General features: G+C 44.6%; 2 protein-coding genes across 4 annotated transcripts; both read right to left on the bottom strand.

Annotated features, from left to right (window-relative positions):
- Nucleotides 1-28,015: 28,015 nt before the first annotated feature.
- Nucleotides 28,016-39,928, bottom strand: Prokr1 (prokineticin receptor 1). Its single transcript, XM_075982017.1, has 3 exons — nucleotides 39,773-39,928; nucleotides 37,583-38,171; nucleotides 28,016-31,213 (listed from the first exon to the last, which is right to left on the bottom strand). The coding sequence occupies exons 2-3, from the start codon at nucleotides 38,086-38,088 to the stop codon at nucleotides 30,517-30,519; spliced, it is 1,203 nt and encodes a 400-aa protein (XP_075838132.1). The 5' UTR covers nucleotides 38,089-38,171; nucleotides 39,773-39,928; the 3' UTR covers nucleotides 28,016-30,516.
- Nucleotides 39,929-69,848: 29,920 nt separating this feature from the next.
- On the bottom strand, nucleotides 69,849-142,594 carry Aplf (aprataxin and PNKP like factor). Of its 3 annotated transcripts, none has more exons than XM_075983577.1 (10): nucleotides 142,293-142,591; nucleotides 139,494-139,565; nucleotides 130,067-130,239; nucleotides 127,026-127,173; nucleotides 126,604-126,736; nucleotides 122,982-123,169; nucleotides 114,226-114,578; nucleotides 109,348-109,473; nucleotides 104,790-104,836; nucleotides 69,849-69,979 (listed from the first exon to the last, which is right to left on the bottom strand). In XM_075983577.1, exons 1-10 carry the CDS (start codon nucleotides 142,386-142,388, stop codon nucleotides 69,933-69,935), a joined length of 1,383 nt encoding a protein of 460 aa, XP_075839692.1. In that variant the 5' UTR covers nucleotides 142,389-142,591; the 3' UTR covers nucleotides 69,849-69,932. The 3 variants fall into 3 exon arrangements, with proteins under 3 accessions (XP_075839692.1, XP_075839690.1, XP_075839691.1); XM_075983575.1 differs by lacking the exon at nucleotides 69,849-69,979 and adding an exon at nucleotides 88,457-89,729 and having other exon boundaries at nucleotides 142,293-142,594; XM_075983576.1 differs by lacking the exons at nucleotides 69,849-69,979; nucleotides 139,494-139,565 and adding an exon at nucleotides 88,457-89,729 and having other exon boundaries at nucleotides 142,293-142,594.
- Between the last annotated feature and the right edge of the window lie 1,585 nt (nucleotides 142,595-144,179).

The following is a 144,179-nucleotide window of genomic DNA, read 5'->3' as shown; positions in this document are numbered from 1 at the left end:
AAATGCCATAGACTGTGGAGTGGGCAGGATGCATATATGTGGTTTAGCTATGATCAAAAAGGAAAGTAGGCGGGGCCCGAATCTTACCAGATTGAAGGAAGTTAGGGTCCAAGGCTCTATAAAATAAAATGTGTGTGCCTATTTGCATGTCCCTAGAGACTATGCCAGTTCCACCAGTGGAAGTGCCGCCTAAAGCTGCCATCGCACGGTGAGGGTTTGCCTGATGCTCTCTACTCCTGTGTCTCGCACACGTGTTCTTCCTCAATCCGTGCCAGACAACTGAAACCACAAATTTAAAACAAAATTGTGAAAGTAAAGAGATCCACATTCCGCATCTTCTGAGGGGTCTCTGAGAGAGAAGGTTGCTCACTCCAGTTCCAGAGGAGGGTGAAAGACACTCACTACAGACAGCGGAGTCTGGGGGCCATCCTTTATCCACGTGACACATTACTCACTACAGACAGGGGAGTCTGGGGGCCATCCTTTATCCACGTGACACATTACTCACTACAGACAGGGGAGTCTGGGGGCCATCCCTTATCCACGTGACACACTACAATGTCCTTATCTATCTTGAAGTTTCTTAATGGATTGCAAGAGCTAAGAATAATTATTGTTAATAATTATCAGTTCACGGCACAAGTATACTCAGTGAAGGCTCTTTTCTTTGCCGGTGATGGCATTGTTCCTTCCTCCAAAATAAGTTATCAGGGGCAGTAAATGCCATCTCTCAATAAAAGCAAACAACAAACTAGGCCAACTTGACTAGCAAGCCATGCTCCATTATCTAGTTTCCCTAGTGCTCTTCTGAATGAGGATAAAGAAAGGCAAGGGGGAACTGAGGGCTTTAAAGAACGAGTATGTGAATTTGGGGGGAACTGAACGGAAGAATGAAGACCAGTGGAACGACAATGATCAAAATATGGCTCAGAAAAGGCTTCAACGGCCTTGGTGAGTTCCCGATAGAACATCCCCATTATCTCAGTGTGTGGGTGCACCCATCGCGGTTTTGAGTTCCTTGCTCGTGCTCTCTCTCCTTCTGCTCCTGATTTGGACCTTGAGATTTCTGTCCGGTGCTCCAATGTGGGTCTCTGTCTCTGTCTCCTTTCATCTCCTGATGAAGGTTAATATTCAGGAGGATGTCTATATGTTTTTCTTTGGGTTCTCCTTCTTATTTAGCTTCTCTAGGATCACTAATTATAGGCTCAATGTCCTTTATTTATGGCTAGAAACCAAATATGAGTGAGTACATCCATGTTCCTATTTTTGGGTCTGGCTTGGGTCTGAAAAAGCCTGGGATAAAACCGGACTTGCTGAACATAGCGGACAATGAGGACTACTGAGAACTCAAGAACAATGGCAATGGGTTTTTGATCCTACTGCACGTACTGGCTTTGTGGGAGCCTAGGTAGTTTGGATGCTCACCTTACTAGACCTGGATGGAGGTGGGTGGTCCTTGGACTTCCCAAAGGGCAGGGAACCCTGATTGCTCTTTGGGCTGACAAGGGAGGGGGACTTGATTGGGGGAGGGGGAGGGAAATGGGAGGCAGTGGCGGGGAGGAGGCAGAAATCTTTAATAAATAAATAAAATTAAATTAAAAAAAAGGCTTCAACGCAGAGAAGAGTCACAAACGGCCCGGACCTCGAAATGGGAGGTATGAACGACTGAGCCAGAAGGCGTTCTTTCTCCTTGCTGCCTCTCCCCACTCATTCATGTGAGTATATGAATATGTTTACTGTTAAATCTATCTAAACTGGGGCAAGTATGTCTACCACACCTCAACAGTCACTCTACACACCCGAGTCTGCAACAAAGAATCCTGTGGCCTTATTCAGCTGCTAAGAGTCTATGTAGAGACACATCACATGGGCTTTAGGGAGCCCAGTCCTATTCTGCGGAAGCCCTGGGCTGTAAAAATAGTAAGTTTATGCTCCTACATAGAGTTAGGGAGCAGTGTTGGCAGCCACTTATCCATATACCCAGAGGCAATGAAGCTCCAGAAGATAATTTTATCATAGGCTTTATGTCAAACGCGACTCAACTATCTTACCCATACAGCGATAACACAAGAAATCCCCAAATTGTTTCACTACAGCATCACCAACTTGAGAGGCCCTCAGACGCCATTTCAGCTGGACTAGTTCAATATGCTAGCCCCCCATGGTGCAGGAAGACAACAGTTCTGTCCTCATCCAGACAGGAAACCAGCTGGACTGAGGCAGAGCAGTCCTGCATCAACCCCCCCATCACCCCTTCCAAAAGCAAGAACTCTTTGCCCAGAAGCCCCCACAACAACGCTTCTACAGAGCCTCCGTGACCAGAATAAGGTCATCTGCCCCCCAGAAATCAAGTGTTGGCAAGAGAAATGAGCTGCTTGCAGGCTGAAGGAGACTGTCTGTAAGCAGTCCTTCTCAATGGAGAGGGCCTCAGAAGCAGAAGCACCCCGACCTCGACTCTTCCCTCACCTAGCATGTCCCAGGCCCTTAGTGCAATCCCCAGGACGCAAAACCAAAGCTGGCACCATTGGCTTCATCCCAGAAGTTTTGCTACGTCTGGGACAGGCCAGTGAACTGCCAGTTCTCCAGAGCATTTGCATGGTGCTGATGGCACTGGCTTGAGAAGTGTGTGTGGAGGGACCAGCAGTGACAGGGCCTGCTCTCTTCGCCAGACTTCAAAACACGGATTTCCTGCGGCAGGCTTTAGGTTGTGCTCTGCGGGTGTACACTTCCGGCTCTCGTGCTCAGAGCTTAGTCATCGCTCTTGGTCGGGGGAGCTGTGGAACCAGAAGAACAGCTGAAGTACCCAAAAATGGCCCTCTGTGGGAAAGGAAGGAAAGCCGAGCAACGCTGCTATCTACCGCTCTGTGCCCATCCGAGTGGATGAGCTTACTTTTGTCTGTCTGGCTAGAAATGCTTTAATAGAGCATACTTTCCTATTAAAGAACTTTCTCTACTTGCTTCTTTTCTTTGTGTTTTTCTTTACATCAAGACCAATGATATGAGTTGAGCTTTTTATAATATAGTTAAATTCCTCACAAAAAAAAATTGAGAAAATATTGACTTAAGACTTGCACCAAAATCCATGTTGGGAAGACATGCGTCCTCACTAGGAAAATACTTTAAGAAGGTGTAAGAGAAAAGTTGACCTCTGCTCCTCCCTACGTCATCACAACAACCATGAAGGCTAGTGTCAGGCCTTGAGGAGGAGCTGAGTAACCTGCAAACGAGAGTGGCATTGGGCTCCCTGTAACACCAAGAACAGGCAAGGAAAGGGGAGAAACAGGAGTGTCTTCAAGGGGCACAGGGAAGGCTGCAGCTTGTACAAGTCATTTGCTGTGGTTGAAACTAAGAAACTAAGTTTCAAGTGTGACGTTATCCTGACAGCCAAGAGGAAGCAGGAGAGCAAGAAGGCAGAGGAAACCCTGCCTCCACTGGGCTGGTCCTAGGCTGTGGGGCACATAGCAGAAGTCTGGGTGTTTATGCATCGAGTACCAGTTACTAGAGAGTGAAAAGCATTTCCACCCTGGCTCACTCCTACTTACATAACATGTCAGTGGCAGGGAAGACATGCTACAAACATGTTGTCTGGTGAGGTCACCCATCCACTGAGGAGGAGTCTGACCCGAACAGCCCTGCTGCAGAGTCACCTGTCTGGAGGCCTGCAGGGTGGGGCATCCTCTGTGTCCAAAGCCACCTGGCCTAGAGGTCACTGATGGCCTACAGTTGACTGTGCACTCAGAGGGACAACTCCAAGAGCTCCTAGGCTGGAGCTCACCCAGAGAAGTATCCAGAAAAGCTGTGTCCTAGGGAAGAGTCCTCAGTGGGGAAATAGAAACTCCGTAGAGGTTTCCAGGTGTGCTCCGTAGTCATTCTTCCCCCGCCGTCTGAGGAGCAGACTGAGTCACACACTACTTATGCCCATTAGGCTCTGGGTATCATCCACTTACTACCCAGAAATGAATCTGTAGACCCTCCATTAGTACAAAACTATCATTATTAGTCCATCCGCTCAGGAACTGAATGTATTGTGTTCAATTTCTTTTTTTCTAACATTTTTAAAAAATAATTCAAGCCCACGCCTTTTCTTTTAGAGTGTTGCTTTTCTCTGTACAGCCATAATACTTGGTTACGTTAATATTTTTTTCCATCTTTTCTGTCACTAATTCTCCTTTTTCATTTCTCAATTACTGGTTTGACCATTTGTGCCCAAACATAAAATCAGGCTCATACAATGCATTCTGGGTAATTAGCTTCCTCCTTTGCGGATCTGATGGCCGGGCTTGTCACAGGACTTACACTGACGCATCTCTCAGAACTCATAATGCTATTACCTTAAAGAAAGTCATTTTTAAACTTACTACGGGGAGAGCATGATGAAAAATGCATTGGCCATTTAGCTTCATAATCCAAAGTTCAATTGAATTCTATTCTTTTTGTCTCCAAGGAGGATCACGAGGCAGGGCAGATGTCCCCATCTGCTGGGGATGTTGCATTTGTCTTCCTGACCCTCAGGGAAGAGGACCTGGCATAGCCAGACAGAAGGACCATGAGAGTACTGACCAAATTACAGGACTTCTGAACTTGACTTAAACCTGTTCCCAATTATAACCCTGCAGAGAAAAGTTTTTTTGTCGTTTTTTTGTTTTGTTTTGTTTTTGTATCCAGAACTGCTGAGACTATTTGGCAGAAGGAAAACCTCTTGCTTCTTAGCTCCCTCTGCTGGACTTCTAGCCCCCTGAGCTCTCTCTGTGGGATTTCAGGTTTGGGCTTCACAGGAATCAGGTCCACAGCAAACAGGAAAATCAGTATTTACTTCTCAGGAACTTTAGGGCTCCAGGTTAGGAAACGGAGGAGATGTTTTCCCATCAGTGAGTGCAAAGCAAGGGCAGGGTCTCATCCATCACACAAGGGAGCCTGCCAGTGACCCACAGAAGAGTGAAGGAGAATGGTGCCTTCCTAGATGAGGGATCGCGAACTGGATTACTGGAGGCTACAGAATCACTCGCCTGTTGGCCTTCAGTTCTGATCTTCCGCAGTCGTGTGGGCATCTTAGTGGACTGTGTTTGTTCAATTCCTACCTCCGGGGAAACACACCCTTGTACCAACTGAGTCCTTCCACGATTCCTTCCCTGAGGCAACTCGCCACAGTAGGCTCCTCTCAGACAGTCCCTCCAGTTCACTGGAAACACCCAAGTGCGTCTGGTCTCCACCCTCACCCCATACACACCTCACCCCCACTCCGGCAGGACATTCATCGCCAGTAGGAAGACCCCTCTCTCCACACTCACATCCCTCGGGTGTTGTCACTAGCTGGCCAGATGCATCTGACCTGTTCTCAGACCGGCTGCACCTCCCTGGCTCTACCTGTTCTGACAACAGTTTACATCAGCTCTGTGTGATGCTTTACTCCAAAGTGTCTTAGAAAATGCTGAGAAGCACCAGATGCTTCCAGTGCAATTGAGATCACCATATTTAAATCCATTTTATATGAGTTGAAATACTGGAGGAATACATACATATCCAGTGTCAAGAACAGGTCAGGCCAAAGGATTTATCCAGAACTGAGATGCTGGAGGCATACATATCCAGTATCATGAACAGGTCAGGCCAAAGGATTTATCCAGGAAATTAGTTTTGGAAGCAATTGAGGGAAACTTAAAAAGAAAATTTGAAAATTTTACAAGAAAAAAATTACATTTTTAAGGGATGAAAATCATGAAAAATAGGGAAATAAAAACGAGAATTAACTTTAGGGTGTACATGCTGTTGGTCACAAGTTCTCAAAGTCTCAAGTTCTCATATCTAATTTTTTAACATTTTTTTAAATTTTATGTGTGTGGAAGCCAGAAAATGGCATTGGATGTCTAGGAACTGGAGTTTCAGACAGTTGAGATCCACCATGTGGGTGCTGGTAATTTAATCTGGATCCTTTGGGGGAAACAGTCAGTGCTTTTAACTGCAGAGCCAGCCCTTTTAAGTCTTTTTTTTTAATTGATTTTTATTGAGCTCTACATTTTTCTCTGCTCCCCTCCCTGCCTCTCCCCTCCTCCCCTTCAACCCTCCCTCAAGGTCCCCATGCTCCCAATTTACTCAGGAGATCTTGTCTTTTTCTACTTTCTACTTCCCATGTAGATTAGATCTATGTAAGTCTCTCTTAGTGTCCTCATTGTTGTCTAAGTTCTCTGGGATTGTGGTTTGTAGGCTGGATTTCTTTGCTTTATGTTTAAAAACCACCTATGAGTGAGTACATGTGATATTTGTCTTTCTGTGTCTGAGTTACCTCACTCAAAATAATGTTTTCTAGCTCCATTCATTTTCCTGCAAAATTCAAGATGTCATTATTTTTTCTGCTGTGTAGTACTCCATTGTGTAAATGTACCACATTTTCCTTATCCATTCTTCGGTTGAGGGGCATTTAGGTTGTTTCCAGGTTCTGGCTATGACAAACAATGCTGCTATGAACATAGTTGAGTACATGTCCTTGTGGCACGATTGAGCATCCTTTGGATATATACCCAAAAAGTGGTATTACTGGGTCTTAAGGAAGGTTGTTTTCTAATTTTCTGAGAAATCACCACACTGACATCCAAAGGGGTTGTACCAGCTTGCATTTCCACCAGCCATGCAGAAGTGTTCCCTTTTCCCCACTACCTCTCCAGCATAAGTTGTCATCAGTGTTTTTGACTTGGCCATTCTTACAGGTGTAATATGGAATCTCCAAGTTATTTTGATTTGCATTTTTCTGATGACTAAAGATGTTGAATATTTCCTTAATGTTCTTAAGGATCTACTTTCTTAATCCTTCATGTAATATCCAAAACATCCTCTCAGTAACTTCCAGGTAGCTGAAGTTATTTTCTAGAAGCAATTTCTTTCCCACCCTCAACTCCCAATGTAATACTGCAACCTCTTTAACCTGTCTATAGCCATTCTGTGACTGACACACACACAAATATAGATGTGACTCCTAGTTGCATGTAATACTTGATCTCAGAGTTAATATCAGTATTTAAGATAGGAATGACAGAACCCCTATTTGCCAGCAGCTACCCATCAAGAGAAATCATGACTGCTTAGAAAATTGCAGCCAATAAAATCAATGTAGTATGTGAAGTTATTGTTATTCATTAAAATCTGATGTTGTAGAAAGACACCCCCCCACACACACACACACACACGATGATGTGCTCACAATGAGTATACTATATTTTGCTTCCTCGGGCCAGTGCCACAGTCCTGAGAGCCAATCCACAGTCCCTGCTTTTTTGTTAAGCACGTGTTACGTTTCTTCACATGAACGGCCGGCAGCCCTCTCTCTCCTGACTCGCAGTACTAAGGACTGTTTCCAGCCTGGAAATAGACTCAGGAGAAATTACAAAGCCCCCCAGGCTTTGATCTCATCCAGTGGGGATGTATTTCTCACACTGAAAGCTCATCACAGTCATCCAGTGTAAGTGAAATTCTGCTTCATCGGCGTGAGTGGAAAGACCTTTCAGTGAAGGACTTCCAAAGGAGCCACACAGAGAGAAACAGGTGAGCCGTGGCGTGACCTTGTTTCCCATCCACATTTGTTCATTGCCCAAACCACTTTCTGTTTACCTGACTCACCAGTCAGTGAAACCATAACCCCATGGCAATCGGGAACAGCCCAGAGACCATTAAACGCAATATTCAAAATCAGTTGCCATAGACCTGAGCTCTCATAGGGTTTACAGAAAGTGTAGACTGTTGTGTCCGGCCTGACATATTCGTCCGATATTTGTCCATTCATGGGGGAAAAAGTAAGGACTGAGAAAGAGATACACAAGAGACAACAGATAGAGTTGGGAGAGCATCTAGGAAATACTGAGATTTGCTCCGTGTCTATTTTTCATAGCCTTTATATACCCAATCCAAAAAGCAGGGGGGAAAGCAAAATACTTATTTACCAAGATACAAAGAACAAAGTAATTACCTTCTTCATACCCAAAACATCAAGTAGCCACACACTAGGTCAAAACATCCTGTTAGGAGCCACAGAGTAGGTCAAACCTCCTGTCATATGACCTTGAAGGAGCAAGAATACGCCTGAACTCTCTGGCCTTTAGTCAAGATGGACCGGATCCACTTCCGCAGCCTCCCACAGTAGACCCCTTGACTAAGAAGGTTACAAGTGCAAGCCTCCTCTGGCAGCTCCTTACAGCTTCTGTGCAATCCTGGTTGAACTGAGTTTTCTCTGGGCTCATAGTCTCCAGTCCCCTCCCCACATCTCTGACCCAAACCAGCACAAGGGGCCGTGGTTGGCACAGGCGGGAGGAAGGCACAGGGTTTGGTTCCTGAGGGTTGATGTGTCTGTGATTAACCAGCTCTCCCTAAAACTGACACTCTGCCCCTCTAGGACCCTGACAATAAGACACGCCATGATTTTCCCTCTTGTAGTAACAGAAAGGTTGACGAGCTGCAAGAGAAGTGTCTTCTTTCAAACCTTAGCTAGTTGGGTCTTCTTTCAAACCTTAGCTAGTTGGGTCTTCTTTCAAACCTTAGCTAGTTGGGTCTTCTTTCAAACCTTAGCTAGTTGGGTCTTCTTTCAAACCTTAGCTAGTTGGGTCTTCTTTCAAATCTTAGCTAGTTGGGTCTTCTTTCTAACCTTAGCTAGTTGGGTCTTCTTTCAAACCTTAGCTAGTTGGATCTTCTTTCAAACCTTAGCTAGTTGGGTCTTCTTTCAAACCTTAGCTAGTTGGGTCTTCTTTCAAATCTTAGCTAGTTGGGTCTTCTTTCAAACCTTAGCTAATTGTGTCTTCTTTCAAACCTTAGCTAGTTGGGTCTTCTTTCAAACCTTAGCTAGTGCCCTGACCTCAGTGGCGAGCCTCTCTAATGTACTCCTCAACTGAAAAGCAAGTGGGCTGTATGACAAGGTCTCCAAGATGCCTTCCTGGGTAGTGTGAGTTATTTGGAATAAGATAATTCTCATAATCTAACGTTCCCAAAATTTGAACCCAATAGCAACCCAGCATGCAAAGCAAATGGCTTGTTGGCTAGAATGACTTCCTGTGAGCATAGCAGATTAGCTTATTGTTTTCATGGCAGGCATATTTCCTCACAAGAATTCCCTCCCCTTAGTTAGAATGTGATGCTGTTTCGACTGCAGCTACAACATCGGTTTGACTATAAACCCTCACGTAAAACACAAGTCTAGTTTCTGGTTTCCATTCTGCCATGTAGCTAACCAGTAAATGGACTTGTGATATATCTTCTGACTCGCTCGGTTAATAAGTAAGAAAATAACAGCTCAAATTTGTCTTGGCAGGCCAGCACAATGGTTCAGAGAAGGGATAGAGGGACTTGCCACCAAGCCTGATAACCTAAGTTAAATCCCCAGGACCCACATGGTAGAAAAAGAGGACTCCAGCAAGTTATACTCTGACCTCCGCACACACACCATGGCAAAAGTCCACATGTATATATACATGTATGTGTGTGTGCATGTACACATAAAAAATATTTAAAAATTTAATTTCCTTCGGATATATGAACAATGTAGTATTTTCTAACCAAGCCATTTCTTCCCATTTATGTGAGTGTCACACTAAAGTGACCAAACCTCCTCTGCCTCACTGTCGTGCACACAGCATCGACTGGGCTCCAGACACACAGAAAGGGTTGATGGCCTGAGATGAGAGCAAAGGGCACAGAACACATGATGGAAGATACTAGAGTTGTTCTCGGTCTTATTTCTAAGTGGCTGCCGCAAATCTGGCTGTGCGCGGATGCTTTCTCTAGCAAGCACACAGCAGCTGAGTCCATGCTGTGGGATGGGGTCCTAGTTCGCTTTTCTGTTACTATGGAGAAACATTCTGATCCAAAGCAATGGGGGAGGGGGGCATGTTTGGCTTCCACTTCCAGGCCGTTCATCACTGAGGGAAGCTAGGGAAGGAGCTCGAGGCAGGAACTGAAGCAGAGGCTGTGGAGGAACACTGCATACTGGCTCATGCACTGTCTCTTGAGAAAATAGCTTTCTTTCCTCTTTATTCCCTCTCTCCCTCTTCTTCCCTCTTTCCCACTTCTTCCCTCCCTCCTTCCCTTTTTCCTTTCTTCCCTCCCTCTCCCTCTCTCCCTTCCTCGCTTCCTTCCTTCCTGTCTTCTTCTTCCCTTCCTTCTTCCCTTCCTTCCTTACTTTTTTTTGGTTTTTGAAGACAGGGTTTCTCTGAAAACAGCCCTGGCTGCTATGAAACTCTCTCTGTAGACCAGACTGGCCTCATATTCACAGAGACCGCTGCCTCAGAGTGCTGGGATTGAAAGTGTGCAGCACCAAGTCTAGCACAGCTAGTGCTGTGGGATGACCTTCTATACACTGTGACTTATGCTGCATTCATTGGTCTCACTCCTACCTCTGGAGCGAGTCCTTCAGTTCAACGCCCTGCGATCAGTACCACGATGGCTGTTGACAATCACTCTGCACTGAGCTATCCCCTCAGCCCACTGCTGGTTTGAGGGTTGTTGCCGACAGCCTTTATTATAACCCCACAAGTCCAGTTTCTTCAGGGGCTGGCACAAGTTTGGTCAGTTTCTTCAGATGACTTTTCTGTTGAACAGATCCTGTAACTTTCCTCCTCCGTCTGATTTATTGCTGTATTACAGTTATTGATTTTGGACTTATTGAAATAGTCATTCATCCTGGAATGAAGTCAAACTGCTCACGGGGTTCGATTTTTTTTAATGTACTGTTAAATTTAGTATGCAAGATTTTTGTAGAGAATTTTCGCATCTATGATTATTGAGAAAACCAGTCTGTATTTTCTGGTCATTCAAGTCCTCATCTGGTTCGGGAATCCTGGCTTTGGAGAATGGGTTCCGGAGAATTTCTTTCTTTTCACTTTATGGACAGGTTTCCAGAGAATTTGTGTTTTGGCTGAGTTAATACCAGCAGCCAAACCCTCTCTTCTTGCAGCGTTCTGTGTTGGAAGAATTCTTGTTATTCTGCTTATCTCTTTAAGTTTAAGATATACTTTCACGAGGCATTCATGGTGCACATCTTTAGTCCCAAGCTCTCAGGAAGAAGAGGCAGGCGGATCTCTGTGAGTTCAAGGCCAGCCTGATCTACAAGAGCTAGTTCCAGGACAGGTTCTAAAGCTACAGAGAAACCCTGCCTCAAAAAACCAAAAATTAAAAAAAAAAAGAAATACTTTCTTGGTTCAATTTTTAAAGATTAGCTGAGTCTAAATTTTTATCTAGTTTTAAACTTGCCAGTTTATTGAAGTATAAGTTCTCCAAATATCCTCACAATCCATTGATCTAAGTGGTATCTGCTATCTTACCAATTTTTCCATCTCTAGTTCTGTAGAATCTTTTCTTTCCTTTCCTGATCTTTTCTAACTTGGTTCTGGGCATGTCAATCTTGTTAATCTTTCCTTTCCCCCTCCCAAGCCAAAATGTATTAGTTCACCAGTCCTTTGTACTTTGTATTGTCCTATAGTCTCCTTCATTAAATTTAGTTTTTATCTTTATTATTCTTATTCTTACCTTCCACTTGTTTGGGGTTCGGCTTATTCTACTTCTCTAAGATCTTGAGATGCACTATTGAAGTATTTATTTGTACTATATTTTCTTTTCTTTTTTCCTAGACGGGGCTTCTCTGTGTATCCCTGACTGTCCTGGAACCCACTTTGTAGATCAGACTGGACTCGAACTCCGATATCCATCTGCCTCTGCCTCCTGAGTGCTGGGATTAAAGGTGTGCGCCACCACCACCCTGGCTGTATTCTGTTTTCATTTGTGATGTATCCAAGTCTTTTGTCGTTTTTCTTTGATTGTTTATCTTTTTGTTGTTTGGTTTTCATTTTTAATTATTATTAAAATATTTGGATTTAAATCCTGTCAGAGATACATATTACAAATGTTTTCTCCTGGTTCGTGGCTTTGCTGTGTGTTTTCTCAGTATCTCAAGTGAACATAGAACTTTAATTTCAGGGAGTTCTAATATGTCAAAATTACGCTTTATGTTATGCTTTTTATGTTTTCTGTTTGATGAGTTTGATTCTTGCACCCAAGGTTCTGAAGACACTCCCTGATATTTTTATTGCAGTTCTTGCCTATATTTTAAATCTTTGATTCCTCTACAATAATTTTTGTTGAATCTATAGAGAGAAGATTTGAAATCTATTTCTTCAGCCACATTTGCTGAAGCGCCAGTAAACAAAAAGCTCTTTCTACATCTTAAGTTGTCTTTTCAAGAATGAATTGCCTACGCGGCTTGTGTGGGTATCGTTCCAGACTCCTCGCTTCCCTGGTTGTGTTGCCTGTCTTTGTCAACACCATTGTGTACCCCTTAGATTGGTGGTGTGCTGTCTGAAGTGGAGTGGTGTGGCATGTGCCTTTTAACTTTGTTTTAACCCTTTTATCTTTCTAATTCTCCTAATATGTAGAGATTTATCAATTCGTATGAATCTTAGAACACACCTGTGGGAAATGGGGAGACAGCTCTGGGGTTAAGAGTGTGTGCTGATCTTGCAAAGGACTTGGACTTGGTTCTTAACACCCACATCAGACAGCACACAACTGCCTCTAACTTCAGCTCCAAGGAATCCTCTATTTTTTTCTGGACTCCACGGGCACCTACACTCGGTGCACATACCCACACATAGGTAAAAATCTCATAAAAAGTAAACCTTGAGACAGAGCATGAAATTTTCAATAGAAAAGCGTTATTGGGACTTTGAAGTGGCACTTAATTGAAGTTACGAAAGTGGGAAGAGGAAATCTTCACAGAACCAAGTCTTCTAAGCCATGCACATCAACAAGTTGACTGAATGGACCTATTTGAACTGTTTTTAGTTAATTCGATTTTATTCCCCCTTTAACAATTACAGAATTTTGTACTTGTAAGTGTAGCGAGGTCCACAACATTTTTTCCTTAGTGTTCAATGAGACCAGTGCTGTTGTGGACGGTAGTGCTGAGACATTTACTCTCCAGTTGCTTGCTGCTGTCATGTTCTTAAGCGCTGGGCTTTCTGTTCAGACGGACTGATCTGCAAAGTCACCAACTGAATTGCTGACTATAGTGGGTTGCTTATAGGTTACCTGAGGCTTCTGCATGCAAAACTCACTCCATCGTGTAAACGATAGGGTCCCCCCCCCAAATCTTGATGCCTTTTGTAAAATTGTCCTGATTCGGTGAAGCCAGTGGGGTGTGTACCAGTGTTGAGTATAACAAGTCAGAGCAGGTGATCGCGTCATGACCCTGGTCTAAGGAGAAAGGGTGTTCATGACGATGCCCTTCCGCAGGTCTAGGTTAAGCCTGTTTGGTTTCCAACTTGCAAACTTTGTGTGATTGTTCATCCCAGCGTCTCCATTGCTTAAAGCACTGTCTGCTGCAGAGCAGATGTGGAGTAGATGCATTTGGAAAGAGCGTGTGACTTGATATTCCTTAAACTCTGTATGAAAGGCAATAATATTTTTCTACAAAAAAACATAATAATTGTTTGCGCAACCTTAAGGAAATGTATAGGTTCAAACCACCTCTTCCTAGAAAATAGGGCCTTTAGATGAAGTAATTGTTAACGTCTCTTTCTGGTTGTGTAATACGTGTGTGGGCCTACAAGTTTCCATAGAGATGTGGAGCAATCCTGGAAGTCCTGACATGTTAGGAGTGGATGAAGTCCTGAGTGAGTAGGTACTGTCTGACAAATGCACTGCCAGCCAAGGACCAAGGTCTCGGAGCTGTGAGAAACTGGTAAAGCTTTTCCCTCGGGTCAGGCTCAGAGGGACGGCAAAGCCTTTGCATGGTCCAAGAGCAAACTCTGATAATGTGTGTGAACCCTAGTGACCACAGCTTCCTCCTCCCAGGGCCCACAGCCTGAGCCTGCTCACCTAAGGATCCTCCTGCCAAGGCTAGTCAACTCCTCCCGCTGTACAGTAGGCACTTAAAGCACTGAGGTTCCCGGCTGATGGTGCAGTTCCGTCAGAACACGTGACACCTGACCCCAGCTTTTCCGTACGCGTGTCCGTAGTCATTTCTTCATTTCTTTGTCACCTCTGCCGGCTCAAGTTCCAGCCACAGTAGAAATGCTTTTTAGCTGAAGTGTTAAATGAAGACGAGTATCCACACAGCCCAGTAAGCAGGGTGCACTCTGATCTCAAGCTGTCTCTGCAGCAGCTGTTGAAGCGGAGTTCAGATCCCCTGGAGAACCTATTCCTTGCAGTTAACCACATACCAGGGTGGCCCACGCTTTTCTTGAGTGGAGATATCCGTCATGTTACTCAAGCATCACGAGAAATCATCTCTATGTATGAAAACTAACTTAATAAATTGAAGAGCCCCAGTCAGGGATTAGAGCTATGAGACACTTTGTTGTTCTGCAGGTACAGCCAGCAGCTTCACGGGTGAGGACTGGGGGAAGAAAGGAAGAGCCAAGCTCTCATGAGTTTCTGGGACTCTGGGGCCCATCTGGAGGCAAGAGTGAGGTCATGAAGAAAATATGTCTAGTGTTACTACATCACGGCTCCCATGCTGAGGTTTTGAGAATACATTTGGCCACAAATCAGAGAAACTTATCTCCCCTCTATGTTGGCTCCAACCATCGGTGTGGCTATGGTGGGCTCCAGGTCTCCACTATGTGATAAAAAGCTGTCCCCAGTTAGACATAACACGTTGGTACATGTGGCTCAGATCCTTTCTAAACCCATGAGAATAACTGTGCTGGGACTTTTTAACAAAGGAGTCAAGAGAGGAAAATTGGCAATAAAAGTTTGCAAGTTGGAAACCAAACAGGTTTAACTGTCCAAAAAAGCTACATCTCAACACTCAGTGTAGACAGATGAGAAGCTGTTTGCACCATGGAATCCTCAAAGCTCCGAGCATCTCTTAAGTCCTGGATCCTTGGATGTAACCCTAGAGATGAGGCTGAGCGCTGGAAGACGGGAAGAGCCTGTTAGAACAATATTGATTCCAGATCCCCCATCTCTAATGAGCCGATGCCTGTTCTGGCCTTGGGAGAGAACTAGAAGGCTGGTCTGGGTGAAAGACTAAGCTGAAGGGTTCTCCATATGGGACAGAAAACATACTTAATGGAGGGGGGATCACTGTAAAACAGGGGGTGCTGGGGAATATTATTTTAAGATGTGTTCTTTTGTTTATGCTGCATTTGTCTAACTCTGTGAAGTTGTGATTCTATGCTTGTCTAAAACACCTGATAGTTCTAATAAAGAGCTGAATGGCCAATAGTGAGGCAGGAGCAAGGATGGGTGGGGTTGACAGGCAGAGAGGCTAAATAGAAGGGGAAACGAGAAAGAAGGAGCAAGAGAGAGCAGAGAGAAGAGGACATCAGGGGCCAGCCACCCAATCAGCCACAGAGTAAGAAGGAAAGTAAGACATACAGAAGTAAGAAAGATAAAAGCCCAGAGATAAAAGGAAGATGGGAGAATATAAGTTAAGAAAAGCTGCCTAGCAACAAACCAAGCTAAGGCTGGGCACTTATAAGTAATAATAAGCCTCCGTGTATGTGATGTATTTGGGAGATGGGTGGTGGGCCCCCAAAAGAGTCTAAAACGCCAGAAGAGTAGAACAATACACAACAGGGGCTTACATGAAAGCTCTTGTGATGTAGGATTCCCTCTGTATGCTGTGAATACAATTGGTTAATAAAGAAACTGGCTTGGCCTGTGATAGAGCAAAAGAATAGATAGAGCCAGGTGAGGAAAACTAAACTGAATGCTGGGAGAAGGAAGATGGACCCCATGGAGCCACTGCCTGAGACAGACATGCTAAAACCTTGTAGGTAGGCCATGAGCCTCATGGTAAAATATAAAACAATGGAAATGGGTTAAATTAAGGTGTAAAAGCTAGCCAATAAGAAGTTAGAGCTAATAGGCCAAGCAGTGATTTAATTAACTCAGTTTCTGTGTGGTTATTTCTAGTCTGGGCAGCTGGGAACAAACAAGTGGCCTCCTACTACACTCTTGAGCTAAAGGCTGAAAACACAGAGGGGGAAGGAGGGCACCTCCTCTGAACATTTGACCAGCACTGGTGAGAACACTGGAGGAAGATGTCACCCTCAAAGGATGCAGCCCGGCTAAGGACCCTAGAGCCACCCCCAGAGCAGTTGCCTCCAAGATAACCTCAGGATGCCCTTTCTTAAGCACGAGCATCAATCAAAAAGTCCCGGCATCTGAGAAAAGCCTGTACTGCCATAAACAGACCAAGGAACACAGAGAAGATGAGCAAAACTGCATTCCCAGTGCACATCTCGGGCCAGGCAACGTGCGTGTGTTTGCACAACTAGTCCTCACAAATGCCACTTCGGTTAAACCTCCCGGGGTAGCCAGGCAGCTGTCTGCCCACTGGCTTGTTTGAGACAAGATCTCACTCACTGTGTAGTGCAGGTTGGCTTTTAATTCACAATCCCCCTACCTTAGCCTTCAGAGCGCTGGACTAACAGGACTGGGCCACCGTGTCTGCAGAAATTAATGCTGTCATCGTCCCCATTGCAAAGGAGGACGCAATTGTCACACAGCCACTAAGGAACGTGCCTAAAGTCACTTGGCCTAACAAAGCAAAGAAGCTTTTATTCTAACCGGGCACTCTGGCTTGTAACCATTGAGCCTGTCTTCGTTTGGGTTACTATTGCTGTGATAGACACCATGACCGCAGTCAAGATGGGGAGGAAAGGGTTTATTTGGCTTCTGCCTCCTCATCAGTCTATTAGGGAAGGAAGTAAAGACAGGAACTCAAACAGGGCGGGAAACTGGAGACGGTAGCTGATGCAGAGGCCATGAAGGGGTGCTGCTTCTGGCTTCCTTCTTGTGGCTTGTTCAGCCTGCTTTCTCATAGAACCCAATATGGCATCAGCCATGATGGGCAGGGCCCGACCCTATCAATCATTAGTTAAGGAAATGCTCTATAGCTTGACTGTAGCCGATTCCGGTCAACCTCCAGGGTATGGTTCTCACTCCACAGATGGCTCTAGCTTGTATCAAGTTGACAGAAAATCATTCAGAGCACAGCCTAAAATATAGTGGCCAATAAATTAAATAAAGCATATCAGATAGCAACAAAATACCATTAAGAAAAAAAGAAAACCTCAAAAGCTAAAAGATGACGCTATATCTAAAGAAACAAGAAAATTGCTATTAAATGGAACCCTTAATGAAACACCAGGATCTTAGCAACCAAAGCCCGGGACCAGCAGTAAAAAGCTCAAAGGAATGGAAGCTTTCCAGAAATGGAGTCTGAGCTTCAGCGCTCATCCAAAGGTTGACACCTGTGTTGATGCGCTTGGCCCGCTCTCACCCGCAAACACATAGCTCTCAGTGCGGCGGATGGAACACGTAATGTCAAACCTAATTCAGAGCCACAGCAACCCTCAAAGTTTGAAGGACAAATCATTCCCTTTCCTGGGGCCTGTAGGACCCTGGCTGGTCAGTAATGGAGCTCTCGACCCCTCTCTTCCTTGCTCCTTGCGACCACATAGCTCCTTGTTCTTCACTTCAGTTCCTTGGTCCTCTGTGAATTTGCTCTTGCAAGCTCCAACAATGAGAACGGCTGCCAGGGCCTTTGCAGGGCTGGTTTCTTCATCTTCACCTCCATGAAGCCAAGTTGACTAGGAACCCAAACCACTCCCAATTCCTTCTGGGCCTCTTCCCTCTAATTGCCACATGCTAGCCCTTCAGCCAACACTTTATAACACTTACCACTATGAGGATTTCTGTCTATGCTCTTCCTTATATTGTCTGATTGATGTAGAATCTGTGGAGCTACACGAGGACAATAGCTTTGCCTTGTTGGTTGCTGAATTCCCAGCATGCCCTATTGTACAGAAAACACCGAACAGACATTTGTTAACTAATGATTAACGCTGGGTGGTTAACAATAATGAGACAAACAGCAATGACCATTTAGATAGGATTTCTAAATGTTTTAATTTGCAAAATAATAAAGTAGCAGTTTGTGCAAAGTGAAGGAAATTGGTTTCATGCTGCTTGCTCGGCCCACGACCCCTGGAGTGAGTGACAGACGTAAGATCTGGGCTGAGCAGGTTGTGCTAGCAGCTCTCTGAGCCCCAGAGCTCCCTCCCTCCTGGCAGATCCTCAAGTGCAGGCAGGAATAACACAGCCCTGATCTTAGTTGAGTGTGTAAACAAAGCCAATGCTTGAAGGCTTGAAGTCTGCTTGAACATGATCCTCCCACCAGGACAGCAGGGAGGGAAAGCCCTGCTCGCCAACAAATGAACCACATCCACCCCTGCGAAGGGAGTCATGACCAGGGGCTTAGGGAAACGCTTTGGAGGAAGAGCAGTCCCGGAGCTGATCCACCTCTCCAAATCCTGAGAACCACAGTTGGGGGCAGGGGTTTTTAAGCCCTGAAAGAGGGTTTTCTGAGAAAAGCGATTTGCCCGTGGCCCCTATGGAGTATCTCCACTCAATGAGGGATGTAGCGAGAACAAGGAGAAATCCAGTGGAGATCCAAATAACTCATCTCAGCACAAATACTCATTGCACTCCTCAGAAATGCCTGGCCCCAGGGAAGGACCCTTGTTCCTCAGCACAACAGAGCAAGACAAGTCACTGGAGTCCAACTGTTAGCCCAAAGCAGAGAGGAGCTAAAATTGAGCAGCAAAACCTATCAGCCGTCTGGAAGCAGAGCCGAGGCTTCGGAAACTTGGCCTTTCAGAGTGATGCCAAAGCAACAGGCCTGAGGGAGTTCAATGTCCTTAGCATGGGAGGTTGGAAGTCCAGAGCCACCACCCTGCAGCCGGCTGGAGAGAGAGCTAGACGCTCCCGAAGGCTGGGCAGGGGAAACCGTTTGTCTGACATCTTGAGCACCAGGTGCCTTGTTTCTGATGCCTTCCCTCCAACCTCTGATTGCAGAATCACACCACAGCCACCTGAAATCACACATAACGGCCTTCGAGTCGCAAGGATGCTTCTGATGCTCACAGGTGACCCCATGATCACTAATACAACCATACTGATAACACGAGGCAGCATTCACAGGTTCCTGGAGTTAAGAACTAAATAGCCCAAGGTCAGTGTTTCACCCATCACAAGGTAAAGAGTAGCGTGTGTGTGTGTGTGTGTGTGTGTGTGTGTGTGTGTGTGTGCACGCGCGCATGTACACATGGGTAAATACCCTCATAGAGAAGACACTAACACCTGACTGCTGGTTCTGCAGACCAAATGAGCTTGCATTTCTCAGGGCAACCCTTGCTTCTTAGTCAGGCTGTGTGCTTGTACCCACCCTATATACAGACTGAGAAATATTAGACAATAGATGCTAATTTTTAGTAGATATTCATGTATACATTTGCCCAAGCATTAACTGAAGTTCACATTATCAAGGTCATGCGCTAGGGTCAGCTAGGTTCATGCTCCATGAAGCCTTGGGCTTCCTGGGCACAGACCCCTAAGGTAGAATGCGCTCCACTGTAAAGGACAGACACTACTCAGATTGGAGAAGCTTCAGTAAAGCGCTGTGGATGAAGAGGAGATGAGGGATCCTGCCAAGCACACCATATGTGAGCTGGTTCTAGAGGACGTTCTAGAAGAAACTCCTGTGGAGCGTCACACCTCACAGGATACAGTAAAGCTGACTTAGCCCAGGGATGGGGCTGGGGGTCAGAGACAATGAGTCAAGACCGAGGACGCATTTATGAAGCCCAGACCCCTCTGGGAAGGCTCAGTAACTTGTGGAAGGTGGAAGGGGTATCCGGACTTCCTGTTAGGTCACAGAGCTGTGAGAGCTAAGCACCTGTGGTAGTGGTGCTCACCTTGGAGGGGAAGTGGGGGGACCGCTTACGCCTCCAGGCTTTTGTGATGCAATGACTGATTCCTGAGGCATTTGTCTGGATATACACCAGTCTTTTAGCCGCTTTTAACATGGAGTGGGGTTTGTTTTGCAAACTTCCATTTAGAAGGTCTTTAGACACCTTTTTTTTCTCTTGATGATTCCAAAAGTACTGAATGTCACTGAAACTCACATGGTTGTTCTCATTCAAGGCTTCTGGAAGTTGCTGTGTATGTCCACATGAGATGGCCTTCGTCGTTCCTTATTTCTCCTTTGCTGTTCATAAATAAAATGTACTTTTTGGGTCATCTTTGATTTACTGATGTTCAAACTGTTCTTGTTAGAAACCCATGGGAGACTTTTCTTGGCTACGTCTTAAATTAAAAATCAGAGAACCATACACATAGCTCCCAGACAGGAAACAGTTCTAAACCTGGGTTTCAGCAAACCTGTACTCAACACATTGCCTGTGTAGTTTAGTGGTATAAGCATCTCAAAAAGCAGTTGTGGAAACAGTATCTGGAATCCAGAGCCTCGGAGCTCCCACCTCAGTGGCCAGCTTGTGTCTCTCTGGTCATCAGTGTGTGGAAGCTCTCAACACCATTCCCGCATCTGTCCTCCCTTCCTGCGACCTCAGAAAAGTAGGGAAGCCCCAGTAAACTATGACACCTAGATTCAATCCGTATCGTGGAGGCATTCACACCCTCAACCCTTTTCTGAGCATTAGCAAACATTGGATTAAGGAAGAAGGAACAAAAGACTTGGCAGGGGCATTCCATCTCTACAATGCCCCTTCTTTCCTAACACTGGCCTCTTCATGTGCAAAAAGGAAGATATCTTAGGCACTGGCAGATACTACTGCTTACTGAGATCACACCCCAAAGCAACGCAAGTCCAGTTTTCACCTGTTAGCTGACCACCCCCTCCAGACCAGCAGTGCTTGGGAGCTCCATTACCACTGCTCTTAATAGCACCATGCTTGTGAAGTAAGCATACAGCTTGCAGAGAGAGTAGGGTGGTCGGAGCCAATAATGCTTTGGTTATGTGTTATGTTTGGTATAATGTTATACTCCAAGTCGCAAGCAAAATGAGGCATTTAGGCAATTTTAAAGGAAGAAAGCCCTTTTTGCACGACAGCATGCAGCTGTCAGGAAGATCTTGAGTTCAAAGCCAGCCTGGGCTGCATGCATTGAAGGCCAACCTCAGTGTTGCCGCAAAATCCTGCCTGGAGACATCAAAACTAAAACAAACAAATAAACAAAAGTAAAATGGAAGAGAGAGAGAGAGAGAGAGAGAGAGAGAGAGAGAGAGAGAGAGAGAGAGAGAGGATGATAAGAAGATGCACTTTGAAGTCAGGTTTAAAAAAACGTCTTTATTAAACTGGAATTCTTCTCATCAGATTTTCATGGCTGCACACATCCTGGAGAGTGTGGATATCCCAGTCACGTGGTTTGACCATATAACTTTTGTTGAATACAAATGAAAGTTTCTGTGGAAGGCAAAATGCCATTCTAAATAGCTAAAGCAGTTACTCTGGGTGTCAGTCAGGATTCCTTCAGGAAGACACTAGAAAAAGCAATCTTTGAAAGTACCTTAAACCAAAGGGAAGTTCATTTCTGTCTGAGGCGGTCAGGTCAGGGTGGTGTGCACACCACAGAATTTCAGTAGGCCCATTTTCTCCCCACAGTCGAGCACAAGCCTCACTTTAATTATCAGAGATGGCTGCTGGAGCTCCAGCCATCACGACTGTATTCCTTACACAGCACGATGTTGGAAAGAGAAGCTTAAACAGGTTCCTTCCTTTTCAGGGAAGAAAGGAATACTGCACTAAGCCTCCTCCTAGACTTTACTGGCAGATGACTTGTAATCACCCTTACCAACAAGGGAACCTGGGAAATACAATATCTACAGTGATATATAAAGTTGATTTATTTTTACCGAGAAAAAATAGAATACAGGATATGGAAGGAAGTTTAACTTCCCAGTCATTCTAAAATTTTTTAAAGTATTCTTTTTCTTTCCCATCTCTGGTTCCCCTATCTCCTCGTTTCTCAAACAGTTATTAAGAGTTTCTATAAACTCAACTCTTTCTCATTACACAGAGAGAAGGACACCCAGGCAGCTAGTGTGTGGCTGTCCTGGATAATTTTGTGACAAAAACAAGAGTCATCTGAAAGGAGGGACCCTCAACTGAGAAAACTCGTGTAGGATATTTTCTTAATTAATGATTGATGGGAGAGGGTCCAGCACTGTGGGTGGTGCTATGGCCAGCAGGTGGTCCTGGGTGCTGTAAGAAAGCAGGCTGAGCAAGCCATGGGGAACAAACCAGTAAGCAGCGCTGTCGTGGACCCTGTATCAGCTCCCTGGTCTCCAGTTTCTTCCCTGGTTGAGTTCCTGCCCTGACTTCCATAGATGATGCAGAGGGAATTGGAAGTGTAAGCCAAATAAGCTCTTTCCACCCCAAGTTTCTTTGGTTATGGTGCTTTGTCACAATGGTAACCCTAGCTACAACAGCAGACCACTACGGAAGTGTGCTTCATCACAATAGCAACCCTAGCAATGACAATGGACCACTACAGACGTGAGCTCCATCACAATAGTAACCCTAGCTATGACACTGGACACTATGGAAGTGAGCTTCGTCACAATAGCAACCCCAGCTACGATAGCAGACCACTACAGAAGTGTACTTCGTCACAATAGCAACCGTAGATACAACAGTGGACCACTATGGAAGTGTGCTTCATCACTATAGCAACCCTAGCTATGATGACAGTGGACCACTATGGAAGTGTGCTTCATCACTATAGCAACCCTAGCTATGATGACAGTGGACTACTACGGAAGTGTATCCAGGGATAGAGAGATGTGGTCAGAGGGAGTCTGTCTGGGTAGAAAGGCAGCTGATTCAGTCTCATTTCCTTGGAAACTTGTGGGTCCTTGAATCTTCTGGAATTTTCTAATAGTTTGCCAAAAGGGTCGTTATCTATGGATTTCTCTTAGCAAGATAGCTCTTCTCGGGATTACTTACGTCAGTCTCCCCGGCATTAGTGAAGCTCACCTCTGGTCATGCTGCTGATGGCCTTGAATGTGGGCAGTACCATATGAACCATAGTCGTAGACTGAAAAATTGAGGAGAGAAGAAAGCCATCTTAACATCTGCATTCATCTCGCTCTGCTTCCTGGCTTCCGGTACACATGGTCAGCTGCTCCACACATACATGACCTGCTGCTCGACACAGACATGACCCGCTGCTCCACACATACATGACCTGCTGCTCCACACAGACATGACCCGCTGCTCCACACAGACATGACCTGCTGCTCCACACAGACATGACTCGCACACATACATGACCTGCTGCTCCACACAGACATGACCTGCTGCTCCACATGTACATGACCTGCTGCTCCACACACACATGACCCACTGCTCCACACAGACATGACCTGCTGCTCCACATGTACATGACCTGCTGCTCCACACACACATGACCCACTGCTCCACACAGACATGACCTGCTGCTCCACATGTACATGACCTGCTGCTCCACACATACATGACCCACTGCTCCACACAGACATGACCTGCTGCTCCACACGTACATGACCTGCTGCTCCACACATACATGACCCACTGCTCCACATGTACATGACCTGCTGCTCCACACATACATGACCCCGCTGCTCCACACAGACATAACCAGCTGCTCCACACAGACATGACCTGCTGCTCCACACGTACATGACCTGCTGCTCCTCACATACATGACCCACTGCTCCACATGTACATGACCTGCTGCTCCACACAGACATGACCTGCTGCTCCACACATACATGACCCGCTGCTCCACACATACATGACCTGCTGCTCCACACATACATGACCCGTTGCTCCACACATACATGACCTGCTGCTCCACACATACATGACCCGCTGCTCCACACATACATGACCCGCTGCTCCACACATACATGACCTGCTGCTCCACACAGACATGACCCGCACACATACATGACCCACTGCTCCACGCAAACATGACCAGCTGCTCCACACAGACATGACCTGCTGCTCCACACAGACATGACCCCGCTGCTCCACACATACATGACCCGCTGCTCCACACGTACATGACCCGCTGCTCCACACAGACATGACACGCTGCTCCACGCATACATGACCTGCTGCTCCACACATACATGACCCGCTGCTCCACACATACATGACCCACTGCTCCACACGTACATAACCTGCTGCTCCACACATACATGACCTGCTGCTCCACACATACATGACCTGATGCTCCACACATACATGACCTGCTGCTCCTCACATAAATGACCTGCTGCTCCACACAGACATGACCCGCTGCTCCACACATACATGACCAGCTGCTCCACACATACATGACCTGCTGCTCCACACAGACATGACCCGCTGCTCCACACATACATGACCCGCTGCTCCACACATACATGACCTGCTGCTCCACACATACATGACCAGCTTCTCCACACAGACATGAGCTGCTGCTCCACATGTACATGACCTGCTGCTCCACACATGCATGACCTGCTGCTCCACACATACATGACCCGCTGCTCCACACATACATGACCTGCTGCTCCACACATACATGACCAGCTGCTCCACACAGACATGACCCGCTGCTCCACATGTACATGACCTGCTGCTCCACACATACATGACCTGCTGCTCCACATGTACATGACCTGCTGCTCCACACATACATGACCCGCTGCTCCACATGTACATGACCCGCTGCTCCACACAGACATGACCCGCTGCTCCACATGTACATGACCCGCTGCTCCACACAGACATGACCTGCTGCTCCACATGTACATGACCTGCTGCTCCACACAGACATGACCCGCTGCTCCACACAGACATGACCTGCTGCTCCACACAGACATGACCCGCTGCTCCACACGTACATGACCCGCTGCTCCACACAGCCACCACAACAGCTCCTCCCTCCAGTTGCTGCTTCAAGGTATTTGGCCTCTACGTGAAGAACAGGGACTATCTTAGGTAAATTCCTGAGATGATCTACTTTTTAAAAAATGATGTTTCCTGCCTGACATATTTTTAATACATTTACATTTACTCATCTTTTATTTTGGAGCAAAGATTGTGTCTGATATGAGAAGACCCGGGAGCCTTTGGATTGTACCAGCTGACCTCTGCTTTATCATGTCTGAGCTTAGATGTGATCAGCTTGATGCTTTGTGAGTGTTCTAATCTGTGAGTCTAATTGATATTGTGACCCCTGCATGAGTTCACAGTGAAAACTCTCTGACTTACGATTTGCTCTGAGCTCTGTTCTTTCTAGCTACTTAATGGAACTGCAGTCTAAATATTTTATCAATACCTCCAATCAATATATCAAGTAATAAATGTTCAGTATACCTCCTAAATCAGCTCCTGTCCCAAGTTCCAGTTACCCAGACATAAAGTCATAATCCTTTCCTTCTTCCTACTTAGGCTTACTTGAGGGTCATGGCCCATATGTGCCCCAGGATAGCACAGAATGAGCCCAACACATTTGTGGGTGATACCGTCCTGCTGCCATGTCAAAAAGCTAGACACTCCCACAAGATTCACTCCATCCGTCTCTTTTATTATTGTGCTTCCAAATCAGTCTCTCTGCTTCCTATTTGACCATTAACCCATGTGGTGATTTGAGTAAGAACAGGCCCCATAGGCTCATACATTTGAATGCTTGGTCATCAGGGAGTGGTACTACTTGCAAAGGATTAGGAGGTGTGGCCTTGCTGGTATAGATGTGGTCTTGTTGGAAGAAGTGTGTCACTGGGGTAGGCTTTGAAGTTTCAAATGCCCGAGCCAGGCCCGGTGTCTCTTTCTTTTCCTGCTGCCTTTGGATCCAGTTGTAAAACTCAGTTGGTCTTCCAGCACTGTGTGCCTGGAGAGCTGCCCGTGTGCTACCATGCTTCCTGCCGTGGTGAAAATGGTCCAAACCTCTGGAAGTGCAAGCCCCAGTTCAGTGCGTCCTTTATAGGAGTTGCCTCAGTCATGGTGTCTCTTGGCAGCAAAAGAACACTGATTAAGACACCTTCCAAGATATATATAGCACATGAACACTTACACTTCTATTAGGGAGATATGGCAAAGAATATAACTAGATAAAAAATGATGAGATAGAGACTAGCAGATGCAGGTGTGATAGATGAAAGCCATGAGCTCTTTCAGACTGTACTCGTCACCTGGCCTGTTGTTGTGACTAAATACCCACAGAGCAACAAGAATGAAAGGCTTTATTCTCATCACAGCTTGGAAGGACCAAACCCACGGGGGTTCAATAGTCTAGAAGGGAGGCAGCTAGGTGTGTGTGTCAGGGAGAGTGTGAACCTGAGTCTCCATGGGCAGAGAAGCAAGGAGAGGCAGGAGCTGGTGTTCGGCTGGTTTTCTGTTTTCCCATTTAGTCCAGGCCCCCAAGTCATTAAATGGTGCACCCACATTCCAGAAGGCCTTCCCTTCTTAATAAATCCTCTCTGGGAATCTGTCACAGACACATCACAGTGTGTCTTCTCCGTGTTTATTAATACAGTCAATTCAGACTTAAACTTGACTGTCATACAAACTCCAAAAAGAACAGAGTCTCCTACACATATTCTGAAGTGGTTCTCACTCCAGCCTGGGAAGCATTGTGAGGGAAAAGGGAAGACTGTGATAGCCCTTAATTATATTTATATGCTTTTAAGGTTTTAATTTCTTTCTCAAAGAGACCACAGTTTCAATACTATGGGGACAACCTTTGCTTACCAGAAGTAGAAAATGCTTCTGGTTCTGTGACATTGTGTTCTCTTGCTTCGATCCTCAAGTTCAAATCCTGCCTCATTTGCAAACTTCACGGTTTTGGCCTCCCAAAGGATATGAGTTGGCTCTGTGCAGTCTCTAAATCTTAGAGAAGGGAAGCCAAGTTTTGTTCTGTTGCATTCCAGAGCCTCAGGCTAGGCTAGGTAAATAGAGCCATCAGAAGCAGCCTAAGCCATTCTTCCCAAGTCTTGGAGTCGCTGTGGCTGACTGTGAGGTCAGGAGGTAGAATGAGCTAAAACTTGGCTTGCAAAGGAGCCAGGAATGTCTCTGCTAAACTCCTTAAGGATCTCCAGAGAAGATCATGCAGGTTGAATAGACATCTCAAGGATTCCTGGACAGAAGCCCACCTCTCTAAGATGTTATGAACCCTGCACCAAGGAATTCTGTGATACAAGAATGCTGGACTCAGCTTCCGGAACCTTGAGTCTAACTGGCTCTCAGTGTCCAGCTGGCTGACATTGAACTCCATCATGTCCAACCTTCTCACCCCCACCCTCCCCTACCTCTACCTCACCCCCAGCCTCCCTCTCTCACCGGCCTGATGCACTTCAGTTTCTACAGCTGTAGAATCTGAGTTTTGAACCTGATGTTCTCATACTCTGGGAAGGAGAACAGGACAAGCAGGCTACTCAAGATCATGTTTTTCCAGAACAGGAGTCATAAATATAACCTGTCCATCTCACAGGTATTGCAGCATCCTTGCCCATAACAAACATGGATCTTGCTTCATCCTTCGGAGCGTGCAGTGGTGGCCACCACCACATCATCGGTTTCAATGTCTTTGATTTAAAAATGTATGTTTCATTTCCTCTCTTAGTTATGGAAAGGGTATGATTTTGAAAAATCATATCTATATCCTTCTGCATAGGATATCTGCGTATCTCTTTAAATGCTAAAAGTATTTAGAAAACACAAAAGAAATACCTGTCATGAGTGTCATCTTTTGGGATTAACCAGTAGTCTTTTCTGTGATGTAAGGTTGTTTGTTTGGTTGTTTGGTTGATTTGGTTTGGTTTTGAGAAGCCCATTATCTGAGCTGCTAGCCCCGGGAATTTGTATGCAGCACCAAATCATCAGTCTCTCCCTCATCCTCCCTGTGTGTGTGGACACTGGGCCTGCTCAGGGGTTAATCCTAGAGTCAGCATAAACAGGCCCACAGACATCAAATCCTAGTACTCGGGTGCTGAAGAGCTTTCTTGGCTCCATCGCCCAGACTCAAGGAAGAAGAAACAGCCATCAGCTGCAGCTCTTGATGGAGATGGGGAGCTCTCGACAAGAGCAGAGCGAGGCTTCACAGCTCCTGTGATCATGGAATCTTCCCGATGTTATCTCAAAGACCCTCACATTAGAGCTGAGAAGAGCATGGGCGCGGGACGAGGAATGACAGGCACAGTGTGGTCGGTGAGCATATGCGTATATCTATTGGTACTCCATTTGACAACAGCCACCCACCATGAAATCACAAGCAAGCGCTGACACCTGGACCATCACAGACAGGTAGGTAAGGGACATTTTGAGAGGCAGAAGAGTTCGCATGCCATGCATTACAAACAACTATTTAACAGAGTCAACTCGTGTTTAACCTTGGTAGTAGGGACAAGGAACAAATCCCAATAAATTATACCATCTAAGCATTTCTAAATGCCAAAATTAACTTAGTCATTTTATAATGTAATATGTGGTTTTAATAAAAAAAAGAGTCTTTGGGTCTGGCTAATTTTGATATATAGTTTTCTTTTCTTTCGTTTTTTGGATTTTTGTAATAAAGTTTGAAATATAAATAGTTTTTTCCCCTCTGTATGTGGTTTAGGTTTGTACTTTAATGGATTTTCATCCTATGAGAGAATTCTGATTTAAAGTAAGGTAAATTTGCTGGGTAGAGAATGAGAATAAGTAAATGGGCCATTGAAATGTATTTTCTGGGGAACTAGACAATTAAATGAAGTTTTGTGGTCAAAAATAGAGTTGCCTATATTTGGAGAGCAAACACACACAGGTGCCCTACCCTATACTGAAATCTGCCGAAGAGGACGTGGCCACTCTATGGCTCTGCACACTCATAAGCACAAAATCAGTCTGAGAGATGCTGTTCATGCTGACTGGGAACATGTGGGGTGACGGTCTATGAGGATGCTCTGATTCAGGGAGCACGTGTGGGCAGTCTACTTGACAACAAGGATGCTCTGACCTGGTGTCTACAAAACCTGGTGCTTCTCTCCTGACTGGGGACCGTGCACCACTCCCTTTGTGTATCCGCCTCGAAAGCTCATGGTCTTGTTTGCGTCACTGGTTAGGATGGCATGATGCACTGTCAAGAAGCCTAAGAAAATAATTCACATAAAGAACATTGAGGGGAGATGTTGGTGAGGCTTATGGATCTATAAACAAGATATATATACAAGTTTTCCTTTGTCCAGGCACCACACAGTTGCTAAGTTCACTGCGGTGGTGGTGGCGGCGGTGGTGATGGCGGTGGTGGTGGTGGTGATGTGGCGGCAGTGACGGCGGCAATGGCAGCTGTTATTTTCTATTCAAACAGTTAAAAGCACATCGTCCACATTTTATTTGATTGATCTCCAAACACTTCGAAAAAGTTTCTCAAGTATTTCCCTTGTCTTCAGAAGGCTCATCTCAGGCCTGCGGAGACAGCGCAATCAAAGCTGGGCCTCAGGTCTTCTCAAGCCAGAAATCTAAACGTCAAACTAAGGAGACGAGTTACCAAATGGGTAAAACTTTCCTAAGTCTAGAGCCCCCGTTGGGCCGACCTCTTTTTCCTGCGCGTTCAGGCTGTGCCACTGACATGCAAGCCTTCATTCGCACCGAAGAGTAGAGAGGTGGTTGATTTCTCCCAAGTTACCTTTGTTTTAAAATAGAACAAATCTTAATCCCCAGAATCATGTCCAGGCCAAGAGTCAGGCACCAGTGGCTAAGAAATCTTTCTCCCAGTCATACCACTGCGACAGTCTCATCAAACAGGCTTGTTGGACTGAAACCCCTCGCGTTTGAGAGCTGGAGAGAATGGGAAAGTAGGTGCTATGCTGACCTTCAAGCTCTCTATGCTCCATAAGCCCAGAGACATGAGGACTCAAGGGGAAGCATTAGTGGTCCAGGCCACAGTAGCTGAGAGATGGAGCCGTAGCATCTTTTAGCCTGCGCACACTGTCAGAGGCCCCAGCTGACTCCCTCTCTTCACCTCCCTTTTCCCCCTACGGTGAGTAGACCATGACATCAGGGAACCACGTTCTCGTGAGCCCAGACTTCCTCCTCTCCATGTGACTCAGAACTCCAAATGGCACCCAGAGTCCATGTGGCTTCTCCCCCAAGTCCATTCTCCAGAGAAGACCCCACTGTCTGATGCAGAGCCATAGGCCTAAGAAGTGGCCATCAGTTGGTCGTCAGAACTTGGCCATGGGTCCTGGCGAATCCACACGTACATTGGATTCCCAGTGGCGATTGGGCTCTGGGGTGGACAGAGAATGACTCCAGGAAGAGCTGAGAACCTCTGCGGCTGCTCTTGCTCCAGGCTTGCCAATGCTGGACGGGAAGGAAAGCCCAAGAGTTCTGCTAGAGGTGAGCAAGGCCCAGTGTGGCCCAGGGGAGCTCTACAGAGCCTGTTCTGCCTTCTATGTGGAAACTCTCTCTTCCAGACACTCTGTGCCACATTTCCTTGCTATAATCCCCACGGCATTTCATCAAATAAATGGTTTTCGCTGGTGTCTACTCTTTGCAAAAATTAGGTATTCCATGAACGCTGACCACTGGGGACAGTGTCTCAAATATCCACTTCAGAAATTCTACACTTCAGGCTTCCTTGAACAGTGTGTCGCTTTCCTCTGTGTTTGCAGAAAAACCAGTTCATCGTTGCTGTGTGCATTCAGGCACTGTGGGGCCATTTTGCTTATTTCAGTCTGATGCAGTCCACCTCCTCAGTGGCAGGCATCCCTGTGGTCCTGAGGTCCAGGTCAGCGCTGGCCTTGCCCCCGCTGGGAGAAGCCCTCCACCGGAGCCGCAGGATCCTCTTGAGGTACTTACTGGTGTTGTTCCTGACCGTCACGAAGCACAGCGTGTTGATCATGCTGTTGCTCATGGCAATGCACTCCACCACATAGAAGGCAGTGAGGTAGTGCTTCTCTTTCACAAACACGGAGGGGAAGAAGTCACGCACAATAGTGAAGCCGTAGAAGGGTGCCCAGCATAGGACATAGGCTGAGAGGACACACACGAGCCCTAGTACGGTCCTGCGGCGGCAGCGCAGCCTCCGGCGGATCTGCTCCGTCTGAAAGCCGGGCATCGCCTTGAACCAGAGCTCCCGGGACACCCTGGCATAGCACAGGGTCATGGCGACCACAGGGCCCACAAACTCGAGGCCGAAGATTAAGAGGAAGTAGGACCTGTAATAGAGCTGCTGGTCTACTGGCCAGATCTGGCCACAGAAGATCTTCTCCTGGCTCTCCACGATGACCAGCACCGTTTCCGTGGTGAAGTAGGCGGCAGGGATGGCGATGAGGATGGACACGGACCACACCAGGAAGATGAGGCCCGCAGCTGTTTGACACTTCATTCGCGGTCTCAACGGGTGCACTATGGCCAGGTACCTGGGCAGGAAAAGAAGAGGAGTCAGCCGCGCGGAAGGAGCCTGCTTGTGATACTAATGTCACCTGAGGGAGACGCTCAGGGCCGGCCCTGTAGCAAGCCTCAGTTTCACCTCTAACTACTTCCCTCAGCTCAGCCTTCTCACCTGCCCAAGTATTTGGGTGGTTTAAAGATTAAATGAGATAATGAATACAATGTTCCTAGCTAAGTTTTAAATCTGACATATACTGGGGGAAAATTACTTCTAAATGTAGTAATTATAGTTCCCATGGGTCTCTGGCTAGGCCCTGGCCCATCGTATCTCCTAACGCCTGCAAAGTTCAAAGTTGAGTAGCCCTGATGACTCCAACTTGAATTAGTTGATAGGAAAAACCACCCTTTCCAACCAAAGCATGGGCCAAGGTTTTGTTTTCATTCCAAGTTTTAGAAAGCATTGTTCCGTATGCAGAGGGGAAAAGTGTATTCACCTCATTTTCCACCTGCTGAAAGATGAGGAACTTTCTCAGGGTTATATAACACAAGACCCTTGACAGAAAACATTTAGACCCCATCTTACAGGGCTGATGTGAAAATCAATTAGCGTATGCATGGCTTTTCTTTTTTAACCACAAAGCATCAGGCAGTAAAAGACGCTGCTTTTGTTCTCTCCTGAAGAGGCTACACAGTTACCACAGAGGTCCAGGAAGCAGAGAGCACTTCATGAGGCCATGAGTCACTCCGGTAGCCTGAAAGAAGCCTTCCCAGAGTGCACTCTTGTGCAGAGAACTCCGGCTTACCGGAAGTCTTTGCGCAGCTGGCACGGTTAGAAGGACGGGAGTGGAGTGGAAAGGACTGACCAACACTGGAAACAAACTCTTTTATGTCCCTAGCTGATCCCAGGCAGAGTCGCTAGCAATGTGACAGGGCCCTGAAGGAGAGCCAGGTCAATTCTGTTCCCTTGCAGACTACCCCTTTGAAGTCATCTTTCTTGGGACTTTGGTCTGAAGAAAGAACCCTTCTTGTGCTTTTCTGGTTGAATTTCACAAGTAATCATCCCATGCTGGGCGAACCTGGAGGATCCTGAAGTGAGATTCCTGTGCTCTTCCCGCTCCCAGGAGTCTGAAGAAGCTGGATAGAGCATGAGTACCCTCTGGACACCCCAGATGGCTGCTGCTGGCCACTAACCTGCCTCCCTGGGACTCTAGGCAGTTCCTTAGTGCTGGAAAACGAACAGAATCCAGTGCACTGTTGGCACTGTGCATACATGGGCTCTTCATCGCAGCCATCATGTTGGCTGAAGTGCGGCTCGGTGGTAGAGTCCTTGTCTAGCATGTAGAGGCTCTTAGGGTCACATCACACACACGCACACACACACGCACACACACACGCACACACGCGCACACACGCACACATGCACACATACACACACACACCATCTCTTAGTTACAGAGTTGTGATTAAAATACTCTGACAAAAGCATCTTAAGAAAGAAAGCACTCATTTTGCCTCACAGTTTGAGGCAAATACATTTTGCCTCAGTCCATCCTGGCAGGGAAGTCATGGCAGGAGCTTGAAGCAGCTGGTCACACACATCACATCCACAGTCAGTAGTGAAGGCCAGCGCTCTCCTGGTGTTAGCCATTTTATACAGTTGATCCTCGCCCAGTTAACACTGCCATCACTGATACACAAACCAACAGGAAACGTGCAGAAAACTATTCCAGAGATTTCCATCAGCCTTGGCTCTGGAACTCTATATCAGAATGAAGTTTACCATAGCAAGCCCATACTTTCATTTAGGTCATCTCCACCCTGCTGAAGGAAAGAGAGAGCAAAGATGCCCGTGTGCTAGAGCGGCCAGCTGAAGCACACAGAAGGGCAAGGACTTGTCAAAAGCTGCACAGCTCGCTGGCCCACATCTTTCCATATGCCCCATGTTCTCTCTACGATACCATTTGCTACCTCCCTTCCAGCATTGTGGGGCAAGCTCCCTTCTCCCTGGCCTTTACCAAATCCTAGCAGCCTCTCTCTTTTCTCTCGACCGCAGACTTGTTTTCTACCTACACTGTTCCTTGAGGCAGTCAGACCCCTAGCAGCAGGTTTTCCCTCTCTATGAGCATGGTTTCACTTGCTCTGTGTCCCTAGCTCCAGTGGTTTAGGTTCAGATCCTCTCAAAGCCAGCAGTTCCCAGAGAATAACAAATAAAGGTTGCCAGGGTGCAGGGTGGCGTGATAACCATGGGCTGGATGTTTCAGCAGAGTCTGGGACCCGTGTCTAAGGTCTAAGGCCCCCATCTAAGGTCTCACATGAGAATGGCGGTTGTAGCAGCTACCAGGCTGGCCATGACATGGGTAATGCACCCCCAGCTGATGAACTAACTCATCAGGGGCATCTGTGCTTTCTGACCATGGGCTACACAACTCAACACCAGGGGACACATACCCTGGTTTCCTCAGCCCTCCACGCCAGGGGAAGAGGAGTTTCACAGCATTTCATAAGCAGCAGACCAGAATGTTACAGACACCTCAACACACATCAAAGTGGAGGCCCAGAGGCCCTGCCCAAGGGTTGGGGTGGGGATGGGGACTTCTTGCAGGATCTTGCCAACTCCTTCAGGTTGTCATCGTCTGGTAGATTTTTATATCTTCTGAAATATAACCCCATCTTTTTTGATCATGACTCTGAAGACTCAGTCCCTGGTCCATATGCTTCCCCAAGGCTCCACAGTCACCGGGAGGACCCACCACCTGGCTTCCTTGAGCACCGTCCTGGCCTTCAGAAGACCTGCTGTTGATCATCTGTTGACGACCACATTAAAGTCTGCCTCCTCTGCACCACCTCTTTTGCCCACTGCACCCTGCTCTTCTCCAAACGTCATTGTAAATGCCACCCCGACTTATTACTTAGCCGTTTCACCAGTATCCACTCCTGACCCTGGATTATTATTTAACCGTTTTGTCAGTATCCGGATGTTCCTTGCCTCGAGTGATCTGTCTACATCTTTTCTCACTTTTGCCGTCTGTGGTTTTGGGGCACCTAGTTTAACTTTAATAAAACTTTACCCCCTGTCAGTGGTTTGGTACTAGGTGAAAAGAAACTTGTCAAAAGGACAACAATCATTTTTGGAAAAGGGACAAAGATGTGTTTACTTCACCTGAGCAGTGTGGGACCAAGCAATAAAATGCTGGAAACGCAGTGAGGGAGCTGGGGCTGGACTCTGCGGAAAGGTGTGGCCCAGCTATGCTGCTTTGGACAAGGCATTTCACTCCAGTCCTCAGCTTGCAAGGTTCAGAATATGTATCAGTTATTTCAGGAAGAAGCCAGGGTTGCGTTCAAGATTTGGTGGGCTTCAGCCTTGCTTACCAGCCTTAAACCCCAAAGCCATCTCTCTATTCCTGGAACCATCAAGTCTGTCCCTGCCTCGAGGCTTTTTGGGCTTACAAGTCCCTTTATCTGAGACACGGTCTCTTAGTCCTCAGAACCTTCCGTGTCACTCTTGGGTCATGCGACTGTCATCTCAGAGACACCTCTCCTGACTCGTCCACGTCACCCTCGATTACTCTGCTGGCGGGTCTCTTTGTTGTTGTCATTGTGTTGTTTTGTGTTGCTCATTTCTGAAATCACCTTCCATATTTCTTTGCCTGACAGAGAGCTCTCTTCACTCCTTTGGTGTAGCTTTGTCAGGGGCCAGTGCTTTTTTCTGTTTTCCACCATTATCCCCAGCCCTTGGAACAGGATCCGGCACTGAGCAATCACTCGACGGAGATGCTCTTTTTGAAAGAATGCGTGCAATAGTTTGGAAACTAGGGTGGATCTAACGGGACAGCTGGGCAGAGCCAAGAGACACTATATGCAGAAGACTAAAGGCAGAGGAAGGCTGGACCACCCAGCCAAGTGAGCTTCTGAAGGGCCAAGTGTGACCACGACAACTGGCCAAATGCTCTAGAACAGCGAGACTGGCCAGGAGGAGAGAGACTTTTCGGCCTCAGTGCCTAGGAAGAGGGTGGAAGCCAGAACAGAAGCACTAAGCCCAGGCTGGCAGAAGGCAAGCTGTGCTGTGAGCAGCGCTTTGCAGCCCGCTTCTAAGCCTTATACTGGAAACAGTCGGTTTATTCAGTTTTGCTATCACTTGCGGTCTTCTTAATATTGACTTGAGAACCATGATATCCACTCCTTATTCCATGCTAGTGCTGACTCCATATTATTCTGTCCCGGCACGGCAGCACACCCCCATAGTCCAAGCATTCTGATGCATGAGGCAGAAGGATTGTGAGTTCAAAACCATCCTGAACATTACAGTGAGACCTAGTCTCAAAATACCAAGACAGAAAAAGAAAATGCCTTGTATTTTAGCTATTATTTCATTCTATCATCAAAACAACCAAGAACATGAGATTCCCTTACTGTCCTCAAAGACAGAGGCAGGAAGAGGGCAGATAACCGAAAGCCAGGGAAAGCCCCACCGTGCAGGGAAGGGCATCCACCAACAGACTCAAGTCAAGTACACACTATCGGTTCCTGCAGAAATTTCACTAAATAAAGGCATCCTAGCAGCAGGGTGTCTTCTGCTATAAGAGATGAGAATGTAGTTGGCCCAAGCTCGGAAGATCAAACCTGAAAAAATCACTGGATTTTGAACAGCTCATAAGGAAAAAAATTAATGACGACTGAACCACAAAATTGAAATTAGATGATAGCAACATAATAAAATAAAAAACAAAACCGTCTGGGGCAAAGACCACAAATGTCAGCTTAAACAACAAAAACTTAACGTGTTGGGGCAGTGAGTCACCTAAGACTGAGGGAGGCCTAGGCCAGCACCTGGGGCTTTCTCCCACATGTGTGTGTGTGAATTTCCAGTCAGAAGCCCACTCCTAGCACCAGCAGCCCTCCCCAGAGCAGAGCATGATGGGATTCATCCGTCTTCGTGTGTCTGGTTTGCACTGCGCAGGAGAGAGATGCCATCTTTCAAAGCAGCTGATGGTGGGAAAATGGGAACAGTATTGAGGATACTGTTCCTATACCATGGTTGATCAATATCCCTGTTAGTAGTAGCTCCACACTCCTGGCTTCTTTCCCGCACAGTTGTTAGCCCCCTCTGAGGTGCACATATCTCAGGCAGAAGCAGGACTCTGTCATAGCAGGCTCCCATCTATCCTCCTTCTAGAGGTCAAGAGCATCTCCTGGGTAAAGCCGTGTCACTAATGTGAACATCCAGGAAATGATCCCGTATGTTTTGTCCTGTGCTAAGAGACAAGGCAGCGTTTCCATATTCAGGAGATGCTAGAGACAAAGCTGCAGGAGCCTGACCTGGGCAGCCCTGAAAGTCACTGGGGAAGCAGAAAGCCTGGTTGATGCTATCTATCCTCAGCTAGGGTTATTTGGATTCCTTAAGTAAGTGGGCAAATGTCCCAAGGTTGGTGACTTGTATTGAGAACCACAACATACCTGTTATGGGCTGCAGACCAACCCTCCTTAGAAACTAACCTTTCACACGCCATCCTATCTCCAGCTGATTGCCAGAAAACTTGCTCAGTTGCTCTGACTTAGAGCCCAAGTCAAACACCTCAGAGCCCTGAGGCCATGGAACAAGGAGAGCCTGTGCTTCAGGCTCCCTGGATGAGGAGGATAGCAAGCTGTGTCAAGGAACATGGAAACCTGACCAGCCCCTCAGGGTAGCTGTCCGGAGACCATAGCAAGGTGCTGTGTACTTCGAGGCAAATGCACTAAGAGGCTTGCAAAGACTCCCTGAAACCAAGGTGATCCTGGCTCAGTAGCACCAGTTTACAGCAAGTAAAACACCCCAGAATAAGAAAGACAAGCAGAGGTTGCTCCCACTGAGCTCACACCCCATCACTAGAGACGGTCTTGTACTGTAGCATGATGGGCAGGAAGTGAGGTGGGGTCAAGACGAACACTAACAAAAAAAGTAAGCAACCACCTGCTCTTTTTCTGGTCACCCCCCCACACACACACAGCTTTTTTATCCAAAACAATTCCCTTGATCTTATTTAAAAACCAGTTAGTGCTGGGAGATCATAGTTTAATAGAGGCAATCTAGATGAGATGGGGAAGTCTCTCCAGATTTTCATGTTCACATAAGAAGTAACTCCTTATAACTTAGCCCCATCCCTCCACGCGTCCTCCTACCACCTAGATTGGGCTTATCTAGGAGAACGTCCACAGACAGTGAGCAAAGACTTTCCTACTGCCCAGCCCCTGGCTTAGCTGCCTCCAGCCCTGACTAAGGTGAGATGTTCAGCCAATGGGCTTTTGAGTCCCCATGGGTGCCATCTACGGGGACGACAGATGCATGTCATCAGCACGCAACTACAGGAAAGAAAGGGACCAAGGCAACAGCCTTGCTCAGTGTCCATCTTTGTGACACTCACCTGTCAATGGCAATGGCCAGCAGGGCGTTAGTGGACACATAGAGGGAGACAGTACGCAGGTAGTTGACAGAGGCACACAGGACATGACCGTGCTCCCAGGAGAGCTGACGCACCACATAGTAGTCCATCTCAAAGGGGCAGCACACGATGGCCACTAGGAAGTCCGAGATGGCCAGGTTGGCAATTAGCAGGTTGGTGAGATTGCGCAGCTTTTTGTAGCGGGCCAGGGTAATGATAAAGATGAAGTTGCCAATGCCACACACCAGCATGATACCCACCAAAGCCATGCCAATGACAATCTTGGCAGCAAAGAAAGTCCGAGACTTGGTCACATCCTCCTCTTCATCCGAGGGCATGTCATAGTCACCATAGCTGAAAGTGAACGGAAAGGAAGCAGCTTGGGCTCCTCCATGGGCATCAAATGTAGGAAGGAAGTTGGTGGAAGTGTCTGTGGTATTCTCACCCAGAGCACCCACGGTGGTCTCCATCCAGGCAGGTGGTGCCATGAATAGCACTGGGAGCTGTCCCAGAGCGGTGTCTCCAAGGCTCTTGGTTCTTCCTGGGTGAGTCAGATCTTTCTAACCAGCATCTGAGGAACACAGTATTGGAGTTCCAGTTTAAACATTTGAAAGACACGCACATGGTCGGGGACGTGTTGGAGAGAACGTGGGTAAGTTTAAAATCATCCTGAAACCTATGCAGGTCCATTAGCCACCTGCTCACCGAACACACAGATAATGGAGTGGAAGAAAGGGGCCAGGGAGAGAACACGAGAGAATGGAAACCACATTTCCACTCAGCTGGGGGAGGCGGGGGGACTGGGGAGACAGACTGTAACTCCATTTATTTCCACTCCAATGGAGACCGAAAACCTGTGCTCTTCCTCAAAGACCAAAGCCGTGAGTGTGGAAAGGCAGAACAGAGAGGTGGCCGGCTCCAAACCCCAATCCCTAGCTGACAGCCTGAACTCTAGCCTTGTGGAACAGTCCCATTCTGCAGCAACAATAGCTGCTCCCCACATCTGGGGAAAAAATGACATGCCATGGGGTTCTGCAAAACACACCTGCAAAATCAGAGCCCTGAACATGGAACCCTCTACAGGGAACTGAGCATGGAGCCCACCAGTAGCCACTTCTCCTCACCAAGATTCCTGTGCCCAGGCCAAAATCTGCTGGGACTCTAGAAGGTTGGCACACTGCGTGCCAAGGCTTGCCCTAGGCAGTGGTCGCAGGGGCACAATCACAGGCTGTCACTCAACCTAGGGGGTTAGAACGAAAACCTGAGGGCAAAATCCCTGAGTGAGCGGAGTGTCCTCCAGTTAATAGCTTAAACACGCTAGGTTTTTAACATCCTTCAGGCAGATCAATACTGTCTGTAAAGCTCAGAGCTGTTGGAGAGGCAGAGTTAGGTCCCAGAACCACGGGAGTCAGAGCTCAGGCCTTTAGGCCAGCTCTAAGGAGAGGAGGGAACCATGAATCAGAGACCAGCATCCCATAGAGCAGGACAGGGGAGACTGCCTATCAGTAGCGAATCTCTTATCTCCTCCCACCCCCACCCCACCCCCGGCCCACTTTTCCTTTACACCCCCTCCCAAGACATGAAGACATCAGATCAGGGAACTGAATCTGGGAGAAGACTGGGGTCTGGAAAATACCCTAAATGTCAGAAGGGAAGAAAATAGCCAAATCTGAGATCCTGAAAAAGGGAAAAAGTAAATTGTTCCCAAGACAGACCCCCACACACACCCCCGACAGGAATCTTCTCCAGGAGCAAGAGGACACCGCTAAATTCCCTCAGCACCCCAGGAGGCTCGTCCCACTTGCTCTATTTCACAGCTTTTCACGGGGTTTTGCCCTTCTTTCTTGGCCAGCTCAGTCCTCAGCTTTGCTCTTATCAGATAAGAGACAGAACCCGGAGCTGAGAGGACACAGCACTGCTCCAAGTCAGGATGTAAAGAAAGGGTCCAGAAACACCTAAGGGAGAGATAGACGGTTGGAGGATTTGTCCCGTGGTCTTTCCTGGAATTGTCCTTAGCTTGTGGAGAAGCCTACTAACCACTGTTCTTGGCTGCTGGGGCTTCAGTCCTGACGGACCCTTTCCTGTTTCACCTAAGTCTGTGAGTCGGGGGCAATCTGGGCTCTGTCCACTCCCTATGCATGGTTCTCTGAGCGTCTCCGGGGTTGTCGGTACCTGAGGACCAGGGCGAAGACCAGACACTCCTTGGGAGCTCTGCAGCAGGGAAAGGAGCTCCTCTGTCTTCTGAGGGTCTTTGCAGGTTCCGGAGGCAGCTGGGTTCCTGCAACCCCTGCGGACACACAAGAGCAGCGGCTGAGACTAGCCAGCCCCGCCCACAGCGCGCTGCCCCGCCCCAGCCGATGTTTCTGCCCATAGTCAGTGATTTCCCTCCCATGCCCGCTGTCCCCACCGTGTGCTCACCTTCTTGTCCTCTCTGTCCCCACCCCTCACTCACGACCCCCACCCCCACCCTGGAGAGCCCTGAGCTCCGAGATAAGCCCCTGGAGTTGAGCCTGCAGAAGTGTCTGGACACAGAGGGGGTGACTCTGTGTCTCCTGAGCTCCAACTCTATGGCTATCTCGCACAGGGAGAGCAGGTTGTGCCTGCCTTGAGCACTGAGCACCTCGGGGTCACCTGTCTGGCTCATTGCCCCCCAAGTGGGTGGGCGGGCTGGTCACGGGAGCTTAGCACCTTCAAAGGACAGAAAATCTCTTCCCCAGTTTCTCTGCCTGAGGATCCGGGACCGCTCAGACTTCACCCCTGGGCTCTCCTCTGAGGCCCTCAGCTGAGCACATTGTCAGCTGCCTGCCCTCTGTGCTGGCCTCTAAAGGCTTTATGGAGAGTGGATGCAGGAAGGAAGGCTTCAGATCCATACTGGTTCAGAATGACCTGGTCCCCAAATGTTAAATATGAATCACTACACAGTCAGCAATCCCATCTAAAATTCAAGACTGCAGAAACGACTGAAAGCAGGAATTTAGGTATCGGTACCCCAATAGCCACAGCAGCAGGATTCACTGTTACCAAAGGGCAGAAGCAACCCAAATGTTCATCAATTGATATAAGAAAAACAAAGGAGGATGTATTTTGTTGGATACTACTAAACTTTCAATTCGAGTGAACTGTAACAGGTTTAACCCTCCTGGGCACAGGTGAAGGTGTAGAATGAAGTAACAGTCATGGGAAACAGTGATAGATAGATAGATAGATAGATAGATAGATAGATAGATAGATAGATAGATAGATAGACTTTTCTTAATATCCAGCATTTCCACTCCTAGGCATTACCTTAAAATCAGATAAATGCAAGGTCTCAAAGAGATGTTTGCATACCGTGTTCATAGCAGTGGGTCACACTGGAGACACCTGTATTAACTGTTTTCCTCATTGCTGTAGCCAACACTGGGTAAAACCAGCTTGACAAAGCAAGGGTTAGTTTGGCTCCAGATGTAGGAAGGGATACAGTTCATCACAGCAGGGAAGGCATGGCAATGGGAGCACAAGGTGACTGGCTGAACTGTGCCTGCAGTTGGGAAGCAGAGAAAGACTAAATGTCCTACTAGCCTGCTCCTTTACAGCCTGTGGAATGATGCTACCTACGTTCAGGCTTGGTCTGCCCTCCTCAGTTAAACTTATCTGAAAATATCCTCACAGATGTGCCCAGCTTTGTCTCTGAGGTAATTCTAAGTTCTATCAGGATTAATAATCAAGAGTAACCCCCAGGAGACCACCCTTTGTCAACTTGATGCCCAATATATCACCTTAAAATTATAGGACTCCATGCTTGGTTCTCAGAGGCTCATGGCCGTCTCAGATTATAGGATGTTCCATTATACGGTGCATTACTCCAGCTCCCGCAGTCCTCACAGTCCTTAACATCCCAGTAGCGAGTCTCTCCCAAGACTCAGGCAGCCCCCCCCTTTTTTTAAAAAAAAATATTTATTTTATTTATTTATTATGTATACAATATTCTGTCTGTGTGTATGCCTGCAGGCCGGAAGAGGGCACCAGACCTCTTTACAGATGGTTGTGAGCCACCATGTGGTTGCCGGGAATTGAACTCAGGACCTCTGGAAGAGCAGGCAATGCTCTTAACCACTGAGCCATCTCTCCAGCCCCTCAGGCAGCCCCTTTATTGTGAGCTCCTGTCTTTGCTTTTTAAGTTGTATGTTTATAATTTCCATTGGCATAGGATAAACATATCTATTCCCAAAGAGAAGAACAGTAACAGTAAAGAATGATAGGCTAACACTCAGAAGAGCAAACACCAAACTTTGCAGACCCATGTCCAGTCTCTGGACTTGTGTCCGTTACCAATGGGCATAGGCAGCTGTGGTAGCTGTTCTTGGTTGTCAGCTTGACTACATCTGGAATTAACTAAAAACTCGAGTCACTGGACACACCTTTGATGGATAATGGATTTTAAGTTAATCGGATAATTTAGCCAGGAAGACCCACCTTAAATCCAGACCAACTTAGGTGGAAAGGGCCACCCCACTCCTGGTAACAAGCTGTATTAGTCAGGTTTCTCTAGCGCTGTGGTTCTTACCTTCCTAAAGCCATAACCCTTTAATATATCCTGCGGGGATGCCCAACCATAAAATTGTGCTTCTGCGACGTAACTGTAATTTCGTTACTGCTATGAACCATAGTAAATATTTCTGAAGATATAGAGGTTTGTCAAAGGGATCGCAACCTACAGGTTGAGAACCACTGCTCTAAAGGTCTAGAACAGATAGAATAAACCTCTCTATCCATATGGGGAGGGGGCATTGTCCGAGTGACTTACAGACTGTGGTCCAGCTGTTCAACAACGGCTGTCTCCTAACAGAAAGTCCAAGAATCCAGTAATTGTTCAGTCCATGAGGCTGGATGTCTCAGCTGGCCTTCAGTGTACGCCAGTCCTGAAGAAGCAGGCTCTAATACCAATATGGATAGAGCAAGGGCAAACAAGCAAAGAGCAAAAGCCCCTTCCTTCCTTGTCCTTTATATAAGCTGCCACAAGAAGGTGGGTCTTCTGATCTCAGACGGTCCATATTTAAGGTGAGTCTTCCCGCCTCAAGTGATCTGGAATTGAGGGCGATCTTCCTAGCTCAAGTGACCCAATTAACTAAAAATCTCTCACAGGTGTGACCAGAAACTTAGGTTTTCAGTTAATTCCAAATGTAGGCAAGTTGACAAACAGCAGCCCTACTTCTCCAGTTCTGCCACCTGTAATATATGTAGACTCTCTTGGTCCAGCTCCGCTCAGTTCCAAAGCTTTTCTTAGTGATAGTTCATGGATCAGGCATCTCAAGCATCCTGGAGTCACTCTTGAAACTTGAACTTGATATTCATATCTGCACATAGGCTACAATGAGTTCTGTACACATTAGCTGCCAATCCTGGAACAGCCCCTCCCTAGACAGCTGGTGGTTGTTTGCAAACGGAGCATCTCTGGTGGCCTTTTCAGGCTCTCTTCTTGCAAGTGAATTAACATCTCCCCAAGTTTGAGACTTTGATGGTTGGGGTCTTGTCTTTATGGCACCTTTCCTATTGTTCAAACATAGAGCACAAGGTCTAGGTTTATCTCTAACAATTGCAGATACTTTTACTGCACCCTCCTGTTGTGGAATATTAGTTGAAGAAGGGTATATTTGTTTATGCTGGGGAATATTTATTTGATGTAAAGATGTGTTTCATTCTTTTATGATGCGTTTGTTTAACTCTGTGAAACTATGTTACTCTGCCTCTCTAAAAAACACCTGATTGGTCTAATAAAGAGCTGGACATCCAATAGATAGGTAGGAGAAAGGATAGGTGGGGCTGGCAGGCAGAGAGAAAAAATAAGAGGAGAAATCTGGGAGGTAAGATGGAGAGCAAGAAGAGGAGAATATCAGGAACCAGCCACCCAGCTACACAACCAGCAATGGAGGAAGGAAGGAAGGAAGGAAGGAAGGAAGGAAGGAAGGAAGGAAGGAAGGAAGGAAGGGAGGGAGGGAGGGGAGGTAGAAAGAGGGGGGGAAGAAAGAAAGGTATATAGAATAGAGAAAGATAAAAGCCATGAGGCAAAGTGCAGAAGGGTAATTTAAGAAAGGCTGGCAAGAAACAAGCCAAGCTAAGTCTGGGCTTTCTTAAGTAAGAATTAAGTCTCCATGTATGTGATTATTTGGGAGTTGGGTGGCAGGTTCCCAAAAGAGACAAAGACTGTAGGACTCCATTTGCATGAGTTACCAAGAGGAGTCAACTCATGGAGGAAGAAGTAAAATGGTAGAGACAGAAACGTGGAAAAGTGGGGAGCTGGAGTTTGTTAAGGCTGGAAGTTAAATGTCTTCTCCCTCAGCCCCCCCCCAAATAAAAGTCTGGGGAAAGCTTGGCAGCAGCCTGTGTTACTATGAAAACAAGGTGTGGTCTTTAAGAGGTATGGCTTCCTTATAAGAAGGTAAGTTATTGGGCTGAGCTTGAGGTAGATTTTGGGACCCCTTCTCTTGCTTTGTTTCCTAGCTGTCATGAATGAGCAGCTTTGCCTGACCAAGCTTCCCCCATGATGTTCTGGCCTTACCACAGGCCCCAAAGCAGAAGAGCCAGTTGGTCTCTGGCTGAACCTGAGAAATAGTGAATCATGGTGAATTTTTCTTTTTAAAGTTAATGAGACTACTACAGTGACAGATAATAGAAGGTGTTATTGATGAATGGGTACGGAATTTTAACTTCACAGAATGAGCTCTGAAGATGAGTGGTGGGAAAGGGGAAGGCAGCAGTGAGAATTGCTTAATATCACCAACTGCTCAACTTAGAATGATTATAACAGTATATGTGTGTGCCCCACAATTTGAGTGTTTAAAGACATGGTCTCTCCTTGTATCGCTGGTGGTCCTGGAACTCACTGTGTAGGCCAGGCTGACACCAAACTCACAGAGATCTGCCTGCCTCCCCCTCTCATGTGCTGAGATTAAAGGTGGGCGCTACCAGACCTGAGTCTCTCTCTCTCTCTCTCTCTCTCTCTCTCTCTCTCTCTCTCTCTCTCTCTCTCATTTTTCCACATTTTAAAACTGTCATCTATTTATTTATTTATTTTATGTGCATGTGTACCTGAGTACATGTATTGCAGTGTGTGTAAGCAGGTGACTACAGTGGCCATAAGAGAATTTATGGGTGGTTATGAATCACCTGACGTGGATGCTAGGAATTGAACTCAGGTCCTCTGCAAAAGCAGCCAGCGCTCCCCAAATGATCTCTCTCTCTCTCTCTCTCTCTCTCTCTCTCTCTCTCTCTCTCTCTCTCTCTCTCTCTCTCTCTCTCTCGTGTGTCCCACTATGGAGTCTTGTCTTAATGCCTGGCCTGAAACAACACCATATGCAGATTAGGCTGGTTTCAAACTCACAGAGATTCCCCCTGCCTCTGCCTCCTGAGGGCTAGGATTAAATGTGTGTGCACCACCATGGCCTGCAATTTTTCCATACTTATTGAATAGGAAGGAGGAAATGAATTACTGTCTTAAGCTATTACATGTGTGAAAATATCACTGTGTGAAATCATTTGGTCACAAAGCCTCAAAGCACTATATCATTCCACATGTGTGAAGACGAACCAAGTATCAGGAAGGGGAAGGTAGAGAAGAGAACGATGATGTTGTTGACTTTCTCTTGGATAAGATGGAAAGGTTCTGGAAATAAATAGTGACAATGGCTAAACATTGTCAATGTATTTAATGCACCACAGTGGGTACTTGAGACAGCAAACTGTCTTCTGACAAGTTTTTAAAAGTGCTTCTCAGCTGGGCAGTGGTGGCGCATGCCTTTAATCCCAGCACTCAGGAGGCAGAGGCAGGCAGATCTCTGTGAGTTTGAGGCCAGCCTGGTCTACAAGAGCTAGTTCGAGGACAGGCTTCAAAACTACAGAAAAACCCTGCCTCAAAAAGAAAAAAACAAAACAAACAAACAAACAAAAAAGTGCTTCTCCTGTGGACTCTTTTTGGGCCCTGTTAACAAGTCCCGCCCCAATCCAGTGCTGGCCAATGATTGGCCTCTCCTGTCTGCCCAGCCTGCTCTGTCTCCACCTGCTCTGTTGGCCCGTCCCTCCACCGTCCCTGGCTCCAGGGGCCGCCTGCGTTCTTTCTGTCTGGCAAATGTACTAAATCAGCTCCTTTTCTGCTTTCATTAGATTTGTGCTCAGCACACCCTTGTCCAGAGCTGGCTCAGAGCTCATCCTGCCTCCAGTTCCAATTACCTCTCTAGAATGCGAGCCAGCGAGCCAGCTAGTCTTGAGTGCCTCCCTAAAGCCCACTCAGCAGGTTCTTTGGACTGCAGGCTTTCCCCACTCCCTGAGCCTAGCTGGAGGGGGTGTGGAAGGAGATGCAGATGGATGAAGAGACAGGCCCTGGCACAGAAGCCCGGACATGCAAAGAACAGCGATGCTTTTATTAATCTCACTCTAATATCTTCAGATTCTTCGAGGGACTCTTTCAGAAGGTGGAGAAACTATTTCTACAGTTATTTGGAAGAATAAACAGAAATAGCAAGCAAATACTTTCTAAAGTGCAACAAAAAGAAATTTGTCTTTTTAATATCAGAATATTATGGCTGTTTAAGCAACAGTGGGGTGACCTTGAGCTGGAACACAGGGGCTCAGCACATACCTGTGTGTGAAGGCCGAAGTCCCACTACACTCAATTTTGTGAAATAACTTCTTGCACGGATCAGTGGAGGGGGAAGGAGAACGGCGGGGACGGAGTCCTCATGTGGACTCTGCCTGTGACTCCCCCTGGGAAAAGGAGGACAGGGGACGCTGTTTGGGGGCCTCTGGTGCGGAACAGCGAAGAAAGTTCTCTCTGGGAGAGATCTGCAGCCTGAGGCAGGGCACCCCAAACATTTTTTTAGGGAGATGTGTTGACAGGTGGAGTGGATAGAGGATATGAGAAATCAGTCCCTTTCGAGCTCAGACTTGAGGCGCCGATTTTCTGCCTGAGTTAGACGGAGGCGGCTGGATCGCCACGGGCAGGGGAACAGGACAGCTGCAGTCAGCTGAGACGGCATAGGCTCAGCATCTGCGCCTCGAATGTGGACCTGGGAGGTGAGGTGTGGTGGCCCACACTAGTTGTCTTTATGTAAGAATTCACACCTACGCTGTCTTCTGAGAAAAAAAAAGTGAAAGAAATATTCATACATAACCCTATAAAGGCTGACAGAATGATAGGGAAAAACCTGGTGTCTTTGGAAATCAGATTGCTGCAGTTTCCTAGGGCTGTCTTAACAAGGAAGTGTCACAAACAACAGAGATTTATTCTCTTGGTTTAGAGGCTGAAGTCCCAAAGCAAGTCGGGAGTCTCAGTCACACTCCCTTGAGCTGGGGACTGAACCCTTTCTGGCTTACTTGTGGCGGCCATTGCTCATGCTAACTCGGGGCTTGCAGCTGCTTGGCTCCTCTGTTGCCACCTGGTCACTCCGTGTCTCTGGGTTGACATCGGTCACATTAGGTCAAAGTCCACTCTAAGGGCTTCATCTCCACCTCACTGTCAGATCCCAAAGAAACTCAGGACAGATGGCCGTGGTGGCTAGTAACATCCCAAAATGGACACTGGCCCCCAGGCTCACCCAGTCTCTGTGATTCCTCTCAGCTCTTCTCAAGTCCCCACCACCCTAAACCTCTCCAGCCAGTGAGTTTTGCTTCTCCGCTTCTGATTCCTAGAGAACCCTGCCATTTTGGCTGTATGCTCTCTTGGCACAACCTCTTCAGACCCCTCTCCCTTAGCTCGCTCTCTCTCTCTCTCTCTCTCTCTCTCTCTCTCTCTCTCTCTCTCTCTCTCTCTCTTTCCCTCCCTCCTCCTCCCATGGCTCACTTCAGTCTACCACCATGTTTAGTCTACTACTTTCTCTCCTTGCTCTGGACTCTTCCGGATGCCTCTGGCTGTGCTTTCCCTCACATCTGCAATAAAATCCTCCTCAGCCACACCTTGGAGAGGTCATGAGGTCATGTCCTCATTTCACTTGCTGCCCACATGGGTGAATGCTTGATTTCCAAAGCTTACATTCGCAGGCCCGGGCTTGGGACTTCAGCAGGTCTTCCGGGAGGGTAAAACACAACAGAATGAAAAAATCAAAAAGGAAAGGAAAAGGCAACCAGGGCTGCTCCTGGGTGTGGTGGAGGGGAAAGTTTATTACAGATATGTGGGAGAGGATAGCCAGAGATGGACATCTGGAGAGATCAGAGTGGACATGACCAGACTCAGCTGTACTGTGTGGGGAGAGGGCGGAGGGAAGAGAGGGGAACCAGGTGCAGCAGCCAGGAGGCCCAAAGGTACAAAGAGAACATAACTAGAATGTCTGAATCATCCAGGGAAGGGCAGCCCAGCTTCCTGGACTAGAGAGTTCAGGGTAGGGGATGGGGTTGCCACCAGGAAGGCCTAGTAACAGGTAGGGGCTGAGGAGTGCAGGGAGAACCTGGGGGTCAACTGCACTTTGATATGTTAAATAGGCCCCTCAGCCACCAGTCCAGGGTGTGAAACCTCACAGTAACCTGAAGCAAGTGATGCTTATGATGGGAAGTGAATCGGCAGCTGCTACACACAGGCTAGAAGGACAGTGGCCGAGGAAACGGAGTCGGGTGGGGGCTCCAGGGCCTTGGCGGGACAGGCCATGCCCCATTTCTGGATGGTAGCGCCCGAGATGAGCTCTTTGGTTTGCAAGAGTTTATCCAGCTGTGGCCTTATGAAGGGGCACTTATCGGAATATCCAGTGTATCTCCATAAACAGGATTCGATGCTGGAAAGTAGTGGTCGACATGGAAAGCAGTCAGAACACAATACTATGTGGAAAACATCAGGTTATAAAAACACACTGCAATCTGATTCTTTTTGGAGGGGAAATACACACAGCCTACATTCAAGGCAGGAAATATCTGGAGAACAGAGGCAAGCGGCCTGCACAGGTCAAAGGAGAGAAACTACCAATGTTTCCCCTTCCGTTATCCACATTCTCGGAGGTTTAATGAACTCCTGTTCTTGTGCGGTGGCTTAAATTTCATAAACGAGTAAAGTAATAGAAAGACGATGAGAGGGAAAACAGCCCTCCAAATTGCAACATGGGAGGATTAAAAGGGTTTAAGGCAAAAAAATCAAAGCTATAAAGAACATTAATAAAACTATATTTGATTTCAGAGTGGTAAAATATTTACTAAGCAATAACAACAAGGAGGTAATATCCCAAAGGAAAAAATGGATAGACTTCTCCACATTAAAATTTAAATACTTGCCATGAAGCAGTGGTGCACGCCTTTAATTTCAGCACTCAGAGGCAGGGGCAAGTGGATTTCTGTGAGTTCAAAGCCAGCCTGGCCTACAAAACAAGTTCCAGGATGGCTAGGGTTATTTTACAGAGAAACGCTGCCTCAAAAAAAGACAGTAAACAAATAAATAAAATTTAAACACTTGAAACATAGATCAAACTAAAGGATAACTGTCTAAGAAAGAAAAATAGCTAATGAAAAATATAGCAAACAAAAGAGCAAGATCTTTAGAACATGTAATGCTATTACACTTTAATAAAGAAAATGCTAGTGCCATAATAGAAAAATTGGAAAATATTCAAATAGGTAATTAAAAAAAACACAAATGTTGAATAACAAAAATGCTTATCCTCAACAGTAACCAAAACTGTGCCATTAAAAACAGCAAGAAACAGGCATGGTGGTGCCCATGTGTAATCCCAGCAGTGGGATTCTGGATTGCCACTGGCTGAAGACTAGCGTGAGTCACAGAATGAGTTCCAGGCCAGACTAAGATGTAGGGGACTGCCTCAAAACAAATCAAAACAGGATAAAACAAAACTACCAGTAAACATAAGCTACTATTTGTTTATATCAGTTCTCAACCTGTGGTTCACAAACCCTTTGGGTCATATGCCAGCTATAGATATCCTCCATATCAGTTGTCTATATTATGATTCATAACAGTAGCAAAATTACAAAAATGTTATGAAGTAGCATGAAGATAACGCTATGATTGGGGATCATCACAATATGAGGAACTGCATTAAAGGGCCACAGCATTAGGAAAGCTGAGAGCCACTGGTCTAGACCATACAGCAACATAAACTAGAAATGAACACTGAACTCCCCCAGATGCTCCAGTCTGAACTGAATGCTGCCCAGGTGGCCCTGCAATGCGTCCAGGCTGTTCACTGCTTTCCACACAGCCTTTCCCGTCCCCTGGGTCTTGGTCTGCCTGACATTTGTTTCAACTGCTGCCAGTAGCCAAACGGCCAGGGGCACCAGGCCAGAAAGATGACATCATTCAAAGCGCTTGGGAGTGTCGGAGAACCCGCACAGGTCTAGAGAAATGCACCGGAGGAGATGAACTCCAAGGACACTCAGGGGGAGTCTTAAAGTGTGGAGTTAATCTTCTGCATAGCTTATATGTATGCAGTGTTCAAGTTTCACAAGTGCACCCAAGTGTATGTGTGTTGGGGGACGGGTAGAGATGAAAGTGGGAAAGCCCCAGGAACACATGTTGAAAAACTTATTAATGCCCTTTTTATTCCAGGATAAGACAACATAGATTAATAACCAAAAGCCAGAGAAGGGCAACAGATTTGACCCAACGAAACCCCGTTCAATGTTAATTAACCAGCAATTAAAGCATTGCGGGGAAATGGAATGGCTAGAAATAGCAACATGAAAGACTAAATCTGTTTACAAAGAAGGTAAGAAATAAAAGCCCTGTTTATTAGAAAAAAATGTTTGAAAAGAATCAAAGTTGCTAATGCAGGCCACACTGCAGAGTGGACTTGTCTGACTCAACCTCCTCACCAGGTACTTCCTGTGATGACATCACTGGCCCATGCTCACGGGGACCAGAGCTTCTGCTTGGAAATGCATCTGTCTCTGCCTCCCAAGTTCTGGGATTAAAGGTGTGCACCACCACGCCAGCAACTAGTTAATTTAAATGTTTTCTGTCTGTGAGTGGTCTGCCTTTGTGCTTGTGTGTGCCCTATGTGCACACAGCGTCTAAGGAGGCCAGATGAGAGCATGGGGTCACCTGGAACATGGTTAAAAGCCCCAGTGTGGGTGTTAGAAGCTGAACCCCAGTCCTCTACAAGAGCAGGGAGTGTTGTTGATCACTGTCCGTTTCTCCAGCCCTTGCTAGGCTCACTGAACGTGCGGCTTGGGAGAAGCTGTCCATAGACCACATCCTCACCCAAGTCAGCCACCTTTACCTTGTACCTGTGCTAAAGTTGTCCCTCAGTTTCCACAGTTCCCATCCTACCTTGCTCCCCGAATTTTCCACTGGTACTGTTCAAGTTCATTTGTTGCTAAAAGAGTTTGGGCGGATTTCTCGTTCTTTTCAAAGACTTATTGGGTGTGGTAGCCTGGCCTGCTGGCAAGCTTCAAGTACTTGCCGCCATCATCGTGTGGGCTGTTTGTCCAATCTTGATCTGCTCTGTGGCTTCAAGATTTGGGGATTAGGGAAGAGCAGCCATTGCTCCTCAGATGCCTGGCGCTGTACCCATCTTAGAGTCTGTGGATGGTGCTGCCAGGGCTGGGGCCCTGCCTGTAGGCCTGCAGGAGGCCATTTTCTTCCAATCATCTGCTCTATGCACACTGCAGTTGCTTCCTTTTCTGAAGGAAGCATGAAGTAGTCAAGTAAGCGTTACTGTCACAGCAGAGGTGGAGACCTGGGCTGTCTCAGCCCCTGGAGGACCCCCTCTGGCATCTCTTCCTCAAGAAAACTCGCTCCTTCCGTCACCGAGGGCGCTGTTTAGCTGGACTGTGGCGCTGACATGGGGTAATGGCGTGGATGAGCGGCTGCCAATCTCCGTCTCCTAGTCTGGCTTTCCAGATTTCTGCAGCTCTAGGTCACGCCTTTTGGAGGCACTGTTGACCTCCTTCCAAGGCCCTGGAAGAGATGCTTCAAGTCTTGTTCATTTTTATTATTGCTTTCTAAAGTGTATGGGCCATTTTTATTTATTTATTTGTTTGTTTATTTATTTATTTATTTATTTACTTTTTTTTTTCGAGACAGGGTTTCTCTGTAGCTTTGGAGTCTGTCCTAGAACTAGCTCTTGTAGACCAGGCTGGCCTTGAACTCACAAAGATCTGCCCGCCTCTACCTCCCGAGTGCTGAGATTAAAGGCATTCGCCACCACCGCTCAGCCTTAATTTTTTCATATACTATATTTTGATCATATTCTTTCCCCTCCCTCAACTCCTTCCTCTTTCCTACCTATCCAACTTCATGTTTTTCTCTCTCTCTAAAAATAATCCCAAAACAAAACCAAACAATCCGATAAGAAAAAGGGTACCAAACAAGACAACACACACATAAATAAATAAACAAACAAACAAATGTGAAGTGTGTTCCGCATTGGCCAGCTGCTCCTGGGCATAGGGCTTTCCCTGGAGTGCGGTGGACATGCCACTGAAGAACATCAGTTTCCCTTTCCCAGCAGGTATCAGTTACGAATAGCTCCTCGGTTAAGGGTGGAGCTGTGCACCTATGTCCCCTTCTCAGGGCTGGGGCTTTGTCTCCTCTGAACCTGTGTAGCCTTGTGTGTGCTGTCACTATCTCTATGAGCGCATGTGTATTACTCCTGCTGTATCTGCTGTTTCCTTGGAATCCTCCACCGCCTCTTGAGCTAACAATCTTTCTGCCCCTCGTCGGCATAGATCCCTGAGCCTTGAGGGGAGGGGTTTCATAAAGACCCCCGTTTAGAGATGAGTGCTCAGAAGTCTCTCACTCCCCGTACACTGTCCAGTTGCGGGTCTTTGTATTAATTACCATCTACTGCTTCTCTGATGAGTTTTGGGTGATGCTCTGATCTACGGGTATAGAGATATGTCATCAGGAGCCACCTTATTGCTATGTTACTTTAGCAGAATAGTAAAAAGTTTCCCCTATGACCATGACCTATCTAGTCCTGGTTCTTGGCCACTTTAGCTGTGTCAGGTCTGGGTTCCATGACAGAGTGGGCATTAAATCTAACCGAACAGTGGTTGGTTACTTCTGTAACACCGTGCCACCATTTCACCGGTATAGCCTGCAGGCAATTCTCTGTTGAGAACAGTAGCTCTCAACCTTCCTCAGGCCTCAACCTTTGAATACAGTTCCGCATGTTGTGGTGACCCCCAACCATAAAACTATTTTTGTTACTACTTCATAGCTGTAATTTTGCTACTGTTGTGATGCTGTTATGAATTGTAATGTGAATATCTGTGCTTTCCAATAGTCTTAGGAGACAGCTGTGAAAGGGTTATTCAACCCCCCAAAGGGGTGGCGACCCATAAGTTGAGAGCCACTGGTTTGGGTCACAGGGATTGCGGCTGGGTGGAATTGGTGATTACTTCTCCCATCTCTGTTTTTCTCATCTCATCTCTAAACGGGGGTCTTTAAGAAACTCCTCCCCTCAAGGCTCAGGGATCTATACCGACGAGGGGCAGAAAGATTGTTAGAGCAAGAGGCGGTGGAGGATTCCAAGGAAACAGCAGATACAGCAGGAGTAATACACATGCGCTCATTGAGACCGAGACAGCACACTCAAGACTACATTGGTTCAAATGAGACAAAGCGCCAGCCCTAAGAAGGGGACATACACATATAGTTCCACCCCTAACTAGAAGCATGCAAGGCACCTTCTAGAACCATGAACACTAGTCGATAGAGTGAAGCTTTCTAGTTGGGCACCAGCTCGATTTCTCCATGTTTGATGACTTAAGTAAGTTATGTCTTCAACAATAGGGACTTACCATCAGGTTATGGACAGTAACCAATAACCTTGGCAATAGCCCATTGGGGCCCTGTTAGCCAACAACTCTAAAAGATGTAACCTATTCCTGCCACTGGAAGCTTACCTGTGGCATAAGATGTCTAGTCGGAGCACAGTCTGTTTCCCCCTTTGTATAATGACTCCGTTTAAATTCCTTTCATATGTGTGTGTGTTTTAGGAAGCTTCTATAGTATTAGGTTTCCAAGTAACTTTTAAAAAGGCCTTTAGTATTAGTTGTTCCCATAGTTTCTCATTTAATCTGTCCAATTCTGCCCCTCCACTTAGTCCCCCTATTGTATTTCCCCTTTATCCCTTCATAAATCTCTATTCTAATTCCCCTTCCTCAGAAGATCCCCCTTTTCCCTGGTCCCTCACTAGCTACCTAACGTCTATGGTTACTTAGACTGAAACTCACAAACCTAAAGCTAAAAAGCTAATTTGCACACATAAGAGAAACCAGACAATATTCGTCTTTGGGGGTCTGGGATCCCGCACTCAGGATGATTGTTTCCAGTGCCATCCAGTTAGCTGCACACCTCATTTTTCTTAACAGCTGAATAATGTCTCATTGTGTAAATGTACCCCATTTTCATTATTCATCTCTCAGCTGAGGGACACCTGGGATGTTTCTCATTTCTGGCTTCTATGGTGGATACAGCAGTAATGAACACGGATGAGCAAGTGTCTCTGCAGGGAGATGCAAAGTCCTTTGGATATATACCCAAAAGTGGTATTACTGGGTCTTGAGGATTGTTGTTTCTTAATTTTCTGAGAAATTACCACACTGACATCCAAAGGGGCTGTACCAGCTTGCACTCCCACCAGCAATGCAGAAGTGTTCCCTTTACCCCACAACCTCTCCAGCATAAGTTGTCATCAGTGTTTATGATCTTGGCCATTCTTTCAGGTGTAAGATGGAATCTCAGAGTTGTTTTGATTTGCCTTTCTCTGATGACTAAGGATGTTGAGCATTTCCTTAAGTGTCTTTCAGACATTTTAAATTCCTCTGTTAAGAGTTCTCTGTTTAGGTCTGTACTCTATTTTTTATTGGATTACTTGTTCTTTTGATGGCCAATTTCTTGAGTTCTTTGTATATTTTGGAGATCAGACCGCTGTCTGATGCTGGGTTGGTAAAGATCTTTTTCCATTCTTTAGGCTGCCGTTTTGTCTTATTGACCATGACCTTTGCTTTACAGAAGCTTTTCAGTTTCAGGAGGTCCCATTAATTAATTGTTTCTCTCAGTGTCTGTGCTACTGGGGTTATATTTAGGAAGTGCTCTCCTGTGCCAGTGCTTTCAAGTGTACTTCCCACTTTCTCTTCTGTGAGGTCCATTGTGGCTGACATTATGTTGAGGTCTTTGATCCATTTGGACTTGAGTTTTGTGCATGGTGATAGATATGGATCTATTTTCATTCATCTACATGTTGATATTTAGTTGTGCCAGCACCATTTGTTAAATATGCTTTGTTTTTTTCCATTTGGTATTTTTGCTTCTTTGTCAAAAATCAGATGTTCAAAAGTGTGTGGATTAATATCTGGGTCTTTGATTCGGTTCCATTGGTCCTCTTGTCTGTTTTTATACCAATACAAGGCTATTTTCAGTACTGTAGCTCTGTAGTAGAGTTTGAAGTCAAGGATTGTGATGCCTCCAGAAGTTCTTTTACTGTAGAGCATTGTTTTGGCTATCCTGGGTATTTTGCTTTTCCATATGAAGTTGAGTACCATTCTTTTGAGGTTTGTGAATAATTTTGCTGGGATTTTGATGGGCAGTGCATTGAATCTGTAGATTGCTTTTGCTAAGATTGCCATTTTTACTATGTTAATTCTACCTATCCAAGAGCACAAGAGATCTTTCCACTTTTTAGTGTCTTCTTCAATTTCTTTCTTCAAAGATTTAAATTTCATGTCATACAGATCTTCCACTTGTTTGGTTAGAGTTACTCTGAGATATTTTATGATATTTGTGGCAATTATGAAGGGTGATGTTTCTCTGATTTCTTTCTCAGCCCATTTATCATTCTCTGCCCATTTATCATTTGTGTACAAGAGGATTACTGATTTTTTTTTAGTTTATATCCTGCTATATTACTGAAAGTGTTTATGAGTTGTAGAAGTTCCTCAGTAGAATTTTTGGGGTAGCTTATGTAAACTATCATATTATCAGCAATTAGTAAGAGTTTGACTTCTCCTTTTTCAATTTGTATCCCCTTGATCTCCCTTTGATGTCTTACTGCTCTAGCTAGGACCTCAAGAACTACATTGAATAGATATGGAGAGAGTGGACAACTTTGTCTTATTCCTGATTTCAGTGGAATTGCTTGGAGTTTCTCTTCATTTAGTTTGATGTTGGCTGTTGGCTTGCTGTATATTGCCTTAATTATGTTTAGGTATGTTCCTTGTATCCCTGCTCTCTCCAAGACCTTTACATGAAGGGATGTTGTATTTTGTCAAAAGCTCTTTCGGCATCTAATGAGATGATCATGTGGTTTTAATTTTTCAGTTTGTTTATATGGTGGATTCAGTTGACAGATTTTCGTATGTTGAACTATCCCTGCATCTCTGGAATGAAACCGACTTGATCATGGTGGATGATGGTTCTGATGTGTTCTTGGATTCGATTTGCCAGGATTTAATTTAGTATTTTTGCATCAATGTTCATTAGTGAGATTGGTCTGTAATTCTCTTTCTTAATAATGTCTTTATGTGGTTTGGGTATCAGGGTAATTGTAGCCTCATAGAAAGAGTTTGGCAAGGATCCTTCTGTTTCTATCGTGTGGGACAATTTAAGGAGTATTGGTATTAGTTCTTCTTTGAAAACCTTGTAGAATTCTGAGCTGAACCCATCTGGTCCTGGGGTTTCTTTGGTTGGGAGACTTTTGATGACTGTTTCTATTTCTTCAGCAGTTATAGGTCTGTTTAATTTGCTTATCTGGTCCTGATTTAATTTTGGTAAGTGATATTTATCCAGAAAGTTTTCCATTTCCTTTAAGTTTTCCAATTTTGTGGAGTACAGGTTTTCAAAATATGACCTGATGTGTCTCTGAATTTCCTTCATTTCTATTGTTATGTCCCTCTTTTCATTTCTGATTTTGTTAATTTGGATATTCCCTCTCTGTGTTTTGGTTAATTTCGATAAAAGTTTCTCTATTTTGTTGATTTTCTCAAAGAACCAACTCTTTTCCGGGCGGTGGTGGCGCACGCCTTTAATTCCAGCACTTGGGAGGCAGAGGCAGGCAGATCTCTGTGAGTTCAAGACCAGCCTGGTCTACAAGAGCTAGTTCCAGGACAGGCTCCAAAACCATAGAGAAACCCTGTCTCGAAAAAGCAAAAAAAAAAAAAAAAAAAAAAAAAGAACCAACTCTTTGTCTCATTAATTTTTTGTATTGTTTCCTTTGTTTCTATTTTGTTGATTTCAGCTCTCAATTTGATTATTTACTGCCTTCTAGTTCTCTTGGGTGAGTTTGTTTCTTTTTATTCTAAAGTTTTCAAATGTTCCGTTAATTCACTAGTGTGGGATTTTCCCAGTTCCCTTTTGTAAGCATTTAGTGCTATGTATGAACTTTCCTCTTAACACTGCTTTCATTGTGTCCCATAAATTTGGCTATGTTATGTGGTCATTTTCACTGAATTTTAGGAAGTCTTTAATTTCTTCCTTTATTTCTTCCTTGACCTGTTGATGATTCATGTGAGCATTGCTTAATTTCCATGCGTTTGTGGGCTTTCTGGAATTAGTAGTGCTGTTGATTTCTAGTTTTAAGCCATGGTGATCTGATAAGATACATTGGGTTATTCCATTTTTTTGTATCTGTTGAGGTTTGTTTTGTTACCAAGTATGTGGTCAATTTTTGAGAAGGTTCCATGAGGTGCTGAGAAGAAGGTATGTTCTTTTATGTTTGGATGGAATAGTCTATAGATGTCTATTAAGTCCATTTGAGTCATAACATCTGTTAGTTCCCCTATTTCTCTATTAATTTTTTGTATGACTGACCTGTCCAGTGGTGAGAGGGGGCTGTCGAAGTCTCCCACTATTAATGTGTGGGTTTTAATGTATGATTTAAGCTTTAGAAGTGTTTCTTTTACATATGAGGGTGCCCTTGTATTTGAGCATTGAGATTTCCCCTTGATGGATTTTTTTTCTGTGACTAATATGAAATGTCCTTCTTTTTCTCTTTTGAATGATTTTAGTTTGAAGTCTATTTTTTTTTAGATATTAGAATAGCTACACCAGCTTGTTTCTTAGGTCCATTTGATTGGAAATTTTTTCCCCAACCCTTTACTCTGATGCGATGTCTGTCTTTGAGGTTAAAGTGTGTTTCTTGTATGCAGCAGAAGGATGCATTCTGTTTTCATATCCAATCTGTTAGCCTGTGTCTTTTTATAGGTGAGTTGAGTCCATTTATATTAAGGGATATTAATGACCAGTAATTGGTATCTCCTGTTAATTTAGTTTTTGTTGGTGGTGATATTATTCTATGTGTTTTGGGGATTTGCTATTGTGAGATCAATTGCCTGTGGTTTTTTTTTGTTTGTTTGTTTGGTTGGTTGGTTGTTTGGATTGGTTTGGGGTTTTTTTTTGTTTTTTGTTTGTTTGTTTGTTTGTTTTGATGTAGTCAACTTCCTTAGGTTGGAGTTTTCCTTATAATACTTTGTGTAGGGTTGGGTTTGTGGCTAGGTATTGGTTAAGCCTGGTTTTGTCATGGAATATCTTGTTTTGTCCTTCTATGGTGTTTAAAAGTTTTGCTTGGTATAGTAGTCTGGGCATCTGTGGTCTCTTAATGGCTGCATAATACATGACCACAACCTTCTGGCTTTCATTGTCTCCAGTGAGAAGTCAGGTGTAATTCTGATAGGTCTGCCTTTATATGTTACTTGGCCTTTTTCCTTTGCAGTTCTTAATATTCTTTCTTTATTCTATATGTTTAGTGTTTTGATTATTATGTGGTAAGAGGACATTTTTTTAAATCCAATCTATTATGATAGTCTGTAAGTTTCTTGTATCTTCATAGGCATATATTTCTTTAGGTTGGGAAAGTTTTCTTCTATGATTTTGTTAAATATATTTTCTGCGCTTTTGAGTTGAACTTCTTCTCCTTCTATACCTTTTATTCTCTGGTTTGGTCTTTTCTTGGTGTCCCGTATTTCGTGGATATTTTGTGTTAAGCTTTTGTTAGATTTAATGTTTTCTTTGGCCAATGAGTTTATTTCCTTTATTGTATCTTCAGCACTTGAAGATTCTCTCTTCCATCTCTTGTATTCTGCTGTTTATGTTTGTATTTGTGGTTCCTGATCATTTTCTCATGATTTCTCTTTCTATAATTCCCTTGGCTTGTGTTTTCTTTATTGTATATGTTTCAGTTTTCAAGCCTTAGATATTTTCTTTCATATATTTGATTGCTTTTTCTTGGTTTTCTTTAAGGGATTAAGTGATGTCTTCCAATTTTTTGTCTTTTTCTCCATTTCTTTAAGGGAATTTCTCATTTCCTCTTTAAGGTCCTCAAACATTCTCCTGAAGTTATTTTTTAGGTCATTTTCTTCTGCTTCCCCTATATTTGGTTGTTCAAGTCTTGCTGTTGTAGGATCTCTAGATTTTGCTGGTGTCATGTTGCTCCTTGTGGTGTTGTGTGTGTTCTTACCTTGTCTACCCATCTTTTCCTCTAATTGGTGTGATTGGGGCTGTCTGTGACTCTGATGATTAATCTTCTAGGGTCCAGTGTCCAAGGCTCAGATGGTTGTTCCTAGTGGTACAGACAGTGCCACGGTTCTAGTTACCCCATTGGTAACTCTGTGCTCCTGGAGGTCGCTCAGTTCTCCTGGGGTTTGCTCAGCTCCCATGAAGTTCTCTGTCTCAGGCCTGCTCTGGTCTTGGTTGCTGTTTCAGACCTGTTTCTGTACATGTCCCTGGTCTGGATCTGCTCTTGCAGAGGTCTCTGGCTCGGGGTGGGTCCTGCAAAGGTCTCTGGCTCTGATCTCCCTCAGAAGTCCCAGACTCAGGTGTGACCGGACTTTCAGAGGACATGGCTCAGGCCTACTCCCTCAGACGTACCAGACTCATGCCTGCACCCACAGAGGTTTCTGGTTCCTGCATACTCCCTTGGAGTTCCCAGACTCATGCCCAGACCTGCAGGGGTTTTTTCTCAGGTCTACTCCCTTGAAGGTCCCAGATTCATGCCCCAATCCACAGCGGTCTCTGGCTCTGTTCCACTCACTCAGCAGTTGCTCTCCTACACCTGCTCCTGCAGAGTTCACTGTCTCAGGTCTGCTCTGGCCCAGGTCACTGGCTCAGTCCTGCCTCCGCAAATGTCCCTAATCTGGATCCAATCCTGCTCCCATATGAATTCACTGTCCAGGCCTTCTCCAGACCAGGTCGTTGGCTCAGTCCTGCTATTGTGGAGTTTGCTGCCTCAGACCTGCTCCTGTCTGATTGAATTTTTTATTGAAACTCTTCCAATATCTTAAAATCATAGGCAAGGATTTGTTTGTTTGTTTGTTTGTTTTATTTTGAGAAGGGTCTCACTACGTAGTCTTGGCTGACTTGGAACTCATTATGAAGACCCGAGGCTGACCTCAAACTCTGCAGTTAAGTTTTGTACAGGATCGTAAGTATGGATCTATTTGCATTCTTCTACACATAGCTGTTTACTTGACCAGTCCCATTTTAAGACACTGTCTTTAAGTGTGTATTTTTGGCTTCTTTGTCAAAAATCAGCTGTCTGTAGATGTATGGAATTGTATCGGGGTCTTTATTCCATTAATCAACATACCTGTTTTCATACCAATGCCTGGCTGATTTCACTACTACAGCTATGTCTTGCAGCTTGAGATCAGGGATGATGATAACTCCAGAAATCTTTTTCCTTATTCAAGGTTGTTTTTAACCTATCCTGGTTTTTGGTATTTCCACATGAATTTGAAAATTGCCTTTTCACTTGCTGTGAAGAATTGTGTTGAAATTTAGGTGAGGATTGCAGTGAATCTGTAAATTGCATTTGGTAGGGTGGGTGTTTTCACAGTATTAATTCTATGATTCATGGCCATGGTGATCTTTCCATCTTCTGTTGTCATCTTCGATCTCTTTCTTCAATGTTTTAAAGTTTTTATTATACAAGTTTTTCACTTGTTTTATCCAAAGATATTTTATTTTGTGAAAGATAGTTTCCCTGGTATTTTCCCAGTATGTTTTCCATTTGCATATATGAATGCTACTGATTTGGGGTGTCGATTTTATATCTTGTTTTTTTTTGGTTTTTTTTGTTTTTTTTGTTTTTTTTGTTTTTTTTTGTTTTTTTTTTTTTTTTTTTTTTTTTTTGCTGAAAGGCCTTCTCAGCCGTAGAAGCTTCCCAGTGAAGTCTTTGGGATCTTTTGTGCATAGCATTATATCATCTGTAAATAAAGGACTCCTTCCTTTCCTGTTTGCAGTCATCTTATTACTCTAGCTATAATAATTAAACTCAAGGCTGAAATAAGTGAACTAGAAACAGCAACAAAAGAAAACAATACAAAGAAAATTATTGAAATAAAGAGTTAGTTCTTTGAGAATAACAGAAATATTGACAAAGCTTTCGCCAAATTAACCAAAAGACATGAAGAAAAGATCCAAATAAATAAAATTAGAAACAAAAAGGAAGGCTTTATAATAGATACCAAAGAAATTTAAAGAATCATAAGGACATGATTTAAAAATCTGTATTCCACCAAACTGGAAAAACCTAAAAGAAATGGATGAATTACTTGGTATATATGTCAATCAAAATGAAATACAGATGAACTAAACAATTTTTAAAAAGATACATACTTCCTAGTAAAATAGAAACAGCCATTAAAAATCTTGCACCCGAGCCATGTATGGTGGTACACATCTTTTTCCCAGCAGTTGGGAGGCAGAGGAAGGCAATATCTGAGACTGAAGTCAGCCTGATCTACAGAGTAACATCTGTAGTCAAGATATCCAAGGCTACACAGAGAAAACCTGTCTCAATTTTTTTTAAAATCTTGCAACTAAAAAGAGCCCATAACAGATGAATTTGATGCAAAATTCTACCAGACATTTTAAGACAAATTAATACTAACACTCCTCAAATTATTCTACAAAATATAAACTAAAGGAACATTTCCTGATTATTTTTTTATGAAATCCACTATTACTCTGCTACAAAACCACAAAAGACCCAAGACAAAAAGGAAGTTATAGACCAATATCCCTTATGAACAGAGATATTGAAATTCTCAATAAGATACTTGCAAACCAAATTCAAGAAAACATAGCAAAGATTATCCACCTGGTCAAGTTGCCTCCATCCCAGAGATTCATGGACGGTTCCACATGTGTAAATCAATAAATGTGATCCACCATATGAGCAGACTGAAAGACAAAGGCACATAATCCTATGAGCAGAGGTTAAAAATCTGTAATAAAAGTCCTCTTAAAAAGGTGCAGGGGAAACTAGGCATGTAAGGAACATACCTCAGCATAACAAAGGTGATGTACAGGAAATCGGCAGCCAGCATCATCCTAAACAGAGGAACCTGAAGGAAACATTTCCACTAACATCAGGAACAAGACAAAGATGTCCGCTCTCTCCAAACCATTCAATATATGGGTCTTTCTTAATTGCCTGTGTTCTGGTTCCGGCTGCTTTCGGGCCTCTAGAAATGCTACATAGTTTTGCTTTAACAATATTTCCTAGTTCCTCTTGCCATTTACCTCTTCTTTAATGAGAAGTTGCACTCAAGACTGTCTCTGTCCAACCCTACCAAAGGTCTAGTCCCCCCATTCTTACCAGCACGCCCTCTGAGTCTTTACAAAACTGTACACCTTTGAGGCTCACAGCCACCCCCAAACCAGCCTTCTTAGCTCAGTGAACCGGCAGCCGCTTTCCGATGATGGTGATCGCCCTTCTGCTCACGGCCTGTGAGCCTGGGTGACTGTGTGACTCTGGACTATGTTCACAGTCAGTGACAGGAAATAAGCCACGTGCACTAATTATAAAGTTCTTCGGATCTGCTTTTGATATTCATGTGCCTGACGTGGTAAACGAGCAGAAGCAAACTGAAAATAGATCTGGCTTCGGCTCCTACCACCAAATACTCACACGACCTTGAAAATGTTATTCAGTCTTTCTGGGTCTTAGTTTTCCCCCTCACTCAAAGAAATGTGTGTGTGTGCGTGTGTGAATGTGTGTGTGTGTGTGTGTGTGTGTGTGTGTGTGTGTGTGTGTGAGAATGGGTGTGTGTGTGTGAGTGTGTGTGTGTGTGTGTGAATGGGGGTGTGTGTGTGTGTGTGTGTGTGTGTGTGTGTGTGTGTGTGTGAATGGGTGGGTGTGTGCCTTCACGTGTCAGTCACTATGTCAATCTTAGATAAGGAACATGGCCCAACCTCTGTTGGCAGAGAAAAAAAAGAAAAAAAAGTCAGGGGAGAAAAGAGGAACAAAGGGGGGAGAAATTGGAAGGGAGGATGAAAGCAGCCAGCGAATACATTTTCACAGGTTTTAGAGTGGAACAGGTGTCTCTCAAGTGCATCCTTGAGCCTCAGCAGCAGCCGCAAAGAGCTGCACACACTCCGTTGGTTTCCATGGTCCTCTTGCATGGTGCACTGTCCTTGTGCTCTCGGCCCCAACTCTATGGTCTACCCTTCCTCCTGAATCCTGTCAGCCCATGCCCCGCTCAGAGGCTTGCACTTGTTGCCCTCCCCCCATCCTTGGAACAACCCCATGTCCCCAGATGCCCTGGCTTCCATTTCATCCATACTTTTGCTCAGGTCTCTCTGTCGGAACAACTCTGTCAGAAACAGCTGTCTCCGGACGCATATCTTTCTTTCCCTTGCCTTCTTCTTTCTTAACATTTACTTTCTCCTGAAATTTGTCTTTTCCTTCATTTGTTATCAGTGTTGTTAATGTAAATTTCATGACAAAGATGTGTCTACATCCACAGCTGCTGAGGCCAGGCCTAAAGGGAGGCCCCGTGATCCTTCAGACCTAAGCTGCTGAGCACAGGATTGGGAGACGCAACACAGAGCAGCTTTGTGACTGTACCACCTCTGCGCTGCTGGGCCTCAGTGTTGAGGCAGTCTTGGGCAGAATGTAAATTTTGGTTCACATTCCCGTGCCTCCTTCTACTAGCTAAACTTCCAATGAGTCTGCCTGCCACAGGAAGCTGAGAACATAAGTTAGTGCATATTGAGATCTTTGAAATTGTCCAGAGAAAACGAAGAATTAGAAACAAAATTCTGCTTTTGCAAGGCTAGAGAACAAAGCATTGTAGAACCAGGGTCGCATACTCAGATGCCTAGGTGGAAGGTCACACATAAGTAGGTGAATCTGTGAAGAACAGTGCAGACAGACTCAGGGGACATCTCTCCCCTTCAGCTCTTCCAGTGGAGACTGAAAAGCGCCCCGTGTGGGCCTTTGTGCTGACTGCTTGGCAAGCCAGCCAGCAATGGCCCTCAAAACACTTCACACAGCTGCGGGAAGCTGATGGTCATCCAGCAGAACAGTAAGACATCTGGGAGTACATGAAGCCAGAAGACACAAATCTGTCACAATAGCATTAACGTGTGTGCCACCAACAGGAGCAATTTTAAAAGGGTTGCACCCAAAGTGCCATGACACGGGACCTTTTGGTGGCAGAGGGATCCAAGAGTTGCACCTCAGATGTGCTGGGATGGGATACAGTCTAACACATGACTCTAAATGATATCAGATGGCCAGTCTTCCAGACTAAAGGACTTAATTCACCATTGGTTGATGTGGGCAATCAACTGAAGCAGTAATTATTGATGTGTTGGCTCCATTTGTAAAATAAAAATTTTGGAAGCACTTTATATAGATATTAGAATATTCTAACACAATACACATATGTATTGCATTAGAATCAGATGATCCTAACAGAATGTCTGTCAAGCTGATGCTAACAAAGAATTAACTGCTTTTGGTCTGTCTGTCATGGTGAAGCTTCTGGAGGTTGATTTTAACAAAATTTGATATCTTTGTAACTATTATTAAAGCATAAGTAATAAGTTCAAAACTGAAGGCAGTTACTTACTTCATGGTCTCTATTATTAATCAGATTTTAGGAGTTTTTACATCTTGGAAGAAATATTTTTCAATTAATGTACCTTACAATTATATTAAAAGTTAAGTTTTTCTAAATTTTGGCTTCTCCTTGAGTATAAACAGTTTAAAATTTTCAGTCAAATCACTCAATGACTACAAAAGATTACTTAAATTTTGTAGCTTTAGAGGAATTGCAAGTTATTAAAAATAAAGGCCCTAAATAGAAACATTCATTTACCTGTTGGAAAAAGCCAAAGAACTGGAAAAAAATCAAACAGCACAGTGTTAACTCTGATGGTGCTTTGGAATATCTCTACCGTGAAAAGAGTCTTTTTCTGAAATGTGGTTAAAAAAAACAAACAAACATCACTGTCACCATTTTTGAGTGCGCTGCTTAGTGATGTGACCTCTTTTTGTGTTGTTTAGTAACTGGCCTCCAGACTTTCTCCTTATGCAAAACTGCAACTCTATACTCATTGTTAACCAATTTCCACCCCTTACATAGCCTCTGGCAACCACCATTCTATTTCTCAACCTCTGTGAATTTGTTTTCTACAGCTCCTTTGTGGAATTCTACTTGTCTTTTTGTGACTAGATTGTTTCTCTTAGCACAGTGTCCTCAAATTTCGCCCGTGATGCAGCCTGTGTCCAAGCTTCCTTTTGCTGGGCCTCCACTGAATGCATGGACCCCATTGCCTTTCCAACATCTGTTGGTAGACATGAAGGCTGCCTCTATATTTTGGATATTTGAATAATGCTTTCTATGAACATGAACTTGAGATGTACCTTTCCATTCTCCTGGCTGTGTACCAAAGTGGTATTGTGAATCAAGGAGAAAGCCTTCTTCTTCTAGCTCAGGCCAGTGGCTGCACCACTTAGGTTCCAGTTTTTCCACATCTTTCCCAACACTTGTCAGCTTCAGTTTTGTTTTTTATTCTAACCTCACCCCCGCATAAGTGTGAGGGGATATCATATCTTTAACAATACCGCTGGAATTTTGATAGGATTTCTGTTCAATCTGTGGATCCTTTGGCACGTAATGAAATCTGTGTAATACTAGATCTTCCAATGTCTTTTCGTGAACTCTTGTTCTCTTTCATTTCATTCAGCATGTCTTATAGCTTTCATTGCATATGCCACGTGTGTGTATATATAAGTACTTTATTACTTTGTATACTATGTTAAGTTGAATTATTTTCTTAGTTTCCTTCTCAGATTTTTCTATCTTGATAAAGAGGAAATGAATTTTGTGTATTTGTTTTATATCTTTTAACTTTGCTAAGCTTCTTTATGGGTTAAAACAGGATGTATACATCCCTATATTCATGTGAGTACGTGTTTCATGAATTATGATTTACATATGCTTTCAGCAAATTGAAATGATTCCTCCTTTTTAACTTTTTCTGCCTTTTCTCTATCTTTCTTGTCTGATTCCTCTGTCTGGGACTTTCAGTTGAACCGAAGTGATGAGAATAGGGGCTCTTGTCATTGTCCTCTTTGGCTGTGATGGTAGCTGTCTGCTTTTCTATGTATGCTATATCATGTTCATGTAATTTCCTTCTATTTCTTCTGCTATTTCTTTTTCCTAAAATGGCATGGAGCTTTGCCAAATGTTTTCTTCTGTCTGCGTCTACATTGAGGACATTGAAGAAAAATATTTTATTCCTGTGATTGTCTGTTTTGGTATCAGGAGGAGTTTACAATTGGGGAAACTTTGAACTTTTTATAGTGTGGAATCTTCATGATTGGCTCCACCCACTTGCTAGTTACATGTGGTATTAGTTTAAAAAGCTTATGATTTTTACCTATTCACTTTTGTTATGTTGAAGATCAAACCTAGGCCCTTTCACATGCTAGGCAAGTGTTCTGCCACTAAGCAATCTCGTCACTTTAATGTCTTAGGCATAAAGTGAATTTTGATGAGGGGTTTGTTTTTTTTATTGGTTCTTTGCAAATTTCATATAGTATATTTTAACCACAGTCACTTCCCCCTCCCCATTATTCCCAGTCCCCTTTCCCCTTCCCTACCCTCCTGAATTTCTGTCCTTTGTCTAATCCACCAGTACAGTTTGTGCTGTCCACATACCCTGGGAGGTATGGCTTTTGCTGAAGCATGATCAGCAATGAGGGGTCACACCCTTAAAGAAAACTGTCCCATCCTTCACTCTGCAGCTATCAATTGCCAGCAGCTCCTTATCTCCGGATGGGACTTTGCACCCACCTCCACTTTCCATGCTAGAATTGCCAGCCTTGAGCCGTGTGAGTCTTAAATGCATGGATCCCATTGCCTTTCTGTCTCAGTCACTATAGGATCCTATGTATGACTGCCCTGTCTTGGTCTTACTGTCTTCTGCTCCCTCTTCCTCAGTGACTTCTGTTCCTGGGGGAGGGCAGTGATGCAGATGTCCCATCAGGGTTGAACATCCCACAGTCTAAGATTCTCTGGGCCTTGACCAGTACTATGTCTCCATGTTAATTGTTGACTACTGATAAAAAGAAGCTTCTCTGATGAGGGTCAAAATATGCGCTAATCTATGGGTGTAATGATGCCACTAGGGGTGATTTGTTACGATCCCTATGTAGCTGAGTAGTAGTGGCAGCCCCTCCCCTGGGGCCTATGATCTGTACAGGCTACTGGCTCTGAGAATGGTGCCGGGTGTGGATACATCTTGCGGAGCAGGCTTTAAGTGCCATCAGGAAGTGGCTGGTTACTCCCATGATGATGGTGCCGCTGGTGCACCAGGGGGCATGCATTGCTAGGCAGGACATTTTTGAAGCTCACTGGGTTTATACCTGGGTAAGGTTAATGATGACTTTGTTCCTCTACTATCATGGGTAGCGCCTTCGAGCTAACCAGTAGGAATGAAGCCTCCAAGTCAGTACCAACTTCATTTCTCCATGTTCTATGACCCAAGTATTGTGCTGAGTTCATCAATACAGTGTTACTGTTGAGTAACACATGGCCTTAGCAACAGTCTTCAATGTTTGGAAACCTATGGGACTTCACTTGCCAACAACTCCAGATGAGATAACCCATTCCAGGCACCGGGTTTTTTATTTGATGTTCTACGGTGTCTAGTAGAGACACTGTTGCCTTATAGGGTAACGACATCTAAACTCTTTTTTATCTTTTAGGAAGATTCTATAACAGTAGGTTTTATGTGACTTTTTTGAAGTGCCTTTTATTCAAATAGCATTTTGAAATGCTATTCATCCCTTCCTGTATCGCCCCTCTCCCTTGCCTTCCCACCTCCCTCCCCATTTACACCTCACGATCCACTGTTCTCTGTTAGCCCTTCCTATCATCTCCTTCTAACTCCTCTTCTCTGAAACCCACCCAAACCTCTTTACTAATTCCCTGACCTTTCTGGGTATTCCAAGTGGAATATACATATCTGGAGATTCAAAGCTAACAGCCGCCAATGAGAGAAAGCTTATGATATTCATATGTCTGGGTTGCCTCACTCAGAATGACTGTTTCCAGCATGATCCACTAACCTGCAAACTTCCTAATTTCACTTTTATTAACAGCTGAATAATGCTCTGCTGTGTAAATGCAGCACATTTCCATTTTCCATTCGCAGCTGATGGACAGTCAGGCTGTTCGTATCCTAGGTACTGTAAACAGAGGGGAACTCTTGCTCGTTGCTGGTCAGAGTGCAAACTGGTTCCATCACTGTGGAGATCTGGGTAGAGCCTCTTCAAAAAGCTAGAAATAAATCTATCATGTGATCCAGCTACAGCACTGTAGGCAAACACCCAAAGGACTCTATATCCCAAAAAAGAGATACCTGTGAATCCACATTTATAGAGGACTTTAATCTTGTTTATAGTTGATGTAATTGTAGGCAAGGAAAATCAATCCTGTCCTTTTTTTTTTTTTTACTTTCTTTATGTCCTGCAACTCTTTGGACCTTCCAAGAAGAGAAATATATATATATATATATATATATATATATATATATATATATATATATATTCCTACTTATAATTACATAAGATAGTGGCTCTAAAAAATTTGGATTGACATAGCTCCCTATCAATGTAAAACTAAATATATTTGGGGACAGCTCTATTTAGCAAAGTTTATCTAAGCTCGCTTGATACTTCAGCATCTATAGCATGTGCTTCACCTACTAACAATTGTGTATTTTTCAAAGGAAAGTAAAGTGATTTGGGGTTGATTTCCCAGACATGGTAACTATGAAGATGTAAAACTGAGGCCATATTTTTTAAAATGTATTCTTCAGTAGAATACTGTCACAGAATAAAAAACAGATATGGCTAACGAACTGACTAAAGTACAAGAATTTGTACAAAAAAATAAATATTATACTAATGTTGAAACTCAGAATATGCAATTTTGATAAACTGTGCATATCTATATACTTAAGCTTTAACTTTTTATTTTTGAAAACTTTGAATGCACAGTTTTACAGATTGTTAAAAGACTATAATTAATTTTTGGTCATTGAATACATATTTTCAAAATCATTTGCTTCTAAAACATTAGTCTGGCTGCACACAAATCACGCGCACACCTGTGCTCCGAACACAAGCTTCGGAACCCGTGATTACTTTTCCTGGACTCTGTTCCCAGAGGAGGCTGCCACCCACAGACTGAGCTCACCAGTGCCAGGAGAGGACTGAGGAGATGTCAAAATAGATGATAACCAGGAAGAGAAAATGCCCCAGCTGGTTCTGGAATAGCCAAACTAATCCCGACGTGGAAAAGAAATTTTCTCCCAGGCAATTTTCTATGAAGGATTTTAGAAAATATGTCGGAAAGTATGTAAGTGAAAGAAATGTCATATGGACGACTTTGGAGATACAGGAAAAAGCTGCAGAGTGCCATGTCCGCCACAGCAGGGACGAAGAAGATGCTGGACACATGGAAGGTCCTTGCAACGCTCCATGCGAAGTGACCTGCAGTCCACACCTCAGAGGGGATGGCGAATCAGCTGCTGCACTACTCAGTCTGCCCAGGAGAGGGCGTGGAGAGCACACATGGAAGCAGAAAAAAAAAAACTCAAAAGGTAACAATTTTGTTCAACTCAACCAGCGCAAAGAAAACTGTAACCAACCGGAATGTTTCAAATAAATGGACTTGGGAGCCGTGGTTAGCTAGAAGCCTCCTTAACTCAACCGGAAACCAGCATGCCCTAGCTTGGATGAGACCACTCACTCTGGAGTGGGATATAAGATGGCACAGCTAATTGGGTCCCCTTGTTGCCAAGAGTGATGTACACATTATCTTCCCCACATTAAACGCCCCATTTATGTCCAGCGCTCAAAAATTGTTTCTCGGTAAAGGTCAAGAAGAGCGAACAGCGCTTGAGTTTGATTGAGTTAGCCGTCCGTCACTCTCTGCCAGGAACAGAAGCAGGAAGTCATTTGAAGCAGGAAATCCGTTACAATTGGCAAAATGTGGTCTTCGTGTCTCTAATTAGAATTTCTTCTTTCAAAATACCTCCTCTGTAGTTAGGGATGATGCCAAGTGGGCACCCATCTGGCCATTCTATGGCGATTTACTCTTCTCAGTAGCAAATCTAGCAAACAAGATGCCAGTTCTGCATGACGGTGATTTCAGTGGGGCCTAAAAGCAAAATCAAAGCACAAGATAAAAACGAGACCTCACAAACTTTGTAAGTTCAGGCGGGAGGAGGCTGTAGCCTATGTGAGAGTACCAACTCCATTCCTGACCGCATCGCTAACCGGGCCCCCATTCAGAAGCTGAAAAGGACGTGTGAGAGTTGTCCAGGGTGGCAGGTAAGTCATGAGGGCTGCTATGGAGCCTGTGAGAAAGCAAGTCATGGTCACGTGACTCCCTTCTTAGCCAATCACTGCTAGTACTTTTCCTTGTGTCTTTGGTGAGTTCATTTCACACTAATCTAACTTGCCTGCTGTGAAACAGGACTAGGCTACCCAAAGAGGAGCTGCCCGGGGTGGGTTGGCAGTGGCAGGAGCTGTACGTGGTCTGCATGCTGTTTGTTCCCCTTCCCTGTTATTTCTGATTTTATGAAAAAGAAATCGTTACTTTATTATAAAATTCAAATGTCCTTTCACTATTACGTGTTAGAGTTTCCTTGGTATTCTGCTGTATGATTCTGTAACAAATATCCTTCTGTACTTTTCACAGTTTTTAATTTATTCATTTGTGTGTGTGTGTGTGTGTGTGTGTGTGTGTGTGTGTGTGTGATGTATATTCCACATGCAACAGTCAGAGGACAACTTTCGGGAGTTGGTCCTCTCCTTCTACCGTGTGGGGCTGAAGAAGCAAACTCAAGCTGGTTGGGTTTGGTGAGTGACATAGTTTCTGAAGGACATCAAGACATCATTAGAGGGACCGCCCATCACAGTCTTTCCGTCAAGGCGAAGCTCAGCAGAGATGTCCTTACCACTCTTCCCAACACATCTTCCGTCACCACAGGGGAACAGAAATACCTTCTGCGGCTGATGTCTCACTGACAGCTACTGAGTTATACAGGAAAGTCCAGGAAAATGAGCTAGCCTTTAGTGGACTTAATAAATCACTTATGGCATGACCAATCACATTTTCAACTGCTTTTCATATACAGTTTTAATAACATCAGATACAGTGATGAGGATTGAGAAGAAACTGACTTTTCCAAATTAGCTTGAATTACATAAACACAATAATACTTTGCAAATAAAAGCGAAAAGCTTTGAAACCTAAATAAAAGAAGCCAAGCACACACCTAACACCTAACACCTCGGAAGGGCTCCTGTTCTCCTCCATACTGCAGGCATACCTGAAAACACGTCCTATCACCGTGCATGCAAGCTATTCAGCATCTCCAATGGAGTTTGTTTTTAACATTGCATAATTCGGGTATCACAGGTAGTTATGATGGAAACGTTTACAGTGTTCCATAACCTACCACTTAGTTAAGAGGGAACTGGATTTTGTTGGCTGTGAATAGGCTCTGTACACATCACAGGGCTAAGCATTGGGTGAGCATAAAGACAGACTTCACCCTCGGGAAAACTAGACCTTCCCCTGTGGGTCAGGCCCCTCTGGAAATCAGGACTCCCAAAGGTCAGCCCACGTCCTCGGTGGTTCTCACTCTTCCTTGGTGTCAAAGATTCACACTACACACTCATTACTAGTAGTCGATGGCATGCCTCAGAATGAGAACCCAGCGAAATCGTGCATTTTGCAAAGTTCTACCTTTGCATACACTTCTAAATATCCTAGAGAATGACGATTCCTTGAACAAGTCCACAGTTAGACATGGCAATCTGCTGGGCATATTTAGGAGAGGAGTGGCCTCCAGGCAGCTCCCTGCACCCCGTTCCTTCTCACTTCTGCCATTTGTATTCACATTTCTAGACCAGGAACAGACCCCCACTCTCGGCAGTCTAGGCTCTCTGAGAAAAGAGAAACACGACATCCTGGTAGTCTCTTGGTTTTTGTTGCTAACAGGGCCACAAGGAGGCAGTCAGTCTGACACCAGGCCTGACTCCCACAAGTGGCAGGAATCTTTCTACAGCACTATTGTTTTACTCTGAGTTGTCCCTCCAAAACTATGTCCCCCACCCCGGTTATTTTGTAAGTTATTACAATAAAATATCCTATTAAAACAACTTGGGAAGAAAGGGTTCGCTTTGGCTCCACTTGATAGGGCTCAGTCCATCAGAGCAGAGGAGCCCTGGTGCAGGAGCCCGAGGCAGGTCACAGAGCCTTCACAGCCAGGAGGCAGAGAGCTGGAGATGTGCTTAGCTAGCTGGTGTGTGTGTGTGTGTGTGTGTGTGTGTGTGTGTGTGTGTGTGTGTGCAGCACAGACTTCCAGCCATGGGAACGGTACCTCTCATCTTCACAGTGGGTCTTCCCACCTTCATTACCCTGTCAATATAATACCTCAAGAGTATGCCTGCCTCCTAGAGATTCCAGACCCTGTCCAGTTGATGCTGACCACCACAGGCACATCTCTTGTCAACCTGACACCCCAAATTATCACTTTTAAGTCAAAACTGTTCACCCCTTGTCTTCACAAGCTCATGGGCATCTCATAAAAAGCAGAATGCATTCAGTCTAATTCCAAAAGTCCTGGTAACCTTTAAGAACTGCAGCTGTGATTAACAACCCAAAGTCTCTTCCGAGACCCAAAGCCATCTCTTAACATGTTTAACATCAACGGGAAGTCGCATGGTTCCAATACACAAGAGCGCCCAGTAAACATCGTCATTCCAAGAGGGAGAATAGGCGCAGCAAGGAATGGTTACACCAAATCAAGACTAAACCACAGTGGGAAAGCAACAAACCCTGCAGCTCCGAGACAGCCATAGGCAAGGGCTCAGTAAGCTGGGACTCTAGCCCAGTTCCTGATAGGCTCCTGATTGCCCCTGAAGCCCATGAACCTGGCTTCTCCTTTTCCTGTCTTCTGGTTTTCCAAGCCCCTCCAGAATGACCCATTAAGTTCTGCCTAAGGCATCAAGGAACTGTTCTAACCCAAAGCTGCAAACACTTCCACCTTTTTCCCACAAAGCAGTTCCGAGGGCCTAAGAACCACATCGTCTGGTTAATCCCAGCGGTGTCCCCAGTTCTCAGCACCAACATTCACTCTGTTACTTAACACAAAATCGTCCAAGGTAGCTTAAGGAAGGAAAGGTTTGTTTCCGTTCACACTTAAGGGTCTTGCAAACCAATTTTCTCTATGCTGAGGTAAAGGAGACTCATTAAGAAGAGAATAACTCTGGTCTAAGGAAATTCTGGAATCTTCCCTGGCTCACAGGCTTCTCCTCCTCCTCCTCCTCCTCCAAGGATATATAAGCAGCAGGGCTGTTAAAGAGACTCTTGGGTTCTAGGTAAGCTAAGTGAGCACTCCTGCTAACGTGTGCTCCTGGTGAGCCAGAATTGTCCAGATCCTACGAGAAACCCTCACCCACACTACTGTAACCTCAGTGAGCTCATGGTTTGCCAGGCTGGACTTCGGGCCACTGTGGATTCCCTGTGGGGCGGGGGGGAGGGGTTGTTCATGTCTCCCTAGAACAGTATCACATAGCACAGAGTTCAGTCTGCTAGGCCAGAGAAGTCATAGCATCAAGAAGATGAGTTATTGGGCCACCCTGCATCTTCAGTCAAGAAGCAGAGCACTCCTGGTGTTCAGTACGATTTTTCCTTCTATCTGATCTAGAACACTAGCCGAGGTGATGCTGCTGCCCATGTTTAGGGTGAGTCTTCTCACATCAGCTACTCTAGTTGGGACAATCGCTCACAGGCATACTTAGAGGCTGACCTCCTAGGCAATGCTAGACCCTGTCAAGTGGACAGCAAATATTAAGCCATCACACCCTGGTCTGTCTCCTTCCTAGTCTATGCATCATCCAAACTGGATGTCATAAAGCCGCATGCCATGCTGGGTGATGGAATGCTGGCTCCCTGCATTTGATGGTAAGCTGCATTGCATGTCTGTGTTGCCATCAGAGAGAGCAGACAAGGCTGCTTTTGCTTTTGTTTTGAATGTATCTCTTTTCTTTTCTTTTTTTTTTTTGTTTTTTTGAGACAGGGTTTCTCTGTGTAGCCCTGGCTGTCCTAGAACATACTCTATAGACCAAATTGGTCTCCAACTCACAGAAGATCCGCCTGCCCCTGCCTCCCATGTGCTAGGATTAAAGGTGTGTGCCACCACTGCCTAGATAAAAACCCGAATTCCCCCATATATACCATACACACAAACTACTCTTAGAGACATTCCTCTCCACTGCTTGGAACTTCCCTTGACCCTACCTCTGAGTTGTCTACCCTGAGAAATTTCAGCATCAGGGTTTGAATCTTGCTCTGGGCCCGAGATATTGGTCACTTGATGTAGGTGGGTCTTCTGTCTATGTGTTAATTTCATTGGTTAATAACGAAACTGCCTTGGCTTTTTGATAGGGCAGAACTTAGATAGGCTGAACAGAATGCTGGGAGAAAGAAGCAGAGTCAGGCAGACACCATGAGCTTTGGCCCAAGATGGATGTAGGTTAGAATCTTCCTGGTAAGCCACCACCTCGTGGTGCTACACACATTAATAGAAATGGGTTAATCAAGATGCGAGAGTTAGCCAGTAAGAGACTGGAGATAATGGGCCAGGCAGTATTTAAATGAATACAGTTTCTGTGTAATTATTCTGGGGCTAAGCTAGCCGTGCGGGAACCGGGCGGGAAGAAAAGCAGGCCTGCTCACCTCATCTCTACAGTCACTGCATCTTTACAGACAACATGATTGAGAAGCAGCAGTTCCCAGGCTGGTGAGAGACAGCGACACCCCCGTCCAGACATGAGTTTAGGTCCATTTAGAACAAACCCAGGAGTGGGCTTGTGCAAAGCCAAGCAGCAGGTACCGGAAGCGATGGGAACAGCAGGGACACTGTCCTGTCGCCAGCGTGTGCTGCCGTAGCCTGTCCCACGTGTGCCTTTTTGGAGGTATCAAGGCCATCTCCTGAGAAAAGGCTCAGCCAGCCAAGAAGCGTAACTTGTGTGGCCTCTGCTCCGCTTCCTACCTTCAGAGCCAAGCTTTCCTTTACTTGCAAAACATGCTTAGTCTAAAACTCCCCTCCAACAACTTCAGCTTCCAGCTGTGCAGGACTCTGTAACAAGCTGAACACATTGGGCGGCATGCTGAGAAGAGGGCTCTGGAGAGCCAAGGAACTTCTCCTTACAAAGTTCCTGTGTGTCTGGAATTCAGGCAGAATATTGACAAAGTGCCTGGATGATCATATAAATTCCCAGACATTGTTTCAGTAAATAGCCAGACCATGACATAGACTTAGTCAGATCCATGTTAACTTTACCTCAGCAACAAGCATGTACCCTGGCTAGGGAATCCGGATCGCCAATACCCAGATGCTGGATTATACAGAATGGAGACCAGCTAAGCCATGAGAGTACCATCTCTTCCAGGTGGCACAGCTCATGTTTAGACATAGTGATTAGCAGCATCTTGAGATGTCAGCTGCTATTTAGGAACAAGAACTGGATTTATGAAGACTATCAGGCATGATCTGGGGCTCCTAATTAGACCTACTGAGCAACTGAGTTATATCTCCTGTCAATTAGCACATACCTTTCAAAACAGGTGAAAGAGGTAAATTTCTCCAACAGGTAATCAAGAATGCTTGGTATATGTTTTGCTTAATCTCCATTTTGGAACAAATAACTTGTCTTTTAAAGCTGAAGAGATGAGTTCCAAAGATAACCTTTCATTAAACCAGCGTTGAGACAATTAGAGGCGATTCTGCACTACCACCTGAGCACAGGGTGAGGCTGTAGTGTGGGGTCCGCACCAGTCTGGGCTCTTCAGCTTGGATATCTCCTGTTTGCCCTCTTCCCAGCCATCCTCCACAGAAGAGCAGCACTCCATGCCCACTGCCAACCCAGCGACATAAACTCTGGGGCAGAGTCCTTACCCCAGACATCCAGGAGAAGCCTGATCGTCAGTGTCATCATGGGGACGGATCAGCACAGAATGTCAGCAAATCTCCAGAAGGTGCAGTGCCTTCTGGGTAAAGATGTCATAACTCAATGCACTCACCCTTTCACCTCATCTTTCTCCACCCCTAGATCCCACCAACTCCCTACCCCCATTGCCTTACAAGGGGAATATGAGGAAGGTCCAGGTATCAGATGTGGGCCGGGGCATTCATTGTTTAACCTGTAACAAGGAAAATGCCTGGAATCCGTGGTCTCCTCAAATCCTAGCAGCTAAGCAGTTTTTGTTTTATATTTTAGCAGAACTCCACAGGCAATGGCTGGGACTTAAGGGTGAAGGTTACCACTTAGCAAAACAGTTTGTTAGAACATCTCTGTGGAGCTGGCACTAACAGTTCTCTGGCCTCCAGGGGCTTCATCTTGAGATCACATGCTGTCTTTTTCACTCCCAGAATCAAATGCAATGGCCAGAAACATGTATTTGTGGCACAGATGTTACTCAAACCCATCTTTGATATTATTCAGGCAGGATACTAGATGTACACTGAATTTGATAGCCCACCTCTACGACCCTGTCCTCCCTACGGTCACGGTCATTCTTATTTGGAGGATAGTACTACAGCAGTTACTTAGGCCGTCTTTCATTTTCTATTTATATGTAAAAATACATATGTACATAACTATTCTGCACATAATTATGCTGGACTCATTATTCACCTTAGAGCCATGAGTTGGCACTATCATTTTATACATAACTGATCCCACCCTGACTGAAGGACGCTGTAGGTTGACCCCACCCCCACTGAAAAACACTGTAGGTTAACCCCACCCCCACTGAAGGACGCTGTAGGTTGATCTCACCCCCACTGAAGGATGCTGTAGGTTAACCCCACCCCCACTGAAGGATGCTGTAGGTTTGTTTCCTTGTGTATTACTTCATTGCTTGCTTTCTTTCCTTTCCTTGTTTTAAAAAAACTTACTTATATTTTATGTGTAAGAGCTCTGCATGCACACCTACAGGTCAAAAGGGGGCATCAGATCCTATTACTGATGGTTGTGAGCTACCTCGTGGCTGCTGGGAATTGAACTCAAGAGCTTTGGAAGAGCAGCCAGAGCAGCCATCTCTCAATCCCTCCTTTCCTCTTGGTACAGGTACGTCCTGATGTATCTACCTTCATAGTGAGGTTCAAATGTGTCTGGAGGACCGTTTCCTAAAGTAGGAATAGCTGAGTCAAAGATTTTTGATAGGCAGGCGCGGGCTGTGGCGCAGCAGACACAAACTTATATTTTCTGATGGTCCAAGCTTGAAACAGTGAAGCCCACACTGAGAGCAGATTGTCCCACTACAACTAATTCAAGTAGATGTTTTCGTGGCTGGCCTGCAGAGTGGGAGGTCCTTTGTTGGTGAGGTCCCTGGCGAACAGGGAGCCTGGACCTGTCCCTGAAGACCCTCCCAAGTGGTGAGAATGTTCTTGACCCACGGCAGGACCCAGGAAACGGCATTCCCCGACCCCCTTGACTCTCCGGTCAGCCTGCTAGGGCTGCTCCTCCTGTGCTGCAACCACTCTCTCCCTGGTCCATCCCAGCTTGCCCCCAGAGGCCTCCTTCCTTCACCCTCTCTTCTGTGGGGCCACGGGATCACCCAGTTCAGCCTGTTTGGGTGCTGGGTCGGGTGCTCGAGGCAGAGGGCAGTGGGAGTGTCTTTGTTTGGGTGGCTGGCCTACAGAGTGGTAGACCTTTTGTTGACGAGGTCCCTGGCGAACAGGGAGCCTGTTCCTGTTCCTGTAGACCCTCCTGAATGGTGTGAGGGATCTTGGCCTGTGGCGGGACCCAGGAAACGGAGCCGGAGCATTTTGTAAGCGGGGCCCCTGGCCAGCAGAGAAACCTGATCTTGTTTTAGAAGACCTACTAGATAGCATCGGTAGGAGGAGATAGGCAGGCGCCAAGGCAAGAATTCACCCAACAATCAGAAAAACAACATGAAAACACCAGACCCAATGATTTTACAACAGAAGGACTTGAACACCTTAGCACAGAAGAAGTGGAAAAAATTGACTTTATGAAAGCAATAGAGTCGCTCAAACAACATGTAAAAAATGCCCTTTTAGAAATGGATGAGAAGTATAACAAAAAGTTTGAAGAAATGAGTAAATATGTAAATGATACCCTGGAAAACCAAGAAAAAACAATCAAACAGGTATTGGAAACAGTTCAAGAATTGAAAACTGAAATGGAAGCAAGGAAACAGACACAAACTTAAGACCGGCTGGGTACAGAAAATCTAGGTCAACGAGCAGAAACTACAGAAACAAGCATAATCAATAGAATATAAGAAATAGAAGAAAGAATCTCAGATTCTGAGGACACCATAGAGAAAATAAACGCACTGATCAAAGAAAACAGCAAAGCCAACAAATTCTCATCACAAAACATTCAGGAAATATGGGACACAATAAAAAGACCAAACCTAAGAATAATAGGGATAGAAAAAGGAGAAGAGTCACAGCTCAAAGGCCCAGAAAATATTTTTAACAAAATTATGGAAGAACGGGCGGTGGTGGTGCACGCCTTTAATCCCAGCACTTGGGAGGCAGAGGCAGGCAGATCTCTGTGTGTTTGAGGCCAGCCTGGTCTACAAGAGCTAGTTCCAGGACAGGCTCCAAAGCTAGAGAAACCCTGTCTCGAAAAAACCAAAAAAAAAAACCAAAAAAAAAAAGAAACAAAATTATGGAAGAAAACTTACCCAACATTAAGAAAGATATTCCTTTGAATATTCAAGAAGCATACAGAACACCAAATAGACTGGATCAAAAAAAAATCCCCTCGCCATATAATAATCAAAACACAAAACATACAGATTAAAGAAAGAATATTAAGAGCTACAAAGGAAAAAGGTCAAGTAACTTATAAAGGTAAACCGATCAGACTTACACCTGACTTCTCTATGGAAACCTAGAAAGCCAGAAGGTCCTGGATAGAGGTACTGCAGAAACTAAGAAACCATGGATGCAAGCCCAAGCTACTATACCCAGCCAAGCTATCGTTCACTATCAATGGAGAAAACAAAACATTCCAGGATAAGAACAAATTCAAACAATACGTAGCCACAAATCCAGCTTACAGAAAGTAATAGAAGGAAAATCACAACCCAAGGAATCCAACATTGCCAATACTGCCTACAATAACTCAGGCATCTAGTGACCCTTCACCAGCACAACTCAAAGAAGGGAGACACACAAACTCTACTACCAAAAACAATAAGAATAACTGGAGTAAACAACTACTGGTCATTAATATCACTTAATATTAATGGACTCAATTCACCTATAAAAAGGCACAGGCTAAGAGATTGGATATGAAAACAGGATCCAACATTCTGCTGCTTACAAGAAACACATCTCAACCACAAAGACAAGCATCTACTCTGAGTAAAGGGTTGGGAAAAGGTTTTTCAAACAAACGGGACTAAGAAACAAGCAGGAGTGGCCATATTAATTTCCAACAAAACTGACTTCAAATTAAATTCAATCAGAAGAGATCGAGATGGACATTTTATACTCATAACAGGAACAATTCATCAGGACAAAGTCTCAGTCCTGAATATCTATGTCCCTAATAAAAAGCACCCACTTATGTAAAAGAAATATTACTAAAACTCACAGCAGACATCAAACCACACACACTAGTAGTAGGAGACTTCAACACATCTCTCTCACCATAGGACAGGTCAACCAGACAGAAACCTAATAGAGAACTAAGAGAATTATTGGAGGTAATGAAGCAAATGGACTTAACAGACATCTATAGAACACTCCACCCAAATAGGAAAGAATATACCTTCTTCTCTGCAGCTCATGGAACCTTCTCAAAAATTGATCATATACTTGGAAACAAAGGAAACCTCCACAGATACAAAAAATATCAGTGTCCACCTGTGTCTTATCAGATCACCATGTATTAAAGTTAGAAGGCAACAACAACGCTACCCCCAGAAAGCCGACAAACTCATGGAAACTGAACAGTCAACTACTGAACCACACCTGGGTCAAGGAAGAAATTAAAGTCTTCCTTGAATTTAATAAAAATAAAGAGACAACATACTCAAACCTATGGGACACATTGAAAGCAGTGCTAAGAGGAAAGTTCATAGCACTAAGTGCCCACTTAAAGAAAACGGAGAAAGCATACATTGGAGACTTAACACCACACCTGAAAGCTCTAGGAAAAAAAGAAGCAGATGTGCCCAGGAGGAGTAGAAGACTGGAAATAATCAAACTGAGGGCGGAAATCAACAAAATAGAAACACAGAAAATAGTCCAAAGAATCAATGAAACAAAAAGTTGGTTCTTGGAGAAAATCAACAAGATCGACAAACCCCTATCCAAACTAATAAAATGACAGAGAAAGAACACGCAAATAAATAAGATCAGAAATGAAAAGGGGGACATAACCACAGACACAGAGGAAATTCAGAGAATCACTAGATCTTACTACAAAAGCCTGTATACCACAAAACTGGAAAACGCAAAATAAATGGACATTTTTTTAGGTAAGTACCATATACCAAAGTTAAACCAAGACCAGGTGAACAATCTAAATAGACCTGTTAGTCACAAAGAATTAGAAGCTGTTATCAAGAACCTCCCTTCCAAAAAAAGCCCAGGACCAGATGGTTTCAATGCAGAATTCTACCAGAACTTCCAAGAAGAGCTAATACCTATACTCCTTAAGGCATTTCACAATATAGAAACAGAAGAGTCATTGCCAAATTCCTTTTATGAAGCTACAGTCACCCTGATACCAAAACCTCACAAAGACTTAACCAAGAAAGAGAATTACAGGCCAATCTCACTCATGAACATCGACGCAAAAATCCTCAATAAAATACTGGCAAACCGAATCCAAGAACACATCTAAAAAATTATACATTATGATCAAGTAGGCTTTATCCTAGAGATGCAGGGCTGGTTCAACATACGAAAATCTATTAATGTAATCCATCGTATAAATAAACTAAAAAAAAACCATATGATCATTGCATTAGATGCTGAAAAAACATTCAACAAAATCCAATACCCCTTTATGATAAAGGTCTTGGAGAGATTAGAGATACAAGGGTCATACCTAAATATAATAAAAGCTATTTACAGCAAGACGACAGCTAACATTAAATTAAACGGAGAAAAACTCAAAGCCCTCCCACTAAAATCAGGAACACAACAAGGCTGTCCACTCTCTCCATACCTCTTCAATATAGTACTTGAAGTTCTAGCAATAGCAATAAGACAACATAAGGGGATCAAAGGGATTTGTATTGGAAAGGAAGAAGTTAAACTTTCATTATTTGCAGATGATATGATAATATACATAAGTGACCCCAAAAACTCTACCAAAGAACTCCTACAGCTGATAAACACCTTTAGTAATGTGGCAGGATACAAGATCAACTCCAAAAAATCAGTCGCCCTCTTATACACAAAGGATATGGAAGCAGAGAGGGAAATCAGAGAAGCTTCTCCATTCACGATAGCCACAAACAGCATAAAATATCTTGGGGTAAATCTAACCAAGGAAGTGAAAGATCTATTTGACAAGAACTTTAAGGCATTGAAGAAAGAAATTGAGGAGGATACCAAAAAATGGATGGACATCCCTTGCTCTTGGATTGGGAGGATCAACATAGTAAAAATGGCAATTCTACCAAAGGCAATTTATAGATTCAATGCAATCCCCATCAAGATCCCATCAAAATTCTTCACAGATCTGGAGAGGACAATAATCAACTTTATATGGAAAAACAAAAAACCCAGGATAGCCAAAACAATCTTATACAATAAAGGATCGTCTGGAGGCATTACCATCCCTGACTTCAAACTCTATTACAGAGCTACAGTATTGAAAACAGCTTGGTATTGGCATAAAAACAGAGAAGTTGACCAATGGAATTGAATAGAAGACCCTGACATTAACCCACAAACCTATGAACACCTGATTTTCGATAAAGGAGCTAAAAGTATACAATGGAAAAAAGAGAGCATCTTCAACAAATTGTGCTGGCAAAACTGGATGTCAACCTGTAGAAGAATGAAAATAGATCCATATCTATCACCATGCACAAAACTCAAGTCCAAATGAATTAAAGACCTCAATATCAGTCCAAACACACTGAACCTGATAGAAGAGAAAGTGGGAAGTACTCTGCAACACATGGGCACAGGAGACCACTTCCTACGTATAACCCCAGCAGCAGACATTAAGGGCATCATTGAATAAATGAGACCTCCTGAGACTGAGAAGCTTCTGTAAAGCAAAGGACACTGTCACTAAGACAAAAAGGCAACCCACTGACTGGGAGAAGATCTTCACCAACCCCGCAACTGACAAAGGTCTGATCTCCAAAATATATAAAGAACTCAAGAAACTAGCCTGTAAAAGGCTAATCAACCCAATTATAAAATGGGGCACTGAGCTGAACAGAGAATTCTCAACAGAAGAAGTTCAAATGGCCAAAAGACACTTAAGGTCATGCTCAACTTCCTTAGCGATCAGGGAAATGCAAATCAAGACAACTTTAAGATACCATCTTACACCTGTCAAAATGGCTAAAATAGAAAACACCAATGATAGCCTTTGCTGGAGAGGTTGTAGAGAAAGGGGTACACCCGTCCATTGCTGGTGGAAATGTAAACTTGTGCAACCACTTTGGAAAGCAGTGTGGCGGTTTCTCAGAAAATTCGGGATCAACCTACCCCTGGACCCAGCAATACCACTCTTGGGAAAATACCCAAGCGAGGCCCTATCACACAACAAAAGTATATGCTCAACTATGTTCATAGCAGCATTGTTCCAGAACCTGGAAACAACTTAGATGCCCTTCAATGGATGAAGAAAGTATGGAATATATACATATTAGAGTACTACTCAGCAGTAAAAAACAAGGACTTCTTGAATTTTGCATACAAATGGACGGAAATAGAAAACACTATCCTGAGTGAGGTAAGCCAGACCCAAAAAGAGGAACATGGTATGTACTCACTCATATTTGGTTTCTAGCCATAAATAAAGGACATTGAACCTATAATTCGTGATCCTAGAGAAGCTAAATAAGAAGGTGAATCCAAAGACAAACATATATACATCCTCCTGAATATTAACCTTCATCAGGCGATGAAAGGAGACAGAGTCCCACATTGGAGCACCGGACTGAAATCCCAAGGTCCAAATCAGGAGCAGAAGGAGAGAGAGCACGAGCAAAGAACTCAGGACCGCGAAGGGTGCGCCCACACACTTTGACAATGGGGATATTCTTTCGGGAACTCACCAAGGCCAGCTGGCCTGGGTCTGAAAAAGCCTGGGATAAAACCGGACTTGCTGAACATAGCGGACAATGAGGACTACTGAGAAGTCAAGAACAATGGCAATGGGTTTTGATCCTACTGCATGTGCTGGCTTTGTGGGAGCCTAGGCTGTTTGGATGCTCACCTTACTAGACTTGGAAGGAGGTGGGAGGTCCTTGGACTCCCCACAGGGCAGGGAACCTGGTCTGCTCTTTGGGCTGATGAGAGAGGGGGAGTTGATTGGGGGAGGGGGAGGGATATGGGAGGCGGTAGCGGGGAAGAGACAGAAATCTTTAATAAATAAATAAATGAATAATTTTTTTAAAAAAAAGAAACAAAAAAAGATTTTTGATATTAATAGCTAGGACTAAATTGACTTCTAGAAAGACCTGGCCAATTAGCACTTATCAGGGAAAATTCTAAGTGCCTATATCTAAAAGGTTTCCCTTACTTCTGCACTTGGTGCTACTGGATCCCTTTGTCCCTCTCCCCAGTGTGGCCACACTGAATAAATCTTTTCCTGGTATTTGCTGGAATTCTGTAATCGGATAAAGGGACAGGTACCTAAGCATGGCTTGTTGGCGCTGCTGGAATCTGGCATCATCTAAAACCCGTCGTTACATGATGGGGTACAGGGATCCATCCCTGGCACTGAAGTCCCTTGAATCTGCAGGTCCGGGGTCTCCCTGCAGTGCAGGGTAACCGGCCAGCCATTAGGACTCACTATGCTCACACTGAGATCAGCTTTGAAGTTATTCAGCGCTGTCTTCAGATGACTTAAAGAACTGTAAGGCCTCATGTTTTCCCACATCCTGAGATTTCCAACAGGAAGCTATTTCATGAATTAAGGTTTGGTGGACTTTACATGTAAAGTCAGGGATTTGGTGAGCTAGGAGTTGGCCTCTGAATACTTTCTGTTCTTCAGATCTATTAAGATTTAAAAATCTCTCTAGAAGTAAATTTTAATAAATTGTATTTTTCTTAAAGTCATATTCATGCAGATCTGCACATTGACAGAAAATTATGCATACCCCTTTATAAAATGTAAAATGTCCATACTTGCAGTGGGAACATTTCCCATCTCTAATTCCTGTCTTTCTCTGGGGAAGAGTTTCAGTTTTATTGATCATTTCAGACTATTTTTTGCTTTATTAATCAAGTCTACTGCTTTTTTAGTCCTTCATCTTAAGATTTTTACTTTATTATGTCCTCCTTTTCCTCTGTCTGGATTTGAGGGTAAAACACCTAGTTCATCTATTTTTAATCTTTTATCCTACACATTTAAAACAAAATATTCACCAAGCATATATCTGTACATCATAAAATGTTATCATTGTTTATTTCTAATTTCCAGTCTCCATCTGATATTTTTTCCACAAAGACAATTTTATTCAGATTAAAACTTCACATTTGTTAGTGTGGTGGTGGTTAATGTTACCACTTTAAGAGAAACTGGTGCCATGGAGAAACGGAGAGATTAAGACAAGCATCCATCACTTTCTGCTTCTTGAGTCCCTGTGGATACAATGAGATCAGCTCTTGCTGCCCCAGTTTCTCTGCAGTGATAGACTGTGTGCTCCGGAACTGCGAGCCAGAGCAAACCTTCCTCTTTTCAAGTAGCTTGTGTCCTTAGGACTTTATCACAGCAACAAGAGATGGTGTTAAGGCAGTTGGGTTTATTTTTCTCGTCTTCTAGGTGTTTGTTACTACAGGTCTTCTTCATGGCTCCATGGATCTGATTCTCCCCACGTCTGAGCTCTCTGGCCATACTAGCTGGTAGTGTGAGAAGCTGAGCTCACACTTAGTGGATTTAAAATATAAAAATTAATATAGGATGCTGACAGAAGCCTTGAACTTGTAGTTTGATTTCAAAGAGTATTTGCTACTGTTCCTATCTTTATCATGAAAATGAATGTCTCACAGGCTAGTCCTCAGCTTTGCTATCATCTTCCTTTGGGGTGTCTGGTCCTCGCTGCTGGAGCTGGGCTGCTCACTGGGGACCCACAGAAGAGGCTCACACTGGCTGCCCTCTCCCCTTCAACAGCATCTCATCCTTGCTGCCAGACGACAGTGGGAAGTTCTATTTGTCTGATACTAGTATTACCACTCAGCTCGGAAATTCTGACCCAGCAGGTCTGTGATGCAGCCCAGCACTTATCTTTTAAAAGATTTTCAGAATGAATTCTAAGGTACAATCAAGTTGAAAATCAGTTTCAATAAATGTAAATTAAAATATATACGTAATAACAATTTAAAAAGTCATGAATTTGAGAGAGCAGGGGCACAGTACATAGAGCTGCAGGGGGGAAGGGAAAAGGGAATCATTATATTAGGAATTTTTCTCTTGCTATGATAAAAACACCATGACTATCTTAGTTAAGGTTCTATTGCTGTGAAGAGACACAATGACCATGGCAACTCTTATAAAGGAAAACATTTAATTGAGGCTGGCTCAGAGTTTCAGAGGTTTAGTCCATTAAGATGCTGGAGAAGGAGCTGAGAGTTCTACATCACCATCCTCAGGCAGTGAAAGGAGACTGCCCACTAGGCCTAGCTTGAGCATGAGATCCCAAAGCCCTCCTCCACAGTGACACACTCCCTCCACAGTGACACACTTCCTCCAACAAGGCCATACCTCCTAACAGTGCCACTCCCTATGGATCAAGCATTCAAACCCATGAGTGGGGGGTGGGGGGAGCATTCCTAGTCAAACCACCACAATGACCAAGGCAACTTATGGAAGGAAGGGTTTATTTGAACTTATGGTCCAGAGGGTAAGAGTCCATCACCACCATAGGAGGGAACAGGGGAGCAGGCACCTGACCACTCACCTCAAGACCCACTAACAGGAAACAGGAAGCACCCTGGAGATGGCAGGAGGCTTTGGAAGTCTCAAAGCCCACCCCTAGCAACAGATCTCCTCCAATAAGACCACACCTTCTCATCCGTCCCAAACAGTTCTGCCAACTAAGGACCAAGTATTCAAACATGTGAGCCTATGGGGGCCATCCTCATTCAAATCATCACAATTATGTAATTATATTTTAATTTTAAGAGAAAATTAAATTTAAATAAATACTAACTACTGTACAAATATTCGTTCCTTGACAATCACATCTTTTAAAATCCTCCTTTCCCCCAGTCCCTGTTCCTCATTATCACAATGCAACAAGACAAACACCCCCCCCCCCGACTTTCATTTTCTCTGAGCTTCTCAGTACACAATCAACGCCTCGGTTTTCTCTCCACCACTGGATCCTGGACTCTCTGCACTCCTGCTTCAGTCCACACTGCACTACTTTCTGACACGACCCTTAATGTCTCAATAACTTCAAGTCCGTTCAAAAAATAGCACATCATACGCCATTGTCTTTCAGGTTCTTAAATACTGGTAGCAGTGGAAGACATGGATAAAAACCTCTGTCTAATGGAGCTTACATCCTAACGGAGAAAAGAAAACATAAATTACACACTGAGGAAAGAATCAGTGTTACAGAAAAACTGAGTGTAAGGAGGGGATCAGGAGAGTCAGGTAGTGGGTGCGGAATACTTAGACTGGGTGGCTCGTGAGGGCATCAGGTGTTCAGGAAAATTTGAGGAGGTGAATGAATATCCCAGGAAGCTTGTACACACATCACAACCAGCACCGCTGCATTCTTACTGTACTGTTAGCATCGGAGACAAGGTCTAGAACACAGCACAGCACAAATTAAATAGGATATTTATTACGCACATTACATCAGCAAGGCAAATGTTAGCATCACCATCACAATCATTATCCCCTTTCTTTCTACATGTTTAGAAGTGGAACTTCACAAGTTTGGTGGAGTAGCAGAAAAACTCACTCCCCCATGAGATTCCTAACCAACAAGGAGAACTTCATCGAGAAGGGCTGGATGCAGCCTGCAGGTGTGCGGCTCCCCCTTCATGGTGTAGACTGCACTCTGCAGACTAATGAAAACAAAGGCGCCATCCACTTGTTCTTAGCTTTGCATGGCATTCTGTGCTCACAACCTGTATGTTTCTGTTACAGTAAATGTTTGAAATCACTATCTTTAGAAAAACATCTTGTATGAAGAAAGCCATCTCAAACCCAGAGACAATGTTCTAATACCCAAGTATCCCCCGTATTCTCATCTCCAGCTTCCCCAGGTCCTACAAAAGTTAAACCTAAGTGACATGCACAGCAAACAACTCTTACTGTGATCAAGGCTGGGACACAGTTTATTACTAATTATTATATCACATAGTGTTATCATTAACACTGTTGGAGAGCATTGGTTCTCAACTGGCACTTTGGACAACTATTTTTTCTTTCTTTTTAGTTTTTTGAGTTCTTGTTTTTAAGAATTAATTGTCTTAGCCTTTCAGTAGTGGTGCACGCCTTTAATTTCAGCACTTAGAAGACAAAGGCAGGGGGATCTCTATGAGTTCAAGATCAGCCTGGTATACAGAGCGAGTTCTGAGACAGCCAGGGTCATATAGAAAGATTCAGTCTCAGATAGATAGATAGATAGATAGATAGATAGATAGATAGATAGATAGATAGATAGATAGATAGATAGATAGATGATAGATAGATAAGTAGGTAGGTAGGCAGGAAGATAAGCCAAGTTTTAAAATATTGCTTTTGAGCTAGGGATGTGGCTCAGCTGGTAGAATATCTGCATAGGACCCAGGATTTAATTCCCAACACCGCATAAATCAGGTATGATGGGACGTACCTATAAACCCAATACCCATGAAATGAAAAGAAAAAATGCTATATCCAAGACCCTCAAGAACAAAGAGCCAATGGAAGGTGTGAGTGTTAATCTTAGTTTGTCAACTTGATTGGATCTGGGGTTAGCTAAGGCGTGCAAGGGTATCTGGGAGAGGAACAGAGACCCTCCCCTCAGGGGGCTGCCACCAAGTTACCCACATGGGGAAAGTGATGCTGCTCTGGCACCCACCCATCCCCTGCTGGTGAGCAGGTCAGCCCCTCCTGCCTCTGCAGCAGGCATCCTTTCCCAACACTAGAGCCCTCTTTAGCCTCCCAAAGTGCAATGAGGATCAACGGCTCTCCCGAGTCCTCTAGGCCATGGGTGCCAGATTCGGACTGCTGAGGACCTCACCCAGCCTGTGGACTGGGCAGCTTCTGGTCCTCTGTCTCTCCAGGGTGAAGACAGCCATGTGGACTATTCAACCCTCACCGTGACAGCCAATGTAATAAATCCCCCTGCAGCATATTCCTATCCGTTCTGTTCTTCTAAAGAACCAAACACAAAAGGAGAAAACAACTTTGCAAAGAAGTCAAAGGAACTGATAATAGTATAGAGAAATATTTATTTTGTCTTTCTTCAGTTTAAGTAAAATTTCACACTGTACAATTACATGGAGAGAATAAGAAAACATAGTCAACACCTTTTGCTCTAAGATAAATCAGGTAATACCCTTGCATCCCTTCTTTGCTCTTACGAAATGCCAAGGCGCTGCCAGCTTGCTACTTCATGATCGGATGCACCCAGCTCAGTGCTCAGAATGCACACAGTGAACACTGAGCTCCTAGAAACTCTAAGCTGCCTAAAACAGAGAGTTACTGAGAGCCTGGTTCAAGAACAGGAGTGAGGAGATGAACCTCTTTAACTCAGAGCAGGGGCTTCTTCAGAGGCCAGAACCCTAGCCAGGGGAGAGAATTTTACCCGCCTCTCACTGAGGAGACCCTCTGAGAAAACTATGGCTGGAAGCTTCTCTGCATGCTAAGTGTAAAACTACACAGTGCATGTGAGGTAATCAAGGAAATGCATGACGTGAAGACAACCATAGTTGTGGGATGTGCAAAACAATTCTCTTGCAAGGAGAGCGTCCCTTCTCTATACACCAACAGGACCTTTTGCAGTGTCTGTTTCTTAATAATTTCCCCAGGATTCGAAGGACAAAGGCAGTAAATGGAATCACAAAGCCACATCTAATGCATTAGAAAAATAACAGACACTGCTCTGGCTGTCATTTTGTAGCTTCGGGAGGGGCTCTTCAAACAGCGGTGTAGGCGACTTTCTCCCAGCATCCTGTAATCACCTAAGCTTGCACAGCGCACTACAAAGAGCAAAAGTCTGTACGACCTATGGCTTTTCTTAGCAGTATGAAAGTACATGAACAATTTCGGGCCCTACCTAAGCTCTTTGCCTGCTTCTTCTGACAGTTGAATTAAATAGCACCATAACGGGCAATAACACAGAGTCCGCCTATTTCGCTGAAGGCTGGCGCTTCAGTGTCGCACGTGCAAAGAACTACGGAAAGGAGAGACCAAGGACTGGAGTGCCACTCAGTTTCTGGACGTTTCCCGTAAGGAAAGCGCAAGCAGGAGTTTTACATTATTGCAGAAAAGCTATTTTTTCCTCCTCATAAACCTTTTTGCTTCTTTCAAAAGCTCTTCCACGTCTTCCTTCTCTTCCTCATCCTTTCCTGGCTGCCAGTCAGAATCCTCATCTGTCGGCTCATACTCTTCCTCATCCTCATCCTCTGGGAAGCTGTCGTTCAGGTTGTTCTCACCGGGGTGCCCAGCATCACCACTATCTTCATCCGGAGCAACTCTGACTGCGAAACAGAACATTGCCAACAACACATCAATCGCTGTCCGACCCGGGGTTAGGGAAATCTGTGTAAAATGTCTCCACTGACATACAGCTTACTACTTTAAGTTTCAGAAGGGCACTAAAGTGATCGTTTGCTTATTGTTATTCTCCCCACACTGGAGAGCCCTGGACTAACCTGGTCCATGACATCAAAGCAATGGTCCATTGTAACACCATGCTCTCCAGCCCTTCACCCCAGCTACGCTATGCCCCGCCCCGTCCTGATAGGACTGCTCTTCCATCCCCGCTACCTGGTCAAAGACAGCACGTGCCACTTGTAAGTAGATGCTTGTAAACCAAAAGCCAGCTGGGAAGCTTTGTCTCTGGAAACCTAGGTGGCAGTGGGAGCCCAGGAAAGTCCTGTCAGACCTGGGTTCCGTCCAGACTGTCCCAGGTCCCATCTACCTTTCCCCTGATCCCAGACCCCAACCTGCTATAGGGAAGGTTTTTCTGCCAGATCCACCAAGTGTGTTCTCACTCTTTCTGACTGATCTAACAAAGAAGAGACTAATTTTCTAGAGCAGATCACACTCTCTGGAGAGGATGGCTCAGGGCTTCTGCTGTCTAGATCTTGACTTCTCTTTGCTTGTCAGCTCTTCACTACTCTCCAACCTCTCTGATGTCGGTTATTCTGATCTCAGTGCACACCACTCTGCTCTCTATCCTAAGGCAAGGTCTCACCATGGAAGCCCGCGCTGGCTGAACTTGCTGTACAAGTGCTAAGTCGCAGGCGTGCATCTAGTTATTCCACACACAGCGAGCTAGCCTCTGTTCAGTTCTCCAGTCGTGGGGTCCTAGAGGAGTCCAAGCACGGCCGCTGGTAGGCCTTTGAACTCACTTGGTTTTCTCCCCGTTGCAGACCTGACATTAGAGCACGACTTGCATTGTCCTATTGGAAGGGTACCCTCGCCCAGGCCCATTATGTGTTCTTAGACAGACTGACTTTTCTTGTCTTTCCATTAGTGCTATAAGCATATGACATCATATAATTCACGTACGTTCAGACACACACTAGCCATCATTGGAAAACCCCACAAGCGCAGGGCTTTATTTCAGGTATACTGAGGCAGTGAGTCCTAGTCGTCAAAAGGATTTTATTTTCTTTCTCAAAAAGACTGCTTACATCACTCACATTCTACATTCATATTTTTGTGCTTCTTTACCGGGAGGCCTGGAACCTACCAGAACATCTCCCAGGCACGGTGTGTTACTAATGCTCTGACTGAGGAGCTGTCGCTGCACCACACGAGTGCCCTGTGCTCTGGAGCTCAACACTAAGGGTTTGCTAACAGTGCCCCGCAGACACTTTGTTTTCCCCTTGGGAGACAGGATTTTGCTGTGTAGCCCAGGCTGGCTTCAAAAGTGTAATTCTTCTGCTTCAGCCTCCAGAGTGCTTAGGTTACAGACTGGCTAGAAGTGTGTTAACATGGTTTTAAATGGTTTTATGTATTTGTTTGTTTGTTGTGTATGTGTGTGTGTGTGTGTGTGTGCGTGTGTGCAATAGGTACAATGGTGTACATGAGAAGGTCAGAGGTCATTGAACAATCGTGGGAGCTGGTGTTCTCCCTTACCTCTCTCATCAGGCCCGCCAGCAAGCAGCTGTATGTGCTAAACCATCTTGCTGATCCTGACATGTAACTATTGCTATAGAACCAATTAATAAACACTCTAACAATAGATTCAATTAGCAAATTTAAGTATTAAATAATGTAAACATCATTTAGATTGGAGTTTCCTTCGTTTCCATTGTTCTTCAGTGGTTTCTAAAGGTGTTTTCAGAAATGCCAGTTTCTGTCTTTCTGTGTAAATGGGCCTCAGAGGTATTGAAACTTCACACATAACCCAGGAATAAGTTATCTCTGCCCATAAAAGTCAAAGTTTATAAGCAAAGAGAACTTAGAGAACACGGCAAGAAGCCCTCTGCTGCACATGTGATTCGAGGTGAACTGCGGTGTCTCCATTTAAATGATGAACCAGGAAACTTTCCATACAGCTTGGGATAAAACTCGCTGCTTGTGAACTGTAGAGAAACTTTCTTATACAAGGGAATTTTCAATTGGAGAATTTGGAAAGCTGTCTGGGTCGAAGCACAGACTCCATGGCCAGACTCCGCATGGTGCAGAGAATACCCCACCAGTGAAAAGCTCGCATGACACCAAGGTGACAGGGGCCCAGCAGTGGATGTCCTGTTTGTAAAATCAGTAATTCACACGATTCAATAACCTTCAGTGTTCATAGTTATGACCCCCAGCAGGTGTGCACGGGATTCAAGCGCATAACATACTTTAAATTAAGAGCTCACAGTGTTTTCTTGTATTAGATTCAGTTTATTTAAAATATAATTTCTAAGTATACCTGTAAAATCAAAGTGAGCTTGTTTACTACAAAGTAAGGTGAATATAAAAGTTATTATTTTTCTTTTGCAGCTTTCCCCAATAATGCTTACAGGTTTGGGGCGTTTTTTTTCCACTAGTTACTCTAATTCTTATGGTTGGTCATTCACTCGGTCCCAAAAAAGTCTTGCAAAAATCGGCATGGTTTATGAGAAACAGCAAGTATCGGAGTCGAGACACCTGTGCTGTAAGCAAGTCAATGCTTTCTACTGCTGTGATAAACAGTGACCAAAGCAACCGAGGGAGGGCAGGGTTGATTTCATTTGACCGTACAATCTATGGTTGATGAAGTCAGGGCAGGAGCTCAGGATGTTTACTGACCTGCTCCCTGCTTCACACTTAGCTACCGTTTTGTTTTTCCAGTCCAGACCTACATGTCTAGGGATGTTACCACCCACACTGGGCTAGGCCCCGCTACATCAATTAACAATCAGGAAAACGCCCCACAAACATGCCCACTGCAGGCTGATTTGGATAATTCCTTAATTATGGATTCCTCTTCCCTGGGGACTCAGTTTGTGTCAAGCTGACAATACAACTAACCAAGACAATGATGAATTTTATCTAATGGAATTAAATATTTTTAATCTATAAAGCAATTAAGTTGTCTCAAAGATCCTCTGTAACTCTAAAATATTCATTTTAAAGTCAAAATAGGGCTCGTCAACATCTCTACGGATCAGTGTAACTATGTGAAACTGTGAAAACAGCCTGACAGCTTCGCTGCCTAAAGACAGAACTGGAGAAATAGCTGGCATTTACTTTTACAAACTGATGGGAAACACTTATCTACCGTAGTGGTGAAAACAGCTTTTAGAAAAAGCAATAAACTAGAGGTTTGACCTCACCTACTATCCACAGTATTAAGATGTGGCCATGCTGGCCTTCTCTAACTCTGCAGAGGAAGCTGTAAGACCAACACAACATAAGAATTATACAACAGCAGAGTAACAGTTCTGGGGCTGGGACACAGCTCTGTGGCAGAGCTCTTGCCTAGCACAAACTACTGCTATATGTGCCTCAGAGCTGATTAGTAGCTTAGCTCTTCAGGTTTAATTTTCCTTTTTCTTTCCATAAATATTATTTGGTATAATATCTCTAGAGAAAGAAAATTTATTATACACTATAATATTTTTAATAATGTTTCATTTTACAACCAAAGTCTAGTTTTTTTTCTTTTCTTTTTTGTTTGATTGTTTGTTAGTTTTTGTTTTTTGAGATAGGGTTTCTCTGTGTAACAGTTCTGGCTATCCTGGAACTCGCTGTGTAGACAAGGCTGGTCTCAAACTCACAGAGGTCTTCCTGCCTTTGCCTCCCAAGTGCTGGGATTAAAGGCATGCACCACTACTGCCCAGGTTAGTTTGTTTTGTTTTCTTTTGCTTTTTAATGTACCAAGATGGTAATAGGTTTTCACATGAAGTAAAGCAGCTTGTAAATAAATGTCTGCTGTACTGTATCCCACCACTGCATCAGGTCTCCGACAGCCCACACTCCTACATCAGGTCTTCGTCAGCCCACACTCCTGCATCATCAGGTCTTCGACAGCCCACACTCCTGCACCATCAGGGTTCTGACAGCCCACACTCCTGCATCATCAGGTCTCGGACAGCTCACACTCCTGCACCATCAGGGTTCTGACAGCCCACACTCCTGCATCATCAGGTCTCGGACAGCCCACACTCCTGCATCATCAGGTCTCCGACAGCTCACACTCCTGCACCATCAGGGTTCTGACAGCCCACACTCCTGCATCATCAGGTCTCCGACAGCTCACACTCCTGCACCATCAGGGTTCTGACAGCCCACACTCCTACATCAGGTCTCCGACAGCTCACACTCCTGCACCATCAGGGTTCTGACAGCCCACACTCCTGCATCAGGTCCCCGACAGCCCACACTCCTGCATCATCAGGTCTCTGACAGCCCACACTCCTGCATTCTCTCAGCTCTTCCCAGCTAAGTAGCAGCTTGAATCTCAGGTAAGCCGTGTTACTCACTTTCTTATCTAGATAAGAAAGAAAGTGGGTTCTGTTTCTTGGGGGAAAGGGAGGGTATATCAGTATGTATACACCACTGCAGAAATTTAGAGGCTTTAAAGCAGTTCTCAATGATCCCTCTGAGTTCTTGCAACAGCATCAGTTGCCTGGAAGGATAAATACCACATAGACGGGATGCATAGCTCATAGTAAGGATGATACTGCACAGCAAGGGGCTTGAGAGAACAGCTCCACTAGTCAGAGTGAATGCTGGCGATAGCTGCCTTTAGATGCCATCAAGAGGGCAGACAGCAAGCAAAGCATACGACAAAATATTCCTGGCACTGATTTCTCTTGCATCCACTATCTTGTGCCAAAGCTCTAGCACTGTGAAAATGTGTGGAAAGCTAGCAAGAGCTCATGCTAGCAAGAGAGAGAAGAAACGTGGCAAATGGCAAGAGAACAAGCAATGCAACCCCTTAGCAGTGACATGTAGAGAACTCTGTGGAGCCTGCATTTCAGGAGGGGCTAAGTGAGAAGTTACACCCAGAGTCCAGTGTGACTGCTTCCTTACTGATGCTGTGCTGTACTGTATTACCTTATGTGGACACGAGTGTCCACCTCAAATGCAACATGTTTACAAAGAAACCGACAAGGGCCTGGTTTTCTCCTTGCCTCTCCTATGTGGGATGTCACCTCCATTCTCCACCGTCCAAGGCATTGCTGCTTCCTAGCCCTCCTGCTGGCCTCCGTCCCATGCACATCAGTTGGCAAGCCTATCAATTCTCTCAAGATCTCTTAACTTTGGGGCACTTCTCACATCCCTGTGGCCCTTCCCACACAGAAGACACATGACACAGGAAAAAATGAGTATGTGAGGAAATGGATCTATACATATACAAGGATTTGGGGTGATGGAGGAAGGTCATTGGTTAAATAAAGAAACTGCCTTGACCCTGATAGGACAGAAAATTAGATAAGCGGAGTAAACAGAACAGAATGCTGGGAAGAAGGGAAGTGAGCTCAGACGCCATTTCTTCTCCTCTCTGGGGCAGACGCGATGAAGCAAGCCACCAGGTCAGACATGCTGAATCTTTCCCGGTAAGACTGGTGCTACACAGATTATTAGAGATGGGTTGATTGGGATATGAGAATTAGCCTGTAAGGGCTAGAGCTAATGGGCCAAGCAGTGTTTAAATGAATAGTTTGTGTGTTGTTATTTCGGGGCATAAGCTAGCCAGGCAGCCAGGAGCCAGGTGGCAGGAATGCAGCCCACAGCTCCTTCAACACTGGGGAATGATAAACATTAAACATTTGGGAGATGAGAAAAACAACTGTCAGAATTCTGTCTTAGATATCCCTAAATTAGGAAATATGAGACCCTAACATTTAATTTAACATTTAAAGTATCCAGACCTACAAGTTTTAGAGGAGGAAAGATGTTCTGATTACATCAGCACACAGAGCGACCCCAGAGCTCACAGAGCTGCTCCTACTACACCGCTCTAGGAGCTCCACTGGGAGCCTGAAGCCAGCTCTCTCTCTCTCTCTCTCTCTCTCTCTCTCTCTCTCTCTCTCTCTCTCTCACACACACACACACACACACACACACACACACACACACACACACACACACACACCAGGATAAACCCTGTTTGTGACTCGGCACAGTAGGGGTTAATAGCAACAATAATGAAATAAACGGCAGTAGTTAAAGCTCATGAGCTACCTATTTGGGGACTTTTCTGTTTGCTGTAACTGAACAGTGGGAAGCAGTACTGAGACACTGAAGCTACCTGGTTAAAAATGCTCCATGTATGTGATATCGTGCTGCTAATAAGAAAATGTGATGCCCGTATAAAAAAATTTCTTTAAACATTCACTGTTGAATGTTGTAATTATATTGTAATCTCAAAAAATATTTTTAGTTCACAGTTCTAAAGTATATCCTTCATTTAGAAAACATTTCAACAAATCCCAACAAACTTTGTAAAGACTATCCAGATGTTTTAAACTATGCTATATGATGCATATTGACAGCTTTTGGGTAAATAGCTCCTATTTCTATAAAGATAAACAATGTCTTTATATGGGATAATATGCCTGTATAATTTCCCAATAAAATACATTTAAATAAAACATTGCATTATTGCTAGAAAATCATTAAATCCAACCCAGTAAAAAATTCTGTCAAGTAACAGCCCCGAGACCTGGCCAGTCAAGACAAAGGGGTCCATTAATGCCTAGAGTACTAAGGCACCCAAGCGGTCAGTAAGAAAGCAATTCTTGCTGATCTCTGATTGTGAGTTTTCTTCATGGCTTTGTCTCAGCTTGTTTACACATGCAGATATGGGTACTAGAGAGCACAGCCCAGACAGCCAGTGCCTTATTCTCTCTCTCCTCGGGGCAGGGGTGGTATTTACTGATGTGGTCTTTGATTAAATACACAACCAAAGAAGCTGAGCTTTACTGAAAGGAAAATTCTTCTTTTTCCTAGGAAAATTCTTAAAGAGCTCAAAAACAGGTAAGAGAAAGATCAACTGGGCAGTTAAAGGTTTACACTAATGGGATGCCCACAGTCCCGGTGGTACTGGATGGTTTACTCTATAGGGATGCCCACAGTCCCGGTGGTACTGGATGGCTTACACTATAGGGATGCCCACAGTCCCGGTGGTACTGGATGGCTTACACTATAGGGATGCCCACAGTCCCTGTGGTACTGGATGGCTTACACTATAGGGATGCCCACAGTCCCGGTGGTACTGGATGGTTTACTCTATAGGGATGCCCACAGTCCCGGTGGTACTGGATGGTTTACACTCTATAGGGATGCCCAGAGTCCCGGTGGTACTGGATGGCTTACACTATAGGGATGCCCACAGTCCCGGTGGTACTGTATGGTTTACACTCTATAGGGATGCCCACAGTCCCGGTGGTACTGGATGATTTACACTATAGGGATGCCCACAGTCCCAGTGGTACTGGATGGCTTACACTATAGGGATGCCCACAGTCCCAGTGGTACTGTATGGTTTACACTCTATAGGGATGCCCACAGTCCCGGTGGTACTGGATGGCTTACACTATAGGGATGCCCACAGTCCCAGTGGTACTGGATGGTTTACACTCTATAGGGATGCCCACAGTCCCGGTGGTACTGGATGGTTTACACTCTATAGGGATGCCCACAGTCCCGGTGGTACTGGATGGTTTACACTCTATAGGGATGCCCACAGTCCCAGTGGTACTGGATGGTTTACACTATAGGGATGCCCACAGTCCCAGTGGTACTGGATGGCTTACACTATAGGGATGCCCACAGTCCCGGTGGTACTGGATGGTTTACACTATAGGGATGCCCACAGTCCTGGTGGTACTGGATGGTTTACACTCTATAAGGATGCCCACAGTCCCGGTGGTACTGGATGGTTTACACTATAGGGATGCCCACAGTCCCAGTGGTACTGGATGGCTTACACTATAGGGATGCCCACAGTCCCGGTGGTACTGGATGGTTTACACTATAGGGATGCCCACAGTCCCAGTGGTACTGGATGGCTTACACTATAGGGATGCCCACAGTCCCGGTGGTACTGGATGGTTTACACTATAGGGATGCCCACAGTCCTGGTGGTACTGGATGGTTTACACTCTATAGGGATGCCCACAGTCCCGGTGGTACTGGATGGCTTACACTATAGGGATGCCCACAGTCCTGGTGGTACTGGATGGTTTACTCTATAGGGATGCCCACAGTCCCGGTGGTACTGGATGGTTTACTCTATAGGGATGCCCACAGTCCCTGTGGTACTGGATGGTTTACTCTATAGGGATGCCCACAGTCCCTGTGGTACTGGATGGTTTACACTATAGGGATGCCCACAGTCCCGGTGGTACTGGATGGTTTACACTCTATAGGGATGCCCACAGTCCCAGTGGTACTGGATGGTTTACACTATAGGGATGCCCACAGTCCCGGTGGTACTGGATGGTTTACACTCTATAGGGATGCCCACAGTCCCGGTGGTACTGTATGGTTTACACTCTATAGGGATGCCCACAGTCCCGGTGGTACTGGATGGTTTACACTATAGGGATGCCCACAGTCCCGGTGGTACTGGATGGTTTACACTCTATAGGGATGCCCACAGTCCCGGTGGTACTGGATGGTTTACACTATAGAGATGCCCACAGTCCCGGTGGTACTGGATGGTTTACACTATAGGGATGCCCACAGTCCCGGTGGTACTGGATGGTTTACACTCTATAGGGATGCCCACAGTCCCGGTGGTACTGGATGGTTTACACTCTATAGAGATGCCCACAGTCCCGGTGGTACTGGATGGTTTACACTCTATAGGGATGCCCACAGTCCCGGTGGTACTGGATGGTTTACACTCTATAGGGATGCCCACAGTCCCGGTGGTATTGGATGGTTTACACTATAGGGATGCCCACAGTCCCGGTGGTACTGGATGGTTTACACTATAGGGATGCCCACAGTCCCGGTGGTACTGGATGGTTTACTCTATAGGGATGCCCACAGTCCCAGTGGTACTAGATGGTTTACACTATAGGGATGCCCACAGTCCCGGTGGTATTGGATGGTTTACACTCTATAGGGATGCCCACAGTCCCGGTGGTACTGTATGGTTTACACTATAGGGATGCCCACAGTCCCGGTGGTACTGGATGGTTTACACTATAGGGATGCCCACAGTCCCGGTGGTACTGGATGGTTTACACTCTATAGGGATGCCCACAGTCCCAGTGGTACTGTATGGTTTACACTCTATAGGGATGCCCACAGTCCCGGTGGTACTGGATGGTTTACTCTATAGGGATGCCCACATTCCCGGTGGTACTGGATGGCTTACACTATAGGGATGCCCACAGTCCCGGTGGTACTGTATGGTTTACACTCTATAGGGATGCCCACAGTCCCGGTGGTACTGGATGGTTTACACTCTATAGGGATGCCCACAGTCCCAGTGGTACTGGATGGTTTACACTCTATAGGGATGCCCACAGTCCCGGTGGTACTGGATGGTTTACTCTATAGGGATGCCCACAGTCCCGGTGGTACTGTATGGTTTACACTCTATAGGGATGCCCACAGTCCCGGTGGTACTGGATGGTTTACACTCTATAGGGATGCCCACAGTCCCGGTGGTACTGGATGGTTTACACTCTATAGGGATGCCCACAGTCCCAGTGGTACTGGATGGCTTACACTATAGGGATGCCCACAGTCCCAGTGGTACTGGATGGCTTACACTATAGGGATGCCCACAGTCCCAGTGGTACTGGATGGCTTACACTATAGGGATGCCCACAGTCCCGGTGGTACTGGATGGTTTACTCTATAGGGATGCCCACAGTCCCGGTGGTACTGGATGGTTTACACTCTATAGGGATGCCCACAGTCCCAGTGGTACTGGATGGTTTACACTCTATAGGGATGCCCACAGTCCTGGTGGTACTGGATGGCTTACACTATAGGGATGCCCACAGTCCCGGTGGTACTGGATGGCTTACACTATAGGGATGCCCACAGTCCCGGTGGTACTGGATGGCTTACACTATAGGGATGCCCACAGTCCCAGTGGTACTGGATGGTTTACACTAATGGGATGCCCACAGTCCCGGTGGTACTGGATGGTTTACACTCTATAGGGATGCCCACAGTCCCTGTGGTACTGGATGGCTTACACTATAGGGATGCCCACAGTCCCAGTGGTACTGGATGGTTTACACTAATGGGATGCCCACAGTCCCGGTGGTACTGGATGGTTTACACTCTATAGGGATGCCCACAGTCCCGGTGGTACTGGATGGTTTACACTCTATAGGGATGCCCACAGTCCCGGTGGTACTGTATGGTTTACACTCTATAAGGATGCCCACAGTCCCGGTGGTACTGGATGGCTTACACTATAGGGATGCCCACAGTCCCAGTGGTACTGGATGGCTTACACTATAGGGATGCCCACAGTCCCGGTGGTACTGTATGGTTTACACTCTATAGGGATGCCCACAGTCCCGGTGGTACTGGATGGTTTACACTATAGGGATGCCCACAGTCCCAGTGGTACTGGATGGCTTACACTATAGGGATGCCCACAGTCCCAGTGGTACTGGATGGTTTACACTCTATAGGGATGCCCACAGTCCCGGTGGTATTGGATGGTTTACACTCTATAGGGATGCCCACAGTCCCGGTGGTACTGGATGGTTTACACTCTATAGGGATGCCCACAGTCCCGGTGGTACTGTATGGTTTACACTCTATAGGGATGCCCACAGTCCCGGTGGTACTGGATGGTTTACACTCTATAGGGATGTCCACAGTCCCGGTGGTACTGGATGGTTTACACTCTATAGGGATGCCCACAGTCCCGGTGGTACTGGATGGTTTACACTCTATAGGGATGCCCACAGTCCCGGTGGTACTGGATGGTTTACACTCTATAGGGATGCCCACAGTCCCGGTGGTACTGGATGGCTTACACTATAGGGATGCCCACAGTCCCGGTGGTACTGGATGGTTTACACTCTATAGGGATGCCCACAGTCCCGGTGGTACTGGATGGTTTACACTATAGGGATGCCCACAGTCCCAGTGGTACTGGATGGTTTACACTCTATAGGGATGCCCACAGTCCCGGTGGTACTGGATGGTTTACACTCTATAGGGATGCCCACAGTCCCGGTGGTACTGGATGGTTTACACTATAGGGATGCCCACAGTCCCAGTGGTACTGGATGGTTTACACTCTATAGGGATGCCCACAGTCCCGGTGGTATTGGATGGCTTACACTATAGGGATGCCCACAGTCCCAGTGGTACTGGATGGTTTACTCTATAGGGATGCCCACAGTCCCGGTGGTACTGGATGGTTTACTCTATAGGGATGCCCACAGTCCCGGTGGTACTGGATGGTTTACACTATAGGGATGCCCACAGTCCCGGTGGTACTGTATGGTTTACACTCTATAGGGATGCCCACAGTCCCGGTGGTACTGGATGGTTTACACTATAGGGATGCCCACAGTCCCGGTGGTACTGTATGGTTTACACTCTATAGGGATGCCCACAGTCCCGGTGGTACTGGATGGTTTACACTAATGGGATGCCCACAGTCCCAGTGGTACTAGATGGTTTACACTCTATAGGGATGCCCACAGTCCCGGTGGTACTGGATGATTTACACTATAGGGATGCCCACAGTCCCGGTGGTACTGGATGGTTTACACTATAGGGATGCCCACAGTCCCGGTGGTACTGGATGGTTTACACTATAGGGATGCCCACAGTCCCGGTGGTACTGTATGGTTTACACTCTATAGGGATGCCCACAGTCCCGGTGGTACTGGATGGCTTACACTATAGGGATGCCCACAGTCCCAGTGGTACTGGATGGCTTACACTATAGGGATGCCCACAGTCCCGGTGGTACTGGATGGCTTACACTATAGGGATGCCCACAGTCCCGGTGGTACTGGATGGTTTACACTCTATAGGGATGCCCACAGTCCCGGTGGTACTGGATGGCTTACACTATAGGGATGCCCACAGTCCCGGTGGTACTGGATGGTTTACACTATAGGGATGCCCACAGTCCCAGTGGTACTGGATGGTTTACACTCTATAGGGATGCCCACAGTCCCGGTGGTACTGGATGGCTTACACTATAGGGATGCCCACAGTCCCAGTGGTACTGGATGGCTTACACTATAGGGATGCCCACAGTCTCGGTGGTACTGGATGGTTTACACTCTATAGGGATGCCAACAGTCCCGGTGGTACTGTATTGTTTACACTCTATAGGGATGCCCACAGTCCCGGTGGTACTGGATGGTTTACACTCTATAGGGATGCCCACAGTCCCGGTGGTACTGGATGGCTTACACTATAGGGATGCCCACAGTCCCGGTGGTACTGGATGGTTTACACTCTATAGGGATGCCCACAGTCCCGGTGGTACTGGATGGTTTACACTATAGGGATGCCCACAGACCCAGTGGTACTGGATGGTTTACACTCTATAGGGATGCCCACAGTCCCGGTGGTATTGGATGGTTTACACTCTATAGGGATGCCCACAGTCCCGGTGGTACTGGATGGCTTACACTATAGGGATGCCCACAGTCCCAGTGGTACTGGATGGTTTACTCTATAGGGATGCCCACAGTCCCGGTGGTACTGGATGGTTTACTCTATAGGGATGCCCACAGTCCCGGTGGTACTGGATGGTTTACACTATAGGGATGCCCACAGTCCCGGTGGTACTGTATGGTTTACACTCTATAGGGATGCCCACAGTCCCGGTGGTACTGGATGGTTTACACTCTATAGGGATGCCCACAGTCCCGGTGGTACTGTATGGTTTACACTCTATAGAGATGCCCACAGTCCCGGTGGTACTGGATGGTTTACACTCTATAGGGATGCCCACAGTCCCGGTGGTACTGGATGGCTTACACTATAGGGATGCCCACAGTCCCAGTGGTACTGGATGGTTTACACTCTATAGGGATGCCCACAGTCCCGGTGGTACTGGATGATTTACACTATAGGGATGCCCACAGTCCCAGTGGTACTGGATGGTTTACACTCTATAGGGATGCCCACAGTCCCGGTGGTACTGTATGGTTTACACTCTATAGGGATGCCCACAGTCCCGGTGGTACTGGATGATTTACACTATAGGGATGCCCACAGTCCCGGTGGTACTGGATGGTTTACACTATAGGGATGCCCACAGTCCCGGTGGTACTGGATGGTTTACACTATAGGGATGCCCACAGTCCCGGTGGTACTGTATGGTTTACACTCTATAGGGATGCCCACAGTCCCGGTGGTACTGGATGGCTTACACTATAGGGATGCCCACAGTCCCAGTGGTACTGGATGGCTTACACTATAGGGATGCCCACAGTCCCGGTGGTACTGGATGGCTTACACTATAGGGATGCCCACAGTCCCGGTGGTACTGGATGGTTTACACTCTATAGGGATGCCCACAGTCCCGGTGGTACTGGATGGCTTACACTATAGGGATGCCCACAGTCCCGGTGGTACTGGATGGTTTACACTATAGGGATGCCCACAGTCCCAGTGGTACTGGATGGTTTACACTCTATAGGGATGCCCACAGTCCCGGTGTTACTGGATGGTTTACACTATAGGGATGCCCACAGTCCCGGTGGTACTGGATGGTTTACACTCTATAGGGATGCCCACAGTCCCAGTGGTACTGGATGGTTTACACTCTATAGGGATGCCCACAGTCCCGGTGGTATTGGATGGTTTACACTATAGGGATGCCCACAGTCCCGGTGGTACTGGATGGTTTACACTATAGGGATGCCCACAGTCCCAGTGGTACTGGATGGTTTACACTCTATAGGGATGCCCACAGTCCCAGTGGTATTGGATGGTTTACACTATAGGGATGCCCACAGTCCCGGTGGTATTGGATGGTTTACACTATAGGGATGCCCACAGTCCCGGTGGTACTGGATGGTTTACACTCTATAGGGATGCCCACAGTCCCGGTGGTACTGGATGGTTTACACTATAGGGATGCCCACAGTCCCGGTGGTACTGGATGGTTTACACTCTATAGGGATGCCCACAGTCCCGGTGGTACTGGATGGTTTACACTCTATAGGGATGCCCACAGTCCCGGTGGTATTGGATGGTTTACACTATAGGGATGCCCACAGTCCCGGTGGTACTGGATGGTTTACACTCTATAGGGATGCCCACAGTCCCGGTGGTATTGGATGGTTTACACTATAGGGATGCCCACAGTCCCGGTGGTACTGTATGGTTTACACTCTATAGGGATGCCCACAGTCCCGGTGGTACTGTATGGTTTACACTCTATAGGGATGCCCACAGTCCCGGTGGTACTGGATGGCTTACACTATAGGGATGCCCACAGTCCCGGTGGTACTGGAAAAGATTTGTTCTCTGGTTCAGAATAATCACAAGCTACAGTGATTGGTCCAAAGGGGAGAATCTGGTCTAGGCTAGGTGAAGGAGGGAAATTCATCCTTTCTAAGAATCGTGAGTCAAAAGTTATTCATTCTTTCCTCAGATGTCAGCACTGATTCTGTCCCAGCTTAATAAGGAAGAGCCCTCTAAGACAGAATGGTGACAGGAAACGGCAAACACTACTCACAGTAATAAGGAGCCAACACAGTAGGCACTGTCCACAGCCAGCCCCCGCTCACGCTTTCCCACTGTAGTCAATACGCTTTCATCCCTGCTTAGCCCACTGCGCCCTTCTGCCCTCACATGCTTAAAAACAAAAGACGCCTGGCAGATGCGGGAAGCCAATGGGCTATGATCGGGAAAGGCATTTGCTATATATATGCTTGTAATTCTTTCATTTATTTGGGATTGGGAATTGCTGTGCTGCCCAGGCTGGCCTCAGACTTGAGGCAATTCTCCTGCCTCAGCCTCCCAAGTGTTGGGATTCCAGGTATGAGTTAACAAACTCAGCTTCTAAAAGTTCATTTTTAAAAAACCAACTAAAAACTCATAAAAAAAATAAATAACTTAAGATAAATTATCCAAAGCAGCAACAATCAGAATTACGCACAGGTCTCTATGGAGTTTGCTGAAGCACAGTTACTCACCCGGAAGTGCACTGTGTCTGTATTCCATCTTGTGCTGGGGGTTCTTCCTGAAACAGAAAAGGAGGCAAAGATAGGACAGAGCTCTCCAGAGACAGGGAAGTGCTATGAGAATAAAGCAGCATGCCCAGTACCCTACAGATAGAGTTAGGGCCCAAGAGCATCTTACGAAAGGATGTGTCGCCATCCCCTGCTCCCGCCTCCCTTCTTCCCTCTCCTCTGCTTCCTCCCTCTCCTTCAGTATCAGGCGCGTGCTACTCCGCCCAGCAGGATTTGCCTTTCGTTACAGTATTTACTGTGTGCATCCCATGCCAGGTTAGCACCTCTGGACTCAAGAAACGACAGTGTAGAGAGAGGGCAGACAAAGTAATAAACTACATTTAAGAGCTCCCTAATAATCAGATAATTAAATCTTTTACCTATAAGATATAGCACCAGTGTAAAAATGTTCTTTTCTATCAGCTAAAACCTGTACACTTTGTAAAAATGTTCCATAATAAAGTTATATCTTTAAAGGACTATGATTTTTCTCTTCTGTGCCTCTGAAATTACTAAATAAAATAAATAATTTCTAATTATGTGGAACCATCTGATTTACAAACAGTTGTTTCCTGGTTTTTAGCATTACCTAATATTTTACGTTTGTTCCAAGCATTTTCCTTATTCCACACAATTGGAAGTCATTATTAAGTAATGAGATTTAGAAAACTACAATGTCATTGCATGTAAGTTATAATGAGTTCTATTTGATTTTAGGTCACTTAGTTAAATTATAGCTAACTTGACTAGCATATTGAACAACACAAATTAAAAAAAGAAAAAAAACACAGTACCCTGCCCACTCAAGAGCAATTTAAACTCCCACCATAAGACATCCTTAAGAAAAGTAAAAACTCTGTAGACAGGAATGTCACTGTTGAAAGGAGGGTAGGGATTACCACGAGGAACACCCGCTCAGAATCCTGGCCCACACACCCTCTGACCAACTAAGCCTCAGTTTCCCTGTTGAAGAAGACTGACAACAGAGCCCACACCAGTGAGGCTGAGCTTGGTGGGCGGAGAGGCACTGCCGGGATCAGTTCCAGCATCAGGCAGAAGCGTATTCTTCTGCAGGCCAGCCCCGGGCCAGGTGTCTGTGCCATTTCATTGATGCTAATGCTCCTTTCCACAACCGTTCCTGCAGGCGAGCATTACACAGTGTAAGTGCGTGACTGTACAGCTAATTAGGGTCGAAACTGCACAGGCTTGAGGGCTGGAAACAAGTCTCCCCAAGACTGTAGTTGGGGTAATTACCCTAAAGCTGACCTTCTGCTGGGTTGGAAAGTTCAAGCTTGATGAAAGAAGAATGAGACCACTGCCCTGTGCTCCAGGAGCTACACACGCAAAGCTTCAGCGGGTCTTCCCCGCTGAGCACGCTGGTGCACGTGACCAACTTGTAGACTCAGTTCAGTGCCGAGCGTCAGGGAAGAGGAAACAAGGAACGAAAACAAGGGAAACAAGGCACTGACACCAAAGAGCTTCCTCCTTCATCAGGGAAAGAGATTCTGGCAGCTCAGGAGTTCTTTCGGTTTTTATTTTAAAAAAATTCAATCCCACAAAAATAAGAATAAGCCACCGACAAATATTCCTCTCCTCTTTCCTCTCTTATCACCCCCTTCTGTCCCCCCTCTCTCTCCCTCCCTCCCTTCCTTTCTTCTTTTTTAGAAGTACTAGGGATCGAGCCCAGGGACTTGAGCATGCCAGACAAGTACTCTAACCACTGAACTACAACCTGACTGGTAAGTATTATTTTCTACACGGATCACTTATTATTTTATTATTTTCTGGAGTCACTTGAAACCTAAAGGTTTTTTTTTTCTTTTTCCATGAACATGTCCAGTCTTTCTCCCCTCTTAATAACAGTTGAGCAAGATCACTGGAAAGTTCAATATGGTCTTCGTTGTTTATCATTTGAGTGTCCTTCAGCGTTCGGCTTAGAAATTCCAGGTATGTAACTGTTCGGCTTTACAACAAATGGTGCAGGTGAACCAAAAGCTACAGGCTGCCTGACACTGGCTGGCAGGCCAAGAGGTGAAGAGGACTGCCACTTTCAAATAGAAGGCGAAGATGCAGTGACCAGCACTGTGGCTCCGCAATCTCTCCTGCATCTGGTCACTTCCCCCATCCTCCCTTCCCTGGGCCTCTCTACTGATGGCTCTGAGGAGCAGCTTCCGTTTCCTCTCCAGCCTGGCTATCTTCAGAGGGCTCTCTGCAGTTATAAGACAAACTCCTTTTCTGGTAGCTTGACCAATGCTGCAGGCCAACACCCAGGGGTTCTGCACTGATTTTTCTAGTGGGTTCCTGGAGACAGGACAGCATAGGGATCCACGACTCCTAAAGCCACAGACTCAAACAGAAACTTTCCAATGACCCTACCCCTCTAAGCACTGGGACATGAGCCACTACCAGGGAGACAGTTTCCCCGGCACCTGCATGCTGCATGGGCTCCAAGACCTATGTCTGGTTAAATGAAGGCCGCTCAGTATTGAGTCCTCTGTGACCCAAGGATAACATCAAGGTGACTGAGGAAACAAGAAAGGCTGCTCACTCTCAACTCTCTTGTCCATTTCGTTTGTAACATCTCGGAGCAGTAAAGCAAAGAAATAAATGGGACACACATAGGGGAGAAGAAGAAGTCAAACTAGCCCTCTTTGTAAGTGACACGGTCCTGTCTTTAAGAAGCCCTGCACCTCCAGCAGACCCACAGTGGGCAGTTTCAGCAAAGTGGCAGACGTAAGAAGAGCCGCTTTTCTACACACCAAAGCTACCCTGCAGAGAAAGAAGTCGGGAGATAACCCACGCACAGCAGCGGTGAAAAGTGAGAAACAGCCCCAGTGTGGAGAGGCAGACAGCTCTCACTTAAATGGACATTTCTAGGGCTTTTCCAGTGAGGAAAGACTTAAGGTTTTAAGACAGAAAAAAACTGACAGGATTAAAGAAAAGCATGGGATAAAACTGAACTCTCTGATCATGACGAACAATGAGGGCTGATGAGACGCCAAGGACAATGGCACGCAGTTTTGATCCTACGCAATCTGCTGGCTTGGTGGGAGCCTAGCCAGTTTGGATGTTCACCTTCCTAGATATGGACGGAGGGGGGAGGACCTAGGACTTACCACAGGGCAGGAAACCCTGACTGCTCTTTGGACTGGAGAGAGAGGGGGAGAGGAGTGGGGGGAAGGGGAGAGGGGTGGGAGGAGGGGGAGAAGAGTGGGAGGAGGGGGAGAAGAGTGGGAGGAGGGGGAGGGAAAGGGGAGGCTGGGAGGAGGTGGAAATTTGTTTTTTTTTCTTTATTCTTCTTTTATCAATAAAAAAAAAGAAAAAAAAGAAAAAAGACAAACATACAAGTTAAGAGGTTTAAAAATTCGGAAGAATTTTTGTTACTGAGACAATCTGGACAGCACATCACATGATCAGACAACAGAAGAACTAGCTGGAGCACCTGCAGATGCAAACGAGCCCTGGTGTGTTCAGTAACAATGGGCACAGGCGGCAACTCCAGGGGCCGTGCATTCAGTCAGCAGTCTGCACTAAAGCTCGTGGGCTCGGGATTACTTTCTTCTGTAGTTTGGTTAAATTCAAGTCTACTCACTCATTAAACCAGGTTTTAAAATACCAACAATCTTTTCTGTCAATGTAATATGCTTGCTGCCTGGTTGGGGAGACATTCTGATAAAGACAGACTGTGGTATGGACAGGTCTGCTCTGGCTGACACGGGGGAGAAAGACAGTGTGGACATGCAGGGGGAGGCTCTGCCTGACAAGGGGGAGGGCGACAGTGTGGACATGCAGGGGGGAGGCTCTGTCTGACACAGGGGGAGAAAGACAGTGTGGACATGCAGGGGGGAGGCTCTGTCTGACACAGGGGGAGAAAGACAGTGTGGACATGCAGGGGGGAGGCTCTGCCTGACATGGGGGAGAAAGACAGTGTGGACGTGCAGGGGGAGGCTCTGCCTGACAAGGGGGAGGGCGACAGTGTGGACGTGCAGGGGGGAGGCTCTGCCTGACAAGGGGGAGGGCGACAGTGTGGACGTGCAGGGGGAGGCTCTGCCTGACAAGGGGGAGGGCAACAGTGTGGACGTGCAGGGGGGAGGCTCTGCCTGACATGGGGAGGGGAAACAGCAATGTGGATGTGCAGAGAGAGGCTCTCATGTTCTTCAGCTGCCACTGAGTTCTGGGCATTGCCAAGAGGGGTGGATTAGTGGGAGTTGAGGAAGCAGACAGAAGCAGAGATAACATCCCCAATCCACTTATATATCACATCTCAGAGTCTTCATAGAGTATGTATTCGAGTATCTTATAAATTAATCTGTGTATTTTAGACAGAAATACAGAAAAGCTTCAGGTACCTATAAAATTGATAACAATTTAGAATTATTGGAAAGAAAATCTGTGTTCTACATAAATTAATGAAAATTATGCTGCAGGCTTAAGACAGAGAGCCGTTCCAGTCACTCGGTCTCACCTGGCTGAGAAGCGCTGAGGGAGGAGGGAGGAGGGCGACCACAGGCTGTCTCCTTACCTGTAACAAGATGCCCCATAGGGACACTCAGGCCTGTCACCAGCTACACCTCCATCTGTGCCTTGGACGTCTCCATAATCACTATCACCAGGGTGGCTGAAGTGTTGAAAATGGAGAGGGTTCTTCCTGTGAGGGGATAAACACACTGTCAGAAGAAAATCACAGAAGTTATGGGTCTGTAGTCACTGTAGTGAAACCAAGCAATGCCGGATTATTCCAGAAGGGAACCAAAGCCTATGCCGCTGATGTAAACACAGAAGACACCTCCATGCCATGTGGGTGAGCAACTTGACAGAGTTGTTGGAAAATGATCCAGGAATGAAGTCCTGTGAAGAGAATTCTGGGTGCTTGTGAAAAAACCCCAAGAAAACAAGACAAGAGTCTTGTGACTTCTGTTTCTTCAAACACAGAATTGTTCTTGGAATGTGTTTTCACGTTCCTCCCAGGGGAACAGACCAGAGCGAGTCTACTTCAATTTACTCACTATTGCTGCTGCCATTTAATTAGATGTTTACTCTATCCTTTCTATGCCTCTATGAAAACCTGTTTCCATGTGTGGCTTGTCCTTGTATCTGTACACAGCTTGAACGCATGAGAACTTTATTCAGGGACCTTTCTTAACTCCCAGAGTACAGACTGTCTGGGGCTCTGAATAAGGCTGGCTATTGCACGAGACTTTAGGTCACCTCATTTATTGGCTCCGTTCTCCCAGGTCCCACGGCCTCTAGAGTGGTAACAGCTAGTCAGCACAGGATTCCCAGGGAAACATCAGTTCCTAGTGTCACATGACAAGTCGTGTACAACGGCATTTTATGAACATTACATCATTCACATAGGTATACAACAAATACAAATATCTATGGCCTTTGAAGGTTTCTGTATCCTCTGCTAAGATAAACGCATTACCGACACTCCAGAGGGACCTGTGTTTCCTTTCTAATCATTAATCTCATTTGACTACATGAAGTATTCTGTTCTGTCTTCTAAGCCGATCTCTTTAGTTCAGGCTTCTCCTCTGCTCTTAGATGTATTACCAGAGTAGGAGAGCCATCTCTTCACGTGTGTTCACCCTGGTAGAAATGTATTTCTAGAGTAGGAGAGCCATCTCTTCACGTGTGTTCTCCCTGGTAGAAATGTATTTCTAGAGTAGGAGAGCCATCTCTTCACGTGTGTTCACCCTGGTAGAAATGTATTTCTAGAGTAGGAGAGCCATCTCTTCACGTGTGTTCACCCTGGTAGAAATGTATTTCTAGAGTAGGAGAGCCATCTCTTCACGTGTGTTCACCCTGGTAGAAATGTATTTCTAGAGTAGGAGAGCCATCTCTTCACGTGTGTTCACCCTGGTAGAAATGTATTTCTAGAGTAGGAGAGCCATCTCTTCACGTGTGTTCTCCCTGGTAGAAATGTATTTCTAGAGTAGGAGAGCCATCTCTTCATGTGTGTTCACCCTGGTAGAAATGTATTTCTAGAGTAGGAGAGCCATCTCTTCACGTGTGTTCACCCTGGTAGAAATGTATTTCTAGAGTAGGAGAGCCATCTCTTCATGCGTGTTCTCCCTGGTAGAAATGTAAAGTGAGAAACCAGAAAAGTACGTTTGTTTATTTAAAATAATAGTAATATACCTTTTCACGTTTTACAAATAACATAGTTTAACAGCTTTTAAAAACCCACCTTTATATTTTTATTTGTGTGGTGTGTGTGTGTGTGTGTGTGTGTGTGTGTGTGTGTGTGTGTGTAAACCACGGCACACATGTGGAGCTCAGAGGACGACTTTTGGGAGTTCCTTCTTTCCTTTGACTATGTGTGTTTTAGGGCTTGGTGGCAAGAGCCTGTGCCCACTGTCTTGGTTAGCTTTCTGTTGCTGTGGCCAACCACTATGATGAAAAGCAACCTGGGGAAAAACAGGGTTTGTTCCCACCCACAACACAGGTTACACTCCATCGCTGAGTGAAGCTGGGACAGGGACCTGGAAGCAGAACCTGGATTAGAGGCCATGGAGGATGCTCTTGCTGGCTTGCTCACTCCTCAAGGCTTGCTCAGCCTGCTTTCTTGTACAACTCAAGACCACCTACTCAGGGTTGACACTGCCCACAATGTGCTGGGCCTCCCCACATCAGTCAATCAAGAAAATGGCCCACAGGCCTGCCTACAGTCCAACCTCATGGAAGTGTTTCTTTTTTTCCAATTGAGGTTCCCTACTCTCAGATGATTCTAGCTTGTGCCAAGTTGACAAAATAATAATAATAATAATAATAATAAACAACCATCCAGCACAGCCACTGATGCTTTTCTTCCTTGCTCTGTATCTGATCAGTAGTAACAACAACGCTCTGTGGTCTCTAGGGAACTCTACTGTATGCTTATGACAATTACATAATCTAAATATCGTAATATTGCAGAAGAATGGATGGAACTGCAAACCATGTTCAGTGAGAGAACCAGACACAGAGGAACAAATGCTGCACTTTCTCCTACATAGATCCTAGAGTGGGGGCAGGGAACAAATGCTGCACTTTCTCCTACATAGATCCTAGAGTGGGGGCAGGGAACAAATGCTGCACTTTCTCCTCTGTGCATCCTAGAGTCGGGCAGGGAGGAGGTCATTTGGTCATTTAATGACAAAGGGCAGAAAGCGGGAGATAGATCTTAAAGGAGAAGGGGGAAAAGAGAGACAGTAACTTAACAAATGCGAGAGGAAAGTGAGACAAGGGCTGTTTGGGAAGGAAAGGGAATCGGCCAGTTGGGGGAGGGGTAAAGGAACACAGAGAGCCAGATATGATGGCACACACACACCTTTAATCCCAGCACTCAGGAGACAGGGGCAGGAGGATCTCTGTGAGTTTGAGGGCAGTCTGGTCTACATAGCAAGTTCCAGGACAAGCAGGGCTATTCTATATCTATATCTCAAAAAACAAAAAAAGTGCATGGAAGACAACAGAAGAGGATAAATTAGAATAAATTATACCAACAGATATGTGAAAATAGTATAATAAAACCCATTACTTTGCATATAAATTTTTAAAAATTGAAACACAAAACAAAAGGAACTTAAAGTTAGAAAATACAGAGACCTGGGATATTATCCACTTGAGAGGTGGAGAAGAGCCAGACTTGATGATTTTATAGCTATGGATCTGTGTGGCTATGTGGGTTTATCTCAAACTCACCGAGCCATTCTTCCCTCTTCTTTATAAACGTAAACATCTCCTCTCTGTTACAAATAGATTTTGATTTAAACATTTTTCAGACATTCTTTATTTAAAAATTAATAGTTACTGCCTAAAGCTGAGTGATTACAACTAACATACCATTATAAAGTACAAGTGAATGAATTATTATTTGATAAAAGAGTTACTCCTTTTAATGAAAGGAAAGGACAGTGTTGAATACTGCCATTCATTGAATTATGTCCCCTTCAAATCTCCTACATTGTACTAATCTCCAGTATCCCTGTGAGAGAGATAAGGAAGGTTAAGTGAGGTCATAATGCTGGGCTCTAACACAAACTGACTGGTATCTGCCTAGGTGAGGAAGAGACACCAGGAAAACGACCTGCAGAGAAAAAGCACCAAGAAAACAACCACCTTCGCAGCACGAAGAGAAGCCAGGCCTGCAGACTCTGAAGTCTAGCACTTCTGGTGTCCAGAATTGAGAGAAGCTAAATCTGTTACTAAAGCAAGCCCGTCTGCAGGATTGTGTTATGGCTGCCTTAGCCAACTAACACAAGCACAGAAAAGTGTCTTTCAAAATTCAAAGTAATTGATAGCTTACATTTTGCTGTAGATTTTTACACTGTGTTCTAGGCTTACGGACATCCCACAGACAATAACATCATGTCTAAATTTAAAACTCAGAGCTGTTGAAACTGAAAAATATCGTTACTCTAATGCTAAAATATCGTTACTCTAATGCTAAAATATCGTTACTCTAATGCTAAAATGGCAGTGTGTTTTAACAAGGAGTAACCAGAGTGTGAGGCGAACAGAGTGTGCGGTGTGTGCACTCTGTGCACACGGCATGGGGACGCACTACACAGGCACAGACTGACAAGAGAAATGGCTAACAACAGAAACAGACTGATTAGCAAGTGCTGCTATAAACCCATGGTCTAAAACTAAGATTATAATTTAAATGCATGAAATATGAACTCATAAAAATTTCATTTTCCTAATTTTCAAAGTAGAAAATTTTCTACTTTGTGGAAAAATGTAAATAGACATATAACACAATGCCTAAACACAATCTAAAATTATCTGAGTAGATGGGAACAATAACTATTTTAAAATTATCTCTTTAAAATTAAGACATTAAATAAGCAGGTATTTAAGTCTGTGTGATTCAGTTTTTAAGACTGGATTCCCTGGTATTCAGGCCCTTGCATTAGTCAGCATGTCTACACATAAAACATTTAATTCCCTGTTGTATATCTTAAAAGCTCCTGGCAGGATTTCCCAGAATGCACAGTGGGAAAGTGCAAGTCGGTAGAACCACACTGAAGTGCCCGACCCTAAGGCAAGGGTTTACCAAACTTTTACACCAGCACTGAAGTGCCCAACCCTAAGGCAGGGGTTTACCAAACTCTTACACCAGCACTGAAGCACCCACCCTAAGGCAAGGGTTTACCAAACTCTTACACCAGCACTGAAGCACCCCACCCTAAGGCAAGGGTTTACCAAACTCTTACACCAGCACTGAAGCACCCACCCTAAGGCAAGGGTTTACCAAACTCTTACACCAGCACTGAAGCACCCACCCTAAGGCAAGGGTTTACCAAACTCTTACACCAGCACTGAAGCACCCACCCTAAGGCAAGGGTTTACCAAACTCTTACACCGGCACTGAAGCACTGGGCTGAAATGACCCTGGAGGTCGCGGTACCTGTAGCAGTTGGCCCCATACATGCAGGACGTCCTCCGGACTTTGCTTTCTTCTGAGCAGCCTATAGAGTCGGCAGCCACGGTGTGCGAAGCACCAGGACTGCCGGGAGCAGAGCTGGACTCCGGATGCAGTCCTGGTGACGTCTCAGGGAGTGCCTTCCTCTGGACGCTCGCGTGACTCTCAGGATGGCTCACTGTCTCACCCTCGTCACTGGCTGCTGCTTTGCTGACGGCTTTGTGTCTGGAGACCTCACCAAGTTCCTCTACTGAAATCGTGTTGCTCGGTTCGTTTGTCTTCACAGTATCCGTATCTGTGTCACTTAATGTGACTGAAGACAATGATTCTGGGACTTCCTGTAAAAGAAATCCAGAAAAGGCATCGGTTAAAAAAAGAGAATTTTAAAAAATATACAAAAATTAATGTTTAAGATGACGAAAACACAAGTTCTAGGATACAAAAAAGTTACTGAAGACACCATTTTCTGGTTTTAGTTTAGAAACTTTTTAACAATTTGTAGTTCTTACAGTATCAATTTATAGCTATAAGGATACTCTCTTTCCTGTCACATAATCTAACTCAAAAAACTCTTAAATGTGATACTTACTTCTCCCTAAATAATGGAACTTTCCACATGGCAGAATGGTCAAGCTGGTTCATGTCAGCTATCACCAATTGAAGAAAGCAAGCAACTTTCCTTCGAGACGGTCTGTTAAGTGTCAGTTTAGCCAAGTAAGCCCTAGAGAGCTGACAACCACCATCTTGTTAAAGGATGAAACAGACAGCCGCCCTCTGACACTGATCTTCTACACCCATAGACTGTGCTCTCACCTCTCAGCAAAGCAGCTTCTTTTCACAGAGAACTTCAACTGGTCAGAAAGCAGAGAATAAGCGACTGTGGAGAGCCCAACCTTAAACGGGAAAGCTACCACACAGTCCTTGCATCCCAGGCGCAGGAACGCTGCACCCACGGAGATCTAACACACAGTCCCTCTGCACCCCAGGCACAGGAACGCTGCACCCACGGAGAGCTAGCTACCACACGGTCCCTCTGCACACCAGGCGCAGGAACGCTGCACCCACGGAGAGCTACCACACAGTCCCTCTGCACACCAAGCGCAGGAACGCTGCGCCAAGGGGATATTCTAATCACTCCCGTATGCCTTTTTAACTTGTACTGGCCACCAGCATGACGAGTAGGCCTCATCTCAGGAAACAATCGCTTAAGTACTCCTCTTCCTGGGGAGTAGAAACATTGCTCATCTGAACTCAAGTGTCCTTGTTAGCCAAGTCACAGATATGAGGAACACAAGCAAACACACATGAATATTCTCACCTCCATTTCTAAGGAAGGAGGGTCTGTTGGCTGCCATCTGGTGGAAGCTCATTTTAGCACTAATAGATAGCTAATAGTTCAAACTTCTTGACATTTTCACATGACTTCTTTTAGACTAATTATTTAAATGGCTCAATATTTTTAAAAGAAACTGTAACTTGGAAATATTATCCATTCTGGCTAACTATGTTCTCCACGGAATGCGGTCTTACCATGGCCCTGCACACCAGTAGACGGTCTAGGGAAAGCACTCACTTGCTGTCTCTCGTAACTTACACCTGGATGGTGGTGTTTAGACTACATCCCTTTATACTATACGTTCTGATCCCAAGCTTCTCTACCACACCCCCAATCCCATCCCCTTCCAACAGGACCAACAGGCACAGCCAACACTGGAACTCGGGGACAGGAGCTGAGAAGTCCTGATCCTACCAGCCCACTCGACAGCTCTCCCCAATTTCCTTCATTCCTGTTCAGCAATGGGTGAGGAGTCTGCCAGCTGAGCGAATAGTCAAAACTGTGTTAGATTATGGTTCCTGTGGTACTTCTAGGCTCTACACGTCATTTTCCATCCTTAGAAAGGAAGGACGTGACTCCTCAGAAACACCGCACTTCCCTAGGCCTTAGAAGCTCCCGGCTTCTCAGGTATCTTTGTGCAAAGCCTGGGGGTGAAAAAGCAGATGATTCTCACGCCTTTCAACAAGCCCCACAGGAAAGGGGTATTCTCACTGCTAGGGTTCCTTCAAACATGGGATATTCATAGTATTGTTCCAGCATCCAGCCACAGCAAAGCTTGGGGAAAACAATCCCACTCATTTTATTAGCCAATTTATTTCAGAGCAAAGAGATACACTGGAAAGTGATAAAATCAATTAGAACACATCCTTTCTATAAAATATGTGGAGATGTTCACCTGAAAGTGGCATGACGAAGGACTGCTATTAAAGGGGTTTATTTTTATTTATGTAGTGTAGGGGTGGTGCTTGCATGTCCACATAGGCATATGCAGAGGTCAGAGCAAGATAGTGGATGTGGTTCTCTCTAGTCTTCACACTAGAGCTCAAAACAGGATCTTCTAGACTAGGCTGGTTGGCCAGAGAACTTTCCAGATCTGCCTGCCTCCTCTCTCCAATGCTGGGGTCACAGGCAAGTGAGGCTGTGTTTGGCTTTTCGTGTGGGTACTGGAGATGTGAACTTAGGCTCTCTGCTTTCATGGTAAGAGTTCTTACCCACTGGGGCTTCCTCCTTGCCCTCTAGGACGTTGTCAACTAAAGAATAACATTCTTCTATGACGACATTTAAAATTTTACATATTCTACCACACCACCTCTTTTCAAAGATTTTGAAGCAGATAATGATTATTCCAGAGATCCACAGTCAGTCAAAATGCAGAGAGCAAATGACAGTGGGTGCCCAAACCCCACTCCTAACCTGAAGGCTCAGGGTAAGCCATGGAAGAGGGGGCAGAAAGCCTTTAAGAGTGAGGGGACCAAAACATCTGCTATAAGACAATGTCTTCTAGACATGGCAGGGAGGCTGTACCCACCAAACCTCAACAATGTAGTCTAAATGAGACCTGTATAATGAAAACACCGTTTGATAAGCCAACACAGATGAAGGAAATCTAACAAGACCCCACCCGTAGATAAAGAGCTGCCACAATCAACTGCCACTGAGAGAGGGAGACTCCATTTTCTCCAGGATGAGTCCTCTGATAGGTCATCCAGTCCCAAAGGAGAAGCCTAAACACAGGAACACATAAGCAGCCCGGGGTGGACTCAGTAGGTTGTGTGTGCCTAAGAGTTTAACGAAGAAAATTAAAGAGGAAGGGGTCATAAATTTAAGTGGGAGTAGGGGAAGGGATGGAAATACTTACTCAAGTATTAAACTCTCAAAAAATTTAAATTAAAAATATTCTCCTAGCCAAGGGCGGTCACACACACCTGTCATCCTAGTCCTTGGAGGCTGTGGCAGAGGGACCAAGTTATAAGCCAAGCTAAGTTACAGAGCGAAACCATGTCAGAAACGAATACAATATCTCTATATATGCATGTGTGAGCATTTCCTAGGTAAATCCCGATGAATATTGTGTAAGGCTACAAAAGTCAGTACAACAATAGAACTGAAGGACGAGGCACATGGAAGTCTTCATCTTTAATATATATGCTTCTGGACATTCTATTTTGGTAATAAGCATGTATTATTCTGCTATTTAAAAATGAAAAACTAAAGAGAAATGTATAATATCATAGTTCAACTTTCTGTAGTTCTAAGAAACAAAGAAGAATCTGTTTTACTGAAAAGTAAACTTTAGTTCCTCACCAGGAACATGCACACGTTCTGATTTAGAGAGCAAAGAACATTAAAATCCCAGGTGTCAATATTGTCAAGGAGGGGATTCCAAATAAGACAGATTGCTGGGCATGGTGGCATATACCTTTAATCCTTGCACTTGGGAAGTAGAGGCAGGCAGATCTCTTTGAATTCGAGGCCAGCCTGATCTACATTGTGAGTTATAGGACAGCTAGGGTTATGTAGGGAGACCTGAGATACCCCATCCCCCAAAAAATCAAATGAGACATGAAAGTTGGAGATCATAATGCTCTTTATGGAGCTCATGCAATATTAATATATAGCAGCCTTGGCATTCAAGAATTTAACATTCTTGGTTTCAATTATTTATAAATGATCCCAAATCCATTACATGCAGTAATTTTTAAGTTTGCTGATACATAAATTTGAAATGTGCCAATTCCAAAGCTCATGGGCTTAAGCAAGACAGTACCTGGGGTGGGGGTGGGTGTAAGGGAACAGGAAAAATGGAAGGTGTGCCTATGGCAAGTAGGAGAATGAGAACTTCAGTTTCACCTCGCATCCCCTGCTGTTCACTAAGATTTGATGGACACATAAAGGATTAGGCATGGGAGGCTGGAGAGTCATGGTAACAGTAGAAAGATCACCTACAAAGTAAAAGACTATGTGCTTGAGACTGGAGATCCTGGGGCTAGTGGTCCTTTGAGGGAGACAGAATGCACTCTTAAGACTATTATTAAAATAGCTCGGCAACTTGTCTAGTAAGCACTTCCCTGCCCTCGGTCATCTGAAGCTTTAATGTATTGTAAGAGGTAGGATAAAGAACTGCCCTCTAACATAAATCCAGCAGGGTTGAGCTACTGTTTCCAAGATGCTCTTGGCAGGAACGTCTGTGCTGATAAGGTGCCTGAAAGTCCTGTATCAATCCCATTAACATTTCTGGGAGAATAATGGAAAAACCCCAGCCTCATACCCAAGCCTCAGACTGAGAGTTCAAGCACTAGCGAACTACTGCTTCCTAAGGTCCATTCCCTGAAACTGAAAACCTAACAACTGAGATCCTACCTGTGAGCTCTCTGCCATACTTTCTCCCTACACATTGTCTATCTATCCCAGCTGGAAACAGGAACCTGTCTTTCATGCCTCCTCCTTTCCCCTGATCCAGAGTCCAGACACTGAGCACTGAAGTTCTGTGTCCTAGGTACTTTCCCAATGCAATGTCTCTTGGTCCTTAAGTGGCTCAAAGTCTCTGCATTTCCTAATCTTGTCAATACAATCGTCATTTTACCCTGTCTCTTCCAATCTCTCTCTAGAAAGCTAAAAGGACCTCAGTGGCCAATGCATTTTTAGTTCCTCTTCCTGTGAAGGTCTCTACTGCTGGCTTCAATGTTCAATGAATGCCCTTCCTTGTATCCAAACTTCTGAGGACAACATTTGTCTGACTGTCCCTTATTCAAAATGTTTAAGACCAGAAATGCTTAAGATTTCTGAGTTTTTGAAGTTTGGAGTATTTGTAAAGATTTACAGTTGAGCATCAATATCTGAAATTATCCAAAGTCCCAAGTGAGTTGAGAATCTTGTCAGTATGGAAAAAGTTTCGATTTTATTTACTTTGGGATTAGGGATTCTCAATATGTATTTGCTCTCCCTTGCTTTCATACTTAGCCTCTCATCTACCTGGGACCTTGTAACTTTCTATCACCAAAAAGTACAGTAAAAATGACCAATTCTAGCCCTGGGCCTTAAAACACCAGGCAGCTTTTAATTTTACCCTCTTGGAATTCAGCTGTCGGATAAAGGTATTCAGTCTCAACTACCTATGGTAACCGGAGGGAGGAAGGCCCAGCCAGCTTCCACATAGTCCGTCAGTCCTTGTAGAGGCACCATTCAGGGCAGCAAGGTCACTTGGAATGAACCCACCTTGGCTAATACCAAGAATGTGTCATAAAAGCGGTGTCCCACCAAGCCCAGCCAACTCAGAATTGTGTGAAATAAGAAGTCATTGTGCTAAGTGATTAAGTGTAGGGCTTGCTTTGATTACAGCAAGAGATAACTAATAATTTTATGATAGTATTTTACAGAAGTTGTTTTGATTGTGCTTCCTTTTGTGACAGTTTTAATTAGATTACATAAAAGAAACACTGTTGTCTCAGTGTCTGTGCTATTGGAACAGAGTATCATTGCCCAGGCCATGTATAAACCACAGAATGTATTCTCTCGGTTTGGAGTACCGGAAGGCCACGGTGAGCTGCGGCATCTGATATGGGAATTCCTACTCTGTCCTCATAGGGCAGAAGAGAAGGGAGGACAAATGTGTTCTGACGGAGGCACAGCAGGATGTGCACTTGTGTCCTCTTGTGACAAAAGGTCAGAGACAGTGTACCGGCTCCTGTGGGCTTGTCTAGCAATGTGAGTTCACTCACGAGCTAATGCAACTGCACGGGGAGAGGATGATTTTTAGATTTAGGTATCAATATAGAATTTTATAGGAGACATAAGGTCCAAACCATAGCAGTTTCCTTTTCATTGACTCAAGGTCCCTCACTGTGGCCATAAGCTGGACAGATGTGCAGCCTGTAAGGATGCAGTAAACCCATGAGGACTGACAAAGTCCTGGACTATAAACAATTAGTGTCGTGAAGAGAGAAGTACTAGCCACAACACTCGCTCACAGCCTAACGCACACAGCAGGAAAACCCACTGCACACAAAAGCATCCACTTTGGCCACCAGAGCTCCTGAGCAGCGTGACGTTGGGCTTCAGTTTCCTCCAGGAGCAGAAGGAAGGCTGGTGCATCAACAGCTGTCCTTGAGGGCTTGTTCAAATCGCAGGAGTACACTTAAGGCACTAATTATACACAGGCCATGGACTACATGAGTCAGATCTCACGAAAGGGGTCAGAAAGGATTTCTGCCCATTCTCTCCACTTCATTTTCCAGCCTTTCTTGGGGAAATGTCTACAGTTCTGGACTGTGATCTTGTAAGGCAGCTCTGCATATTAGACCAGACGGGCCAGCCAACCTTTGGTTTTCTCATGATGAACTTGTCTCCCTGTTCTTTGCTGTGCTAGCCCATCAAGATTGGATGCTCCCCAGCACTAAGAACTAAGACAGAAACAGGGCACACATAGAGGGTGAGCTTGGCCAAGTCTGGCTTGGGTCTTCAGCTTCAGCCTTGTCCTCTGGCTCAACTCTACTAGAGCCCAGCACAGAGGTTATGACAGTTTGGGCCTCTTCTCTACTAAACAAAGAAAGTAAAGCTCCCTCAGGACCCTCACGGGAAAAAAAACCGTAGAGCTTACAGTCCCTCCTGTATCTATTATGCTCCCTTGATGTCATCAAAACCTCACAAATGCCTTAACTAACTGGGATATGCTTACTCTTTCTCTCTTATTAGCTAACAAGAAATTTCTTAAGGTTTTCTTATAATTATCAAACTTAGTCAGTATGAAACATATTAAAACATCTCTTTGAAACTAAATATTTCTTGTAAAATAGGCAAAGTGAATTGGTATGCTCACTGTTCAAAATATATGAATACTAAAAGTTTATATAAGACAAGCTGCATTTTAGAAGATTTAACAGCAAATATCTATGAGCCAGAATTCATCTTGTTTTGATTTCTTACACTTGACTCCGTTAGTAAACAAAGACATTGAGTCTTAGAGAACAGATCCACTTCTTTGGCGGGGAGAGCAGCTAGGGAGAGTCTGCTCTCTCCCTAGGGAAGGTGCTGTATGAGTCTGACCTCTGGGAAGCTGGTGACATTCCCTGACTCAGTGTACCCTCCACCAGGGCAGGACCTGCCTGGCTTCCTGAGACTAAGAGGCCCACAGAAGAGCTCAGTCAGCGGCCTGCAGGGCCAGGAAAACTGTCACCTTCAGCTACCACTGAAAAGAAAAAAGGCCTGGGGCCACTGCTATTGGTTCCTGTTAAGATGCCTCACTATGCACAAACCCCATGCAAGCTCAGGCTCCACAGAATCCAGCTAGAGGGAACAGGTGAGCATGATTTCCCACTAACTGAGGCGCTCACAGCATCTGATAACGGCTGGGAAAGGAAGCCGTTTTTGTCAAGAATGTGACCCCTGGCAAATCAGTCACACATCCAGGCAGCCTTCACTCCTGAGACTACACAAAGCGGACCTGATGGGACTGGGGGAGAGAAAACTCAGCTATGTAGGTAGGAGTAGAAGAATGGAGAGTGTGATTATGGGAGGAGTTGAGGAATACAAAATTCCCAAAGAATAAATAAAATTATTGACTTCTTTTTTAAAAAGTCTGGCTTATGTTAATATGCTACAACTTCCAAGTTAAAAAAAAAATTAAAACTTCATGTAATAAACAGGCCTCATTTCTTTTTAAATATCCACCGTCAAGGAATGTCAGTTCAGCCAAACCATTCTAGAGGATTGGTACAAACGGGAAGAGGAACCAAAGGTCTGCAATCCCTGAAGAGCCACAGCAGGGTGACCACTGTGACACCCGATCCACCATTCGCTCTTCTGTCCGCCTCGTTCACAGTGGTTACATGAGGTCCACACACGACAGCAACCAGGCACTCAGAACAAAGGCCAAACTAAGACCAGAGCCAAGCGGTCTCCACCCATTCTACTCTGAGATATATTCTACAGTGCAAATTCTCCCTCTATATTAACAATTAATTTTAATAAAGCAAAAAAGGGGGTAGGAGAGATGGCTCAGCAGTTAAGAACACTGACTACTTGTTCTTCCAGAGGACCCAGGTTCAACTCCCAGCACCCACATGGCAGCTCACGAGGGTCTGTAACTCCAGTTCCAGGGGAATCTGGTGTCCTCTTTAAAAGATAGATAGATAGATAGATAGATAGATAGATAGATAGATAGATAGATAGATAGATAGATAATAGATAGATAGATAGATAGATAGATAGATAGATAGATAGATAGATAGATAGATAGATAGAGCGAGCTAGTTTTTAATCTATATAAGCTCAAAGAAGGGGGCAGCTTAGTTTGGTAAATCAGCACATAATTCATTCCCATCACTTGATCTTATCCAAATGGCTGAAAGGAACTAATTACTGTCTCAAATATCAGACAAAGAAAATAAACAATACACTTTTTAATCACCTCAGATGAAACAACTGGTCCTTCTTGATCAGAACTTTTACATTTTTTCCCGGGATCCTGTTCTGCTGACACACTTTCTGAATTTCCTGGCGGAATTAATCGCTTTCTCCCATGGCACGTTATGTTTACTGGGGCTTTATCTTTGCAGGCTCCTTCTTTTCCACTCCTCTGGGCGGCAGCATCCTTATCTAACACACACAAACAGACACACACAAAGAACAAGAAGAAAATGACTTCCTGTATCTTCACAGGTCAATACTCCATATGACTAAAGAGGATGAAGTAGCAATGACTCAGGCTGTGGCTCAGTGGGTGAGATAATTGCTGTGTAAACTAAAGGATCTGAGTTTGGATATCCAGCACCAACACGAGAAAAAGAAAAAAAAGTGGGGGCCTGTAACCCCAACACTTGGGGGGGCAACAAAGATAAAGATCAGTTGGGATTGATGCTGGCCAGTGGAGCCAAACCCCACCAAGCTCCAGATCTGGTGAGAGAGATCCTATCTTGAGGAGTCACGACCCAGAATAATAGAGATGGCCACCAGCAAAATCCAGACTTCATTGCAGTAAAGTCCACTGGGAAATACTTAGTTACACATCTCAGACAGCATTAGGTGGCACAGTGGCCAAGAACTCCAACCCCAGAGAGCAGCAGGCTCAGAGGCACTGGGCACTTTAACGGTTCACTCCAACTCCGTCTTTCGTTTGCATCCGCAAAGCGGCAACTGTAAGAACTCATGGAGTCACTAGAAGTAAACGAAATAAGGGAGACCCCGACATCTGTTACAATTTCTTAAATTCTAGCAATTATTTTCTCTGAGAAAAGCTGACAGAGTAGCCCGATGAATTTTATGTCCTGAAAGCCTACCAGCAAGTTAGAAATCCAGCCTAAATTATTAAGATATATGTAAAAAACTCCAAAACCCAGAAAGAGAACACCCTCTGTTGACTGTAAAGAAATCTCATAACAATGGGCACTGTATCCCATATATTATCCAAAGTTCAATATAGTTGTTTAGCTATATATTATAAACCAGCCTCCTGTTCATCTGTATACAATGACCCTGTCTCCTTGTCCTGTTAAACTATATATATATACTACATATATATGCTCAACTGCATATATACATACATATACACGCGCGCCTGTGTGTGTGCGCGCGCGCGCACACACACACACACACACACACACAAAGGCAAGCTGAGTTTCCAGGGTGCTGCAGTTTTTCCATCTGAGAGCCCAGTCTACTCAATCTGGGATTTTCTATGTTTCTGTGTTTCCATGTGTTTATATTTTCTTCATTTCTCCTCACCATCCCAGTCAGGTTCATCCCTGAGGTGTGCAGCATTCAACAACTGTCTACATTATCAACAGAACTATCTATCGCACCAAAGCAGGAGTAATACAGAGTTGTCACCTTTCATTCAGTCATTTCCCCGTTTCATTACAGTCAATCATGGAAAGTTCCAGAAATAAAGTTCATCCATTTAAAGTGCATGTTCTTCTAAGTAGTACAATGGATCTCACGATCCTGTTCCTTTTATAAACATAAGTCTCTAGCACACTCAGACTAGTGTGTCTTCCTTATTAGACCAGCTGCTGTGCTGCAGCGCTTGCAGTCAAGCAAGCATTATTTATTTCAAACGTCTCGAAAGCACAGAATAGAGACACTGGAAAATTGCTGCAAATGGAATGTTTGCAACATCTCAAAATCATTTGTGTGTGTGTGTGTGTGTGAGAGAGAGAGAGAGAGAGAGAGAGAGAGAGAGAGAGAGAGAATACATAAAGAAGACAGCTATCAGAAGCCACAATGCTGGCACCCTGGCATTGGATCTCTGGCCTCCAGAACTGTGAGGAAATAAATATCATATAGGTCATGTAAGCTACAGTACTCTGTTACAGTGGGACAGAGAGACATAAACTTCTCAATGCATTTTACCAGGCCAGCAATTACATTAAAACCCCTCACAACACTTTATACTAAAATAAAATTATAGCTCAACACCACTTAAAACAATCATTTAAAAATCCTTAAAAACTAAAAGGGACATAAAAAGAGAAACAATCAGCTGAGGAAGAATTTGTTCAGCAAGTGAGGCCCTAAGTTCGATTCCCAGAATTGAAAAGTAAACAAAAGAGCCCAAGAGTCAAAGGGGTTTATTAAGAACGCAAGGCTGATTTAATATCAAATCCTACAATGCACAGGAAAGGCATTTGATATTAAATCCTACGATGTATAGGAAGGCATTTGATATCAAATCCTACTGATGTATAGGAATGACACTTGACTCTTAAAATTTGCTAAAACAAAAACCTTGAGAAAAATCACAGATGGGAAAGAACTAGGCTAGAGCCAAACATGACCAGCAAAAGAAAAAAAAAGTCAATGATTGCTAATGATACTCTGCTATACTCCTAGACTGGAGTGTAGCAGAATAGTCATCAGAGAGGCTTCATGCAGCAAACTGATGGGAACAGATGCAGAGGCCCACAGTAAAACATTAGGTGGAGGTCGAGAAATCCTGAGGAAGAGAGGGAGGAAGGATTATAGGAGCCAGAGGGGTCAAGGACACCACAAATAAAATAAAATAAACCCACACACAGAATCACTAACCTGGACTCATAGGGGCTCACAGAGACTGAACTGACAGTCAGGAAGCCTGCATGGGTCTGACCAGGCCCTCTGCATATGTCATGGCTGTGTAGCTTGGTCCTCTTGTGGGGCTCGTACAGTGGAGTGAGAGCTGTCTGACTCTTTTGCCTACTTTTGGGACCCTTTCCTCCTATTGGGTTTTCTCATCCAGCCTTAATATGAGGGGAGGGGCCTAATCTTATTGCAACTTGATATGCCATGTTTGGTTGATAATCCCTGGGAGGCCTGCCCTTTTCTGAAAGGAAACACAGTGGAACTATAGGAGAGGGGAAGTGGAGGGAGGGGGAACTTCAGTAGGGATGTAGTCTATGGGAGAAAAACTGACACACAAACAAACAATGATGAAACAATGGATGCCCAGCAGAAAGACATAAATCACTGAGGTGTCAGCCATGACAGTAAGCTGAGTCAGGACAAGAGCCAAGTGTTCTTGAATCTCGTAGCACACACACTGTGAACATGGCATTATTTTATTTAATTATTTTCAAATATTTTGGTTGTGGTGTTCTTTCATCTCAGATATGACACCAACATGCTCACCTGAGACTATATATATATATATATATATATATATATATATATATATATATATACACATATTAACAGTATTTCTAACAATAAGAGGAATATCACATGCTCAACAAGGTATCAATAGATAGAATGCTCTTTGAGAAAAGCCATAAAGCAATAGCTTATGTTCTAAATTATATTCCACACACATCTAAAAGTAAATTTCAGGTTAACGGGCATAGCAGCCCATAACTGCAACCCCAGCACTCAGGAGACTGAGGCAGGGGCATAACAAGTATAAGATCACGTCTCAAAATAAATAGAATAGAATAGAATTGAAGTCCCAGGTTAACCCATACCATGTGCGACCACCACTCTATACCTATTTGTTCAGAGAAACTTCTTAATTGTCTTTAATGCTTCCTTGAAACTCAACATCAGCAAAAACAAAAACCTACCTCCACCCTTGACAGGAGCTGCAAGGCTTTGACCACTTAAATCTTCTGCTAACATCCAAGCAGGGAGGATTCTTTTCCTCTGGGCAGGGTGTGGCTGGTGCTCACTGACACCACTCGGAGCATCTGAGGAGGACTAAAAGAATATCCATGAACTAATTCCTAAAGGTGCCATGCATCCTTAGTGAATTTGTAAAATGATTTACTTTGGAGAAAATTATCACTAACAGAGAGACCCACTACTGTAGTTAAATTTCCAACAAGAAATTCATTCCTATTGGTTTTTGTCAGCCTAGTGTGACATTCTCTCCAGACTTAAAAACAACAAAACAGATCAATGCCGCAGGTGTTAAAATATGCACAATGTCAGCTGTCTTTCCGTGAGATAAAGACCATGTTAGGAAGGGGCTTCTTAAGTTTCTCACCGTAGGCTCTAGGGCAGTACACTTGGTCTTGGGTAGTCCGGGGCTTCCTTGCAGCTGTGAAGCACCAGCTGTCTTATCAGGTGGATTAATCACAGGGGGCTCCTGCGTGTCACTCAACACATCCTCTTCATCAAGAGTTTGACTGTTCCTAGAAAATAAAACAGAACTTTGTTTTCTATCATTTACAACACTTCTGGTGGAACCTGAGGCTGGTCAGTTCTGCACCTCTGAGTTTTTACGAATCGTGCATCAATTTACGGTAGTTTCCTTGAGACAATGTTTAAGAAAATCTCCCCGGGGTGAAACTGTGTGACCTCCTCATCCACAATAAAGTTTAGCCATAAAAACAAGGTCCTACTCCCATGACAGCATCACTCAGTCTGAGACCCAAGGAGCCAACACGCACTCTGCACGCCATACTGGAGACACATCAGGAATGCAAAAGTCACCCTGCTCCCGTGTGTATTATTTAACTATTTAAATACAAAACCAGGCATATTTTTCCTCATTTGGATTTCTCTATGGTTTCTCAAAAGAAAAGTGTAAGCATTGGGATTTCTAGCAGAATAATTTCAGAGATAAGTAAAAACAAGTGAAAATGAAAATTTAGAGGTGCTGTGTAGCCACGTGCTCCTACTGTATGCCGTGAGTGACACTGTACAGTCCTAAGACACTGAAAACATGTACACAAAAGCAGAATGAGAACCGACCAGGGGCTTTGTTTTCTTACTTTAAATGTTATTTTGTTGTTTGGGTTCTTTTCTTAAATATACAATCAATTGAAAGAAAAATATTACACACTAGAAGCCTTCTAACCACTGCAACGAAGTGCCATCTGGAGAGGACCCTCTCCCGTCTCTAGACTACAGTGCTAAGCAGGCAGCAATGAGAGCACACCCTGTCTCCCTGTCTACAAATACTAATACATGCACACTATCCCAATGAGAGCACACCCTGTCTCCCTGTCTACAAATACTAATACATGGACACTATCCCAATGAGAGCACACCCTGTCTCCCTGTCTACAAATACTAATACATGCACACTATCCCAATGAGAGCACACCCTGTCTCCATGTCTACAAATACTAATACATGCACACTATCCCAATGAGAGCACACCCTGTCTCCCTGTCTACAAATACTAATACATGCACACTATCCCAATGAGAGCACACCCTGTCTCCCTGTCTACAAATACTAATACATGCACACTATCCCAATGAGAGCACACCCTGTCTCCCTGTCTACAAATACTAATACATGGACACTATCCCAATGAGAGCACACCCTGTCTCCCTGTCTACAAATACTAATACATGCACACTATCCCAATGGGAGTACCTTGTCATATTTGCTCCAGTTAAAAACAATCAAAGCTCACTCAGCACACAAACTCAAATTTGTTCCCCTCCCTTCCACTCCATCCCTAAATGACTGAATATAATGTCTTTATAACTTCATTATATGAATGCATCCATTATTTGATAGAAATGGTATATACTTTTTATACTTGTAATTTTTATCTCAATATCATAGAGATTTGCCCAGGTTTTAATGAGGCTCTCCCCCCTCTCTCCCTCCCTCATTCCCTCTCCTTCCCTTTCTCTTCCTCCCTTCCTCTCTCCACTCTCCCTTTCTCTCTCTCCCTCTCTCCCCCTCCCTCTTTTTCCCATTCTATGACCATTCCAGGTTGATTCTGCCATCCTCCAGGTATGAGGGCAGGCATTCTGGTGCAGTGCTGGGTAGTGGTCTGTAAGAACATTATTCTGGAAACAGTGGACTCGGGTCTGGAATCTGGACCTGTTATGTAACACTAGGCAAGACTCAAACCTTCTCTGTCTTCCTTCGACTGCAACATGGAGATATTCGTAGTGTGAATCCCCCCCACTCAATGTTACGAAGATCTCATTGCTCAAAAAATGAAGCTTATGCCATAATGAACAGTGGCTACTCCTAGGAGCTGTGTCTGGCAGTTGCATTCACTTCCCTTCCTTTGCTCACTGTTCTACATTCTATACAAACACCTAGATGAGTAACTGCTATACAATCTTTCTTTAAAATCCCAACCATCTGGCAACCCTCAGATAACATTAGAAACATGGCATCTCTCCTTATCCTGTGTCTGGAACATCAACTAACACCGAACATATGAACTGCCAGGGTGGGCAGCCTGCAGAAAAATAATATGCTTGTCTAAAGGAATTAGCCCTGGGAGCTGCCAGTTTCCAGTTAGAAGAGCAAGACAAAGAAAAGGCCCATGGCTAATGATGAAGATGCTGCCTTAAGACCCGTCCAGCACAGAAGTGCACCTCCTCTTCATCTCTATAAAAGCCCTTCCTGCACTTAGCTCCCCAAGATGGTCTTCTGGGGAGAAGAAAGCTCCTCTACTTTTTAGGGTAGCTGCTCTTCTCTACCATGTGCTGGCCTCCAGTGTGAGCAGATGAACACGGCACTAACAATAAACCTTAAATTTTTGATGTGATAAACAATGTAAAATGAAGTGGTTCTAAAATACCTGAAAACCTCAATGATATCAAGAACTGTCTAATGTATATGTCAATATCTCCAATTAGTTCTACAGGTCTAATGTTTGAACTCCGCCAGTTAGAGGCAGAAACAAAGCCCAGCAACAGCTGCCTGGCAACTGGCTCAGAAACTAGTTGTGAATGTGAACTCTACCAGATTCAGTGCTTTCGTCCTACTACCTAACTTCTTCAGTTCTCCAGCTCTGCACTTTATGATGTCATTATAAGGTAAGTCAGTGATATAAGTCAGAATACCTTAAAATTTTTAATAAAGTTAAAAATTCAAGAAAACATATAGTTAGTTTTGTCTGGTGGAAACATTAGGAGCACAAAGGTAAAGAATGGTGCGTATTGGAGCATACCATGAGGCATACGCTTCCAAAGTCAAATGTTTCCAGAAGCACAAATTATGTGGCTACTGCAGCCCAAATATGACTCAAACCTAGAATGGTTCTCAGTGAGGCATTGTGGAGGTGGCGAAATCAGATTCAAACACCATTACTCACAAACCCACCTTAAAGTGCACTCCAGTTCCTCTTCAGCTTGTGTAGAGAAAACACGGAAAGAGTACTTGTTGAGTAACAAGGAGAAGCTATCCCCAGGATTCAGCCAGCACCACACGTGTGTCTTCATTGGCAAGAGCTGGCTCTCCTCAGAGGAATGGCGGAAACACGGATTCGTATGGATCTAATGGATAAGAGAACACAGTGTGCAACAGGAAAATACAACTAAATATGAAATGATCCCCAATTTTGGTATCAAAACAATTGAGTATAAAATTACTCTTGAAAGTTTAGTAAGCCTGGCACCTAGTACCATAATCATTTGCAAATGAAAAACGGGTTCCCGTGATATTTTGTTTGTGCTCACCTGAGGGTCAGAGTGGGGAGCTAGCCACACTAGTTAGCCGTAGAGGCCAGGAAGTGGCGACGTGCACCTTTAATCCCAGCACTCAAGAGACTGAGGCAGGTGGATCTCTGTGAGTTCAAGGCCACCCTGGGCTACGTGAGGTTGAATCAGTCTGAAAAAGAGACAGAGTCAAAGGTGGCAGCTCACACCTTTAATCCCAGCACTAGGGAGGTGGGGATGGTAAGTGATACGGCTGGACAGAGAGAGAAATATAAGGTGGGAGAAGACAAGAGCACTGATGTTTTGTAGAGACAGCATTCGGTCTGAGGACTTGTAGAGACAGGATAGCCCATTTGGTCTGAGAATGTCGTAGAGGTAAGAACTAATGGCTGGCCGCTCTGCTTCTCTGATCTTCAGGCAAGCTTTATTTGTTACAGAACAAAGATAATATCACAACAGGTTCTACCTCCCATTCCTAAAGGAATCCAAAATAGCAAGTAAAATCAATTAATTAGTTAAATAAACCGCTCAATGGATAAGAAAGGTGAAAAAATAATTCTCAGTATGGGAATGGTCCCCATTGTGAATACAAAACGCACTCGTCCCCTGGCAACAGCACTTCTTTGCTATTTATTTTTCCTAATAATTTCTGACAAAATTTAAAAATAAAAAACCATGAGGCAGGAGATGTGTTCAAATATCTCAAGGATTACTGCTTTCTTTCTACCTGTGGTGAAGAATAATTCTACTTTTAAATAAAACCCCTTCCACGAATATCATTTAGATTGAAATCACAAGTAATTAACACATAAAAAACAAAACTATTACTGCATTAACTATTTTAGATTATATTATTCCACTGACTGCCTCCATATTAGCAAAGATAATTCATTTTCTCAAGAGTAATTTTTAAAAGTTCTATTGAAAGGAACTTCGAAGTTTGCACATATGAGCTGGTTAGCAGTCTTCGCAGGTAAAGATGCCTGCCACCATGCTTGAGGACCTAAACTCGATCCCCAGAACCCAAATGATGGAAGGAGAGAACCAATTTCAGCAAGATGTCCTTTGCTCTCTCGCTCTCTCTCTCTCTCTCTCTACACACACACACACACACACACACACACACACACACACACACAGAGTAATAAAAAAATCTTAAATGTAATCAAGGTAAAACTATTTCTCTTATTATTATTATTAGGTTTTGAAATAAAGAAGCCTTGCTGTATAAGAACTTAATATATGATAATGCAAACAAAGCAATATAAAATCTGTGATTTTTTTCAATAGATTCTAATACAGAACAACTCTCCCTGTGGCCTTTCCTCTGTTACATCTACTAAATTATTTTTTCTAGAGAAATCAACAATTTCCCTATTATACCAACTTAATCACTCAGCATTTTTTATTGATTCGCCATTTAAATATACACATATGACTAACTAAGAATGGAGAATATCATTATTTAGGCAATAACACATCCCAAGGAATTATAAAAGATTGGTTTAAACACTATTCTGAGTGAGGTAACCCAGACCCAAAAAGATGAATATGGGATGTACTCAATCATAATTGGTCTCTAGCCATAAATAAGGGTCACGGAGTCTACAATTGGTGATCCTAAAGAAGCTAAGTAAGAAGGTGAACCAAAGGAAAAACATATAGTTACCCTCTTGGCTATGGGAAGTAGACAAAATTGCCGGGGAGAAAATTGGGATCTTGGGGGTGGGGTGGGATGGGGGTAAGGGGAGATGGGGAGAGAAAAGGAAGAAGGGGAGGATGGGGGGAACTTGGGGAAAAAAGGAGGATTGGGATAAAGGAAGGTTGGATAGGGGAGCACGGAACCACAATTCTTAGTTAAGGGAGCCACCTTAGGGTTGGCAAGAGACTTGAACCTAGAGTGGCTCCCAGGAGCCCAAGCCGAGGTCCCCAGTTAGTTCCTTGGGCAGCTGAGGATAGGGAACCTGAAATGACCCTAGCCTATAGCAATACTGACGAATATCTTGCATATCATCATAGAACCTTCATCTGGTGATGGATGGAGATAGAGACAGAGACCCACACTGGAGCACTGGACTGAGCTCCAAAGGTCCCAATGAGGAGCAGAAGGAGGGAGAACAAGAGCAAAGAAGTCGGGACCACGAGGGGTGCACCCACCCACTGAGACAGTGGAGCTGATCTACTGGGAGCTCACCAAGGCCAGCTGGACTCTGACTGAAAAAGCATGGGTTAAAACTGGACTCTCTGAACATGGCGAACAATGAGGGCTGATGAGAAGCCAAGGACAATGGCACGGGGTTTTGATCCTACGCAATGTGCTAGCTTTGTGGGAGCCTAGCCAGTTTGGATGTTCACCTTCCTAGATATGGACAGAGGGGGGAGGACCTAGGACTTACCACAGGGCAGAGAACCCTGACTGCTCTTTGGACTGGAGAGGGAGGGGGAGAGGAGTGGGAGGAGGGGGAGGAGGGGGAGAAGGGTGGGAGGAGGGGGAGAAGGGTGGGAGGAGGGGGAGGGAAATGGGAGGCTGGGAGGAGGTGGAAACTTGGTTTTTTTCTTTCTTTTCTCAATGAAAAAATAAATTAATTAATTAAAAAAAAGATTGGTTTAAAACATCAAATCATCCAAGCAGCTATCAAATCCACCCACAAAAACAGAGAATTAATGTTCCTTGGTAAGCAACATGGAGTTGGTGCCCAAATAAAAGTTTCACCCATACTGACTAACATTCATGGTGCTGAAATGTATTTTGCATGTGATCAGAGGAGAAAAATAATGAACAATTTACCTAGTTACAAATCCTGGGGCCTACAGCAAAGACTGGCCTACAAGATAAACCAGTAAAACGTGGCACAAATGTTATGGAAGAAACCAACCACTTTTTTAAAAAAATAAGATTTAAAGCCTGCTCCATGAGATGAACTCATGCCTGGCAAGAACCTGACACTAACTAGAGCATGGGCCCAGGGGGAGCCTGCTGCTACTATTCTGCTAAAGCAGTGGTTGTGACGCCTTTGGGGGTTGCAAATCAGATATACTGCATATCAGATATTTATGGTATGATTTATAACAGTAGCAAAATTACAGCTATGAAGTGGTAACAAAATAATTTTATGGCTGGGGGTCACCACAACATGAGGAACTGCACTAAAGAGTCACAGCGTTAGGAAATGAGAACCGCTGTAGTAAAAGAACACAGCAATGAAATGATTCCTGAAGTCATATGCTACAGCCACAGAGCAGAGCATCACTCGGCCCTCACTGGAGAAGCTTCTTCTTGAAGTAGACGGTAATTCTCAAAATCCACAGCTGAACCATATGGAGAAAGTGGGAGACTTTGCAGGCTCAGCCCTAAATGGAAACCTTTATCAAACCCCCAAGGCTCTATGCAGAAGAGGAATGGGAAAGAGTCTAAGAGCAAGAGGAATCCCTGCCCCATACACAATACCATCTCTGTCCTAAATCAAAGTTAGATATATAGATCTAAGGTTCTTTATAATCTAAAACTTTATTCAACTAAATCACTAAAACTCTTTAAGGCAAATCGGCAATTTTAGCACCCCCCAAAAAACAACAATTTTAAAGAAAATACCTAACTGTTATAGAATCAGAAATCAGAAATGATAAAATGGAGAAAAAAATTACTCCATATGATTAAAAGATCTCACACTCTAATTCCTACTCGAAAAGTCACTAACTATATAAGATCATGCCTTTCAAGAACCTTGACACTGCAAGCTGTTAAACACAGTGTCAAGTTTCCAAAAACAATACCAAGAGTAGAGTAAAAATAAACTTTCCTTTCTCCTGGGTCTAAGGGTCACATTTACTGGAAAATTCCTAAAAATATATATTAAGTAAAATTTAAAAGATAAACATAAGTATAATTATAATTAAAATGCTTTACTATTTTAAACTTGAGTTTCCTATCTATAATCTTTATTTTTCAAAATTTATATCCTGTATGGAGGGGTTTGGACATTGCTACAATATGCATGGAAGTTAGCTCCACTTTGTTTGTGCACAGTGTATTCATGTCTCGGCTGCTCTCATTTTTCTGCAGAAGCATTGCAATTACAGGTGCACATCACTGAACTGTTTACCTACCAAACCAGCTGCCTCCTTGGTCCCAGAGAAGTTTTGTTCTAGTTTCTAGTGTATCTATTACAGGCTAGTGTTCTAAAGGTACTAGTAAGGTCACACACAGTTGCTTTATGATCTGAATACAGTCTAATTAATGACCCAGGGATAGTGAAGTGAGTCTCCAAGGGAAACCATTTTAACCGAATATCAGTGAATCCTTACAGAAATATAAGTCCTGGAAAAATTTAACTCAAAGAGAAAATTTTTCCAGTAACATATTCTACTTCCATTTGTGCACATTAAGATTATCAGTGCTCTTACACAGCCAAAGAAGAAAGAGAACATCTGAGTACTTTCCACCCAACTACAGAGAGAACTAAGCACTATAATGAGCTAATTTAGGAAATATCCTAGGGCCAGAGAGATGGCTCAGTGATTAAGAGCATGGGCTGGGTTTGTTGTTGTTTTGTTTTGTTTTTTTTGCAGAGGACTCGGGTTGAATTCCAAGCACCCGCAAGATGACACATAGAATCTGTAGCTCCAGTCCCGGGGAATCCAGAGCCCTTTTCTGGCCACCTTGGAGACTGCATACACATGGTACACAGACATACATGCAGACAAAACTCCATACCCATGGAATAGATAAATAAAAATGTTAACTATTCTAGGTTTTAAAATACAAATGTCCTTCATTAACACTGGGAAAATGTAAATAAACTTAACATCCTCATGCATTAGTAAACAGGATGGTCTCCTAATGGCCTATTTTTGATACATTAAAATTTAATGGCAACTAAATTTTGTTCAGAAGAGTTTTCAGCATTGAGTAAAAAAATAAAGAGAAAACACGAGATTTATTTAATTTTTTGTAATTATCCTGATCAACTCATTCATAAATAAAACACTTACTTCATGTTCTGTCACCTAAAAATTTTCAGCTATTATTTGAAGCAAAAGCAAAGATGCACAAACAACGGAGTTATAACAGTAACAAGACTGTGCGCTGATCCAGAATGCAAAAGGACAAGACAGCACCCATGGATGAATGGATCCAAAATATAGCTGACGCTGGATCTCACACTTACAACACTATTTGGATAGAAGATGTGATTTCTTTTTTTGTTGTTGTTTTTGTTTTGCAAGACAGGGTTTCTCTGTGGTTTTGGAGCCTGTCCTGGAACTAGCTCTTGTAGACCAGGCTGGTCTCGAACTCACAGAGATCCGCCTGCCTCTGCCTCCCGAGTGCTGGAATTAAAGGCGTGCACCACCACAGCCTAGCAGAAGATGTGATTTCTAAAAATTTTAAGAAAAATCAAAAGGTCAGCTTTTTAATTGTGGTAAACAAGATCACCTGAAAAGGCACTGTAGGCAAGGCATTCCTAGAAATAATGTTTCTTCGAGAGATGATCCAAACAGAAAGCACCAACCTTCTGGAGTATGCAGAACATATGGCAAAGGCCAGCACTGGACTAATGAATGCAGATCAACAAAGTCCTTTAACCTGTCAGAGATCCGCTGCAGACAACATTTAAAATGTTTAAGTTTTCTGCAGTGAACTGTGGCCATTCCCAGCAGTGACCTTTGAGGTTTCCAAGATGATGGGGCCCTGCAATGATGATTCCACCGGGACTGTGGTAACACCACTAAGCTGACAAACATCATCCAAATATCAGCTTTGAACTACAAACTGCTCAGGACAGTTTCAAGGTGGTTAGCTGAAATGGTATGGCCTCACAGACTAGTCCAGCCAGGACTTCAGAGAAGCCCTGCACTTTCCCATCACACTGGGACTGGAAAGCAGCTAGCTCTCCCAGGACTTCCATTACCTCAGTTTCTCAGGGTCCTCCAAAGATGCTGTCACACAGACATTCCCCCGCCCCAGACCACAGGAAGTAATTCTAAGAACATGATGCCCACATTCCCAAGAGATAGGGTGGGTGGTTTTCGGCCATTCAGTGGATTATGGATCTCTGTTTGGGGGGTTGGTTACAAGTTGTTATTGGAAAGGGAGGAAACTAAAGCAAGGAAGTTAGATTAAGGGATCTCTTTCTAGAAGGCTTTAAAAGGGGGATATAGGAAGATAAAAGGGTACATTACTGAATCTACTTTTAAATTAATAAACAACTATTAACCGTAAATATTTTACACTGGTATGGATTTTGGTATATTAATACAAATTTGTTATTTTTGTCACAACATGCTATACTATGCTTCCACTCTTAATGTATTTCTGTATATTGATAGAAATTTAAGGTTATTTTTGTTACAATATACTGTATCTATGTTTCTACTCTTGTTTAAGGTATTATACCTACGCAGCTCAGTTAAAAATGTAGTGTAAAGGGCCGAGCGGTGGTGGCGCACGCCTTTAATCCCAGCACTTGGGAGGCAGAGGCAGGCAGATCTCTGTGAGTTCGAGACCAGCCTGGTCTACAGAGCTAGTTCCAGGACAGGCTCCAAAACCACAGAGAAACCTTGTCTCGAAAAAACCAAAAAAAAAAAATGTAGTGTAAAGTTCTAGTCACTGAAAGCTATTATTAGAAACAATTTAGGATGATACAGAAATGCAGTTAGTAGTTAGTTATCTACACCAATCTAACTTATAGTCATATTAAGTATGTTTTCAAGGTCAAACAGAGATATTTTAGACAGACGGTCTTCAAACACTTCAGAGATCTACAGGATATGGCATTTAAGGTGCTTTAATAACCTAAACAAATAACATTCTACAGAAACAGGAACAAACATACCCCTTACTCCTTCCATAGAGGTGCTTCAGGAAGAGCAAACTCCTTTATTCTGGGCCATGGTAATTCATTAGAAGGGCATTAGAAATTGGGTACTAAAAATAAGTACTTTTATAAAAACCCATGATATATCCACTTCCAGAAACTCCACATTATATTTCTCATCACAGCACTGACTCATGCATTCAACTATGCTAAGAACCTGCTACAGCATTACAGTAAATACCAGAGACACAAAGTGAGTACATCTTCTCATATTCAACGAGCTTAAGTGATCTCAACTAAGGAAAATAAGAAAGCAAAGATCCAGAGACGTACAACTGCTGCGGCCCAGAGGGCTGACTGCGACACTGACACATTGTAACAGCACTCAGCACAACATGAGAACATACAAAGCTTTCAATGTTATTTATTCAGGGTTGAGATGGGGTGAATTCAATTCTACTTAAAAGTTTTCCCATTACTAAATTTAAAAGGCTATTATTGCCACAACAGTTCACCATAGGATAATAGAAGGAAATCGTTTTTTTTAAAAACCTGTATAAGTTGAAGCAATGACTTATACAACAACAGTAATACAGAAATCACAGGGATAGGGTATAGCTCAGAAGCAGAGCACAAGCCAGGATGGGGGTGAAAATACAAAATGGCTTAAATGTCGTAAGTCAGTGGATTTAATTCCATAATATTTATTTCACCACAAATAAAATACTCCAAAGTAAATGGGGCCTCATACACACAACTCATTCTCCTATACGATGGAGTTTGCAACTGAAAGAGAATAGTTACAGAGTCTCAGGATCACCCCAGCAAAACACTGATGCTCAGGCTGTAGAGCAAAGGATTAACACTTCAAATGAAATAGAATAAATTCTACAATTTACAAATACTCACTTCTATACAAGAACCATAGAAATGTGTTGATAAAAATCCTCTAAAACTGAGTGAATTTACTTACTACCTCATCTGTCCCCATAAAACTGTACATTATATAGTTACAGGCATTCTTTGGTTTGGGAGAGGGGAACATTGCACATGTCCCTTGGAGGCAGGAGGAAGACTTCAGGTGTCTTATCACATTCTTCTCTATTCTCTTGAGACAGAGTCTCTCACTAGGACTCATGCATTTTTAGCTAGGCCAGCTGGCCAGCAAGCAGCGGGTATACTATGGTTATAGACATTCATGATCTCTTAGTTAGCTTTCTATTGCTGTGAAGGGCCACCATGATCATAACAACTCTTACAAAGGAAAACATTTAACTGAGGTGGCAGCTTACAGTTCAGAGGTTCCATCCATTATCATCATGGTGGGGAGCTTGGCAGCATGCAGGCAGACATGGTGCTGGAAAAGGAGCTGCTACATGTTGATATGCAGGCAACAGGAAGTAGACTGAGACACTGAATGGTATCTTGAGCATATATGAGACCTCAAAGCCCACCTATGCAGTGACACACTTCCTCCAACAAGACTACACCTACTCCAACAAGGCCACACCTCCTAATAGTGCCATTTTAGGGGCCATTTTCTTTCAAACCACCACACATAGCCTTTCAGGTGTGCACTAGGGATCAGAGCTCAGGCTCTCACACAGGAAGTGTTCTTCATTATCCATGTTACAGGTATTTCTATGGGAATTACTCGGCATATCCAGTTATGAACAAAAGTACAATTTACACACAGGCACTCATCTTCCATTAACTCTAACTACTCAAATTCAGCTCTGTGCTAAGAGAAACACAGTTTGCTATTTAGATTCCCTTGCAAGTATGAGACAAATAGGTTCTGACATAAATTCCCTATTTGTAGTATAGAGCTGCAGGCCGCTTACCACCACCCAGCTCCCGCACGGCTAGCTTTCCCCGAAATAACAACCCACAAATTGTATTCTTTTAAACACTGGTTGGCCCATTAGTTTTAGCCTCTTACTAGCTAACCCTCACATCTTATTTAACCCATTTCTAATAATGTATGTAGCACAACGAGGTGGCTTACCAGGGAAGATCTTAACCTGCGTCTGTGTCAAGTGGAGAATCATGGCGACTGTCTGACTCGGCTTTCTTTCTCCCAGAATTCTGTTCTGTCTACTCCACCCACCTAAGGGCTGGCCTATCAAAGGCCAAGCAGTTTCTTTATTAATTAACCAATGAAAGCAACAGATAGATGACACTCCCACATCACCTATTTCCAAACCTTAAACAGGAATCTCTAACCAGATGTTAGAAGGCAAGAGGCAAAGGGTTAAAATGGATCAATAAACTCACTGGTTTGATTCGAAGCTGATTATCTACCACCTCTAGAATGGCATGTCTTCTGGAAACTCTTTTGTCTGTTATCTACAAGGAAACACATGTCAAATTTAGCCACCTCCTGAAAAGATAAACAAAACCCTTAGCAACACCTATGAAGTCAGTAAGCTAGATATTAAATATATTATTAACTCAATAACTACTTGTCAGATACCTGCTCTCATTTAACACAAACAGTGAAGAGAAAAAGGGACTTAGCAAAGTCAGAATAGAGTAAATGACTACCAAAAAAGCCTGGAATCTACATATCCCCAAACCCTCCCAATTCCTACACATGAAACCTACCTAGAAAGGATTCCTACCAGTAAAATCTAACAAATAAGAAAAATGTACCAGTTAGGAAATATTTCCAACATAAAAATTCAGCTTGTCATAAATGTTAAGTGATAAATGTGAAGGGTGTGGCCACAATTTAGGCAGACACAGGTCGAACAACCTCATTCCTGTTCTGGGGCCATGTGTGGCAGTTAAACAGTAAGAAGGCAGAAGGGAAGCAGCCCAAGCCAAGCATTCACAGTGAAGAAGAGATCTGCATCTATGTCTTCAGTACAATTACTTCCTGTTTGGAATTAACAGTGGTCAATTTACACTCACAATTATTTACCCACACCAAAGTTCAAAACTGCTTCTATCGTAAATGCTCAAATGATCCTCCTTCCCACCTCACTGTAAACATAATAGTTGAGAATAACTTGTTTATCCCTGACTGGTACATGATAAAAACATCCTAAGCAACAACTACACGACATTACGATCATACGACCTGTCTTACGATTCGTTTACCTACTATCAAATACTTGAGGTCTAGCATTACATACAGCAGGGTCAACATTATCCCTCTGAGCATGCTATAGCAATGTATAGATAAAATTAAACCCACTGAGCCTGCAAAGCCATTGAAACTGTCACCAATCAGTACTCATCCTTTAAAATCATGTAGCATTTCCACGCTGATGACACGACTCTGAACATACAGGGCAACACCACAGTGAGGACCCACAAGCGATTATTCCAGAAAACAGTTCACTTAAAAAACTCTAGGAAAAATATCTCCAAAACCTCATTTAAAATATGGCTATTTCAAAGAAGCAAATATTCTAATTTTAAAAAAAAATAGAAGTTTTCAGACTCCGCCACGGTTTGTGATGTGCTCCTGAGTGGACAGAACCAGCAGCAGTTCGAATGCTAAGCTCCATGCCGAGCTCCACACCGCAGCTCTTATTCACTTTGCATACCTGGATACTGAAAGCCAGGGCCTTTAAGTAACTCAGGCAGTCACGCTCAGAGCATGCAGTGTTCAAAGTCCTTACTCTTACTAATAAAAGTGAGAGAAAAAATGACATATGGCAATACCTAAATAAAATCATTCAGAAGCAGTCACAGCAATGCAAACTACTCCTGTTTTTATTGTGAGGATCAAGATCTCATCGTCACTTCACCACAGATGGACTCTCTAGCTGTCGGGGGAATGTCATGAGAAAACCACAAGGAAGGTTCCTCTAGAAGTCCACCAAGGCTGCTCCTCTTTCTACACTATCCATCAGCAGGAACGGATCGTCCAGGCTGAACTCTAGGAAGAATGGGCTGTTTTGAATAATACAAAAGTATAGTGTGACCTCTAGTGGGCACATGGTTTATTCCATTACAAATGTCTCTTGGCTTAAAAGTTTTCTTGGGTACAGAGCTGCATGCCTGTAACCCCAGCTTTTGGGAGTGAGGCAAGAAAATAGTGAGTTTAAGGGCAGGCTGGGCTATGTAGTGAGATCCTGTCTTTAAAGACAAATACATTTGAAATAACCTAAATTCGAAACACATCCTCCAAAAAGTCAAAGAGATCAACAGCTAGGAAAAAATATATATATATATCAACAACCAGGAAACAGAGATTCCAAAACCCTTTAGCTAACATGCTGTAGAAAGACAGCAACAGCCAAATGGTTGAAGAATACTACCAAATACGACTTCATAGTGCAATCTGCAAATGTCTGGTTCCTAATCTTCCCAAAGAGGGTACAGAATATAGAGTTTAGTGGCCATTTGTGTATGTGCGTGTGTGTGTGTGTGTGTGTGTGTGTGTGTGTGTGTGTATCAGCTTTTAATGACCAGTTTATAGTCCAGCTTTCTCATCTGAACCAGGCTAATAAAAAGCGACTGACTCAAAAGCTTTGAAAGGATTAAATTAGAAATCTCTTCAGCCAATGACTGGTTGGCTACCCAGACTACTTAAGGGTTGGCTACTGATATTACCCAAAGGACTGCTATTATCAGGTAAGGCCAACCAGCCCCGCAGAAGAGGCCAGAGGATAAAAGAATTAACCTGGGATGTGGGGGAGGGGCACTGGATTGACCAACCTTTTCTGTAATGGGCCGTACAGCGCTGCAAATACTGTAAACTTTGTAGGTCAACAAGCCATTGTTAACCCTTAGAGTAACAATTCGCCCTTAAAAGTTAATAGGGTTTTTTTGTTCGTTTGTTTTGGTCTGTTTACATTTTACATCTCATAATCGAACTTAGCTCAGCCTGGATTTGACCCTAGTTTGTCAGCCGGATAGGATGATAATGATGTTAACACACTCAGTATTTTTTTACGGGCACCAAAAAGAAATGTCTGTGAGTTGACTAACGTTGACTGAAAACGCACTGCCCCCAAACTGTAAAATCTTGACAAGCAGAACCAAGCCGTGGAGTGCCCTAGGACAGGAGACAGCCTCAGTCGAGCCAACTGCGGCTGCCCGGGCACCTCGCACACTTACTCCCAGCAGAGGCCCGCGGCCTATCACCGTCTGCCCGGGTCCCACGGGCACTGGGGGACCGCCATCCAGAGGCTGCAGAAAGAAGTCCAAAGACATGGAGGCGAGAGCAGGTTCCTTCGCCAGGAGACGCCTCGCAGCCACCTCCGTCAGACACACGGGGCATGTCCCGGAGGGGTGTGAAACCAGAGGCTCCTTCACTGGTGAGGGTGCTTCCTCTCTTTCCGGAATCACCACTCTACGTGGGCTAGTGACTCCAGCAGGGATTCCGTGTCAGCTCACTGCCAAACTACTTCTTAAAAACTGGGGCTCACACCCACAACTTCCCGGCCCTTCCTCCCACAGGACTCTTGGAATGCTGGGTCTTGTAGTCCCTGACAACGCCCTTCCGCTCCGTTCCGGAGCGCAGACCGCATGGAAAAACTACCAAACCCAGAAGGTAACGCGCGCATCTCTGCGCCTGTGCAGATTCGAGTTGTGGGAAGAAGGATTGGGCTAGAGAAGTCCTGATATCAAGGCCTGTGGAGAGGTTCTATCTGAGTGTTTAAGTAGCCACAGCGCTGGCCCAGTGGCCCTGTTACCTCCCTACAGGGGGACGTTCTTTTCCCAGTGGAGTGTGGTGTGTGTGTTTCTTCCCCTTCCTTTACTTAAGGAGGAGGCTTGGGCTAGAATAAGGCCTCAGTGGCAAGAATGTTTTCCATACCCCAAGGAGGATGTCTGAACTAGATTTTAGGGTTCAGCCTCAGGAGGGTCTTGTCTCTGCTGTGCAGGAGCCCCATGCTCAGTCTGAGATCTGCAGCCAGCGGGTCTTCTATTCTTTAAGGCAGAAGCCTGGCTTAGGTTCTTGGCCCATGGAGCTGGAGAATCTTCCTTCTCTATAGAGGAGGCCTGTTCTCTGGTTGGGATCTGTTCAGTCACCAAAAAGAAACGGGAGAGACCTTACTTGGGGGAAGCGAATATATGGGGAGAGGGGGTCTTTCCTATGGAGAAACCATGTGCTATAAGCTCAGGGCTCCCAGCTAGAGGGAACTTTCTCTTTGGAGGAAGTCTGGGCCAGAGTTTGTCATTGCCGTGCTAGGGTCTTCTCCTTTCTTGTGGCTAAGAGGAAGCAGACTCAGCAAGGCCCTGTGTCAAGAGGGTTTCCCTTCCATATCCCTGCCTGCACTACAGGCAGGGCTCTACCAAAGGAGGTCTCCCTGTCACAGAGTTGGAGTAAGAATGCCCAGTGCATCCCTGAGGCACAAGGTCTTCTCTCTACCTCCTAACCAGCCTGGTAGGGATGAAGATAGTCTAAAGAGACACTTGTGTCTGCTTGAGCTATCAGAACAATGGGCCCTAAGAGACTGAAATTTTACCCCAGTAAAATCATGTTGTGTGAAGAAACAGAAAGCACCAGGCAGTGGTGGCGCACGCCTTTAATACCAGCACTCAGAAGGCAGAGGCAGGCAGATCTTGTGAGTTCGAGGCCACCCTGGTCTACAAGAGCTAGTTCCAGGACAGGCTCCAAAGCTACAGAGAAACCCTGTCTCAAAAAACAAAAGCAAACAAACAAAAAACAATAAGAAATAGCCTAAAGCCTGGGCTAGCCAGAGGACAGACTTTCCCCCAGAAAAGATTTCACACAGTCCGGTCAACTTGTCAGAACACCTTGCTAGAGTAATTATAAGGTGGGCCATACCTTGACTGGAGACTGCTCAGATATTTATATATCTGGCCCTTTATTTAAACCTTGACCTTGCTGTAGGAAACTGAAGATGGACTTGAAGGTCACTGGAGCTCTTTGACCCTCCTCCTAATCAGACATCCAATGAAATTTTTCACAGAACTAGGAAAAACAGTTTAAACATTAATATGGAGACACAAAAGACCCCCAAATGATCAAAGCAATCC

This window comes from Microtus pennsylvanicus, chromosome 8 (assembly GCF_037038515.1).
Source record: "Microtus pennsylvanicus isolate mMicPen1 chromosome 8, mMicPen1.hap1, whole genome shotgun sequence".
Classification (NCBI taxonomy): Eukaryota; Metazoa; Chordata; class Mammalia; order Rodentia; family Cricetidae; genus Microtus; species Microtus pennsylvanicus.
This window is presented reverse-complemented; position numbering and strand designations above follow the sequence as displayed.

What these genes read in the sequence shown, in the direction of transcription:
- Prokr1 (XM_075982017.1), bottom strand. Translation starts at nt 38,088, where the DNA reads ATGGCACCACCTGCCTGGATGGAGACCACCGTGGGTGCTCTGGGTGAG. An exon ending in CTGGCCATTGCCATTGACAG is followed by an intron (nt 31,214 to 37,582) that starts GTGAGTGTCACA and finishes TTTCCTGCCCAG; the next exon opens with GTACCTGGCCATAGTGCACC.
- Aplf (XM_075983575.1), bottom strand. Translation starts at nt 142,388, where the DNA reads ATGTCTTTGGACTTCTTTCTGCAGCCTCTGGATGGCGGTCCCCCAGTG. An exon ending in ATCAGCTTCGAATCAAACCA is followed by an intron (nt 130,240 to 139,493) that starts GTGAGTTTATTG and finishes CTTATCCATTAG; the next exon opens with ATCCATACGAATCCGTGTTT. An exon ending in AGCTCCTGTCAAGGGTGGAG is followed by an intron (nt 123,170 to 126,603) that starts GTAGGTTTTTGT and finishes TGTGTGTGTTAG; the next exon opens with ATAAGGATGCTGCCGCCCAG.